We start from the raw sequence: 144,179 nt of genomic DNA on the forward strand, positions 1-144,179 counted from the left end.
TGCTGTTCAACATGCCTTGCTAATGATACTACAGTCACCCAGTGTAATGAAAGTACCTTTGAGTTTTGAATCCAATGGACTGCAAACAAATGATGTAACCAGAACTGGACAGCATGAATGTGGATTGTGGCTCAAACTCACAGTGGGAAAAAAAAATTGGGAACCATTGAGTTTTCTAAGTATAACTGCTGAATGGTTCTTCTATCATTATTCTGTAGATTAAAAAAAAAAAAAAAAGTAAATTAAAAAAGACATTCAAAAATACCTTTAGGAATATTTTTATTTTATTTTATTTTATTTTATTTTATTTTATTTCTAAAGCTTTCTTTAAATTTATAAAACTTCTGCATCTACAGCAGCTAATGTAATCATTCAGACCCAGTCATTAGCAAAGACATGTCTTACTGTCTGGAAGTTTCACTGAGATCTCTAACACCACTTTCTCCTGACATATAAAATGTAGGCTTTATACTGGGTGAGAACAACATTGAAGTCATATTCAACCTGATACCATTTCATACCAAGACAGAATCCCATATCAGAGAGTAGTTAATCAGAATCCTATACTGAATTCCTTGGGGTTGCGTTGTAATTCAGTACAATCAATATTTAAGGTTGAAAACAGCTTGGATCACTGAAATATTCAGATATAAATACTGCAGATTTAAGGACTTTATAGATAAAAAACATGGGAAAAGATATCCTTCAGTAGCAACATCATTGTGAAAATTTGGCTAACAAGAAAAAGAAGCCTAGTTTTTAATATTCTCAAAGAATAACATATCAGGCCACATGAGGAGATAAATCCCTTTTTAAAAATAAAAGATTCATTCTCCAGATGATAAGTAGAGGTTCAGTGCTGCTCTTCTAGTTTTTAAAGAGAAACTGATCACAGATTTACATGAAACTAATTAAAGTCATATGATCAGACATGAAGTATAGTCATATGGTTGGGAAGATTAGATGATATAATTAGCAAATGAGACAAGTCAGATACCTAAAATAGAAGAATGGAAAAAGAAATTCCTTCCTTGAAAATTCATTATGTAGGAAACAATACTAATAGTATCCAACTTAAAATAAACAAGCAGAACAAAGATCAATTAAAAGAGCAAGATCATAAAAATCAGGAGTAAGAGATGTGAAGAAAGAAAATTTTGTGTCAAGAAAAAAGTATTTAGATAGTAATTCTTTCATCTTCTCACATAATCCATAGCTATCCAGTAGCTTTTGTACAAAATTGTATTGCTCACAGTCTTAAATAGAGGCTCCCACATTCAGCATACTGTAAGCACTATAGCTCAGATATAAAAGCAGGATGAATGGGAGCCCTGCGGCAGTGACAATCAGGAACTGAGTTCATACACCAAGAAAAGCTACTGTTGAAGGCAAATCATAATTTGACGGCATACCCGCCTGCTCCCTCAGCTCCAGCTCCATGATCCAAGCTGTGTGGAAAGAAGAGCACACAAGGTAAAGGTCTGAAGTCTTCTTTTTCAGGGAAACCTGAAAGTCATTTACTAACCTCCAATATTTCAGCAAGAGAAAGAATCTGAACTGGCTAGAAAGTTAAGAAGTAAACAGATATTCTTGAAGCTTGCAATTATCCATAAAAGGGAGTATTTGATGAAGGACAGGACCCAAGCAAAGAGTTTGAAGAGTTAGTGCACTAGGGGAAGTAGTATAACATTGGGAAGAAATCTGTCATAAAGACAAATGCCAACCAGAGATGAAATCTAACAGAGAGGAAATGCATAGTAAAGTCTTCCAAGGGATGGAATTTTCCCCACCTACAGAGCTTTCCATAAATAACATCCTTGTGATTCTAAAGCTGCAGGAGAACACAGTGAAACTCTGTGGGGACAGAAGATAACTGAAGGTAATTCTATACTCTTCTGGTATTGTTGCACTGCTTTAATACATCTGGTACATTTAAGGTTTTTTGGGGGGCTTTTTTTAGCCCTCAGAATAGCCAGACTGCATCTACGAGGACCACGCACTGATGAAGGCACAGTGAGGGATGGCTGGGGAGCCAGGAGGGTCATCAGCCCCAGTAGTAGCCATCCTATGGGGTGTGAACACTCTGGGCAGAGCTGGTGTCTGCACACAGCCCTGGGCACAGAAGAACTAGGGGGGGAGGCTGTCCCACCAGTGGATGAAGCCAGGAGACAGGACCAGTGGCAGGTCTCAAAAGAGGTACAGCTACACCACAGCTTCAGCTACGACTGGTAACCAAGGTCTGAGATTAAATGAAGTCCTCAGAGCAATGGGCAGAGTGTGTGTTTGGGTCTGATAATTATGAGAGTAATCTGAATGTAATGGGAAGTACTGACATAAAATGTCTGCTACACACTGCCAGGGGAAAATGTCTGCCAGCCTGGGAACTGCAGGCCCGGAAACAATCTGGGAGCCAGGGAGACCTGTGAGGGGTGCAGGTGGCATCCTTGAAGTGCATCTGGACACCTGAGAACCAGAGGTAGCCTGAAGAGACCTTCAAGAATGACAAAAAAAGAAAGCGAGGAACAGTTTATCACCTGAGAAGGTGAAGAATGAACATAGAAAAGTGAGAGTCAGCCTGATAAGTGGGAATTGACGTGAGAAATAAAATTTTGTCTAAAGAAAGTAAAGGAAGATAAGAAACCTCATCATTTACTAGTTGTCTCAGAAAGAAAATAAAAATTAATAGTATCTATTGGTTACCTGAAGTTCTAGTGTCCTACATCCTCTTATGTCTTAGTGGTGTAAAAAGGACTTGAATTTTACAAAATAGATCTTCTTTTTCTAAGAAACTTCTCGTGTTGCACGTGTTCTTCTCTTTCTTCTCCTTTCTTTCCCTTCCCCGTCCCCTTCTCCTCTACTCTCCTCTCATTTTTAAACAAATTTAAGCTTCACTGGAACATCAGGTTAATTATGTGATGCTATAATGTTGGCTACTAAACTCAGTGATGTTCTGCACCCTGTGATGTAGATCAGATTTGAAATGGGACTCTGTTTTCTAAGTCCCTTTTCTGAGCCCTCTTCTGGTGCGAGTTGGTCTCTTTTGAGATCAGTTTTCTTAATTAGACACCTCAAGGTTGATATTACCTTAACCTGCCACTTTTGGGGATTGGTTTGAGGCACTCTTTGAACATATACAGATTATACAAGTATATTAGTCTTAATTATTACAGTTGAGATAAATATAGTCATGATAAATATAGTCTTGGAAAGTGTGTTAGTGATAAATATACTTTCTATTGTATTAATAAATTTGCTATCCATAATAAATACATAGGTTACTTTGAAAGTAAAGTCTCCTATTTATTTATGTGGGAACTACAACAAATACAAAGAGCACAATAACACTATTTGATAGAGCAAATTCTCAGCTACAAAACACTCTTTTTGAACGTAATCACCACCACTAGCTATGCATTTTCACCAGCAATGAACAAAAGCCTGCGTGCTGCTCTCATAAAAATCTGCAAGGCCATCCAGAGCATGGATGTCTTTCACATTGCTGCTGCCATCTCTGAAAAACACCATCCACTATTTCACTGCTAACATCCACTGTTTGGTTTCCATAAATGTTCAGCAAGCATCAATGAATGTCCATGGGAGCATTTTTTTTCCACACAGAAGAATTCAGTGACACACCTTTGCTTCATATGTACTTTTATGTCAGACAACATTTTGTCAGACTGCCTCTCTGCTGCCGTATGTCACATGGCATCAGAATGTAATGGAATATTGGTGAGAATGTTCAAGCTCTACTGCCATGCCACCAACATCTGCCTCTGGCATTGTGGGCCAATGTAACTAAATAGGAGGCACTACTTTTGGAGAAGTCCCTGTGTATTCACTGCCATAGTATTATTGATGTTTGTTGAACCTGTAATACCAATCTGTATTTTCACCTAGGTTACTAACTTTACTTACTCTAATTTCCTTTCTACTACCTCTCATTGTTGCTACTATTAATTAGTGCTGTACCCTTAATATCTACAACGCATATATTTGCATTCTGGTAATATCTGCAGTGGTCTATTATCTCTGTATTTTTAATTGTTTTTAAAATCATAGTATAATTTCTAGTGGTAGTTTGTTGTGGTCTGTAATAAATATCAGATAATATCTCGTTGTCCTTGTAAATTACAAAATCATATCAATCTACTGCTGTGATCTCTCTGCCTTGTTCTATATACCCCTACTCTATTACCCATGGTCTAGGTAAACTCACTTTGATCATGATAGGCTCCCAGATTAGGCTGGTCAGGGCACGTGAGCACAGGCCCATGTAACCCCCAAGTAAACCAAAGCTAGGGAGTCACTATATGAAAAGTCAGACTATTTACATAACAGTTTTTATAGTCAGGAAATTAGGGAAGGAGCTACACAGATGTTAGGACTGAAAAAAATGGAGTCTCTCTCCTCTTGGTTGTCTGTGGTACCCCCTGCTTCAGCAGGCTACAAGAATTAAGGAGGAGGAAGCCTAGGCATTGGCCTGAAGAAAAGATGAACCAAAACTAAGAATATGCATTGAAAAATGGGAACAAATGGATGGTGGAACAGACTACAGTACAGACCTCACAGAGATGGGAAAAGTGAAAACAGGGACAAAAGGACAGATAATTAGCAGGACTCCTGGGAATGGAGCTGCTTAGTTGGGAAGTGTCTATTTCATAACCAAATGGAAAAAAAAGAAGCAAGATACAGAGTGGGTTCAATAAAAAATTAAGGATTAAGCTAAGTAGAGAAAAACAGAGCAGAGTAGAGTACAAATAATATTAGGTGCTTGTCAATGTCTGAGAATTAAACACAAATGTTGAAGGACCCCATAACCTCACGACAGATTCATGACAAAATGTGTGTGCATGCCAGATACAGTTTGGCAGGAAAGCCAGGAATCTCAGCAGAGCAGGAGCCACAGTGAGCACAACCCTGTGACATGACCTTTACGGTCCTGGTATCAGCCCTGCACTTTCAGCTGTACTGCAGGTAATTAAATCTCTGTCCCTGGATTCATTTCTAAGGAAAACCTTTGTTATTTACCAATCAAACTACAAATATTTTTCTAAGAGCTGGAAAGGAGGAGGTAAGGTCTGCACTTGTCCTTGTAACCAAATTGCCTCTGCTTCTGTACAGACGTCAAACCAGTTTTACAAGAATGTTTCAGAGGTGTTGCCTTGCAACACGAAGTTACACATTACACGTCCTTCATCAACTCTTTCCAAGGAGACAAAACACACTACTACATATTTGCTCCGTATTTCTTTGCTCAACACTTCCTTTGATCCTTTTGCACCCTACAATTTGATCTTTTTTAGAAGGCAGACATGCAGAATCCACCTCTTTCCCATCTCTTCTTGATGAGGAGTCTGAAAATACATTTTATTTTCTTTTCACAGCTGCTTTTTTTTTGTTGTTTGGATACCTCAAATAAGGCAAAATTCCTCAAAGACCACTATTTATTTTCCCATATTCTTACTTTTTATATGTATTTGCCACAGAATTTTCTCTTTAGTAGGCAGGGAAGATATTTTCTAACCACGGCCATGCAGCTGGTGTTCATCTTCTCCCACAGAAAAATACCTGCTGAAGGATGAATCTGTTCAGCATACTCTTGAACTCTCTCCAGAATACTAAACTCAATGAATATTCCTAAATTATCATTCAGACTGAGGGGTTCGTTTTGAGTATGAAAGGACTATTTTTATTACATGTGTTCCAGGATAAGTGAGTTCTCTTACCTGTTTCATATTCTGTTGATGTATTACCTCTACTATTAATGACTTCCTGAAAAGCTGTGTTATACCTCTAAAGATTTCTTTCAATATACAGTCTCTTAAAAAACAGTGAATGTCTGATCCATTCTCATCTTGGCCTAGGTATCTCTTTTCCCCAAACAGTTATGAAAGCTGTCTTATCAAGATCTGATTTATCTTTGTACCTAGCTAAATCAGCAAAAGTAGGAACAATTCCTTACCTGTCCAGCCTGAATCTTTGCAGTGTTGCACAAGGCCATGGCATTTCTTACTGTGCCTCCAGACAGAGTTGAAGTGTCTCTTCAATGTCCATGTACGTTAAATTTGGGGGAATTAACCCTTTTGAAAAAATTCTATCAATAAACTTGCTATGTTTTCTCCTGTTACTGCTCTCTCCATCCACAAATGTGTGTTTCATAACCTAGTAGACTCATGGCGTGTTCCACTAAAACTTACATACCTCTCAGGGGGCACACTGGTCAGGCCTGTTAGACAGCACAAGGATCACCTGCCTTACTTGCAGCCGAGTGCCCTAAAATCAGCTACAGTTAGGTTTCCTCTTCTGTTTTCCAGCTGCTGAACAGTTCAATTCTGAGAGAAGGAGTAAGAACCCGTTCACACAAAAGACCTTAGAATCTACTCTGTATGTGATACACCCTGTGTTTATGTCCACGACTTTCAATAATTATTTCCTTAGGTGGACTAGATCCCAAGGGAATAGAAGCACTGGACATTTCTTACTATTTCCTGCTGTTATTTTCTACTATTCCCCCTCTCCTTAAAAGAGGAGCTGAGTGCCCTAGCATAAGTCTGGATCCTCCTCTGGGAAGGTTAAGTTTTCTGTATGTGGTAGAGAAAAAACAAAAATGAAAATTCAAAGTGTGGCTAAAGATAAACGAGTCTCATGGCTGCCAAGGTGGAACTGCCAGTTCTGCTACATATCTTCTGAAAACTCTGCAGTTTTTGGAACTCTGTAATATGCTTGTTGGATGAGAAAAACAGCAGAAAAAATATTATAACCCATAAAAAGTCTAAAAATTGTCTATCCCTTCAGTTCACTGAATGTGAGGCATTGGTTTTAAAACAAAATGAGCAGACAAAACCAACCCTTACCCACACTCCCAAATTAAAAAACAATAGAGCCAGTGCTGCAGTGGAGATGGGATGTACAGTATAAGGACAGGAAGCAGGAGTTACATCATCTTCTCCTTTCAGCTGCATAAAAAGGGGTGTGGGTGAAGCCCAACATTTCTCTCTTCCTCTCACTACTTTTTGCCCAAAGGAGAAATAGGTACAGTCATAGCTGAGAACTCAAAGTGTGAAGCAAAATTCACAGAGCAGAAGAAAAGAAGAAGTGAGGAGTTCTGAGTGATATCCATCTTAAAAATTTGAGTATTCCTTTGAGTTGAAGCATGGCCATTCATATTCATAATAGTTAATCTCTTGAAAATCTGTGATTACTGAGAAGAATTTATTTCTGAAGTGTTTTGCCCTTTTATATTTCTATCTCCTTAGCAGGTTGAGTTTGTCGGTATGTAGAGGTTGACTGTGCTGCAGTGTGTGTGAGTAAGCTCAGTTTCATAATGGTGTAGCATATCTTGACTAAGTGTTTGCACTAACATAGATAAGCATTAAAACAAAGATCCCTGACACTGATAAATCCTTCATTTCCTGGGCTCTCTCCTGGGTACAAAGCCTTCATTGTTTGAGACAGAAAAATGAGATTTACCAAGTTGACTGGGACATGAATCTCTTTCTTTCCAGCTCTTTAATGCAGTACAGGTTACATTTTGTGTTGATTACTCAATTCTGATCACAGATAATGCACAACCAGAGCAAACAGATCACCTGAGCTTTGATTATCTCTAGAAATAACTCCTGCACTGAACAAGAAAAGTTTATTCAAAGCAGCAGCTCGCACATTCTCAGCATTCTCTCCTTTCCTGGAGATGCCAGCAATGAGTCTGTCAGGTGATACTAACTCACTTTGAAGCACTCCTGATTATTTACAAATCCCTCAACAACTATGATCCATTTCATTTTAGTAGCTGTTATAACTCTCTTGTCCATTATAATACGCTCAGTTGTAGAGGGTGCAAGTCTGTGGGTAATTATGACAAAGTAATCAGAGCTCAGTTGCTTTTAGTTTCTTTCTCCTTCCATTATTTTGAATACTTGGGATTATTTATTTCTTTAACACAAATCCTAAATATTGCTTGTCATCGTTAAAATATTCTTTAATACCAAAACTCTGAGATAAAAGTAAATACTTTAGTCTCAGTGACATCCTCTCTACTTACATGTATTCATCACGAAAGATAGTTTAAATGTTTTATTCTATGGTTTTCTTTAAGAGAACGTAATAAAATGTGTTATTTCAGAATTTAAGAATAGCCGCCAGTTTTATCATGATAATATTGTAACTTAGATACTGTTGTATTGCATATGAAATAAAAGCAAAGGTCTGAAAGGAAGTAACTGCATATTTTTAAGCTACTGATTACATGATTTAGAACCTAAGCAGAAATATTTCATAAAATATGTGAAGTCAAGATCACTTCCTTGAACTTGTTAATGGGTAGGAAGAATAATAGTGCTCTTATTTCTTAATGACTTTACAGCAAGTCATATTGCTACATAACTTAATGAAGTCTAAGCACTGCCTGAAATTTCTAAATGGAACAATAACCAAAGATAATATGAACAATGTTAACTCATAGCCCCTGTATTTCTATATAAGACTTTGAACTTTATTTATCCATGTTGTCTAAAAATAAACAGAACACATCTTTTCTTTGTTAACAGCACTGAAAATCACCAGTAAAGAGACACAACAGATTAAAAGAAGGTAAAAAGACAGATGAAACTGTAATTTCAACATGGAGCACTAAGTATCAGCAATCTCAGTATAAAGTCCAGTCTGACCTCCTTGTGATGCAGATTAGGAAAATATTCTGTGAACACCAGTGGTGGCAATGTCTCACTAAATAATGAATTATATCATGGGAAGGAGATTTTACATGAGAAACAATAAATGTATAAAGCATGTCAATAAAACTGCATTCCAAGGATGTTACTTAGTGAAGATCCAAATCTCACAAGCCCTTATGGGATACTGGTTATATGGTGCACTTGATATTATAGCTCACATGCTCTATATCCAGCTCTGAAATTACTGCATTATCAAGAAATCCTGAATATCCGCAGACAATGAAAGCTGGAATTACTTTTTCTGTGTAGTACAGTTATTGTAATCACGCAATTAAATGCTGATAATATCAGCATAGCTATACAGCCAGGTCCCTCTCAAAAGCTGTACAAGTATTGTATCCACATGCAGCCATTGTGCTACAGTAATAATGGCAATATAAAAAATCCCATAATTGAATATTTTTATTACTTTTTCAGAGCCACTCTACTAACTACCATGCACTTCCAAAACTGTAGTAAGACTGTTTAGAGGCTTCTTGGGTAAAATCTAGAACTCTAACATTTAGTGCATGGTTAAATGAATGTCTAAAAGTCATCTGCTCTTTTTATTTGCATTTACTTTCTCTCCTTTTTGTTTCTCCTTGCAGCCAAAAGTTTTAGCAGATAGAATTATTCTGTTAATTACAGCTGCACAATTTCAGAAGATACAAATAAAAGCTGGATATGTAGCATAATTATCCTGCAGCATGAAAACACCTTGTATGCTGTGATCCAAACTGTGTAACAATCTGGCATTTCATTTTCAAAATGTTATAAACTTTGAAAAGTTTAGCAAAGTCATTGATATTTTTAAAGAACACATTTTTTTTTTCCTATATAGTCTCTTTCCAAAGTGAAAATTGAGGTCTTTTGTTAACTGAAGTGAACTGGGAACTGATTAGGTTCTCTGCTTGAAAAGTACTTTTTCTAAAGAAAGCCTTGCACAACAGTTTGAAAACCAAAACATTTCTAAGGATTCTTGTTTTTGATGAATCATGTGTTTATGGTCTTCCTTAGATATCTTTATTCATGGCTCCCTACTGCCTTCTATCACCTCATCAGTAATCATCTTTATATAATGCCATTGCATCAGCACAACCATACCAGAAAAAAAATGATGCATTTTCTCTATAATTTATTCTGTTTTTGCTTCCACAGCCACTACCAAATCCTTGATCAGTTATCATAGTCTCTTTTCATGTTTATCTGGTGTTTTGACAATATGCTTTTTTCTCTAGTCCCAAACTTCTCTCTTAGGACAAACAGAGAACAAATACTCACTTTCCTTATACAAAACAACACCAATGCCAGAGACATTCCCAAGTTCAAAAGTGTTGCACAAAACTGAGTTTCATATTTGGGCTAAATTATCTGCTGAAATTCTTGCAGGTTCTGCTCTTGATCTTATTCCCCTTGGTATTCACAATGTTTCTGTTTCCTTTTGCTGAGTCCCAGGACAGTTATAATCTCTCTGCCAGAAGCATTACAGAGAAATCCTTTCTGCCTCTCTTCTACTTCAGATCACGATCCTAGAGTGTTATATCATGAAAACATCTTCTGACCTTACCTTACCCTTCTTCTCAATCTGCTCTCTTCCACAAACTTTTTGCATGTCCCCAAGTATGCGCACGGGTTCCAAGCAGAAAACCCCATTTGTCCACACTCAAACTGTGTAAAATGTTTCTCAGCAACTTAATTTGGAATGCAGAAAATCATCTTTGTTTGGATCTGAAGTGTTTGGTACTTGCCTGAATAAAATATCTTTGGCTGAATTTAAAGTATCAGCAAAATCATGTTCCTTTCCAAAATGTTTAATCCACTGACTTTCAGATATCTGAAAACCAGGATGCAAAGAGTTGATGTATATGTAACAGAAACTTGGAAATATCAAGAAAAATAGTGCTAAAATACATGCCAGTAAAACATTAGCTCTATTTTTCCTCCCCAGATGGTAAAAATCCACATGTATTTCAGCTGGATTCACTGTTATACTGAATGGTGAAGGGATTCGTTTGAGCAACTTGGCGATGTGAGATCTAGGTCTGAGCCAGTACTAGGTTTATTCGAGGAGAGAGAGATCTGTGTTTCTTAATCCAGTATCACTGCGGAGAAATTCAAGCTTTTTCTTGTCAAGGATTTTTCAGTGGTGTGAGAGTGAAAATCCTGTGGAGATATCAACTTATTTTATGATTGCAAAATAGAAAGTGTGTGTGTTGATTACGGATCTCAGTCACGGACCAGTATTTTTAATGATAAATTTCATGCTAATTTGTGCTTGTCTTTCTGAAAAAACTGGTTACCTACAAGATATGTGCATACAGTCATGGAATTGTTTCAACAGTAGTACCTGAAGAGGTATGCGACAGGAATCACCTGTATTCATGGATCATATAAATATTACATAATGGCTCCAGAAAAAATGTATAACAGGATAACTTACCATGTACAGTTTCTATCCAATTTTCCAGATAGTCCTTTCACATTAAGAATATCAGATACAAAAATCACTGGGCTCTGTTTGTTCAACAGAGATACTATCTGTAGAACACTGTTTCAGGACAAAACACGTGGAAGTATTTTACAGTCTCACCATCTAGAACATGTGTCTCAGAGACAGCTCTTATATGTGTTTCTTTCATTAGTCAATTTTAAATTTTAAATGCATTCTATCATCTTTTCCATAAAACAAAAACCCTCAAAAATAGTAAAAAAAAATGCCACCTAGCATCCTTATAAATGGTGTTTTCATAAATTGTTGACCTTGGTGCTATGAATCTCAATGACTTCTCCTGAATTTTCAGTAGAAATACAACTGAATGCATCATGAAAATTGTTTTACTTTGATGGCAAATACACTGTCATGCAAAGAAGGAAAAATGCAATGGTCCAAGAAACACTTTAGTTCAGTCTGAAGAATGCCAGGTAACCGAGTTACCAGGCTAGCTCTTTCAGAATGCTCTTGGAGAACCTTGCATATTACTGCATCGTGCATACAGATCTATTAAAGATCTCCTCTGTAGAAGAGAAGACATTTTATAGAGGCTCTACAGCATATTTTCAGTGGTACTAGAAAATGAGTGGTCAGTCAGATTTGACTACATCTACATATAGAAACAACAAAATATTTAAGTAAATTTCCCCTAATATATCAGGTGAATTGTGCCTGGCCCCATTGTATTATGCTGATCTTTATGGAGTACAGAAAATTTAACTGTACAAATTAAGCAGCATTTTCTGTATGTCTGTTGTTGCAGAGGCTGTACAAATGCTGACAACAGCAAAAAATTATCATAGAATCATATTCTGAGTTGGAAGGGACCCACAAAGATCATCAAGTTGAACTCCCAGCTCCATATGATTAAGATCACCTTTCTGCAAATTTCATGGTCCATCTTTTCCACATCATCACCCCCACCTGACGGGAGATAAATAAGTCACTACTTTCAGTTTAACTTCAGTAGAAAGCTATTAAGAAAGATCAACACTGAAGTCTTAATGTAGGACTGACATAAATGGTATGTTCTCTGGCTGAACAATAAAGCAACTTAAAATTTCTTACCTACTCTTTTTCTTATCATGTCAGTCACTGCTCAAACCAAGATATTAAATCTAAAATGCCTTACCTTCTGATATACTAAAAGGCATATGAACACTGGAAAATTAGCTACTTTCTCTCATCTACCCGCTGAAAAAACTAAACATCAATCCTGAATAGTGCCCAATACAAAGGTCCTAGGTTAAAATATAATGACAGGCTTAGTAATAATCCCTGTTTCATTTAGAATGCTCCTATTTATCCCTCACCTAGGATCCCATTCAAAAACTAATGAAAGCTCCATAGAAACCTTTGATTACAGTCAACTTACCAGTCCAAGGAAGTATTTTTGTTTGTTTGTTTTAATTTTTTTTCTTTTTTTTTCTTTTTTTTTTTTTTGTGGTGAAGACAGCTTCTAGATTTCCAGACTAAACATGATGAATCTATAATAACTTGATCATATGCCAACATTGACCTTTAAGATTAATTCTTTTATTTTTTTACTATGGTTTTTGTTCTTTTGCTACATTTGCAAATTCTATTTTTTTTCACAGATATCCTTTTGCTCTTGGACTCACCCTTATTTTCCACTCTTTCTACTTTTTTATGCACTTAAGTAGCCCACCTGTCTTGAGCATTAAAGACCACAGTAATATCACACCAGTATACTCTCTACCTCAATAAGAAACTTCTCTGATTTCTCGTATTAGGTTTTTCTTTGTTTGTTTTTATTGCCCACTTCCCACCAATACTCAAATCACTTTATTGAATTAATTACTGATTAATATTCTCATAGTCCTTTCTTTTACTGATGTGGCTTATTATATAACAGAAGTTGCATGATGTTTCTTGCTGCATCGACTGGTATTTCCAGAACTAAGTTCCACTATCAGTTATATACATGTATCCTGAGAAAGGAACTAGAGAGAGGAGAGGACCTCTTCTTGGTCAGTCTTCAAAGATCCATCCAGGATGCATAACATTCATGAATAGCATATAACTCCGTAGGGATTATTTGGGTCAAGAATGACCATCCCATAATCCTGTTATTGCATAATTCACCTTGGTCCAAACCATAGTCAGCAGATGCTGCAAATTAGACTTACATAATGTGATCATCACAACCACTTTCACATTCTTTCTAGAGAGTTAACCGCTCTTTTTCTTGTTTAGCATAGAAATCTGCATAGATAAGAGTATTCCCAAGCATCCTGTAACATTATGCAATGTCTTTAAATGCATTTCAAAATATTGCAAAGTATTTTAGTGGTTTTCCCCCAACCTCTCCCAGTTTTTTAAAGCTCAGTAAATAACTGTGAAATAGAAACTGTCAGGTAATAAATTCCAATAGGAATTGCAAGGATTTCCCCCTGTTTTATAATGATGGATAATGCGTCAGATATCATCAAAATTTCATTATTATTCTGCTAATAATTTCAGGCATATAGTCTTGCTTCCTGCTTTGCTCCCTTGCCTCAGGTAAAGCCGTTAATCCTAGCTGTTGGCTCATTAATGACTCATAGCCATACCTTTAGCTTCTTGAGAGAATTAAAAAAAAAAAATGCAAAAAACAGATACACACTTAAAAAAACATACAAAAAAACAGACCTTAGGTAAAGGGTTAAATAAGCCCATTTCTTTATGAAGCTGCTAATAACTGTTACAGCCTACTAAGGCATTACTGCATAATTTAAATTTATCTCTACTGTGCCATTCCACTAGATACCATCTATAAGCATGACTGCTTTTCTACACATACTGTATCTAATGAAGTCCCCGTAGTCCTCAGTACGCTGTAGTCAACAGGAGACCAATACCTCAATACACAGACAGCCTTGAAATTCTCAACTGAAAGACAGAGAAATGTGTAGCTGAATCTGGTTACCCAGTCTGGAATTCGAATACCTGATAATTTGTTACATTACAATATCTATGTGGAAAGATTCTATGGATCTTAAGATCTTTCTAATCCATCTGGGCAATCCAGTGATGAACATCTGTGATATATACTTCCTGAGGACAGACTTTTTTTTTTTAATTGGATTCCCTCTGTGTCAAACCCTTGATTTCATTCTTAAATTACTCATGAAAACTGCATAGAGTAAAAGATGGCACACAAAGCTTTGCTACTTGAAAGATGCCCCAGTCTCCACTTATGAGGGAGAATTAAAAATAAATAATTAACAAAGAATAGATAAATTCAACATAATGTATGTGTCTAACATATCTCATATATAGCCCAGTAATGTCACCCACAGCTGAGGCTTCTTTTATTGCAAAGAGAGTATTGAGGAAGCATGACACAAACTGGCTGTGACTGTTGTCTATGTTCATTTCCCACCAGTCCCTTAGGAAACTCATGATGGAAACACATACTCATGTTTCTTTATCATCTGCTGCTTATGTACAAATTAGCATTAGTATCCCTTTCTCTTGCTAAGTCCTTTTTGTGAGAAATACAAAAGAAAACAGAAAAAAAACCAAAAAATAAGACTTATTTCGTGACTTATTTCTCTTATTTCATGCCTCTGGAGACATTTTTTTCTTCCTGCTAGTGCAGATGTTTATGAGCACAGCATGCAGGCTCTTGTTCATCACTGCTGAAAATGCATAGCTTATGGTGGTGACAATGTTGAATAAGAGTGTTTTGTTTCTGAGAATTTTCTCTATCAAATAATGTCATTGTACTCTCTGTATCTGCTATGGTTTCCAGGGAGATAATAGGAGGCATTACTTTCAGAGCAACTCAAGTAGTTAGAGCAGCTTGAAAAAAGATGGCACAATCTTGTATTCCATTCATAAAGTCTGCAGAATAATGACAGAAGTTGGGATGACTTTTCATATACATTTTTTGCTGTGCTTATCTCTGGAGGTCCAGTTTCACTTTGAGCACATACTATCTTGTAGTAATACTAGTAGTCACAGTCATGTTCTACAGAACCAATGACCCCAGATATAACTTTAATCTGTTATTTGCATGCAAGGATTCAAGAAATTGTGAGCAATTCTTAGTTGGATATTACTTTTTTTTGGTAAGATGCACAGTCTTTTCTTCAGGATGTTATAGACTGTTTCTAACGAGGCACAGAACTTAAAAGATTTGCCTGGGAATAGACAAGACATTACAAAGAAGTTATTATACATTAAGTTAGCAGCTAACTGCATATATGCTTGAATATTATGGTAGTAACAAGTAAACCAAAATATTATGAAGGAGCTTATCCTTCAAAAAAAAAAAAAGATAAAAAGATCCCCAATTCGCTTTTATTTCCTATAGAAAGTTAGTTTCATCTTTTTTTCAAGAAGGGACATGAAATAATTAGCAATCGCGAGTAAAAGGGATTGATTTCCAATCCATCTCCACTCTGGCATGTACTTTTATTTTGAAGATATTTAAACTTCAAAGATGCTTTCTATTGCCAAAACAGTATCTCTTAATAGTGACTTTTTCTGAAATTTCTATATGAGAATGTGTTTAGTTAAGAAATGTTTTTTTCTACGTGAGCATACTCAGAATAATTTGGCTTCTTCTAGACACTTTCCAAGCTACACAGGCTTGTTCCTCTTAGAGATAGGATACATACCGTGGCTCCCCTCTTGGCCACACTTGTGGATTTCCTTCTGTGTTAATTTAAAACAGGGAAGTGGAAGAGGCACTCCTCCATTATGGGACACAAACACGTATTTTATGACTGGCTATAGGCAACAATTCATTGCTTTCTCAAACAGAAATAGGACTATTTTATGTACTAGAGCAAGCTGAAAAACTACAAACATTGGGTAAGTTTTAGGAAATATGTCCTCCAACAATCTCAGAATGTTTCAAGAGAAAACTGACTGATGTTTTTGCTGCAAAATATTTATTCAGCATACAAGATACAATGTTTTTCTATGGAAAAAAAAAAAAAAAAAAAGATACCTCTATAGGTTTGGTATGTAAACTATGTATTTCTCTAGAACAGCATGTACATTTAAAAAAGAGATGCTTTGAAATTATTCAGTTACACATAATCTCTATGAGAGCATTGCACTGAGCATTTAGAACCAGAAAACAGAAGAATGTGGTTTAACCTGGTGCGAAGTTAGCAACCACAGCAGGGGGCTTGAAACTAGATGATCTTTGAGGTCCTTTTCAACCTGGGCCACTCCACGACTCTCTGATATGATTTGCTTACTCCCCTGAAGAGGGATGAGAGAGAGAATTGGAAAGACAATAGAACTCATGAGTTGAGAGAAAAACTATTTACTAAGACAGAAAAGGAAAACAGAAACAAAAACACAATGATAACATATACACAGATATACACTGCAATTACTTGTCATCTGCTTATAAACATCCAGCTAATAATACTGCTGCTCACTGACTGACACCAGCAAAGCAATGTCTCACCACCCACTGACTGATGCCCAAACGATCCCCAAAATGTGGCCCACCCCTAGCCAACTCCCCACAGCTCTATAGCCTTCTGTGTGGTGTCATGTAGTATGGAATAACTCTGTGCCTAACTCAGGCCAATGTCCAGGCTTCACCCTGCACCCTTGTTGCCCTGCTATAAAGGCAGTAGCTCTTCCCCAAGCATGCTCCCATCACTCAGTGACAGCCAAAGTATTGCTGTGCTGTTAACACTGTTTCAGCTGAAACCAAGATAAATGCATTTTCATAATGGCAGAAGACTAAATCTTCAATCAGGCATAGTTTATCCTCTGAGTTTATACTAGTCGTCTATCTTCTAATTTTACAGAAATTTAATTCATCTGCAGTAACTGCTCTTTAAATAACATTAAATGACCTAATCATTGCAGCTCTGTTTTTCTATTCATTCCAATGTACGTTCCCTAGAGATTCAGACATGGAAAGAACTTTAGGGTTTCCTTTAACTTTTGTATCTGTGCTTTGATTTGTTTTTTGAGCTCTGAACAGAGCTATTCCAGGGTACCTGCACACAAACAGCACTCATTTCTTTCACAGCATTTTCACAGAAAATTTAGAGTTTAAAAAATTAAAGAAGTATGTGAAACACTCTGCAAAGAGGGTTTCGTCACTTGCCTCTAACACTATATTTGAAATGCTAACGTTTCCCCGTCATTAAATTTCATTATGATAATTGTAGTTTGTATACTGAATCTCTTCAAGTGCAACAGAATTACTTGCTTTTTATTTTGCAAGTTATATAATTTCATAATTCAAATTGGCAGATTCAAAACAGTTTAAAACATGTATGAATATATGTATTTCTATATATGTATGAATGTGTATGTGAGTATCTAACAGAAAAAAAAGCATAGCATAACAAGTAGGTAATAATAGTAAATCGCATTCAGTTGACTCTTTTTAGTGAAAAATGAAAAAGCATTACTTGGAATGGAAGCAGATCTCTTTGTAATATAGGCTATTTATTCAGAGAAATGTCATAATAGCCATAACAGTAATACCAGCATGCTAAGAACAAATTATATTTAGGAGCAAATCTGACCTTATTTGTCAAAACTTATGTTTCATTTTCAATTTCACTAATAATCATTTTTCAGAAAACAGAACACAATATGTTGAATTGATACGGTAGCTTATCAGAAACTAGAGAACAGAAGGTTCTTGTTGAGACTACCTGTGTGTTCATTTTAGGAAATATGTAACAGAAAAAAAGGTTTATAAAGGTGACATCCTCTTTTGGAATAGACTTATGTGCAGGCAGAGCTCTGGACCACATATCCCTCAACATAAATGGTCGGTTCCCTCGAGGCTTGAAATGTAAACTACAGTCTGAAGGAGGACATTGCAAATTTTTCTTCTTCCTTACCTTTTCCTTTGGAAGCAGAAGAGGACATCTACAAAACAGATTTTGTTCACATCCATGCTTGTGAAGGACATACACAAGGCCTGCTCCGAAAGTAATGCCTCTTATTATGTTATCCCATAACATCAGAAATGGATGTTCGTGGTATGGAAGTAGAGGCTGAACAACATTCAACATTACATTTTGCTTCTGTACAACAGATGGCAGCAGAGGGGTAGTCTGATACAATGTCGTCTGACATGGAAGTGCATATGAAGTAAAGGTGTGTCACTGAATTCCTTCATGTGGAAAAAATTGCACCCCTTGACAGTCACTGTCTCTTCTAGAAAATGGATGGAGACCAAACAGTCTTTGCATTATAGGGGTGGAGAAATCTTCCATGAAGGGAAGAAAATTATTAGAATTATTAGAATTCAATTTGTAAGAATTCAAATTCAAAAATAAAGACTTTAGAAAATAAAGCTGTAAAGAATATGGACAAGGTTTAAGCATTGTAAGAATAAATATGAGAAAGCACAGCATCAGATATGACACTCTTAGTTTTTAATCAGTACAACCTGTTCTCATGTTTAGTCTTGGTGGATCAAATCTCATGAAATTTTATAAAACTTTATTAATTAATATGATATATACCATCTCTCCATTTATTTTGCACTTCTCAATAGATCTTAACTATTAAGTCCTCCTCAACAATTTCCCACATTTTTTATTATCTGTTGATTTATCTTAATAACATATCATTCATTGCAATATACTTTTCGATGTTCTCAGCATGACTTTCACTATATCTAGCCATGTTAAGGCCTCTTGATTTTCAGAGATCCTAAATAATCAGTCTGAAAGGGACTATAGAGTGTAAATAATGAGTAGATTAATATTGAATTTTGACAGTTTCCTGAACATATCTGCCCTTTCTATATTCCAAGTGATTGTCTTAAATCTTTATGCAGTTGACTTATATAAATAATTAAATATATTTAGTTGAGAGGAAACTGAGAAACTATTCTGAAACTAGAATTTACTTCTATAAAGGATCTGGGTAAGGACACTAGGTTGAAATCTTTTCATCACATATATTTTTACATGGAAAACTTGTGGCAGAAGACATGGAGAAAGACCTTTTCAAACTGTGCAACTATGTTGTGCTTTGGATATTAACTTGAGAGAAAAGGCAGTGAGTCTCAAAAAATACTAGTTAATGGGGGATGAACAGGTCTCACTTTGGAAAGGAAAAGCATTCTCATAAGCAAAAAATTGGAATGCATGTTGTTTTAAATTAATTTGATTGATTTGGATTTTGCAACAAATTGTTCCCAGAAGGATCCTCTCTTATTCTATTGCCTGCCCAGAAATTTAGTTCTGAAATCATGAGTTTACTCGGTCCTTGGAGCAATGAGGAAGCAGAAAAGCATTCTTTCTTTCCTCTGGAAAATTCTGGTGCTTCTATCCCTTGTATTTACCAACACCATAATATAACATCACAAATAATCACAAAACTACCAATGACACTCTGTAATAACCTGAATACAGAGGAGACTAGAAAAGAACTATGCTAAATAGTGCCATTTCTACTGACAAAATTTGCAACTAAATTTGCTGTGGAAGACATTTTTTCTCATTAGCAAGTAAAAGAACGAGGCATTTGTTAAGATGAAAGATAATCTTTCTTACTTAATAAAAAACAAATGAAATAGTTTCCATAACAAAAGGGACATTCCAAGTACAAAATTGTCACATATTTCATCTTTCTGATTCTAGCACAAATACAGCTTCTCTTCTTCATCCTACAAATCACAGTGTATTTTCCCCAGTTCTTACTGAATATTGAGAAGAATAATGGAATAAAATAATTTTTTTTTTATTTAGTGCTTAGGAATAAAAAGGATCATGTTAATTGATTCTACTGAATACTTTTCTGTGTCTAAGCCTCCACTCACTCCAGATCTTTTATTTTCTTCTTTTGACATAACAGCATGATTTCACCAGATCTGATCTACTTCCTGTATTTTTATGTTGGACTACTGAATGTTATACCACTCACAGCCTCACTATGCTCTCATCCACCACTTGGTCTCCATAAATGTTCTGGAAGCATCAATGAATGTCAATGGGTGCCATTTTTTCCACATGGAGGAATTCAGTGACACATTTTTGCTTCATAGGCACTTCCATATCAGACGTCATTTTGTCAGACTGCCCCAGACTGCAGCCGTCTGTCACATGGCAACAAAATGTAATGCGATATTGTCGGGAAGGTTCAACCCTTACTGTCATACTACCAATACATACCTCTGACGTTGTGAGCCAACATGATAAACTAGGAGGCACTGACTTTGGATCAGCCCTAGTAGAATTTTTTGTTCAAATTTGTTTCTATGTAAGCAATCATTTAATAGTATTTTCTATTCAAGTACCTGGCCCGTGGTCTTTTTATTGTTTTTATTGCTTTTCCAGCATAACAATATTTTTACGATTAGCAGGTTCCATCATCATATTAGTAAAGTCCTGGATAAAAAGCTATGGTCATAAACTAGAATGGTGTTTAATATGAAGCTGTGCATTCACAATATTATGAAATATATCATATTGATATAGCATATAGAGATAGAAATTCAAACCTTAGCAATATGAAGTAACAATCAACCTCCTTTTGACTTTAAATACCGTTCCAGTTGCTTCTACACTTTTTAAAATGACAATGTGCTGAATTGCTGTTGATATTTTGTTTTCCTTAGGATGAAATACAAATTCCAAAAAAAAGAGGTTCTAGAAAATAATGCTAGATTTATCAGACATGAGAAGAAAGATCAAAGATATTTGTAGAATAAAGCTATCTTAGAAAGGAAGCAAGAAAAATCTTCGCTTTATGTTTCTGAAGCCAAGAAGGCCACTCCTATATGTACTTAGAGGCATCCATTGAAATGCTTTCCTGGATTATGGCCAGAACTGGGTGACACTTCAACACTTTTAATAGCTAATATCAGAATGCTGTATTTATGTATCTACATAAGCAAAAAAAATTCTGCAATGCTTAATGCAACTACATACAAATAAAGTGTGAGACAATTACATCATCAAGAAAAATATTTTCAGTCAAATATTCATTCCCAATGTATTGGAAGTATGACAGTTATTCAAATCAAATTCTGGGTCAATTCAGCTACAGCACAACTAGTTTTGTTTACACTACTAACCATGAAAATAACCTTCCTATTGGAATGTCTCAAAATGGGATTTCTGCATGTAAAGACTGAATGAGACCAACATTTTAATTTCTGCTCTGAATCACATGTAGCAGGAGGTTGAATGTGTCTCTTTCCCCCTCAGATAAATATCTTACTGCTGCTTAGCTCTGTCTGTCCCTTTCTTTTAATCTGCTTTTTTCCTCCTCTCCAAAAATGATTCACAGTTGCCCTGACAAGAGATTCAGCATCTCCCAAACACCTTGAGTCGAGACATCTGTTGTGTGAATTCTGTCCTTGACAAAGAAGTTTTATACAGTGGAAATGTCATCACTAAGTCTCAGAGCAATACCATCCAGATTCAGCCTATGCATTTTGACTTTCTTACTTTACCCACAGTGATATTAGCACACCTTATTTGAGCATGTTCCCTGCCTTCAAAAATGCAAACACCAAGAAAGGTTTTCCCACTTTTACTGCCAATTAATGACATCTATAGAGAGTGCCTTATGACAGATTAGAGCTACCCAGTAAGTACAAATCAGGCCCCTTTGCTATCTGAAAATAATGCATGTGCTTAGTGGAAAAGAAATTTGGCAGCAATTTGTTCAGTTCCAAGATGGATTCACTTTTATGTAAGAATTAAAAATACACTTTTATGGCCAATATTTGTCTCTGTTGATAGGGATGAGAAACTGCACATAGGTGAGGAAATTCATTAAAATTATGTTTCCTCATGATTTAGGGTCTCCAAAACAGCAACTCACAAACAGTAGCAAGCAAGACTCTACATGCAAGCTAGGCTCTTAATAAATTACTTGGCTAGGTGGCTGAGGCTGATCATCATCTTGTCTGTGCAGATCAGAGATCTTTTTAAGCAAGACAGTATAAAAGCCTTTTTATACAGCATGCACACACATACGCCAGGTTTACTGAGTTTTGTGCTAGCAGCCTGCCACTGGAAGCAGCAGCACAGCACAGTTTCTCCCATGCACAGCAGAGACCCACATTCCTCAGGTCCGTCTGTACACAGCTGCAATCTTTCTGGCTGCGTTCTGAAAGGGAGATATGTTATGAAGGCTTCGTGATAGATTTTTTCTTAGATCTGTGTCTTTAGACGTTAGTGCAGAACTTAAAGTTGCCATTCAAGCTTTTCCTCTTATCTTCTTTGTTAGTAAATAATCTAATTGATTCACTACCTTTTCAGCTTTATATGGCTGTCAGTGCACTAAAAAAAAAACAAACAGGCTCATTCCTGTTAGAGTTACAGTGAAAGGGTTGTCAAAGGAGTTGAATGCGTTAAAATTATGTTATCACTCCCTCCTAACTTTCTTGATTTCTCAGCAAATATTTCCCATGGATTTGCTCATGCTCTTGAAAATTTAGAATATTTCTCAGGTTAACACTACTATGCAATGTCCATGGGTTTCTGAAAACAGCAAGGTGATGATTTGCAATGAAAAAGGACTTGATAAGCACTTCTGAATTTCAGGTTATTATTCTGTGAAGCACCTTTCCCATTAATTCTCAAAAATCAGAACCAGACTGAAAGGTAAAAGCACTGCATGGAGAAAGATCTGCCCTTTCAGTCCTGTACAGACAGACATGTCTGCTATTGTCAATGCACCTCGTTCAGGTGTAGTCTCAGCCTTAAATTCCTTATTGAAATAAAAAGCACGAGTATGTGCTTGATAATGATCTGCAATTCTTTAAAAACAATTCAGTATTCATTTAGACAAAAACTGCACAATACCAACAGCCTGAAATGTTGTAAGGAAAATGACATGAAAAGGGATTTTTTCAAGGAGTAACAATGTTCTGTATTTTTAAGATATTATTACTACTGAATTTTAGTATAATTGCAACTATTTTACTTTTCTTAATACACTAACAGTACAATTTACTTTTCCTTAATACACTAACAGTACATTGTATAATATGTACTCTTGTTTTGCAAACCTGCCAACTGCAAAGTCTCGTCATTTCTTTTTCCATTATTGTGTTGTCTACAGTCATTTTCAACAAAAGATATACAAATAATAGTAATAATAAGAGTATATTTTTGTAATTATTTACAAAATCATCATTAGAATAATATTATAATTTAAAAATCAATAAAGTCAACAAGAGGAAATTAAACTGTCATGTTTCCTTCTTTATATGTGGAGTTATTATTTTGTTGCATTTTATGAAAACATTGTCTGAGGCATTTTGAACCAGAAGTATGACATTTTTTTTCACAGTTTTTAAGACAAATTGATTTGGACACCAGGGTTGGCCATATATATAAGTTCATTTTCTAAAATTAAGCAACTTAACTTTCTTTTTAAATGATGTGTCTCTGGGCTAATATATTCTTTTCATCTTCTATTTTAAATGAACACTTGAATAAAATGCAGTATCACAGTATTAGCGTCATCAGTTCTTCTTAAAGATTTATTGAGTTACTAGGATGAAGGTGTCATTGCAACCTTTGTTGTGAAAATTCTATTTAAGTCTTTGCCAATTTCTGTAGTTCTGAGCTTACAGTTCTTTCTTCCCACCTCTGTGATGTTTTTCTTTTCCACTTTCTGTGTCTTCTCTGAGGTCCCTACAGCATTCCTGTTCTTTTAAAACCCACTAAACTTGTGAGTGTAGCAGAGACTACAGTTATAGTTTTCCTCAGCTGTGAAGGGGAAATGCAAATATTCTCTGGTACCTTTGTTCATTCCCTGTTATTGAAACCAGCCTGGTGTTATCTGTCGCTGCTTTCTTACCTAGTCGTGTTAGAACATATTTTTGGATTAGGAGAAAATGAGCCCAGCAGTAAAATCTTATCTCTGTTTGTTACATCTACAGTGCTAGAGAGCAAGCTCAAAACCTGAACCTAGTCACCCATACTACTTAATCATTAATGGATTCTGGCATGGTTTTCACCTGTACCATCTGACACTCCTAGAAAATGCTTGGGATTGCACGAGCCAAGATTGCATGAGCCCACCCCCAGAGTCTCCTCCACACTGCTGTGCTTTACTAACCTTCTCCTTATCCCTCCCATCTCCTGCACTATTCCAGCAAGTCTTGTACCATGAACACACACAGAAGCCATGTCTGTGGCACTCCAGAACCTGTAACAGGTACCCTCAATAACATGCTCTGCAAAAACTGCTGATGGTCTTCAATATTATTTCATTGTTTCAGTCACTTTAATTGGGGAAAACAAAAAAGACATTATTACATCCATGTATCCAAAGACCGTCCCACGCACAGACCCAAGGTCAAGAACGTTGTGTGAATGTGGTCAGTCTATGTCTGCTGGCCATAGAGCTGATGACCACTCTTTTGCTGTTCAAGTACAGATGTACAGCTGGTAAGCTGTTAGACTGAGAATGCAGGTCAGTGCTATTGGTGATGCGGAAAGTTACTGAACTTAGCAAGGATTAGTTGTTCATGAATCATGCATTCTGAGGAGTCTTGGAACCGGTTAATAGGAATGCTGAAGGAAGGTGACCTATCACTTTTTTTTTTTTTTTCTTTTTTCAGCTTTGGAATATAAAGAGGCTTCTCTAACCATTGGATTCAGCTGCAAGGTCCTTTTACTAGATTAAACACAAAGCTATCCAGTGAGATTCACCTTTAAAACACAACAGATGCTACTTACCTTTTGAATGTAGCCTGTTTTGTAAATATATCCCAGGGAATTACATTCCTTCAAATCCAACAAACTTGATTGCACAGCTTGTACATCGCAAGGAAGTGTCCTAACCATAAGGCTATATCATAGATTGGGGCTCACAGTGAAACCTGGAGCACCCAGCTAGATAGGTTAGTTTTGCATCTAATCCACAGTTAAGTGGATAATACAGGTTCTCATAGTAGTTATTTTTTTGTTTTAATCACAAAACTAATCTAATGTCTCTAAATCATCTAGTAATGATTAAATCCCATCTATATTGCTTTTGATCAGAATATTCCACATTCTAAACAGCATGCCAAATGCTCACAACACCATAATCACATCTCTTTTCTAGGCCATGGTTTCTGAAGGAGCATGTTCTGGCTTGGTTAAGTTGAATCGTGTTCTGCCAATTCATGAGATGGCTTGATATACAGTTACTACAGTAGATCCTTCTGGAAACAGATCTTAGATCTCTAAATCATAAGGGAATTGAGATGCAGAGAAGGTAATGCTGCTCAAGACAAAGTAATTTTGTAGTGAAAATACAAACCTTTAGACTGAAAGAGAGGGGCAAATTGAGTAAGTCATCTCCAGAGTTAGAAGTCACTGAGGTGTGTGTGCCTCCTGAGGTTTGGGTACCTCGATCTGTTTCAGGTGTCTAAAGCAGGGAACTTGAAATTCAATATTTTCTAAAATTCACATCAAAACCAAAATTCCATCAGAGTAATGTATTTATTTTAGAATAGTTGCAGACAATATGGAACTCAGTCCTGAAGGAGATTATAAGTCTATTTGTGGTTCCCTGAACTCAAAACTATCAAGCAATGCTCTCACCTCTCTCAGTGCTAATATATTGCACAAAACATACAGATATCCTATCTCTGTATTTTTCAGCCTTAGCATGCTCCACACCTATTACAGTACTTTCTGAACTTAGATTTGTTCTCCTTTGGATTGAAGGCAGGAATCTGAACTGATTTCTTTCCTATTTAAAATTATTAATTCCCCCAAGGCCATAGGTATTCTGAGGGTAATGCAGACAAGAGAGAAGATAAGACTTAAGCTACTTCTGCTAGAATTGTTCTTCTCTTTATAAAACCATTTACAATCACAATTATGATAAGAGGAGTTTAAGATTTAATTCCTCTGAAATTAACTGAAAAGTAAACTGAAGCTGCACAGCAGTGGTGGACATTCTAGCATGCCAGCAAAAAGTAATACTTGACTTTCTCAGCAGGTTTGTCTCATCCTTATCTATCCTTTCCTTTGCTTTTTCTTACTTGTGTTCCAATAATTTTTTTTGTGCAAGGCCACACAGTACTTTAATCTCCTACTAAGTGATTTTTTTTCCATTCTTCTGGAAAGTGAAAAATACAAGCACAACAACAAACAAACAAAAACAAACAGCCCACAGTCTTTTCAAAATAATTAATAATAAAAATATGTTGTTTAATTCAGAAACAAAATTGAAAAAGTCAATTATTTGCCCAGCCTTAAAACATAATGTTTCATTGACCTAAATGTGCCAATGCACACAAGTAAATTGAAAACCATACTCCCCTGTCATTTCTTAGTTCTGTCACAAGCAATTTTAGAATCACTATTGATCTTTTGTTATTAAGATTTAGGAAAACACTAACTTGTAAATCTGGGCACTTCTGACTTTGTTCACAATAAAAAACATTACAGTATCATGAAAAAGATTTTTTCCCCATTAGAATTTATTATTATTACTTTTATTATTATTAATTATTTTAGCCACTCCAACTCTCTTTCATTCAAGATATCGACATGAATGCATGCCAAAGAACTAATCAAACACATTTGTCTGAAGATGCAAAACCAATCACACAGTTATATGTACATAATAGAACATGAGTGTTCATTTATAAATAATAAATCAGTTTCATTGTGCATACTGAATACAAATTACTATAATTTTTACATCTTTCTCTCCTTCAAAACTTCTCATTGAGGAATAAATTGAAATTGACTTCATTATATATATGTAGGTCACTCTGAAAGTAATACATCCTATTTATTTCCATGGAAGCTAAAACAAATATGAAGAGCACAATAACACTATTGATAGAGCAAATTCTCAGCTAAAAACACTATTTTTCGACATAGTTACCACCATTAGCTCTGCATTTTTACTAGTGATAACCAAGAACCTGCACACCATGATCATAAAAGTATGCACCAGCACAGGTGAGTCAATGTAACTGTTACCACTGCTGAAACACACCACCCACCACCTCATTGTCTCTTGGAGAGAGACATGTCTATGGAGACCTCTGTGGTCTCCATAAATGTTCAGCAAGTGTCAATGAATGGCAATGGGTGCAATTTTTTCCACATGGAGGAAATCAATGACACAGCTTTGTTTCATCCACACTTCTATGTCAGATGCCATTGTGTCAGACTACCCCTCTGCTGCCATCTGTCACATGGCAACAAATTGTAACATAATATTTGTGGGAGTGTTCAACCTCTACTGCCATACCACTGACACCTACTTCTGATACCATGGGCCAACAGAATAAAATAGGAGGCATTACTTTCAGAGCAACCCTCAAATATATATTCATTTTGTTGTCCTTTGAAAACCATGCCTTATTGTATTTGATTATTTAAAATGATTAATAGCAATAAAAGACTAGTAGTTTTTTGTTTTAATGAATATTGAATTTCCTTTTCTCATTCTGAGAATTATTAAACTTGATCACTGAAAACCAGTAAGATAGAAAGAGATTTTCCTTTTGTGTAAAAATTATGTAAGGTGAGTATACGTCACAAAACAATCAGAGTTACATATTTGATGAAGGCTGTAAGAAACAGAAAATACAATTTTCATGTATGGGAGAAAAACAACAACAACAAACAAAAATAAAACACCAAACACCAGCATTTCCTTTCAAAGAAGAAAATAGCAGATCATCAAATATTTCTACCTGTTCTAAGTCTGAATATACTTGGCAAAGGGATGTTACATGTAGGAGAAAAATATCTGCTTCATGAATATCACAGAATAGCTGCCAAGAGTGTGCAGATCTACAGTAGCTGCATTTCTGGTCTGGGTTCATTAGCCATATCTTTGGACTCATCAGTGCATGAATCACTCTTTCTTCTGCAGAGTTTTACGTAGTTGAAAGAAGTAGATTCATTGTTCCTTATACAAAACACAAGGGCAGCAAAAATTTGCTGTTTTTCCCATTCTATTGGTGATTACTGCCAAATTATTCTATTCAAAGCTGACTCAAGTAGTAGTCAAAACAGAAAAGATAAAAGTAGCAACCTGCAGTTAAAATATAGTTAAGTGACAAAGAAAAGTTTTAAGTATCTCTAGGGGTGTTTGTTGATGGGCAGGTAGTATAAGGATTCAATTTTTATTACTACATCTAAAATAAAACCAGAAAATACAATACAATGTGTCTTCTCAGTCCTTGCCATTGTTAAGCGTTGAAGACTACAGCAGAAAGACTTTTCACCTGGAAATTCATAAGTTATTAGCAATGTTTTTGTTTGTTTGTTTGTTTTTTGTTTTTTGTTTTCTTCAGCTTAATTAATGTGCTTATGTAGTGCAGAACTGTCAGCAAAAATTGGAAGCTTGTGGTAACTTGTTGCACTACAGGATACATGAAGTGGATGGAATGAACTATTGAACAGTCAAAAAATAGTTAAGGGTGGTATGATAAATCTATTATGAGTGCACTGATCAATTTTTCTCTGAAAAACAATGGCAATATGCAAAGAAGGGAAATGTTGGGATGGAGCCATTTCACTTAACTTTAAATATTTAAACTGCAAATGTTCGTAACTGTATAAACACTCTGAGCCGTCTTTGCAGTCAATGGAAACAAATGGGCAGTTCCAGAACACAAATAACCTCTTATATTCAACTCAGTCAGTTAGACTTTTCCAGTGAAAGTAACTGTGTCCTTGAGGTGCTTGTTTCTACTACTTACAATAAGGATATCCTAGAATCTTAGCTCAGATGTAGCTGTTACATTACAGAAGTTCTCTTTTGTCATATGAATCTCACATAAAATAACTGAAATCTAAAACATGCCTGATAAGGGTATCCCTCTGCAATTGAGTCTTTTAATGTATAGTTTGGGATCTTGTTTACCATTTATGTGACTTTCCTGCACACCCAGAACACCACAAGCCATTTGGAAGGGACTGCTGTATCTCACTGTACCTGTCACTGCAACTAATCCATGTTTAAAAGATAAAGGATTGCAACAGTGGCTTGCAATCACAGATGACAGGTCATCTTATGCATTCCTTTGCCCTCGGGCAAGATCAAGTATATTTTCTATGAGGTATATCAAAGTACATTTTTACATGAAAGTTGTTAAATGGTTCCATGAATTATTACTGAGAAAAAATATCTATATTAGATAACCAACATCTATGCTGTTCAGCGGCCTCGGGGTTGTGAATAGGTAGGCCCTTGAGAATAAAAATCCTGACAAAGCTGTATTCAAAACCTCTGGCCATGCTAAGTACAGTAATTGTAAAATGTTCCTACATTCCATTTTATGGCCATGCCAATTTTATATAAAGCCTATATCCATTGTTCCAGTGATTTGTATGGGACAGAAATATCTGTAGATCTATCCAGATAATGTGCTGGCTAATGGGAACTACAGGGTAATTGTCTGCCCTTAATTCTCTGACTTCTTTCAAAGATCCAGCTCTCTGTGCATCCTATTAATGTACTAATGAGTCGAACCAGTTCTGAAGTATACAGGCACCACTTCCAGACTTGTTAGACTTTGTTTGCATGTCTCTGGTTTCCATCAATGTCAAAGTACTATCCACAGAATCAAGCTATTCTATTTTAAGAAGTACTTTGAGAAAGGATTCCCTTATCAGGAAAGGTTTTTTGAATTTGATAGGAGAAAAAAGTACACAGTGTATAATAACACAACTTAAATCTGAATGAGAAATAGTTCTATTGACATTAATACACACTAAAAAAAAATGTAAGCAGCTGTTTCATATCTGATACAAGAGTTTCATAACATATTTTCATAATGGAAAATTGAAAAGGTTTACAAGAGTTCTGAGTATCCATGGCTAATATAAACTACCAGAGTATGTCCTACAGAGAACACCAAGCAGGGTCACAAAAACCTACACACTTTAAGAAGAGGTCTTTTTCTACTGCACTACTTAGTTTGAGCTATTTAATTGCCTGTTTTTCAGGAGGCTTTTGTGTTAGGTTCTGCAACAACTTTCATTAATATGCTTTATAAATAAAGTAGGCAAAGTAGCCTTTTCAAGCCTTCAGGAGTTGGGTATAGCTTATAGATTATATCTACAAATACACTGAGAGAAACCAGGCTTTCATGTATTGTTTTTGTTCAAAGAACAATTGAAGTACATGAAATACAGTGTGCCATCATGAAGAATGGGCTAATTTGGATACTAAAAACAATATCTCTAGGCTCAAAGATCTTAATTCCTAGCCAAGAAAAGAATAGCTTGGATTCTCTTTGCATAACTGAGATGTGTGTGTGAAGCCATGCCCTTTTTTAATGACTCAGTATATAAAATTTTGATGATTGAAGATTGTTTATTATATACCTAGCATTAAATATTTTCAGAACTAAATATGTCTCCAAAGGTAATATTTTTAATACTTTAAAGTATTATTTTTAAAGTTATTTTTAAAGTTGCACAAGAGTCTCCAAGGACTTTGCTTCCAACTAGCTGTTGTAATTCTGGTCAGAGTATGTAAGGTTTCCTCAAGGCTTATTTGTTCTACATTAGAGCAGCTAATGTCTGAGATTTAAGTCCTCCTCCTTTTGGCCTCTTCCTCATCTGTTCAGGAACACTGGCTGGCTGCCACTGCTCTGCAGCTGTCTAGGCTATGTCTTTATAGCTGTCCTGGGTCAGTAGCTACCCTATGTAACCTTAGTCCTACCATAAATTGGATTGTGTCCTTTGCAATTGCTTTCCATTTTTACTTGATGGTTGGATTCAAACCTATTCTATGGTGTATTAGCTGCTGATCCTTCAGATCAGTCTGACATTCTAAAGAAAATGAGTTGGAGGTGCTATACAAAGTGAAAATCTTTAGACTAAGGGACAAATAATTTCCTTTCCCCTGATATATACAATCACTAACAAGGAAAATAAAATCTTTGTTTACAAGAAAGCATTTTATTCACATGGAACAGGTAAGAAAGGCACTCAGACACAAAATTCAGAGCGATTTCTGCATCAACAAATGTAGTCTCCTATTATAGACTAACAACTCAAATAATCCTGTTAATATCTTAATGTATCTTAATGTAAACAGCCCTGAAAATGAAAAGCTGACACCATTACATTGATAAACAATAATAAAAGCATGCTGACTTTTACCAAATATTGCCTTTATTTGGTGTACTCAGCCTACAGCATTCTGACATGTAATTTGCACAAACTACAGCAAATGACAATGACAAAAAAAAAAAAAAAAAGTAAGATAATTTCATGAAATCCCAGTTTATCTCAGAGAAAAAAAATTATGAAAGATATTTTTACTGCTCTTCTCAGAAATTTAATGATTATAGTGAAATATCTTCCAATTTCTGGAAGCATCAAGAAGCAAAAGATGTAAAATGCTAAAGATGCAAGATACGAAATTGACAGCCTATCTTATAAGACGTCATATTTTTACTGTGTGTTCAAATGGAGCTTAGCACAAAGCCAGATCACTCTGAAATACATGCAAGGCAGTTCATTAGCTGATGAGGTACTGTCTAGGCTCCATGGATTATATTAACTCTACTGTCTAGAACAGAAGTTTATAGGCATAGTTTACATACAGCACTTCCATACAGATGCCTATAGATGTCTTAATCTCCACTCTCCCTATACCATTAAAAGCTGCTGAAGAATTCATTTTTTTTTATGGGAAGTGGCTATTTCAAGATATAATTTTGTATCCCAAGCTGTGTATTACTGGCAATGAGACAAGGACTGACAGTAAAATGGAAATATGAAAAAATAATTTATTACTGATTTTGTGACGTAGCACTATAATCCCAAAGATAATAGCAAATATCTCAGTATAATGACCCATAGGAAAAATAAATTTCTGAATCGTATACAGAATGGTCTAGTGTAGCTCTAAACAGGAATTACAGGAAGTAACTGGAGACAGTAAAGAAAAAAAGATACAAAATATGCTGAGGAGTTTTAGTTCTGAACCACATAAAACACTAATCAAAACACAATATTTTTTGTTTTTTTTTTTAAGTTTTTTTAAAAAAAACCCAAGTTAAATGTTACTATCCCAGAGGAGAGTTGCAAAATAAGCCTTAATTTTACCAAGACATAAAGACAATAACTAAAAGCTCTTCATGTATGTTTTTGAACATATAGTCCAGTGCTTTCAACACAATGAACAACAAAGGAAAGTATGGAAAATTAATTGCACAGTCAATAGGTACATCATCTTCAAGATGCTCACAATATTCCATAGATCAAACTAGACACAACTCAGGAGCTGACTTTTCATGTTGCCTTGAGAGAAGTATGTGATCCTAGCAGAGTACGTTTATTGACGTTCAACGTTTCTATGGACCAATATGCTCTTAAGGGTCATATTCAGACTGTCGTAGCTGCTAGTGTTGCAACGTCTACCTGACAGGATGATTCAGACCTCTTCCTTTATATATCCCAGCCATCATACAGTCAGTGGGTTAAACGCCTCAAAGAGGAAATTCAGAAAACCTAAGAGGGATGCCTTTCTTTTTTCCACTGACAGTACAGCAAGTGTCTTTGGGTACACTGCACCATGGAGTTTGTTTGAACAGTTAGTTCATGTACCTGTGTAGAACAGGCATCTTCAACCCCTGACGTTCAGAGCACTGACTTCACTTTTGAGCACAATCAGCTAATGAAGGATGTCCCTTTTTATGCACCATTAGGGAATGTGAACAGAAAGAGACTGTAAGACTTGCCTCTGTTTATATCTCCTATAGGAATGCCTCTACCTCAGAGAGCTGCATGGCCTCACAAAAAAAAAATAGCCATTTTTCTTGTTCAGCCTGGATCATAGCACAGAAAAAAGATTCAAAGGATTAATAAGGGTGAAAAAAAAAAAGAGTAAAAAAGACCTGTTTATATTCTGATGATAAGGATCCTTTCCTGAGAACGATACTTTATTAATTCTGGCTCCATATATTCCCTGTGTATTATTTGCACTGTTTAGGACAATGTACCAAAATCTCGTCAGTTGATAATTACTCATGTACTAGAATCACATATGAAAAAAGTACCTAGGTACATTCTAGAATTTTATCTAATAATATATTTTTGGCTATCTATCTGTCATCTCGTCTAAAAAAACAAACATAAGCCAGAAAGGTCTGCAAATTAAAAAGTTTTGTAATCTAATAAAGTCAGGTATAGCTTCTAGCACAACGGCAGTAATTTACAATCCTATAACATCTGAACTAAGAAATTGATATAAGAATGGATAAAGACTGGCACAGAGTCTCTATAATTGTATTTGTACAACTACAAGACCAATCAATCCTCAAAATGAGAGCATTTGGTCACTTTAGACTTGTAAGTTTTGAAAATTTTTCCTTATATTATTATTTCATTTATTGTATTATTTTAGCATCCATTGAGTGAGATTCAAGAGAAAAAAAATTTCTAAGCAATCACCACTTAGAGCTGAAATTTACAGAGTCATACAATTAATTCGTGTTTAGTAGTAGAACACATTAAAATAATGCGCTAAAAACATGTAATTTGGTTAGTTTTTAAGAAGACCACACATTATTTACATAATCAACACATCTAAATTTTGATAATGGGTTTTGTGAACATATATTGCTTTCTTAAATAAAGTTAGGACTTTCTTTAATACTGGTACCTAGCACTCTAGAAACATTTGATGAATTTGACTCGTTTTTTTGGTCTTTCATTGTAAATGCATGGAATGACTGCTAATTTCTGTGGTACAAACTGTTTTTTTTTAAGCATCTTTCTAAGTAAACTGAGCAAGTCTTCTTTCTTTCCCTCCTCCCCCTCCTTCTATTTTTTTATTTTTTTGTTCTGATCCATTGACATCAGCTACCTTATGTGGTCCACTTGAATGAGTTAACAAACTCAAGAAAGATGTCAGTTGAGTAACTTCAGTACTTTTTTGGTAGAAAGACGCCCTTAAGATGTTTCTATTCTGTAGCTGCTTTGATGGGTCAACATATCCTGATGTTATCTCCCTCTGTTGTTCTACAGCATCTCAGAAAACAGTAAGAAGAGTTATCAAATGGTATCATTTTTGCCTGTGTGTTCATGCAAGAATTCACTTTTTCACAAGTAAGAACTTGGGAACTGTAAGAGTGATTTGTAGTGAAAGATGTTTTGTAGGTCTGTTTTAATAAATGTCTACTAAGAATAATACATTCCATCTGTACTCAGCACTGATGAGGACACAATCTGAGTGCCATGTTCAGTTTTGGGCCTCCCACTACGAGAAAGACATTGAGGCCCTGGAGTATGCCCAGAGAAGGGCAACGAAGCTGTGAGGGGTCTGGAGCACAAGTCTTATGGGGAGCAGCTGAGGGAGCTGGGATTGTTCAGTCTGGAGAAAAGGAGGCTCAGGGGAGACCTTATACGCTCTCTACAACTACCTGAAAGGAGATTGTGATGAGGTGGGGGTCGGCCTCTTCTCCTGCTTAACTAGTGATAGGACTAGAGGGAATGGCCTCAAGTTTCACCAGGGGAGATTCATGTTGGATATTAGGAAAAATGTATTCTCTGAAAGAGTGGTTAGGCACTGGAAAGGGCTGCCCAGGGAGTTGGTGGAGTCACCGTCCCCGGAGGTCTTCAAGAAACATTTTAATGTTGTACTGAGTGACACGGTTTAGTGGGGAAATATTGGTGATAGGTGGATGGTTGGACTGGATGTTCTTAGAAATCTTTTCTGACCTTGGTGATTCTATGATTTTCTTCCTTTCTCTCTCTTCTCTGTGCTTGTATTACAGTAAAAATAATGGCTCAGCTATTTCTATATAAAAAGAAATTGCAAAAGGAAAAAGAAATCATATGCGCCACAGAAGACTAGGATCAACATAACAGGAACATTGCGTAATGATTGCACTGGCAGTATAGACAACAGCAAGTAGAATAAGTAGCTTTCCATTCTATCAACTGCAATTTAACAGAGGGTCATGGTACCCCTAGGGTTGTGGTCAGCTTTTTTTCAGCTGTATGATCCTTCTTCACTTCCTTGTGATAGTGATGTATGTAACTGAATATGTCAAACTGTGTTTCCAACAATGTCTTGAACACTACTTCAGACCTGACAGGAACGAGCAGTAAACTGCAGCTGTATTTTCAGCAGTATTACACACAGTAGTGATCCGGGAGTTGAGTTCATCAGTGACCTACCTAAGTTGTTACCTCCCCTCTAGAAGAGTGGTTTATTATCTCTCCCAGGTTTCCAGATTGCTTTTCTATTATCTATTTATCTTCTACGCTTCTACTGACTACCTGCTTCAGCTGATAACTGCCAGCTGCCTCAAATTCTTTGTGATGCCTGATAAAGATCTCTCACAGCTGAGTCTATTGCTGTTGTTACTATGTGCTGTGTTCTCTGTCCCCAGGAGCTGTAAAAGAAAAGAATTTTATTGGGTCTTGAATAGATGTATTTGATGCTTATAAAGAAAACTGACCTCAGTGGAAAGATGTCTTTTGGCTATATTTTATCATTAGAATTCTATGATCTAATCATATTGATATGAATTTTATCACACATACACACAAAATGAAGTGCACCTATCTGTTTTACTAGCAAAACTAGGATTAAAATTTTATGTTAGTGGATGGGCTTTCTGTGTTCATGAGTGAGAGTGCAATGGGACACAGGCTGACAATGACTACTGGTTGATACCAAGCTTACAGAACGTGGCTGAGGTGAATTACTGATATGGTTTTAATGGTAACAATGAATATTTGCTGGAAATGAGCACACACATTACGCCAGCTTGCCTATATACATGAGGGAAGTTTGAGCAGAGTGTGCATGGAACAAGAATTAGTCCAGAAAAAGCATGTAATCAGCATGTAATCTTATGAACACTGTAGAACAGTGACATCAAAACCTTTCAGATCCAGACTGTGATTAGAAGACATAACTGGTGAGGTAGCAGAGGGAACTAAAGTTTTGCATTCAAATGAAACTGCAGGATGAGTGGTAAAGAGGGCAAATAGGCTAATCCAGTAGGAAATTTACCCAAATGATTAGTTGACAGATTCACATAAATAACATCAGGTATTCAATATTAGCAGCATTTTATTTTTTCTCTGGAGAAAAATAATACTTAAAAACAAATTCCATTAAAATCACTAAAAGGACCTTAAGTTGTTATGAAACCAAAGAGGAGAGTGCATAACACGCAGCCTCCCAAAGTCTATCTCACTGTCAAATGGATGTGGAATGAATAATCGAATGTGTAACTTTTCACACATACAGTAGGTAGGTAAGTTTGTTTAATTTCTTCAAATAGATCACTGAACTGTACACAGTGTCACCCTCCACACATAGACAGACACATACATGTGTGCACATACTGCTTGGAACCTTTCCTAGCTTCTTGAAATTCACATGTAAATTATTAATCGCTGTCACTAATACATTTTTAATTCTTACCCTTAGAGTGTGGCTGTGAACATTCTTACTTTGAATAATGGGCTGCCTATACTGAAGAGTCTCAGAGACTGGAAGGGTGTAGGACAATGGCAGGGCTTTTTTTTTTATCTGCATCAGGGACCTGACTCACTTCAGAGCCCTCATTCTGCAGCACTCACAGAGGAGGGCACTTGCTTTAAAAACCTAGTGCCACTGAAATCAGGAGCTGCATGAAAAGTAAAATCATTCTTCAGCCTTTAGTCTAAGGGCAAACCTTAGCTTTTTGTCACTTTAAGCAGGACACTGAGCTGTATCCAAACTTGTGCAGGCTGTAGGCCAGAATCACGCACTGCTTTAATTGCATCTAGCTTGTGTTCAGTCTCTGCCTCAGACTAGAAAAATGTGATGAAGCATACAGCAACAATAGGTCAGTTAAGATGCACAGACCTTTCCTAGAGAGGCTGCTCTGAGAAGAGGCTACAAAGAAACTGCTTGGGGCACATATGCATGTGTGGAGTATATGTATCGTTATATAACAGTTAACATCTTAATGTTGTCTACTATTTCTATATAGGTACGCCAATGTATAAATATTTATTATATATACCCAGAATACATCCATTTGTACTGTATTATATATTGTACTTTATAGTGTCCAGTATGTACTAGTGCACAGTAGTACAGCAAATACTGATTTATCACATATTATCATGTAAAATTTATTGTCTAAAATATATATTGCATACATTTATAAGTAAAGAAAATCTATACTTATATTTATACAACTATGTATTCATACAAGTCAAGGCAAACAGTAGAGGAAATAGAACTATGCAGTGAAAAAAAAAAAAAACAGCACCATTTATATCTTCATGCATTTACTGATTTAGCTCCATTCGAAAATCACTTTTTTGACATTCTGTAAAGCAGTATGTGAACTGTGGATAATTCATTGTAAAAGATAATGTACCCATGTTCTGCATTTTACACATACAATAGTGGTCCTCTATGGCCTACAATTTTCTTCAGGGCACACAAGGTGTTTCAGTATAGAAGACAGTTTACCACTAATACAGTGTCAAGTTTAAAGTTTGTATTTCAGCAATAGCAGCCCAGAAGATCCTAATTTAAGCACCTGTGGTCTTGTAGTTGTGGGCCTGCCTGAAAGTGACCGTGAGATTGAGCATAGCATTTGTACCAAAGTCCCCTTTGCTTGTATACCCAGGAGACACTGCTTGGTGTAGTGGGCCTCTCTCAAGTGGTTTTTTTTTTTTTTTTTTTGTCTTCCAAAGCTTGTAGTGTGACCTGATGCCAGGACAGACCCTGTGACTGTGGGTATTCTGGGCACAGCTTCCATCATACACTTGCACAAGAGATGACTGACACTGCTACCTGCATAATACAGCTGTGAGTTTCATGAGCTGCACTGGCAGTCACTGTGGATGTTTACTCCTAAAAATGACTCTGGACTTAGGCAGGTAACTCAATTACTACTGAGTTTATGCAATGCCACAAAAATGGCTCCAAACTGTTCCGTTTCTTTCAGAAATGAAAACATTTTCTGTGTTACTCAGTGAACTACTTACTGCTCCTTATACAACTATTGTGCCAGGATCTGCCCAAGGACAGGAGCGAGCTGGCTCCTTTACAAGCACATGATAAATTACTCCCTCCTTCTGAAGCTGAACAACTTCCAATGGAAGATGATGATAGAAACATTTTAACAATAACATCTTAGAGAAAGAAGGAATTATAAGATAAGTTGTTACATTGCTAAGCTGATTCTGCCTTCTGATTTAATGTAAATTTTAAACAGAAAAAAATCTCACTCTCACATAAAATCAATCAGAGCAAATAAGTAATAAAGTCAAAGAAATCTGATTTCTATGCACCTGTGCTTCAAGATGGCAGACCTCTGTGCTTGGTGTCATGCTCCTTTCCAGAGTGTTTTCGAAAGGTCATTGTTCATTTTGGCTGATGACAGCTAAGGGATGCAAACGTTATTAGCAGAAGATAGACAAGCCTATCAAGTCCCTCTGTTGCTCAACAGCAGCTCAGCAAACTGAATATTCCCAACTAAAACCCAAGTTCTCTCTTCATATCGTTAAAGATGTACCCCATTTCTTAAAACACCTGTAAAGGTCCTGTTTGTAAAGCTGGTACCAAACACTCTGCATGCAGTAAAGTTTAAAAAAAAATAATCACATGGTATTCACATTTACTTTTTGTACATATTTTGCAACATGATGTCAACAACTGTAACTACTTTTTTCAGATTACTTAAAATGTTGCACGTAAGATGCAATGTTACCCATGAGAATTCGCATTTATGGTAAAGGCTTTAATTATGTAATTATGTGGGTACGTTCTATCACTTTCCCCACAGGATTTTAGCCTCAAGGACAGAATTTTGGGATAATTTAATGGCTGTTCTCATAAACATATTCATGGTATACGCAAAACAGTTCCTGAATTCTTTTTGAGGCGTGGAGATAAGGTAGAGAAAAGGGAGAGAATAACACGACTTCAATCAAGAACTCATTCCTCATGGCCAAACTTGCTGCTCGATAAGGTGAAGTTCTCCCGTTTTGCACGTAAAGATCGCCGTCATTTTTTCTTGACATGAACTTGACGCGCCTTGCAGTAACCTTTGTGTGGAACAGCCAGCGAGTGCAAACAGCCTCATGATGCAAAACACTCGGCACCCCGTGTCCCGCTGAGGAGGACAGAGGGGTGGGGCGGCGGGGTGGACGGACACGACTCGCCCTGCCAGAACCGAGGTGAGGAGCGTGACACGCGGCCCAGACACCCGGCGGGCACGGGGCCGGGCGGGGGCCGGGCGCTGCCTTTCGCGCTGGCTCGTTGTCGCCGGGCCGGGCGCCGCGCCCCCGCCGGCCCCGCGGAGCCGGGTTGGGCAGCCCGGGAGGCGTCTCCTCCGCAGCCCCCGCCCCGCCGCGCCGGTGCTGAAGCGCCTCGGCCGCTCCCCCGCAGCACCCCCGGGACAGCGGCACCCCGTCGGCCCCGCAGCAGCACCCGGGCCTCCCTCCCCGCCGCCCGGCCCGGGCTCTCCTGCCGAGGCCGCCTCATGGGGAATAAATAAATTCATAGCCCCGCTCACCCCCGCGGCAGCGAGAGGAGCCGGCGGCGGCCGCGGGATTAGATCCAGCCCGAGCTAGAGACCAGGTAACGTAACCTACCCGCCAGGAGGGAGGAGGAGGAGCAGCGAGGCCGCTGAGGTCGCCCCCACCGGGGAGGGCTCCGGGGGACGGAGACGGGGCTGCCGAAGCCGGGGCGCCCCGGCCCCCCCCCCCCCCCCCCGTCTGCCGCGGGCGGGCGCGCTGTTGCCCCCGCGCTGTGCGCGCCGCAGTGTCAGTCACACACACGCACACGCACACGAGCCGCCACCCACGCAGGGATGGACGGACGGACGGACGGACGGATGAACGGATGGATGAACGGATGGATGGATGGATGGATGGATGGATGGATGGATGGATGGATGGATGGACGGACGGACGGACGGACGCCGCCCCTCGCGGGCGCTGCCCGCCGGTCCCGAAGCAGCCGCTGCAGGGAAGCGCCGCAAGCTCCGCCGTGTCCATGCGGCCGCCGGGCGCTGACAGCGGGCGGGGAGGCGGGCGGCGGGGCCGAGCCGAGGCCGCAATCCCGGGGCGTTGCCGCACCTCCCGCTCCGCGCAGAGCGGGTCCGCGGCCAGGGCCGCCCCCGCCCTGGGGCAGCTCCACCGGGAGACGTGGGCGGGGAGGCGCGGCGGCGAGGCAGGAGCAGAGTGCCTGACTGGGCGTCACTTGGCGGCAGCGGCCCCGAGGGGAGCGGTGACGTCACACCGCCGTGCTCGGGGTCATCCTGGGGAGGGGTCCGCGGGGCCCCTGCGCTGTGGCTGTGCCTGGCGTGTGCCGGGCCGCTCCGAGCCCCGCAGCGCTGGTTCATCATTCCCAAACAGGCTTTGCGTAGAGGCTGGGCGCCCAGCTCTCCCCGTGACTGGTACCAGAGCCGGGAGAACACTCCTCCATCGTTATTTTTATATGACCTCTGCTAGCACACTGGGGACTCAGCGTCCTTGAAGTCTCTCTTGATAGCCTTGTCCTGTGACAAAAGGGTTTCTCTGTGCCAACGCAGACCTCTGTGCACTGGCATTGTGGTTGTTAAAGTGGTCCCTACAAGACACCGGAGGTGGAACACTGCTCCGACACAGACCTTTTCACATTCTGAAGACCAAAGTGTGCTCTGGTGCTCCTGGGAGGGCCGGTAATCTCTTCATCCTGCAGGCACACCACGCTCATGCAGGCACACCGCTGCTTTTCAAGTCAGAGGTGAACAAGAAAACTAAACAAAGAAAAATAACATTTAGAGAGGGCACTTCTTTTTTCTTTTCAGATGCCAGCCTGAACTTTTAAGCAAAGAAGAAATCGTACTGAGATTATTTTTGCTTTTTCCTGAAACAGCTTCCAATAAAGCAAGGGATGCTCATGTCTTGTGAAGGCATCCATTCCTGATTCTGTAGTCTCTATAATAACCACTCATATCTCCATAGTGACATCCGCCTGTGGCTCCAGTTACATATCAAATAGCAATGAAAGAGGTGCTTGCAGCTTCCACTGCAGGAATGGAGCCATAAACTTAAATGCATTCCAATTGAGCCAGTGAAATATTGCCTCGGCTCTCTCTAGATGAACCATGATATGAAAGTTGGTCTTCAAGACAGAGGGGGGTAGACTGATTTTCATAGGAAACAGGAAACCGACAAGTAGTTCAATAACAGTGGCAATGCTTTTATTTGTACATATTAAATCTGTGAATAATGCATAAATGAGTCCCTTCTTACTTTTAAAGACAGCTCTCTCCCCTTTTCTTCCATGATTTCTGACTTTGCATATTGTACTTGAGAATGAGTGCTGAATACCTTGCACATAGAAGGAAGATAAGAAATTATATTTCAAAAGTTTCTATAATGTAAGCAATTAATTGTAGAACTATAACTTCACGTATCTGAATAGCTCAGCTAACTTAGTTTGGAACACAGTCTTTCTAATATATGTGGCTTCAGAGCAAAACAGCAGTTTGAGTAAGGCAAATACTGGTAGCTGGAGGTTACGTTTTTTGTGTGTGTGTCTCTGTGTGTGTGTATGAGTAATTTCAGATAATTTCACCAGCCTTATTTTTTTTTAATATGATGGAGACATGGGATAGCCTACATCTCAGATGGAGTCTTCATGGGAAGTCTTCATGGACTGTAGACAATAAAATTCCCACATTTTATGTGTAGGGCAACTGTTTGGAAGATCTTGTGATACAGTTGGTCAGAGGTGGTACTTTTCATGTAAACTGATGAAGGAGCAATAGATATAAGCTTTATGGGGAGACCTTGAAATATTTCAAAGGGAAATACCAAAGCAACAGTTATACAGTTTAACATCGTGACTCTGCAGCTACAGTAAGGAGAGGCTGAATTTTTTTTCAGCAGTTTTCAGTGTAAAGGAACACGCCATTGATAGTATATAAAAAAAATCTCCATCCAGTCTTTAACCTAATTCCATCTGTCACTTCTCAGTAGTATGTACTGGATTTGGACTAACTCAGCTCTTGTTATTGCAAAATCTTCATTCTAGAATCAGGGTTCTATGGAAGCAGGAGATCCTATGGGCAGTTTTAAAGAAGATGCCGTTATTTATAGGCATGGAAGTTAAGGCAGAGAGAAGAGCACTCTTCGAATCACAAGCTGGTTTGTTTGAAAAAAAGTTTTTCTTTCATTACTTTTCTTCCTTAGATTTTTATTTTCTACATTTTTACTATTTGTGTATGTATACTTATGTTTCTGGTACCTATTGGTTCTCTTTTCCTTCATTTTAGGAAAAAAAATCCATTTTAGTATCCCTTCTTTCTTAAGTAAATTTTCTTGTCCTCTTTTTATGACAAGTCGGTGGCTTTGCTTGCAGTATCTTCTGGTTATTGTTTAAGGAAGGTGACTACAGATCACCTGATTTTTTTCCTGTTGCAACATCACAGGATACTTGTGAAGAGTTGAATTTTTCTTGAGTAGATTTCTGCTTTAGCAAAGATCTGAATGCAATTCTGAATTAATTCTATACCTAACTCTCTTTGCTAGAGTTAACACTGTAAATTTTCTTATGTGAGAGTCAAGACAAGAAGAATGGTCTTTGTCTATGCTAATTATCTGTGCTATTAAATTGATTTTTTGTTTCAAGGTTGTTATGATTATGAAAATGTAATTCTCTTTTGATTTTTATTTAATAAAAGGCTAGGTCATATCCATTAATAATTGATAGCAAATGTTAGTTCCTGTATCTGTTCAGATAATATATATACATCCTAATATATGCACAGCACCAGCGAGAATATTACATAGGAAAATAGGATTTCATTGGTCAACTGTTTTATGTATCAAGCGAGCGTGAGAAACAGGCTGTGTTCCATGTATGCATCTCAGTCCAAACCTACATTCTTTGGCATGTATGTATTTGTGAGCCATTGTGCCAACTTTCATAATTTTATTGTGAACTTTGGAACATTCAAGCAAAAGTAGTTGGGATGTAGGAGTAAGGGTATAATATTCTGTGACTTGAGGAATACAGGATGTTGGGCTAACTGGGGATCACTCTTTGGCTTAACATTCTATCATGTATTTCCAGTATTTGTTGTAGCTATTGTTCTTAAACAATTAAAACAGGCTTTTACTGAAGAGCAAATTCATAGCTCACAGGTCATGGTGTCTGGCAAACTACGAGTCTCAGTTTTTTTCCCTTGCAATCTCTTGAATTTTAATTTATAATATTTATGTCTGGAGGAGAGGTGATTACAGAATTACAGAATCACAGGGGTTGGAAGGGACATCAAGAGATCATTGAGTCCAACGCCTCTGCTAAAGCAGGTACCCTACAATAGGTTGCACAGGTAGGCGTCCAGATGGGTCTTGAACATCTCTGTAGAAAGAGACTCCACAACATCTCTGGGCAGCCTGTTCCAGTGCTCCATCACCCGTACCGTAAAGAAGTTCTTCCACATGTTAGTATGGAACTTCCTATCTTTGTCCTAACGCTACACACCACAGAGAAGAGCCTGGCCTTATCCATTTGCCTCCCACCTCCCTTTAGAACAATTCATTATCATCAGCTCCTTTTATTGATTATATTTTTGAATTTAGTTTATAAAGTGGTGTTAGGTGGTTCCTTTATTTGTTATCATGAAATTCAAGCCACCAGTTACCTCCTATAATTTCTTTTATTTTCAGGACATGGTGTCTTGTGACACGTGCAGTAATGTGTAATCAGATGTGTGCATGAAAAGCATTTGCTGAAGAAGTGAATATGTATTACCAAAAGGATATTGTCATAACTAGGGTAATTGAAAAAAATCCCAGTAGAGAAAGAGGAAAAATAATGAAAACAAAAATGGGACTTTACTTTGACACTTCCCACTTTCCCTGGATGGCTTAAGAAATGGAATTGATCTTAATTCACAAAATCAGGAAGTACTAGAGAAGAAGTTTAATCCTGAAATTATTCTTTTTTTTAAATTTAGCTGTTGATGCATTTTGTTTTGACTTGGTGCTCTGCTTATTCAATGTCAAGTATTGAACCAACAAGAATGTGGTGTTCTGAGTAATGGTGGAAATCATGGTGCATTTGGCGTTCTTCTCATATTGTTACCGTGAAAGATAACGACAGTGTATGATTTTAACAATTCAGATGTAAATCTCTGCAGACTAGACTTGCCCAAACACATGGAGGAACATTTGTTCCCCAAAAGAATAATTTCCAGTTGTTTTGACAGGAAGGTTGGTTGTTATTTCACTTTTAGCTCATTTTCAGGTTTTTCTGTGAATGAGGTTTTCCTGTGGAGGACTCAGCTGTAGGTGGTGATCAAGATGATGATCAATGTGGGAACATTCAGAAAGCATATGCTACACAGAAAACTGTTCAGACCATGTCCTATATGAATAGTTTTTGTTACCTTTATATTTTTAAGAAGTTCTTTATACTAGCTTATCTTCCCTCAGCTGTTAGAAGGCTCTTGCTACTCCTTCAGGCATGTTGCTCCCATCAGATGGTCTCTGTGGTAGCAAACTGTTGACAGCACTCCCCATTTTGGCACACAGGGATAATGAGTATAAAACAAAGACTTGTAATTGTGTTCTAAGTGCATTCGACATCGAATAATTTTTACCATTTGCAGTCACTACAGTGATGGTAGTGATAGTACAATGATGAATGTTGCCTTTTGCATGAGACGCAAGCAACAGAAATTAGTAAAATCAGTCCCAAAGCAGTGCTACATAATTCCTAAGTATAGAAGTGATTTTATTTTCAAAGAAATATAAAATTTAATGTACATTTTAGCATTCATTCTCAGCAACATGCTTGCAAGTATAAGAAGTTATCCATCATTTAGGCACTCTTGCAGTCTATGGTACAAGCAAAAAGGAGACAATAAAAAGATAAAATTTGAAATTGTTTCAGCATCAACTTCAGGCTTATACTTCTCAGTGCTTGTTTTCCAAATTCAAGAAATATTGAAAACAAATGTGTACACTACAGTACTAAAAGAAACAAGCCAAAAAGGATTTAACACTGCTGTGAAAAAAGTATACATGCAAAATGTGTAATTGATTATTTTTTAAAACAAAACCAGTTCCTACTGTAATTTATTTGATTTTTAATTCAATTGCATTAGATCTTTTTCTTTACACCAGAAATGAAGTCTTTTGTGGCTTTTTTTTTCAATTATCTGCAATAATTATGTAAATATTTGGCAGTGAGGGCTAGAATTTTTGAAGTAATATAGGACTATGTTCAAACTACCAGCTATAACAGCATGACTTCTTAGACATTGCTGCTTTTCTCTGCTGACCACACTGAGAGACAGAAATTGAAAGCCTTAAAATGAAAGGTATCTAAATGTTTTGTGATACTATTGAATTAAAATGCCATAGGAGTTGCAGTTACCTAATTGGGTTCTTATAGTTTGCATTCTAAATATGGCCCTTAGGACAAGTTTCAAACAGAAAGTAAAAAAGAAACCTTAACAATGCAAGTAAGCTGCTCTTGGGTATGTAGGTGTCTGGTTTTTTAAAAATTGGAATTGTATTTGTTTAATTCCTTGATGATTGTTGATAAATAAGTTCTCCATTGAACAACTCTTTTTCTAGACTGCTTTTGGAAGCTGTGCCACCAAATTAGGAGAAAATGTTGATCTGCTTGAGGATAGGCAGGCCCTACAGAAGGATCTGGATTGGTTGGATCAATGGGCTGAGGCCAGCTGTTCAAAAGACCAAGTACTGGATCCTGCACCTCAGTCACAACAGCCCTTTTCATAGCTACAGGCTTGTTGCTGAGTGGCTGTAAATCTGCAAGGAGGAAAAGGATTAGTTGAAAGCCATCTGAACATGAGCCATCAGCGTGCTCAGGTGGCCAAGGAGGCCAATGGCATCCTGGCTTGTATCAGAAATAGTGTAGTCAGCAGGACCAGAGAGGTGATCGTCCACCCTTACTCTGCTCTGGTGAGGCAACACGTAGAGTACTGTGTTTAGTTTTGGGCCCCTCACTGCAAGAATGACACTGAGGCTCCAGAGCGTGTCCAGAGAAGGGCAATGTAGTCTTATGAGGAGTGGCTGGGATTGTTGAGTCTGGAGAATAGGCTTGGAGGAGAGCTTACCACTCTACAACTCCCTGAAAGGAGGCTGTGGCAAGGTTGGGATCAGCCTCTTCTCCCTGGTAACAGCAATGGGACAAGAGGCAATGGCCTCTAGTTGCACTAGGCAATGTTCAGGTTGGATATTAGGAAAAATTTCTTCTCAGGAAGACTGGTTGGGTGGTGGAACTCCCTGGGCTGCCCAGGGAGATGACTGAGTTACCGTCCCTGGAGGTGTTCACAAAATGTTTAGATGTGGCACTGAGTGACATAATTTAGTGGGCATCGTGATGGTGGTTTGACAGTTGGCCTAGATTACCTTTGTGGGTTTTTTCAACCTTAATGATTCTATGATGTTTTAAATAGGACTCCATTTGGGTCTGAAACTGAATTCTCGACCTTTGTTCTCTGCAATGCCTTCTGCTGATTTTAGAAATGGAGACTGGGGAGATATAAACTGCCAGCTGGAACTGAAGGGTGGTTTAAGGGTCAGGAAAAAGTGTTTCTGGGACGACTCAAGCTAGCTGAGCAAGAGGTGTGCATCAGGCACCAGGTGGAGAGAAAAGAGAAGGTGGAGAGAACAGAGCCTCACCAGCAGGGAAATCAGTGCTGGAAGATGAAGAAAACAGTGGGCCTATCAGCCAATTACCAGATACTTTTTAAGATGTACTCTTTATAATAATTTGTACACAGTATTAAACTAAGGACTTCCTTTCTGCCCTGAGGAATTTATAATATCTCTGCTCATTGTGTCACACAGGGGTCCTAACTCCTCATCTTTTATTATGCAGCCTCTTTCTCTTCCGCTCTTTCCTACTGCTACTAAAGGTGAATAGGGGCACTCAGTAGCCCCTGATTAGAAATCATAACACCAGGTTTTGGCAAAAAGTGATAAAAACTTGTGCATTTTTAGACCTCTGGGTTGTATATTTGAGGAAAATGAGTAGAAAAGAATATGCCTTAATAGCCTATAATGACAAAGCATGAAGTATATGTTGTATTTGTGAAGAATAAGGGAAAAGGAGATCCTTTGCTCTTGTTCTTTTGTAGATATAATTATGTTGTGTAGAGGCATAAGGGCTTTATTCTCATGTTTTTCTGATGTAGTTATCCAAAATGAGATGTTTTGATGTTGTTATACTGGACATAAAAGTGCTTTATTTCAGTTTAGGTTAATTCCTTATTCATGCATCGCAACACTGCAGCACAATGTCATATGTGGCCTGTTTTGGTTTTAGCTGTATTAGCATAGTGAAAAAGATTTATAAGTGAAGTTAATGAATGTAAGGTCCAAACTCACATGAGGCTGAGAAACCGGGGAAGGACATTTAAAACTGACACCTAAACACACTGGGGTATTTTCTGTCAATTATGTTCAGAGATGCACTCAAAGAATACAACAGTACTGCTAATTGGGATTTCCTCTGTTTCTGTGACTCCAGTTCTGTATTTCATCTCCATACCCTAGTGCAATTCCACTGGGTTACTCTTTGTTTACATACATTAAGGGCTGAATACACTCTTTTGGTTTCTTCCAAAGACTTTTGGATCACTTGCTTTAACTTGCCTGATTAGTTTAAATGGAAATTATTTCTCGTAATCATTATCTAAATGATTTCTCTCTAATACTTTCATGTCCTTCTATGTCCTTCATCTTTCCTCATTCTTTCTGTAAGAGCATTTTCCCCCATTATTTTAGAATAGAGGGAGATATCAAGGTAACTATTTTGCTCTGCTCATCTTACCAGTATACTGTATTTTCCACGCTAAAACTGGAAACTGTTCATGCTCACTTGTAAGACAGCTTTTATATGGAGTAGATGATGCTCCTCCATAGTAACCAGTATGTATGCTATCTTTAGACTTGCAAGTGTTTATATTCTTTACCCTTAGTGCTTTCTATTTATTTATTTATTTATTTATTATTTCTGCCTTTCAGATCTTATGGGTAAAGGAAAATATGTAGCCTTAGAAGTATGACAAATTGAAGAGGCAAAAACAGTAGAAGTGTAAGAGATGTTATTATTTCGAGGAATTTCACAAAGGCTAATACATTCAAGCTATCAGAAACAGAATAATGGATCAGATTTTCACAGTAGTGTTTACTTGTCTTTACATTTTTATTTATTTATTTATTTACTTTTGAGAGAATAGTAGAAAGAATGTTGATGGTAGCTTTTATTATATCTGTGTGCTAATCATAGGCCTTAGCAATGTTTTTGCTGTCAATGAATTGTGTTATCTGATCACAAAACGGCACACTCCTGTATACCGGAATATCTGCCAAACAAGATGCTAACAAAAGAATGAATACCAAATATTTTATGAGGAAAACTAACCATCAAACAATGCAATTCTCAAATCTTAGTACTACAATCTTGAAAATAAAAATTAGGGGTTGAATATTATAGTCATTGTTTAGCCTGGTGGTTGAGAATAACTTGATTTCCAGAAGTAGTTTGCAAAAAGACACATTCAGAACCACTTCACTTAACATTACACTTAACACTTTAATCTATTAAAGTTTACACCTTTTAGATTTCCTTGAGTAAAGATAGTCTGTGATCTCAGGAGAGGGAGACATGGACTCTGCAGTATGGATTTGTTCCATAAGTAAGTTGCTCCACTCTTACTGATTGAACAGCGCTCTGAAGCCATGTGCCAGTGTGCAGTCTGTGAACTCATCCTACAGTGCTTGCGTGCTGAGTTCATCTGCACATGCATAGATGACCCCTTCTCACATATATACCATTAAAAAGGCACTTTGACATAAGAAATGGGTGTGTCATGTGTTCATTTCCATGTCTGGTACTGTCCAAATGCATAAGGATGTGTTGATTCATCTGAAGGTTTCCATCTTTGAATTATTTTTGTGATTAAAAACGATAAATTATTTCCACTATTCTGTTTAATAGTAAAGCTGATTGTTTCATGCAGACTGCAAAAATATGTTTGTATTTGATCAGATATAAAAGCCCATTTTTTCCACAACTAATACAAGTTCTTTTTCTGACTCTGATAGCATAAACAGCTGATAAAGTGACAAGACATTCTTTCTCAACTAGGTAATCAGCTTGCACTTCTGGATGTATTTAAGTATTGCTGAAAGGCAGTATATTGAAAATAATGATTTAAATCCTGTTGTTCATTAATGTGCTTCAGCTGCAACACTGTTTTTTTTTCTTTTTCTTGTACTAATTTCCTGAAAAAAATAGCAGAGGTATTGGAGTTAATATGTACAAGTTTATTTTTAAAATATTACACTCAAATTGCTAGTCTAATAAAGTAGAATTCTCACAGAATACCGAACGATACTTTTCATTGAGGACTGAGAATATGTTTTTAGTCCTGGTAAGTTAGTTATAGAATTTTTTTCCTTTTCTTTATTCTTTTTCTCTTCCATTTACCGGTTTTATCTCAGGTGTACAAATACATTTTTTTCTGTATGGAGCGCTGTCAAACCTGAATTAGGATCTTTAATTTCAGTATTATTGGGTCCCAGATAAGAAGGTTGTTATCTCTTAATAACTGGGGCTAAAATCCTTCTTTTAAATCAATCCTCTCGTCTAACCAACACTCTTACAGGATAAAATCAGAAATTACAACTTTAGTCTGAACAGCCCAGCTTGTAAGTGCGTTGAACAGCAGATGCAGAGGTTTTATAAGCAGAGAATCTTGCATTTTGATGTAGTGTCAAAGAAACATCTTCTTGTTTTTCATAAAGGCAACTGAATGTATGCAAATGAGGAGATAGTTTTCTAATAGAAATAATGTTATGCATATATACAAATAGCAGTTGATAGGAAAAATAGGAAGAAATATGCAACATACTGCATACCAGGAGATGAATGAGCAAAATAGGAAAGCACTGAGAAAAGAGATGTGAGTACAGCGGTTTGAAGTTTCAGGAGGTTCAGGTGTTTCAGTTAGGTTTAGTAGCTATACTGATCCACTGTAAGTGTCAAATACAGGGAAGTGTTTTCCATAAGATCTTTTTGACTCCTTTGGAACATTTCTATGACCAGCTTTATAGAAGGAATAGTGTATACTTATGGATACAAAAGAAAGACTATTTCTTATAAGAGCAGTGTGAAAGAAGGTGTGGGGATGAAGGAGAGGAACTTGCATGCTGGCAGTACCAGAGAGTGAGGAGATGTAGATTCTGGACCCAGTAAGAATGCAGAAGGATTGAATGCTTTAAGATGTTTCACTGCCATTACTTTTTTTTAGCCCATGAACTGCCAGAACAGAACAGAACAGATGATCTTTTAGTCAGGGGTTAACAGTAAATTTAGCCCCCTAAAGACTGAAGAACTTCAGTAATGAAGGAAATTTTTATTCATCCTACCAAAGCAGAGCGGATTCTGTTTTTCAGTGAGAAGTGGCTAACGTTGCCTCATGGTGTTCTCACTGCTCCAAAGGGGAGGTTGAACTGTTTGGTCAGTCCCTGCTGGGTTCATTAACTTTATGTGTTTGTTTCTGTTACCCCAGTTGAGAAGGGAATGGTTTGCATTTATGTTACTAAAAGACTGGACTTGAATTATTTAACCAAACCCCACAGAGCACAGAACCTTTTGTATTTGGTTGCACTCATGCTCCCAGGGTCATTTTCATCTGCCCCTCTGACCTTGCCAGAGGGAATTACTGTTTATTTCTTCACTTGGTGGACAAGTTTATCTGAGTCCTGATGAGGAGAGATGGGCTACCTACTTTCTGCTTCAAAAGGGAATCAAGAGAAAGGTTTTTTTTTTTTTTTCCAAAGGAGATAAGAGCTTATGTAAGACTTTTTTTTTTTTTTTCTTTTGGCTTGGAGATTGTTGGAGTGATTCTTCAAGGATGGGTAGGAGACTGGTGACAGGAGTGAGAAGATGCAACGTTTTGAAAGTGGAGAAAGGCAGGAAAGGTATATGCTATAATCCATCAGGCTGCTGGGCTTTCATTCTCTGGCAGTCTAGCAATGCATCAACTCATTTGCTGCCCTGCTCTTAAGGAAAGCCATTGTAGCCCAAGATACCTAAACAAGCTCCATGCCTCAAAGGGAAGGGATGAACTGTACTGTCAGAGCACTGGCTTTAATGAAAACTCTAAAATGCAGCAGTATAAATAAAGACCAGATTGAGCAATTCTGTTGTGAACCATGGGTTGATTTTTGAGAGGCTGTGCTAAGTTTACCATCTTTAAAAAACACAAAACAGCTGCTGTAGATCCGCAGCAAACTAGTACAGTGATTTGAATCTTTTACCTGTGGCAGTTAAAGCTGTTAAATTTCTCTCAAATAGACATACACAAGGTGGCTGATTAGTTGAGAAAGGAAAAAATTGAAAGAGAAAAAAGGTGAACTGTGAGGGAAAGGTGCTGCTGAAGTGGCATTCAGGCCAGCCGGGAGCTGCATAAAATTTGTCTCTCTTGAGGAGTCTCTGTTGGCAGGATTTATGTGGATTTCTGCCCACAAAAATAAACCTGCTTTACTTTGGTAGAAACTGCAGCCAAGAGTTATCCCTTGGGGGTGAAGGCTTCTGCCAGAACAGCTGCCCCTCTAGGCAAAGTAGAAAGAAATTACACTACACCCTTTAATCACTGCAGGGTATGTCTCCTTGTCTTTAAACAAAATTACTTCATCAGTTGCTGGATATTTTTGTCACTGTGCTTGTGTATTGAAGTACTATGTACCCAAGTACAACTGTCACGTTGCCACTTTAATCTATGCCTACACTTATTGCTTACTTGTTTTAAATGCCTCCCTTAATCACTTGGATGAAAACCAAGTGTACTTCCAGAAACATAACACATGTTTAAAGTTTTATGTGTGTAAATCATACACCTAAAAGCTGGAGACTTTCTTAGAGGCAGCATACAAATGTTTTTTGCTTATCATAGTTATGAAACTACAAATATTTACTACATTAAAACTAAGAGTTACAGGAGACTTTCAGAAGACTGTCACCATTCAAAGTTAAGATACCAGAGAAGGCAGTAGTACCATTCCATTCAAGCCTCATGTACACACAGTTTGTTCTATGGAATTGGGCTCACATACATGATCTGATATGACTATAGAAATATATTTTTCTACTTGTCCGCAACCACAATAATTCATGAAAGAGAAATGAAGGAATTTGGTATCAGAATTAAAACTGACCCAAGTAAAACAGAAAATTTGCAAGCATATGTTAGTGATTTGAGCATATTTTGTCCCTCATGAGCTACAGCTTTTTTGAAAAAGAAGAAAGTCAGCCACTAGGTTCATATGACTTTCTTTAAGGCATTAGGTGATATTCAAAATAAGCACTGTTGCTACCTAGTCATCTGTAGCTATAATAATAATTTTATAGATAATTCATTCCTTTGTCTTGTGTGTGATGGTGTATATGTTCATATAGCAAAATGTAAGATAATGAGGAAATCTGAGGGGAAATCGAGGTACTGGAGAAACATGAAACATCACTCCTGTGGCAAACAAGCCTCAGATCAGCTGTGAAGTTTTCCCTTACCTTGGACTTTGTATCCTGGTGTGTGCTTGAACTATGTGGGCTGTAACAGTGAGGGGTGAGCTGGGCAGCCTTGGAGGCTGGTGGATTAGGGAGGCAGAGTGGACATAGGGCTATCAGCAATGGGCGGGCAGGCGCTGCTGCGAAAGGCTGGCAGATTGGTGGGGAGCATGTGTTTTCACAGCACTGCCATTGCATTCAGTGCCAAATTACAGGTAGCAAGAAGGAAACTATTGATTCTTCAGCCTGAGATTTGCAACTTGTGCACAGGCATACACAGCCCTCTGTGCTTGCTGTAGCTTGTAAGTCATCAGTGTGTCTGGCTCATTCTGAAGGATAGTGTACAAGAGGGAGACACTACTGCTGCCTCTTGCCCATCGCTTACCTTGGAGGCAGGTAAATAATTTTAATGCCCAGGGACAGCAGCTCAGTCTGTTCCTACTGTTGTCTCTTCATGATTTCTTGTGGTCTTTTCCATTCAGTCCTTAAAGCTAACCACTGTCAATGAGTGACTACAGGAGAATCAAGCAAGAGCCAGCCCAAAAGGCTGTGAGTTCACACAATGTTAGGCAATGGGATGTGCAACATAATTTTCAAATTTGCATTTTCTTCATACCTAACACACTGAAACTTGTTTTTATTTGGCACTGTCATGCCTCATGGCATGTCTTATTACTCCAGCTCTTGCATATATGCAGTTATCTAAGCCAACATTATCATTCAGGCCTGAATGATAACACTTTTTAAATAATTCACAGAAAATAATTTTAAATGAATATTACACTTTTTTTTTATTTTTCTGCAGATAGATTTACTAGGAAATTCTTGAGCTTATTCGAAAAGTCTTGTTACTTTATCTGGCAAGCAGTTATTGTTGTCCTGGTTAGTAGTAAGCTATCCCTGATGCATGTCCTATATCTATATCACCAGGAACAGCCTTAGCAATTTTGAAGCCTTGAGTAAAATATATTCTGCTGCCTCTACTGCAACATTTGTAAGAAATCATATTTAATACCACACCTTTTTGTAGACTTTTAGAGTGCTACATATTCAGCTATTACAAAGTATAGGCTCAGAAAGTTCCAGAAAAAAATATGAGACAAAGTATTTATACCTTATAAAAATTAATGCCTTATTAGCAATTTAATCAGTGCAGTCTCAAATTGGCTCTGAAAATGCCGCCTCTTCAATTCTGCAGCTCTGGGCAACTGTCCAGTCTTTACATAAGGTAAGCTGCCCTCTGCATTGTTCTGTAAGGCACTGAACATTGTTTCAAGTTTTAATTGGTGTTTGGATGGTTTATACGATGATTTGGTTGAGTAAATTGTGAATTAATACTGCACATATGAAATCTGTCACTGTTTTCTTTTTATAAAAAGAGGGCTAGAGATTTGCTTTTGCTGTGTAAGACTTGAAGATTTACTTTCAAAATGGATAGTATTAGTTGACTATGGTACGTACATAAGGCATGAGACAGTTTATCTTCACCTTTCATAAATTTCCCTCTACAAAGCCATGATAGCCACAAAGATGTTAGTAATGCAGTATTTCAGAGTTACACATTTTACAAACACAGCAAAAGAAAATCCTGTACAAAATATGAGTATTGCAGCACATGCTGTTCAGAGACTCATTGCTCAGCAAAAATGAACTTATTTTTCACAGCAATAAAGAAAAGATTGCAAAAATTCAGATTTCAACACTGTGCTGTTAAGTTGTGGATCTCTTTCAAGGAAGATCACAAGAACTATTTTTTAGAATTTAGAAAACATTTTTTAATTTCGTATTTTATTAAGAGTTAAATAAACAAAATCACTTCCTACTCCAAGAAAACTTCAGACTGGACAGGAAGAAGCAACTGGGTCATTAATGTAGTACTCCATACTAAGAAAATGCATTTTGGGCATATAGGGCTGGATTAATCTGATCAAATGCAGAGCTCGGCAGCATAGATCATAGAATCATAGAATCACCAGGGTTGGAAAGACCTAGAAGGTCATCCAGTGCAACCATCCGCCTATCACCAATAGATCTTACTAAACCACATCCCATAGCACAATGTCTAAACGTTCCTTACTTGAGCTAGTTATCTGTCTGTCTATATTATATAATGGACAGATTCAGCTACTTTTATGTTTCAAATCATTTAGTTGTAATTTAGACATGTAAAAAGGTGAGATATATCTCAGAAGTTCATTTCTGCCCATATAAATGGAACCAAGATACTAAGGTCACAGATAGATGCCAGTACTCTCAATGTCTAAAGATGGCTGTGATGAATCCATCCTTTAAATCAGAAAGAATCACCAGTTGTCTGTAAACCAAAGAATGCCTTGGAGGCTTTATTACAAACCTTAATCTTTCCTGAAATGTGAAAAGCTAAAATTATGTAGTATGAGGAGAAGCAGGAGAAATGGAGATTCTCCCTCAATATAAGTGTTGTAGGTGATTAGACAAAAAAATAAAAAATAAAAAAAATTCATGCCAACAGAAAAAAACAGTGACCAAATTCCAAACCACTATTTAGCTTAAAGCACTGTTGCCACTGCTCATGTAAAGCATTCTTTCAAGAAAGTCAACATCCTTAGATTGTGATTGAAGGACAAATTGTGCTGGAGTGTTAAAAATATCACTTGGCGATATGCAAAATAGGTTATTTTTCAGGTGTCTGTTAATAAGCAGATGTACTGGAACAGACATTAGGGAGTAGCAAACTTGAACTGGAGTTCTGGTGAACATCCAAAGTAAATGATTATTGTGAACCTACCTCAATTTTTACAGTTTAAGCTTATGATCTGAGAAGAAATTCTCAGCCTGTTTCTGGTGTCTGGCTCTCTTCCAGGAGTCATTGGTTAAATTTAATGAGCATGTGCCTATGTATGAGTGGACAGCAATGTGCAGTAAAGTAGCTACATCTAGGCATCCATCTCAGAGGTGTTCTCGAGGAGCTAGATCTGTATTATACTTAAAAATCCACTGCTGCTATTAGTCAAAAAATACCCTGCTAGATTAGTCTTGTAAATTGAGTCAGGTAGTAGCCCCTGGTATCTCTAAATTTTTATAGACAACAGTCCAAGACAGCATTAACTTTATTTTTGTGAAGCTCAAGCTGACGGTGAACTGGAGGCCAGCTGCCTGCCACCTGCGTGCCGTGTGCCAATTAGCTCTGTCACTCAGAAGTGCACTTTAACATGAGCTCTGACCTTCTACTTCATGCTCAGTTCCCTGTATTTAGAAGGTTAGCCTCAGTGTAGGCGCAGATTTAAGCCCTTCTGTTTGCTATCTGAAGTGGGTGGACACAATCCAGCTCTGATCCTCCACCATGGTGCCAAGTTAGTGCTGTGCCAGGCTTGCTGGTGTTGACTCAGTGCAGTGTCCCCAGAGGACAACTGTGGATGCACCTTCTAGGGTGCTGCTGTTATCCTGCTGTTATTCTCTTTCTACAGTTGCTGTTTGTGGATGCAGAAATCTTGAGGCCACAGCTGATTTATCTTCCCCTGCCCTGGCTCTCCCTGGGTGGGCCGGGAGCCTGTGAAAGGAAGGGCCTCTCCTGAAGGCCACAGCGGGGGGAACAGCTTTGCTGACACAAGTGAGAAGCTGCACCCACAACTACATACAAGTTGTCAAAATCTAACAGTGCGTGTCCAGCACAAACAATGGTGTGCTTCCTATTTCTTCCCAATAATAGGAAACGTGGTATTGTTGTTACCACATGCTCTCTGTCAGAGTTCAACAACCCATGTTTACTTCCTTTTTTGCTCTTCTTATGTGCATATGTCAGCAAACTTGTTCCCTTCCTGCTGTTGTCCTCAGAACTGGGACGGATACCCCTTGCAAAGAGTTGTCCCTGCAGTTCTACATTAGAGGCTTACCTATTCCTGCTACATATTATCTCCGCTGTATTTCATCCTTCCTGAAGGAGCCATTTCAACTTCAAATTAAAGTTTTAGACAGTACAGAGATCAATTAAATGATAATATTTTCTCATGATTAGGCTGGTATTTTTCTCCAAGCAGTGCTCACACTGGGTGTGCTTATAGGAGTTCAAAAATTCATCTCACTTTCCGTGAGAGATTGTCACAGCTCTTTTGAATGCTGATCACCATTAGCATCATTTTTTTCAGATTAAAAAAAAATAAAAAATTGTTGTGAGAATTGCTTCTTTCCCGCTGAATATTCTAAGTGCTGGACTGTGAAAGTAACAGCAATTTTCTCATAAAAACGTGCCACAGGGACTGCCTAATATTCCCGAACAATGCACTTCTAAGACCTTTAAGACTTTAACATCAGTTGCACAGTGGACAAGGAGAAGTTTCAGTTGTTTCAACCTGAGTTGACAGAATGTTTTTCCATTTCATTTGGTCATGCGGTTTCATACCTTCCAGCCTTTATTGGGTCAAGGCGAGCATGGTAAATGAGGCTGGTGAAAAATGACAGCTATAAGAACACATACACTTTTTGTTTGCTTTTCCAACAAGATAGTTAAGGTCATTTTTGCCATTAAAAAGGTAGGGGTTCTGTTGTTAAAAAAAAATGCATTTTGCTCAGAATTCATGAGGGAAGTTATGATTTGATCTAAGGTACAATTTGCCTTTTATAAAAACATGCATATATTTCATCATCGGTATTGCAAATAATTATATTCTTTTTTTCCATTCAAAAATGGTGAGTTTTTGTATAGTTTAAGAAAGAATGTAAAATAAATTCTGGTGTTATGAAGCAAATTCTGCATTATTGTCAGCAAAATACAGCTTTTTGATTAATGTAGTAACTAGCATTGCTTATTAATTCAAAGAAGTTTCTAATTACTCTACAAAGACTAATGTGGAATTTTACTATGTCTGTAAATGAAACAATCTGAAAAAATCTACATTAATTGTGTATTTATGGTCAACTGCTGGACAATTTCCTTCAAATGAGAAAAAATATTAGAATTCTGCAACTTGTTAGCTGGATTGAGTGTCTGCATTTTGCTTTTAACTTTCTGCTTATGATTGTTAGAGCATTTTGTATAAAATAAAATCATATTAATGGTCTATATTTTATAAGGCAAGTTCACACCCAGCAACTCTATAAATGCTGAATTCCTGTAGCATTAGGCATAAACTATGTTCAGATGTCCCCAGATATATAGCATTTAAATGCTCTTTTAAATGCTGCATTTCTACAGGCGATGATAAAAAAGTCCTGTATGTCAGACAAAGAAACTGTGAAAGAGATCCCATGTAATGTTCACAAACCAAGGATGCCCTTCTGTGGGATCACATTCTGTGTCTTGAGCTTCACCATAACCTCTCTTGCCTCAGCATTTTGAGATGCTCGTTCATTTGGCAATTGGTCACACAAAATAAACCATCCAAACATCATGTGTGATCAACAGCCAATCGGGTCTCCAAAGAGTCTTTAAATGTTCAAGCTGAACAAAGGCTCTGTATCTATCAAGTTCAGATAATTGTCTTGGACAGCAGCTGCCTGACAGGTAATGTGCTGTTTATTTCCTTTTACCTTTGCTTAATGTAATAGGCAATTTCAGATTACTGTGTTAATCCATACAAAACTAGACTAATTAAATGCAAGACAAGTCAATGCACCAGCACAAGTTGCACAATATTTGCTATCGGCTTTTTAATGATTTTGTAGTATATATTGACAAAATAGCATGAAATGCTTTCAGAAAGAAATATTCTGACACTTTTTCTACCTCTAAAGCGTTATAGCAAGGATTAATGTGAATAAATTGTGACACTCTTGACTCTTGTCAGGTTGTATAGATTTGAATGGCATTTTTTGTCTTGTATTTTGCCAACATTTCTGACAAAATTAAGAATTCAAAGATGAGACTTCTGAAGAGGAACTTTAAAAAGAGGGGAGTATCAGCGAAATTCAGGTCAGAGTTTAGAATTGGTGCACATGAAGTGTAAATGTGAGTTAGAGTGAAGGATGTGATGGAAGTTATTTGACTTGGATTGAAATAGGGACATGATAAGACAGTGTTGAAGAGCACAAGCAAAGGTTCTGGCAGAAGCACAACTTTGAGGAAGCTCAGGAACCTCACAACCAATATAGGAAAAGATGAATGAGAGCAGGAAGTAGATTTGAAGACAAGTTGAGTGTGGCGGAGGCAACAGGCAAAGTAGATTATTTCTGTGGCAGTAGGCGTAGGTGACAGGGGGAATTAATTCCATGTGTTCTGAAGTAACACACAATTTATAAATGCAATATCAATTTTACTTACAAGTCTTCATGATATACATCTTATTTTCATAAAGATTTGGGAGGGCAGCAGGAACATAATCCCCCTGCATGAAACCAAGCAATGGAATGAAGGCTATTCTGCCTTGCTGAACGCTTACATGATTCTTCTGCCATGCCAGGGGTTTTTATAATTAAGAATGATGGACTGCTTTTAAGCAAGAACTGTAGGTGTATATTTCACTGACACAAGTAACACTGTTTCAGTCTTTTGCAACCTCAGAACTCAATGTGCTATGACTGGTTTTAGCTGTAGGTACTTTAAAATTACTAGATTCCTTTGACTGAAGCAAATGCAAGAGTAATTTCCAATTCTGTTTTTCATATACAGCAAGTCACTCCTTCCCTCCAACCTCCAGCCAACCTAAACAATTTTGCCAGTGGTTAATACATTCAGAAGTTTTTTCAGGGGCTGTTTATACCTCATTGTAAACAAATATTTATTGAGCTTATTTCATGGAGATAACCTGGTGGTTTTTAGTGCTGATTTTGTGTCATCTCTGACATCAGAGTTTACAGCCTTACGGTCTACTTCTGCCCTTACTGAGCTCAAAACAGAGTTCAAAACTGTCTTTGATTTCACTAGAGCAAGTTAATGGCTTAGAGACCAGAATTTTTGTTATCATGATCATGAATCTTCTGATGTCGCAAGCACTCCAATGGCTTACCATATACTAAGACAAAGTAACTAGGTCAAACTGCAAAATAAAAAATGACAAAACTACTGAACAGTTACAGTTCTCACACTTACTTCTATTGAGCATTTTTATGCCTCTCTTTATGTGTTTTTGATTTGTCTTTGTTCACTGTATGATTCTCATTAAATCAATATGATTTTTTCCACATAAACTGTTAATGAAAAAAAGAAAATATTGAGAAGACTAAAAAAAATTTTGTTTTTCAACAGGCGCTGGAACCCCAGTGTTAATTCATGTAGTTCCACCCTAATGTAGAACAGATGTATTGTATCTCTCCAGAGTAAAAATGGTCACTTGCTGTTAGTAACAATAGAAGGAGACAGCAAAAAGGTATTCTATATACATGGAGTATAAAGGTAGAGAGGATGTTGAATCCTTACATAAAGGAGTCGTGTTTGAACAAGTGTGACACAATGTGCAACCTTAGCCAAATTTGAATGTGATAATTCCTTTTGCTTTAACTTACCTCCCCAAATGCTTTTTCTCAGATTGTCACACAAAATTGACTTACCACTAATCCTCCCTGTCCTCATAAACAGTTAAAGATGGAAATAAATTGAGGGATATAAAAATCTGCCTGTCTTTTCTCCCAAAATTCACAGAAAAAGGAAGCACTGTGATCAACCCACATAATAAAAGAAAGCAAGAGAGTGAAAAAGATGTGTGCAATGTAGTTACAGACATTATAAAACAATCACTGCTTGATGTTTAAACATCATTTTATGGTATTTCCACTGATATTCCATTAGTATGTGATGGTAATAAATCATGATTGTACTTTACTGAGAGCTTTTGTCATGACTGCATACTTTCCTGAATTTTTTTTGTTCCTGTGGATTGCACATGGAAAAAAAGGGAAGAACATAACCAAAATAGAAGCAGCAAAATTGCAATGGTGCTTAGAAGCAGACAAACTTTTCAACACAATTTTATTTCAATTTGTCAATATTACTTTATTCAAGTGCAGCTTTAAATATAAATTTGCAGGAAATGAGAAAGAATGCCTCTAAAAAATGCCCCTGGGGAGTACATACGCATTGACAAAAGTGTTTTTTTTTTATTTTGTTTCCTCTGTTCTTCCATTTCTGTAGACATAGCTTGTCTACAGCAACTAGTTTGAGAAAGAATATTCTGAACTTAAGAGAGAGATTGAGATAAGTTTTTTTTTTTCTTTTCTCCGTTTTTTTTTTTTTTTTTTTTTTTTTCCCTACTGGTAAGGTACTCAAGATCTATAAAGAATCTCAGTTCAGCTGACAATGTTTCACCCAGATCTAACTCCTACATGCTCAGCTGGTGAGTCTTTAGAGCAGGGAAAAGTGCCATCTGGTGATTCAAAACAATACAAAACTGATGGCATCAAGTTTGTGCGGATGACAAATGGAAATGACCATCAATCGGAAATAAAATTGCCATATGTGATTCATGGTCTTGAAGATTCTGAAAACTCTAGCAAAACACTCAACTATCTCCATCATCATGTTTCTGTTTAAAATTCTGTACATTCATTATACTGCAACAAATTACTATTACAGGTTTAGCAACAGTGAATCATCATAGATGCTTTTCCTTGATCATAAAAATGTCAGTGTATGTGATATACACTGCTACAAAAGCTATGAACCATACATATCACAATTAAATAAGGTATGAGAATTATAAACTGTGTAATTTCATCTGTACTTGTGGTTTTATATTACACTTTGAACTCTGGTATGGGGATTGTGATTTGCATGGATATTACATAATATATGTGTAAAACTAGCAATAATGTCTGGTATATGAAGAAAATAGAGCATCAATAATAGGTTAGAGAAATAATTCTAACTATTTAAGTAGTAATAACAGTAAGTTAATAGCTAGTAAGTGGATAGTGGGTAAATTGTAGGTCTCAAGTTTAAGTGTACAAAGATCAAAACAAAGAGAAAGGGTGCGCTGTGATTTTGAAGAGAAAGAAAAGGGGTAAAAATGGCAAAATTTTATTCCATAAATTAAGTCCTTATTCAGAGTAAAACTCTGTTTGAGCTATGTTCTGGTTTGTGATGAGAGAGATTAAGCAGCAAAGAGAGTATGGTAAACTCAACTGTAGATCACTGCATTTGTTTAAAGGCTCCCATCTGTAAACGTTTAGTCTGAATGTTGATTTTATTCATATTCAGTCATTTCTTATAGAGCTCATTTTGTGACACTGTGGATTTTTTCATCAGTACTCCTGTAGGGTCTATTAAGAATATGCACAAGTACTAAAATGCTGTATGTAAGCATTCACTAAAATTGCTCCTTTAGTTCTAAAACTTAAATACTTGTTGATAAATGCTGTAAAACATACATCTGTTTGGCAGATTCCCTTTGAAATCAGTAGGCATTTCCATGAACCAAAAAGGTCAGACTGTATATATATTTGTATATAAGTGATTCTTCACTTAATAAGTAAATACATAATACAGAAATAACATTTAATGACTATTATGCAGTATGTTTTTTAATTTTTGACTTATATGTTTAAAAATAATTAAGTACAGAGTTGTGTTTATACATTACTGTTGATAAAGATCTCTTTTATTTGAAAGCCATTTTAAAAGAGGAAAAAAGTGTAAAGAAAAAAATGTCCCACTGAACACCTGTGGATCTGTATGTGATCGTACAAGTGTCTTTTACATAAAATTTCTAAACATCTACCAAATATGAGATCAAGGTTTCTCTTTGTATGCTGTGAAGTTATAACACTTTTTGTACAAGGACTCAGTGCCACAGACAGTAATACAGTGAAGCAGTATTTCTCAGCCAAATCCTGTTTTGTAATCCCCTTTGACTTGCTTGTTACATGTTATATATTCTGATCTTTTCCATTAGTACATAACAGCGTCTGGTAATTTAAACCTTGGTGTAATTCTGTCTCTACAAAGGATTACTGTGCTCTGATATTGTGTGTATGACAAGTATAGGTAACTTCATCCATAATAGACAGTATCTACATTTTAAGGCAATAAGACAAGGTGGTGATTCTTTAAATTGACATACAATCAGTGGTTGGGTCAGAGTGAATTTCCATGGAGCAAGAACCCTACAGTTCACCTTGATAATAAGAACTGGCATAGATGTTTAATTTATTCATTTCTTTTTGCTTGGAGGGTCAGAATGAACTGGTATCTTCATTTCTGCTTCTATAAGTTTTCAAATGAGTTTAGCTTTTTGGTTTTCAAATAATATTTAATTTGAAGTATCAAAAGAACAAAATTAAACCCTAGGTGTCTATACAAAGTTGAGAATGAATAAAAGATAAATTCTGTTCATTGTAAATTTCAATAACAACAGTCTCATTTGAATGCAGCTTAACTATTTCAGAAGTCAGTTGACGGTCAAAGCCAATATTACTCTGAAGTCTGAAGTGAAAGCAATCATCCTTGTGGTAACTGGGACAGATGATGACCTCTTTGCATTTCTTATGATTAGAAGAGCAAAGAACTTTGTCCTTAAAGGACAAGAAATCTTAAACTATAACCAGGTGTATTAAGTTGTGTCAAGTTCTGTTCACAGAATGGGGGAATTCTATGGCATGCTTTCACCTTGTCTTAAACCAAAAGACATTTCAAGAACTGATTAATTAATTTCCAGCACAAAGAGCTGATCTAAACTTTAACTGACTGGACTATTTAAGGAGTGAATAGGGAATTTAGGAAGTGATTTGAATTGTAGGACTCGGTGATCATTTAGAGCCAGGTCCTCTTTGGAAGACCAATGCTGCATTAGTTAGGATTCCTTCTGGACAGCATGTGCTGCAACAGGAGCTGTACCAACCTGTGAGATGAAACAGCATATTTCCATCTGTTGCTGGCCAGCTGTCCTATACATCCCTCTCCTTTTTCTGAGATCAGCCTGACAGCAGAATTTATGCTTTTGAGCTATCATGCAGTTGAACTGCAAACGAGAAACAAAAAGGAGAAGATGCACTTCTTAGCAGCTGTTTGTCCAGAAATCAGTGTCTGGGTTTGTAGGGCTGTCCAGCTCTGATTGAGAAAAAATAATTAGCCTGTGTCTGTGCCCCTCAAAAGCTGAAGAGTCTTTTCCTTTAGGAAAGAATACAGCAAGAATACAGCCCTTGTTGGAAGAGATAATGACAGTGTTTACTGAGGATTTTTATAGGGAATATTGTCTGAAGAAATGAGTATTTTCCTGGTAACCACCATTTTACAGTGCTTAGTAGCACATTGTTTTAGATTTAGTTAAATTTGCCATTGCCTAGTCTCAAGAAAGTTCTTATCACTTAGCCTACAGAGAATAACTCCTGCATTTAATAATAATTACTCTCAGTTTTTCAAAATAGTTAATTTTGCAATATGTTCAGGAAATACTTAAACCACTAACAGCGACTGCAGAATGTTACTCCACAAGGTGTCCTCTGAAATCTAGATCTGTGGGAGAAAGATAAAAAGCTTAAAACCCACCTCTTTAGTACCTGTCTTAAGAGAAAGGAATAGTGGCATGGCTTCAGGACAGTTTCAGAAATAGGACTTTCCCCCCCCTATTTTTTCTATCTTTCAGACAAAGTTCAAAGTGCATTGTAGGAAAGTAGTCTTTCTGGATTTGCCTTGAAAACATGCATCATTAAAGAAAAGAAGAAACTTTATACCTTAGATGCACAGAAAAGGAAGAATTAGAATGTTGTAGGAAATTCTTATAACTTGTCTTCTGAAACAAATTATTTTTAACTTTGGTGTCATTACTGTTTCCCTTGAGCCCTTTTCAAAGGAGCAGGACTAGTCAGCAGTGAGTAAGTACTATGTTATTATTTTAAATACATGCAGAGGTCATTAAGATAAGTCCTCTCTAAAACTCTGATAATTACATTGGTCATACAATCTAGAAACCTTCAATCTGTAGAATGGAATATTTAAGGGCTAGTTTCACTGGTCTGACACCGTGTTTTATGGTCTATGTCCCTTGCAAGAACATGAAAGCTGACATATGATGACAAAGTTGACATACAATGTCAAATTAATGTCCCAGTCAACTCAATATGCTGTTTCCAAAAGAAGTTAGCTGGATATGCATGTTCTGTAAAAAAGCTGGGAATGTCTATTATGGTTTGATGTCCACCGTGTCCTGTGACAAGGAGCTCCCCTTTGTGAAAGCGAGAGGTGTTTGCATGAAGTGTTGTCATTTTTCTGTTCTCCTCCACTGCTGTCACACTCATTAATGCTGAAATTCTTGTTCTTATTGACAGTAAACTTCAGGTATTTGTGAAAAAAGAAAATTTATTTGATAATATGTTGTGAACATTTTTGGCTTGGTCTTTTTGTTTGTTTTGTAGCCTTCACTTCCTTGGGAATGCAGACCTAGGGAAATGCTGGTGCAGCCTGGGCAGTCAGGCTGCTGTTGGCAGGGAACCTCCTAGCAGGCTGCACACAGCAGCAAGTGCTTCCAGGAAAATGTTCATGAGGTTTATCACACTCGTGCCTATGCTGCTGGCTGGCACTTGCCTGAAGACATCTGAGTTAGGGCTCCAGCAGGAAAACTTAATCTATGTTACAACTGGCAGGTTGATGCAACTGTATCTTGAGGTCATTGTAGCAGGAAGGTGGTACCTAACTTGAGTGATCTGCATTGCTGGTGTGCTAGGTGGAGGGGAGACAGAAAAGCAAAAATAGAACAGTTTCTCTGTGGGGATGAAAGTCTCTTTGTCGCACTCTGTTTTTGTCCCTTTTTGCAATGGGAATTGTGGCAGTCATGAAGTGAATGTGAGACCTTGAGACATGCAGTAGAAAGGTAAAGGACCGAGGAGGTAATGAAGATAATATGATTTAGGGGACAACTGACTGAACAAAATTGAGAAGACTCCGCAAGTAGCAGCCAAAAAACCCTTTAGTTCATTGGGTTTTGGATTAGGACAATTGAGATAGGGTTATAAGAAGGTGAATCAGCATGGTGACCTGAGATTAGCTGCTCAAGTGCAAAGTTAAGCTGTGAAACAGAAAGCCTTTTTCCCAAATAGTTTTATAACAACCACTCAATTTGAGAGTCGACATCATTAACATTTGAAAAGATCTCTTTGAATGAGGGCAAAATCACACCCTCTGCAAATCAGAAGACAAAGGAAGAAGCCTTTTATGCACCTTCATCTCCACAAAACAGGCACTTCAAATATATATTGAATAGTGAAATAAAGAAAGATGGAAAAAGGGGTAGAAATCCTGCTTAATGACAAATGGAGAATAGATTAAAAAAAAGAAGTGTTTTAACCAAGTCTGACACTACAAACACTTTAACTTACTAGTCATGTGTAGACCATCACTGTCCTAAAGTGACCAGTATAATGAAACAACCATTTAAGTGGCTTGGAGTGTTTATTTCCATATCTTAAGTGACTTGGATTATCTATCTATCTATCTAGCTATCTATTTATCTATCTATTTAGTAAGATGGGTTTTTCAGAGTTTATGAACTGAGTTTTAAGTTCATTACAATTCATAAAATTACTGTTATGTCCTTGATCTTAAATTCAAAATGACTCATTTTTAACTGGGAAATAAGAAAAGACATAGAAAGGAAGGTAATTCTGTAGATTAGGAATTTTTCTATTAGTAATGAACTCACTTCACATGTTATTAGGAAACTCATTTATATCAGTAAGTATGAAATGCACCACTGAAGCAAACCTTAATGTTCTTTGTTTAGTAATTCATCTCTGACTCACAAGGAAGACTTACTACGATGTATGAAAATATTGAAGAGTTAATTACTGTCTATTGAAAAGGCTTGTGGGATGCATTTCATCCTTCACAGAAGACACATTGTTTTCTGTCCCACAGTAAGTACTTTATGTATTCAAAATGATCCCGTGGTATTCATTTCTGACTTGGCAAAAAGGATTTAGAATTAGATCAACAGTATGTAGTAACATCTGGCTGCATAGTGCAGCTGAATTACTCGTGTGATAGCAGTGAGAAAAGAAAATAGCAAGAAAATACGCATAATTTTAGGCTCAAGGGCCCAGTATTCTTGTGCAACACTGGTTAAACAGACTGACAAAACAGAGACAGTTTGAGATGTGTTAATATGGGAAAATATAATTAGGTCCAAAATAAAAGTTACTGTAATTCAAGCAGCAGATGTAAAGAATAAAATTGTGCTAGGCCTGTGTGTAATCAAATAATACTGTAAGACTGGTGATTTGCTGGATATTGTACAGTTGAGCTGAAAGTTTTGGAAAGAAATTACAGAAGCAAATCCTTCAAAGCTAGATGTATTATGCATTATCACAATTAAATACATCAATGACAAAAATGCAACTTCATTAGTTATTGCAGCTCTCCTATCAGCCGAGTCTCAACATTGCGTCTAAAGACTGAAATGTAACAATTGATATCTGTTCTTCATTTCAGACAGAGAGGTGGCTGAAGGGCAAGTTAACCTCAAGTTCATTTATGCTTGAATTTCCTTGTCTCAAAGGGGAAATGTTCTTTAGCTAAATATAAATTCCTCATCTCTCTGCTAACTGTAAGAGTGCCGAAGTTGAAATTGTTTTTTCTTGTCTGTGAACACTGAAGAAGACCAATTAATTTTCTTTTCTCTCATGTATTACATCATCCATCCATCCATTCATCCCTCTTTTCCTCCTATCCCCTTTCTCCCCCTTCATCTACATCCAAGATGCACCTCAAGCTTTTAGCACCCCTTACTTTTAAGAAAGAAACTCAGGATGGCAAACAATGATCTTGAGATTCTAAACACTGATGATGGCATCTTCCCAAAGTCTTTATCTGTAGTAATTTTTTCATCCTGGTTATGATTTTTAGTTCTTTAATCCAAAATTTGTCACGGTCAAATGACAATGCAGCTAGTTTAAGATCATCAATTTATTTTGTCTAGTTATCTGTATGTCATCTGGGGCCTTCTTTCTATGCATTGGTATAATAGAAGTCGAAGGATATCTTGTACATTTTAGAGGCCCAGAGCACTTTTTTTTTTGTAGGAGGTATCTACAGTTTCCGATGGTGGGGCTGGGGATGTGGAGGTGGTTCTGCGTCACTCAGGCATCAACTGCATAGCATTTATCTCCAGTGTTCTCTGTGTTAGCATCCTATAGGTGTTTATCTAGGTGCAAGATGGGTGTAATGTCTGGGTACCATGGCCAGTGCCATGAAAACGTGTATGTTGGTGGCTTCTTATATGAAACTTGAGGTAGCAGAATGTCAGTACTGGCCTGATGGCCACATGTACAGAGTATCAGAAAAAATCCACTGGCTGATGAATCTGTGGGTAATTTCAAACTGGTGAACTAGATCTTGGCCTCTCAAAAATAATCTCAGTGTCTAAAATGTCAGGTCAGAGAGGTGTACTCTTGAAAGAAGGAGTACTTCCTCTGTTTCCTCATTTCTTATGAAGATAGTGTCTGAACATGTTTCCAGAGTGTGGATTACTTTGTGAGTATTACATGTGTAGTGAAGTTAAAACAGGATTTTTTTCTGAACTTGTAGCATGAGGCATAAGTGCCTAGCTACACACTTTTAGTGACTTCTTGATCTTTTCTTTCATTGCACTCTACTGTATGAATGGTACAAATACAATTCTGCCCACTCAGAACTGAAAAGATTTATCCATTAGAAATACTGGATTTTCAGAAGATCCTCATGTCACCACAGAAACAGTTTTTGAGAGGGGATGTTATGGAAATATCTTACATCATTACAGATTATAAAAAATGTTTTATATTATTTTGCTCCAAAATTTACACATTTCCTTTATTTCTTTTAAATGCTGATTTTTATCTGTTAAACTCCTATGCATTTTCTTTTCTTCACCTTGATTTATTCTCCTTCTTCATATTTATATTAGTAACCAGAAGTACCCTATTTATTTAAACAAGCATCAGGATAAAATCCAATTTTATTTCACCAACATTTCAAAGACACATCCACCTTTTGTTGCTTTGTGAGATCCTAACATCTCCACGCACAGAGAAGCAGCTTTATTTATTTCTTACACCCTGTAAGGGAGGAAGAAGTCCTCTACAAATAATAAATTGATGCTGCTAGGATATAACAATCAAAAATCAATAGATTCTGATGGCCTAAAGCCTGCTTTACAAAATTCTCATTTCAGCATCTCATGTCACCTCCATATCTGTAATACTGATAAATAATCATTTGTTTGTGAAATTCATGTAACTTACAGACTACCAAATAGTTATAGAAATACTTGAAAGAACAACAGTAGTTCCAGCTTCTGGGAAGCAGTCGTTTACTGTGGCTTTCCTTTCAACTTTTGTCATGTGTGACTTTCACAAGGTTTCTTTTATTACCCTGTGCAGTTGCCATAATAACAGCAGATCTGTTGTTGGAAACCTCAAGCTGTATCTGTTGCAAGCATACCATGCAAGTAGGAAAATTGTACTTCAGCTTTGACATAGTGCAGCATGACTTGGTTCGTTTATCTAGATTCGGCCAGCTGGGGGTGGTTCAGCAAGTTACTCAGTTAGTATGAAATTTACTTCCTTGTCATTTTTGATGGACCATTAATGAATTACTCCTGTCAAATAGTAGCAAAGAGATTTGTAGTTTGAATCCTGAAAAAAAATGTAGGATTATTTCCAAGAGGCTGTGTATGGAGTAAAACAGACTGTTTTTTGTTTGGTTGAGTTTGGCTTTTTTTCTTTTGGCATAATTTCTAGTGCTAGTCATTGTGTTTTAGTTGCCTTATGGCTTGTGTTTCATAAACTATTATGTATATGTGACATGCTTATACAGGTTTTGCTAATTGCATCTTATACATCGGTCTCTTGGATATGAAATAGTTTGATCCCATTCTTCATTTTTGTTATTGGTAGGAAGTTTCATATTTTTCCACAGAATTAAAATTTCAATTTTGAAAAAGAATAGCATTCATAGTGGAATAATTTGGAGTCCTCATTCTCTTAGTTTAACTCCCTTCAGTTGTTTGGTCGTCAGAGCTGTAAAATTTGACAGGGTAAACCTTAAAGGACATGGAAGTATTGTCTGTTTCATTTTTACATTGTCAGCTGATTGTTCTCAGTCATTGCTAGTAAAGCAGAAACTTTAAGATTTTTAGAAAAAAGCTATTTTTGTCACAGGTATTTGAAGTATCAATGGAAAATATCTTCCATTGCTGCCTGACTACTTAATGAACTCTGAATTAAAAAGTCATTTCTAAATAAGATTATTCTGGCTATTCAATAAATAAATAAAAAAGGTAAGGAATTGAAACAATTTTAAAGAAAAGAAATTCTTTCTAAATGATATTTAATTTTTATATGATAAAATGATGAAAAAAGAATGAATGATGGGAAATGGGATTACCAAATGTAAACTAAAATGCAGATGATAATATGAAACATATAAATATTATTCAGAATATTAAATAAACAGACAAAGGCTTAATCTTTGTATTTCTTTGCAATTGGGTTATAGTCTATGACTTAGTTCACTATATGTAACATATTTATACCTTGATGTGCAGATCATTGTTCCTCATCTGAAAATATTTTCAGGTCATAATTTTAGGACTTTTGGCAATTATTCAGAAACCTCAGATACGTCTTTTGTGACTGCATCATGGTCTATTGCAGCTCCATTGTCTGAGACTGACTGTTTCTTTGTCATACAAAAGAGATGTTCATATTTCTTCCCAGAAAATCTCAGGCAGAAATATGAGAGGCAGAGGCAACATTAATCTGAAGTCTGGATAGTCAGTTCATAGTTAAAAGCTTTTTATAATCCTACAGCTCCTATAAATTTGGAATCAGATGAGGTGGGAGCTATACAAATGCAAATGCTTTTGCTTTCAAAATACATTGCATTTTGTTAGTTTCCCTATGAGAAACTTGCTGAGTACCTTGGATACACAGAACAAAGTTCCTATTGCCTTGCACCCCGTGTTACTCCTATGTTACTTGTACTATGTTATCGTGCAGAGCGTAAGATTTCTGCATTTTCGGAAAATTAATCTTTGCTTTGTCATGATGTAAGTGATTACTTGGACACTGAAATCCATGAAATAATTGGTCAATTTAAAAATATTCATGAGTCCTTGCTTAAGGCTTACCTGTTAAGAGTGCTGTGTTGTTCTTTGTTTGTTTGTTTAAATTGCATGTACCAGTAAGACAGACATGCCTAAGAGAGCATGAGTGGAAAATTAACTACTAGGGTTTTAGAATCGTATTAAATTTTTTTATTAACCTACCTCAGTCAATCTCTTTTTATTCAACTACTATGGAATCAATATTAACCTTTCATATGACTTTTGTCTCAGAGATATGTTGGAGAAAACCAAAACCCCTAGTTTCATTCACGTTTGATTGTGAAACTTTTGAGAGGTCTGTGAAAAGTTTTACTTAATTTAGTTCCAATACTAGACTTCCTTTTATCTTCGCCCTCCCCTCCAGCTCCCTGTTTGTAAAATCTTCTGAAATTGAGGGGGAAAAAAAGGGTTTCTGGAAGATATTCCTTATCCACCAAGTCTTGTTATAAGTTCACCCGTCCTTGCCCTCTGACTTGATTCAGGATTTGATTGTTCCTAGATAAAAAACATATGACAGGAAATAATAAGTGATCATTCCAAAGGAACAACTGGATGTGTGCTGGATGCCACACCAAAGGGCGCAAGCTAAAGAGTGAGAAAGCAGTTAAAAAAAATAGAAATCATGCTATATCTGCTCCTTAAAATACTGCTTAATCATATCACCTGATGAAGAAGCTAAAAACTTGTATTTTCTTATAAACGTGTAGGAAATTCTGTGTTGATAATTTGTATTTCATAACACTCAGCAGCTTGGCCCAGATCTACCTCCTTTCCAAAATCTGTTGAAGGATTTCACTGAATGATTTCACTGTTGAAAGCTATTTGGCATGCCTGATCTCCAGAAATGCTGTAGTATTCAGTGACGGTCAGATGAGGTGAGAGCAGCTATCAGAAAATGTGCTGCAGGGTGATAGCAAGCCGTGAAGTTTTCTTGTGACTGTGCTATACGATACAAAAGAAACATGCTGTAATTATTTGTGTGAAAATACAGATTTTTCCTCTGGATTGACTAGAAAAGAACAGAAGGGAAGAAGAAATTGAAAACACGAAGAGAAGCAAAGTCCAATGACGGGGGAGAGTTGAGTACTGAGTTGAGTGTAGCTATACATGCTACTGGTTCTGCCTACATTTTCTTGCATAATTCTCCCCAACTCCATGCATGACTTAACACAGAATACAGTACAGCCAGGGTCAATGGTGGTGAACCAAATCCTCCAGACGTTAGGCTAAAAGGTGACCTTGTGCAGTGTTGCCAAATATTTTATCTGAAATCTGAACTGAATCTTCCTGCTATATTCTTAAGTGCAAGCATAGCTTTTGAAATATTGAAAAAATAAAAAACAGTTTAAGTAAGATAAGTGTGACAATACAGAAAGCAGAATGAAAGACAAAAAAGTACAATTGAGGATTCAAAAAATACTATATATGGCATGCTATTCTGCCCCAAATGAATTTGTCTTTCATTCATCACAACATTTTTTTATTACTTTTTTATGAGTGAGAAAATTACTCTGGAACAGAAAATAGTCTGATCTGCTCCTCTTCTTATATCTTTTAATAACTATTTGCTCATACTGCAAAATACAAAGCTTGCCTGCTCCGATAGTAATGCCTCTTATTTATTTCCATGCTACGTTAGACACAATGAGCACAGTAACAGTATTTGAAAGTACAAATTCTCAGCTACAAAACACTATTTTTCAACATAGTCACCATCATTAGCTATGTATTTTTGCCAGTGATGAATAAAAGCCTGTGTGCCATGCTTGTCAAAAACTGCATAACTGTCTGGAACATGTCTTGTCTATCATGTTGTCACCACTGCTGAAACACACCACCTACTTCCTCAGTGAGCTCACATCTACTGTTTGGTCTCCATTACTGTTCAGCAAGCATCAATGAATGTCAATGGATGCAATTTTTTTCTGCGTGGAGGGGTTCTTTGATGCATCTTTGTTTCATACACACTTCCATGTCAGACACCGTTGTGTCAGACTGCCCCTCTGCTGCCATCAGTCACACAGCAACAATATGCAATGAAATATTGATGGGAAGGTTCAGCCTCTTCTATCATACCACGAACATCCACCTCTTATATCACAGGCCAAAAAATAAAATAGAAGACATTATTTTCGAAGCAGTTCTCCTACAAAAGAGAATTATTTTGTTACTGCAGAATTGATGGGATTTGCATTTATGAATTCATATAGGTGATGTATGATGCAAAGCCAATGTTGACTTTAATTTTTCCAGTAAATCTGCACATTTGGGGATGAGTACTGTGTCTTTCAAGGACTGACATTTTCATTTGCAATTAATTAAAAGAGAAGGATACTGCTACATCATCATTTCAGATTTACAAAATCAAGATGTCAAACTTTTCCAGTAGAAGGTCTTTGAAATTAGATTCTCACTTGGCCTGCTAGAGATGGAATTTGTTAAATTCAGAATAATAAAAAAGATACGTTTCTTTGCCTAGGAGAGAGAAATAATCTGAGATGAACCATGGAGAGACTGTTGCTATCATATAATCAACAAATTAACTATGCTACAAGGCTTCATTCACTCTCAGTTAAAAATATGATTGGCATTAAAATTGGCAGGTTTACAATGAAGACAAAGGGGAATATTTTTGGAAAGTAGGAGACATTGACTTTAATCTTTTATAGTATTTAATGTCACTAAAAATTCTCCTCATCTGAAACGCTGATATTTTTTTCAGCTAAAAGATTTGTTATTGTTTCCCTTGCAAAATACATACATTCATGAATTTTGAATGAGTGTTAGACAAATAAGAAAGTCGCATTTAAAAATCTGATTTTTTTCTTTGTTTGTATGCTGGTTTCTTTTGTTTTTCCTTTTAAAAGGGAAAGGTTATTTCAGAAACATTCTTTCTCCTGTTGAATTCAGGATTTATTTTAGTGTATGGAATGTTTTTTTAGTGTGTGGAATGTTTTTGCTAACTATGATCTAAACTGCTGAAAAGAATATGGTTATTTTTATCATTTTACTTTTAAAGTTAGTTGCATAAACAAACCTTTGATGCGGTCACAAGAATCTGGGGGAGTGGATGGGGGTAAAAGCTTTTTGAAATTGAGTTCAACCCCACTACCACTCTCGTTTCAGAAAGTTTTGTGCAATGCCTTGTACTTTTCTGTGCCACTGCCTACCTGCAGGTAGCCTGCCTGTTGTATTTTAATCATAGAATCAGAGAATTAGCAAGGTTGGAAAAGACCTACAAGATCATCCAGTCCAACCATCCACCTATCAACAATATAACCCCACTAAGCCATGTCTCTCAACGCAATGTCTAAACATTTCTTGAACACCTCCAGGGATGGTGACTCCACCACCTCCCTGGGCAGCCCATTCCAGAGCCTGACCACTCTTTCAGAAAAGTAGTATTTCCTAATGTCCAGCCTCCCCTGGCTCAACTTGAGGCCATAATTAATATTTGTACACAACTCAGAGTACTGTGCCATGGCAGTAAACACTTAAAAAATGCAGATAAATTAAATGGGTTGTGACATTGGCTTGCAGAAAAGGCAGTTTTCAAGGGTAACAATAATACAATGTTAAAGACCCAGAATGCGTATTCTGTCCCTGAAGACTGAAAGAAGCCAATAGACAAAATATTCTACAACAGTAGAATCACTAAGTTTCTGTAATGGACCAAATAAAGACAACAGAGCTGATCATATGCAAGTACTTTCACTGGGAACTGTTCTTGTCCTTAGAAAATGGTTGTCATTGGTTGTCATTGCTGTTTGTATTGTAGAAATGTATTTTGCTTGATCTTATCATCCTTTAATTCATATAACTGATGTGAAAAGAACTAGGAACTTATATAAACTTCAGTAATCAAAACTTCAAACAGCTGCTGGATGACTGAAGGCCCTTGAATTCCTTTTCCTAGTTGCTCCAGGGTTCTAAAATTCTTTGCTTAGCATGGTCAGAAATGTCTAGTCTTGATTGTGCTAGGTGTTGTGCTGCCTTTTGGTCTGTTAAGTAAACAACATGGGGTTGCTTGATGGGTCAGGGCTATTTGACATTTGACACCTAGTCAATAGGGTGTCACAGTGTTGTCTCTGTTAGGTGAACTTGTCAATTCCTTGAGCTGCTTGTGCACAGATCAGAACATAACCTAACATCCAAGTTTGTTTTCTATCAGAAAAATTTCTAGCTGTCATCTTTTCTATTTTAAGAGGGTTCATCAGTTATGAGACTGTTCTGGAGAACACTGCTGCTCTATATGATAAATTCTTTTCTGTTTTGGAGGAAATAATCTCATATTCTTTGGCTGCTGACAAGCAACTACAAACAAAATTTAGCTTGAGCTAGAGAAGTTGCTGCTTTAGAGGTGGGAAGGTAAACCTGGTTTACCTGGAGTAACTCTTTTCACTATAGACGAGTTGGACACATTTAACCCACAACCAGTTTGCAAAGGTCTTAAGAATAATTGTTTTATTTGAAATAATAAGAAATTTATGCAGATTCTCAAGCACTTTGTTGAATTGAGACATGTTAGGCTTTCTTAAAATTACAGGAAGTATTTGATGCAGAATGGGAGAATGGGTCCAGGTCATCTGAAGTCATTGCCTTGACTGGAAGACTTGTGCAGGAAGCTAAAAGTCAGTCAGGTGTATACTTAGTATTATTGGTACACTCATAAGATAAATGTAGGTCATGAGAAAATCGTCATTAAGATGAAAGAATAAATACAGTGGAACCAAGTAAAAACAAGAAATTTCAAAGAAGGAATAAAATGTGTCAGTCAACTTGACACCTACAATCAACTCATACTGGAGTGGAAGCGCATCTCAGAGTGAGAGAACTAATTTGAAGATTTAATACGCCTCTCTGCTTTGTGTTCCCTGTCCTGGCTACATCTACCTATTCACAAAAGAAGGATAATATTTCATAAAGACTGCATATTTTTCACAGCTGATTGGACAACATTGCTATCCAGAAGAAATAAAAAACCTACAACCAGTTATTACATTTAAATTCATCTATAGCTAGCATTTTTTTCTCTATAGTATTCTAGAATGCACACAATAATGCTGTTTGGGGTAGTGGTTTCTTGATAAAGTAAGACTTTCTTTGTAACAGAGCAGGATAGAGACTCCATCTGGGATTGAACAGTAGCCATTTTATGTCAATCCCAAAGTGCAAATATGCCCTAGAGTCATCTTTGCTTTGTTTTGCTTAAATAAGCACTTTATTTCAAGTACTTTATTGACAATTAATGAATGTCTTATAGCTACATGACAGTATATGGCGGAGTAATATTACATTGTTTCACATCAAAGCAGGTATGTATGATTTATTAGAGAAAATAAATCTATGGTTTTCTCTGTTAAGACACAAACCATTTTTCCAAAGTGAGGTGCAGCTATGCAGGTATCTTCAACATAAAGACTTATGGGTATAATGTGTACATGAGATATGTAACTATAAGTTATCTTTTCCTTATATAATTATGTAGGAGGCACTAGTATAACCTCGTTTTCTGGCTCATGACAACATCATTAGTATTTCTAAGTCAGTTTTCAGAATCTGAATGATTTTGTGGGATATTAGGTAGTCATTATTCACAAAGGTAGTCATTATTCAGTCTTATTTCAGTTTCTTAGGTTTTTAGAGAAGGGTAATTTGTAATCTTTTTTTTTTCAAAGTGTTTTAACCTGTAAACAATTATGCTTTTGTTACACTTAAAACCACAACACACACACACACACAAACAAACAAAACAAAACCTAAATAATTTCTGATTAGTTTTACTGAATTATTTGCCTACCATAATGAGCCTTGGAGATGTTCCGTATACAGAAGCAAGGATACAGTGAATTTCACTGAGTGATATAAAAGCTTTAAAAAGAGTGAAAGTGGATGATTCAACACTTAGGTTATGGTCAGAGCAGCCTTTCACAACACTTGGGAGCAACTCATATGAATATTTGGCTACTATAGCCATACAAGTTCATTGTAACTGCATCAAGCACTCTGACTGCAAAGCTTCAGTCTGTTCATTTTATACCTAAGAGCATTCACAAATTAGAGCACCTGATACATTTCAAAGAGGTTTCAACTTTCATTGTTGTTGGACCATCTTGGTGCACCAGCTTTCCAGCTCAGAATTAGTTATCAAATCCAAGCAAAGTCTGGGGAAGCCATTTCCCTCCCTTAATTCTGTAAGCCCTCCTGCTTAAGTTTGCAGGAGATACATAAAAGTCCATTTGTTAGAAGTGACCACCTGCATGTCCAAGTGTGGAGTGTGAGAAATGACTAAACGTAAATAAAAGTCTCCCAATAACAAACTTTTGCATTCTTTTTCTTTATTTTTTTTAATTGTTAAAAATGTCTGAAAGAGAATATTAAAAAAATACAATATTCTTATTTAAGGATCTTGCTTGAAAAGATTTCCCTTTTGTTGAAGCAGAATTAAACAGTTATTTCTGTTAGCTTGCAATTAAATTATATTTAGCTATCGGTAGTAATAATAGCTATTTGTTATATATCTGCAGTATAAATGAATACAGCCAACCCTACAAAGCAAGTTTAGGTTTGATGCATAACAGAAAGAAGCTGGAGCCAATTGGAAAAGTAAAAAATACCCAGAGCATTCCATATGCTTCTCCTAAAAGTCCTATTTTATTTTGTTAAGAAGATGAGTCATAGTTTTATTTACACTTCAATGATGAAAGCAATGCTATTTGCTTCATCCTTTTGCACTCTTCATTATTTCCTCGGGAAAACGATACAGGTTCATTGAGTCACTGTGTCCCTCTTCACTTTCCCACAGTGCTGGTAAACTAAGGATCAGTATCAAGGTTTATCAGTACTGCATCTTGCAGCATTCAGATCTGTTCTGCAGGGGAAAATGAAACATTTCCCTGCAAAGGGCAAGTGAAAAATTCTGTGTCTTCAAATTTCATTTCATAGATAGAGTCACCTACATATGTAGCACCATTTTCTGAGATGTACGTAAGTGTAACTTAGGTATGTTTTTCTATGGGACTATTCTTTTTGTTGTGTAAATGATACAATACATGTGTGTAGCATTTTACAGATATATTTTTGGAATGAGTAAATTGTGCTAGGCAGTAGACCAAAAAACCAACCCATGCTGTTTCTACACATGACAGCCATACAAATTTATTTGGAGTCAATTATAGCAGAGTGCATTTTACACAACCTTTGTCTCTTAGTAAAAACATTTTGTTGATCAATGAGATGAATCTCACCTAACTTAGAAATGAAACCAAAACCAAAGGAAATAAAGCAAAACAATAGCCTAAATTCCATGTGTAATTTATAAATGCAAGATATCATGGAAAGGGAATAATAAAACTAAGGTTGAACAGGACAAAGTTTTTTGGCTGAAGTCAAACAGATTAATACAAGTCTAATCTTCCCTCAAGAACAGCAGGCAGCACATCCAGTAATATATTGAGAGAGCTGTGAAATACTGAAAAGTACGTTTAGAGAAGAACCTGTGAATGAAAAGAGATGCTTACTTAAATCCAGTCATTCCAGAATATGGTGATTGTTTCATCTGCAGCTGTCGACTGAGGAAGGATCTAGTTAAATGACAGTTAAAAATATGGGATTTTGCATGTGTGAAAGCACATGCCAGTGCATAGGTAGTTTGTGAATAAGTCTATGGATACTTCTGTATCGGTAAGACGATTGTTTAAGACCAGCAGAAATGAATCAAAGATATGTGCTTAAGGGTTTTAGGAAAAAATATATACTCCAGAGATAGGTGCTTTGTTTACAAAGAAAAGTGTTATTGTCTTGAAGATTGAGGGAGGACTTCAGAGAACTATAATGATCTTAGACTGTGAATCCCAGTGTTATAGCACTTTCTTCAGGAGAAACCTTCAGATTCAAACATCTGCACCACCACTTCCTTGTCTTGTTATCAAGACAAAGTGAAAAGATATGCAAAGTGTGCTGTGAATGTTTTTAGACTTTATGAACAGTTTTATATGTAGAAAGTTTAGCTAAACTCTTGTTTTTACATAACAGTTGACATTTAGTAGAAATCATATGACAGCAACCGAATGTGTGTATGTATTGGTTTGTCATAAGGAAAAACACAACTCATAATATTTTGCTTCTGATCTGGTTAAACTTCTATCCTGAAAGGGACAGCGGGGTCATTGCAATAGACTGATGCACTGAAATAGATTGTTATCCTACATTCAATGTTGTTTGGTTTTGATTTATTAAACTTTCAGGTAGATATGATTTACTGAAACTCTTCTGTGAATATCTTTACTGTGCCCTTTTGATAGTTGGAATCATGCGAATACCATATTATCTTTAAAATAATAATATATATAATAATAATAATATCTTTATATTTCTTTTCTCATTTGCTATATATGTATTTAAACTGTACTGCTTCTTCTATTGCAGCTATTATAATGAAATTTTGAGGACTACCATTATTTTGATCTAGATTCTCTATAATGACAAGAGAAATGTGTTTTCAAATATGTTACCACAGTTCACACGAAAACAATCCAAAGTATAAAGCTTTTCATGTAACCATATAGAGATGAAAAAGCTTATACTTTGGAATCTAATTACTTGTTTGGTTTTGACGAAGAAGGGTTATGTAGAGAAAAGTGCTTGGGGTAACTTTTATTATTATTAGAGCACAGCATATATCAACAAAAGTGCTTCTAGTTCTGGATTTATTGAGTTGCTTTTGAGTAATGAAACAATGCTGTCTCCAGCACATATGCTCTGTCCACAATGCGTAATTTACTAGCTAAATCAGAACTAGCAGAGTAGCAGAACTCTTGTTTTGTCTGCAGGACTGCTTACTGGGTCTGCAACCCAGACAGTATCCTTTTTGAATTGTTCATTTGTATTAAGAAATGGACTTTTCTTAATGTTTGGAGGGACTTTTGTAACAGGCTAAGATGCTTGATAAGTTCTGATCAAAAGGCTTACAGTCTGGAAGAAGTTGCAAAGCCACAGTAGGGTAAAGAAATGGATGTTATATAAGGTAAACACATAGCACTGGAGTCAATGGAAAACGCATAATGGGAGACTGAAGTATGGAAAAAACAGAAAATTCAGAAAAACAGGGAAAAATGAATATTTGATTCCTAGTCTTTTTCATTTCTCGTGTCAACACAAGGAGAACAGGTTTCAGAATTGTATAGCACTTCTCTAGCACCCTTCAATGGTCAGTCATCTCATCTTGTTGAGTGCCTCAGCAAGTGCTAACCAATAATTTTATGACACTGTGCCATAGCAGAGCTACAGTCTTTGCACACATATTCTGGACATTCATTGAGGGCAGAATGTAAAAGGCAGAATAAAAATAATAATGTAAATTATACATGTATAAACAATATGATTAAATTAGACTCTTGATGATTTCTAATGCTTTCTGCAAATTATTCAAAGAGTATTTTAACTGCAGCATTGCAGAACTACTCTGTCAGAGGTACAGATGCATGATGTACACTTTGGACAGTGTGTACTGTGCTAAGAAAGTGTCCTACATAATAGACACAAGAGGTTTTTTGATCTCCTCACGTCCCATTTCTCACAATGGGTGGCAGAGTACACATTAGAAATAGATTAAATTGTCTTGGTCTTTAAAGTTATTTTGTATATATATCAGCAGGTCACCTCATTAACACTTGGACAAAGTACATAGTAAGTTTGTAATTAAACATCCTCTTCCTTCCCATGGAAATCAAATACAATCCTAGCTTCTTCCTTCCCTATATTTGTTTATGTTAAACATTATCATTGCCTAAATTATATTAGTTTTGGTACATACTTCAAATAACTTTTTTATCACTATGTTCCAGACTGGACAAATAATCATCACACATGCACTTATTTTATGTAGTACAGTGCCATGATAACTGAGTATAAAGTATGTTGTCTAGATGGAATATTGAGCTAACAAAGGTATTCTGTTCTTCCATCGAGAGACAGTATGAGTACCTCTGTATAATACCACACTGTTCTATGTAAATATATACCTCCCTGTTTGCTTAGTTGTCTGCTAAATGTTACATCTCATGAAATAAAAATATATTTTGTACCAACATAAATATCAGCATGAGAGAAGCAGTAAGTGAGTGTGCTGGACATTGCTGTCTACTTTAGTGCTAGGTAGTTAGAGATGTTACCCTCCCCTGCGTAGTCCTAAAGGTGCTATTGAAATCTGGTTTCTGTACTAAGAAACAGCAAGCGCATCTTCAAGGATGGCCTCTGCATGAACATCATAGTAATATATCTGCCTGTTTATCTATTGCATGGAACTGTGGAACTGGATGCAGTAGGAGTGAGCATACCTTGCTCTCAAGTTTTACTTTTTTAGAGTCCTGGGAATCACTGGTCATAGGATGAATAAAGTGGTAACGTTTCCAGCTAGGGAACACTCTCAGGTAAACTGTGATTGTAAGAAAAGTGTTGACATTTTCAGTAGTCCTCTGCTTTGTTTTATGAGCCCACACAGACAGTTCTCAAATCATTTTTTTATAAATGTATAAACCTTTTCATCTCTGCTAAATTCTGATAAGGCACATTGATAAAATACTTATTTTCATTATTTTTACTGGTCTAATAGGTTTTAGTAATTCTTGAATGATCTCTGAATTAATTTATCTTTTGGTTGTAGTCTGCTTGAAATCACATTTTAATCTTCATGGCAGAAAGAGCTCACACATCAAACTTTTATGGGCGTAGCTGTATCAATTTTATTTTTCAGTTTAAATTACACATATGTTTTTAATTTTATTTCATACAAATAGATGGATCACTTTCTCAGCTCTCACAAAGCTTTAGAAAATCTGCCTTAACTGAATAGCTTCTTAATTATGTGACCTAAATTCTGGAGAGGTTTTTAGACTGGATACCTGCAGAAAATATTCTGTCTTTTCCAAGATTCAGTAGTTCTCAAATATTATCTTTCAAAGGCTATTTTCCTTATTGCAAGTTTTTCTGATTCTGCCCATTTTCTTCTTGCCAACATATTTTGCATACCTTTCCACAAGTTAACTGTAGCTTAACTAATGGATAATTCTTTAGTTTTAGCGGTTCACACTTTCAAAAGCTTCATCTCACCAAAAGCATTACTAACATTTTCCATTTCATTTATAATATAGAAAGCATTTCTTAAACCAATAACAATTTCCAAAGTGGCAAGAATACTTGAAGTGTGAGCTCTGCATAAGCTTTTGCAGTCTGGAGATACTTTCCAGCCTTGGACAGTTATTTGATCCCAGTCATATGTTCTTAGGAACAGAATCCAGATCAGTTTACTTCCTATTACATAATCTAAGTAGTTGTCACCGAGACTTAAACATTAGTAAATGTTTCCACCCATGGGAGTCATGTGCTGCATGAATGCTGAAGAAAAATATTTTCTCTGTATGCCCAAGGTGATACTTTCAGGCCAGGATTTGGGTGAGGGGTAGGATGTATGCAGAAAGTACCCTGGGCTGTGATATTGAAGCAGAGAAGACAAGCAGCTTGGATTCTAATCTCAAGAGCACAGATGAACTTTGATAGACTTTGATAAACTGATAGTTGGATGTATTATATTCAGAAAGAAATGAACAGAACGTTGCAATTTCTGAAAATATACGAATTCTAATTTTGAAAACCTTAGCTAGTTGCACAAAGAACATGCTATTTCTTACCATCATCAATATTTGTTGTCCAGCTTAGTATAGAATTATATTAAAATGAATATCTTTTATTATTGATAATGTAAAATCTGCTGCTTTGCAAAGACTATGCTATTTATTTTTAAAGTAATGTGCAGCAGCAGTACAGATAACTCTGTTAACACTGACTTGAAGCCTTAGTTCTTCCATTTATAAAATATTACAAATAAGTGAATATTTACCTCTTCCCCCTCCAAACATCAGAACTCTTTAAAATATCTATCCAACATATAGCTCTAGATTTATGTGAAGCCATTTCTGTTATAATTCAAGTTGAATTTTAAAGAATATGAGTGTGCTGATGTACTGAGAAGGCTTTTGAGCCTGTGGCTCAAAAGTGGTCTATGAAGTGTTAAAATAATATGCTCCTACAACATGTTTTAAGGCTGGTAACCATCATAGTTAAATATGATGGAGTACTCCCAGAATTTAAAGGATGATAGGAGTGGTTAGAAATAAATGAATAAGCAGATCAATATTCTTGCAGTGCAAAGAGCTGATGCTTTGAGCTGTAATGAAGGAGTTTAGCTGCGCTTATTAAAACTTCTTTAATGGAACAAAGTTTTGGGTTTTTTTGTGTTTGTTTTTGAAAAGTTGATTAGTTTGAGGATTTTTTTTCAAGTATGCAGAATTTTTCATCAGTCTCAATCAACTTATTGTTAAAGCTGATTAATTCTTTGGACTGGATCACTGGCATTTTCAATTTAGCCATCAACATTTCATTTCAGTGCGCTCCAGTTTGGGTGGGGTGCCAACTTCTCTGTGTTAGATATTTTATTGACTGCTTTTTTGAAGTAATTGAAACAGAATTGCAATCACTGTGGTTGGAATTCATTTCACTTAACTTTACTCATCTAGCCATTTAGTCATCCAGAATAAGGTGGTCATTTAGGTTTCCCATAAAGTCAAAGAAAAATGGTAATAACAAATGCCTGATGAATGGAAGTCCTACCCAGAACTGTGGAACTGTGAATGCAGAACAGATTTTAGAAGTTTTGATAATAGTTCCCCATGTGAATGTGACAGCAATAATAAATGAATAAATAAATAAGTTAATTCCAAGGAATTACAAATAGTAGCTTGGAGAAATTGTTATTTATCTCATTTATGACTTAGTTGTGCTTGTAATCTGATCTCAATCATTTAACATTAATTACAATATAATTTTGTCAGGTGGGGTTCTCAGTTCTGTAAAAACCTTTTTAGTGACTTAGTAATAACAGCCTTTGGTCTCAGCCTTTGTTTAAACATCAGTTAATTAGAGCCCTGGTATGAATGGGAATTTAACTACTCTCTCTCAGGATGCTTTATACATCCTTGCTTTTCATAGGGCAGTATCCTACCACACAGGATTCACTTCTGTCCCAGTAATCCTATAGAGTCCTCAAACTGGGACAGAGGACATACCTATATTCCAGTCTGAATTAGACCTTTCATCATTCCCGCAGACATCAGGAACTCACAGCTTGTAATAGTGCTTGTTTAACAGCTTTTGTTTCTCCATCCAATTTTCTGCTCAGCTGATGCTGTACGAGGAATCAGCCTATTGCAACACCAAAGCCTATGAGGAAAGAGAGTTATTGGGATTGTTCATTTATTTTTGTCTTACAGCACGTGGCTTTCCCTTCGTTCTGCCTCCCTCCACAGAGCCTGCCTCTGCTAACCTTCCAGGCATTTGGAACAAAGTTATTCCTATGTGTGCTTTGAATGTACAAGGGGCTATTACTTTCCCTTCTGCCTTCAGGCACATACTGGTGTCGGTACCGCTTCAGTGGGATGAAAAATATGTTACAGTATTTATTCTTAACTATAAATTACGGATGGTTGAATAACTGCATGCTTCTTTCATAAATATGAATATTTAGAACTACGCCTTCATCCTATCCCAGAGAGAAAAAATAATTTCTTTTTTTTCCTTAATAAGATAAAGCTTGATATTTAAAATAGCTGTGGTAGTATATTTTGAGATTATTGGTTATTGTGCTATAAAAGATTGAAGTGAAACAGGCTTTAAAATTAAGTAAGATCAGTGATTTTTTTTTTGAGATTTGCCTAGATTTTTTATAAAAAATGATAAATCCTAACATAAACCTCATTAATACCAATTAGTATAGTATATTTATAGTACAATATACTTATTAGTACATTTTGCTGTCTGGAAAGCATTGTCTTTCAATTCACGCAAATTGGAGAAACTTTACAAAAACAGCAGCTTTCTGAAATCCTTGAGAACCTGGGTGCATTTCAGCAGTTTTGTTCTTCACAGAATGTGTTTATCTTGCAGATTAGACCCCAGTGAAATAGTGCAGTAAAGTCAAATTCTGAGTGTACCTGTAAGACACTTGGGTTTTATTTGTCATGTACCCATCAGTCTCTGTATACGGACATTCAGACAAAATGTAGCCTGTTTTCCTCTTTCAGGGAGATCAGTAGGCTGGTTACCAGTGCTCATTAGGAGCTACTTTGCCTATGAAAGCTCATAGTTAAAGATAAGAGCAGAGAGCCATCTCTCTTGGTCCCTTCAATCAGAGTCCTTCTACGTCCTGCCTTTCCCCACAACAAAATCCCAAGTCAGAGCAAAACCATCTCACAAAACTAATGAAGATTTATTTTTTTTTTCAAATACTGAATGTTGCTCAAAGAACAATGGTAAATTGCCAGAGTAGTACCATTTAGTGTAATGATACCCCCTATAATACTGTCCTACTTGGAATTCATTGGAGCTACTAATAAAAATAAGAAAAAATATTTGTTTTCAGCTTTCAAACAGGGATCTTTTATAAAAGCCTTTATAAAATAGCTCATTCCTCAGCTAATGCTACCACAAAGTCACTGATTTTGAATATAATAATGTAATTAATATTCAGTAGGGTTTAGAGCAGCAAACTATCCAAACCTACAAAACAAAGACTGTACCCCACCAATGCTTCCACTTCAATATCAAGCTGTACAATTAATCACCATTTGTTATATAATGAGCTTTAAAAATCTCACTCTTAACTGACAATCTACTTAGATATTAGTCCACATCCCAGCTCTGCCACTCATTTTGGTGCAGTGTGCAGTCAAGTTATTTATCCTATTACTGTATTTGTTTTCTGTGTCTGGAAGTGAATTATACTTCTGAATCGCCCCACCGGAATATTAGGAGACTGAGTGAAGTCAATTTGCAAAGCTCTGTGCAGTCCCCGGCTTACCACGAGAAGGTGGAATGCCCTACACTCACGCTAAATATTCCTACAATTGTGCAAAAACGAGGGACTGATTTTTCACATACCATCTCTTTCCCTCTGGGACAAATGGCACACAGAACGCAAGTGGAGAATGAAGCAGTTACTTTAGTGGTGCAGAAGAGCAAAACTAAAACTCCCAGTAAAATCAGTGTCTCTGTAAACTTGAGAACAGCACAACCCCTTCTCAGAAGTCTGTGACAAGCTGTTGTACTGAGAGCTGGTTCTGGTGCTGGCAACTGCAGAATATTAATGAAGCGCTGGTCTGAACAGGTTGATCGTGACTGACTGAAGTCTGCAGTGCTTGGTATCAAGATACATTATTTGTCTGTAGCCTTTGCTCTTGGTTTGACCTTGCTGCTTGCTTGCTTGTCTCTCTCTCTCTCTCTCTCTCCCCCTCTCCATTCCTTTCTCCATTTCCTTCTTTCTTTTCTCCTTCCCTCCCTTTCTCTCCATATTTCTCTTTTCAATTCACTTGTTCTCATTTGCCCAGCTAAATGCTGGTGTGCTGAGATATCTATATAATAATAGTTTTGCATATCATATGTTTTAAAAGTGCCCTCTTGCTCTCTTTCTACTATTTCTTAGTAGACACATACAGCTCTTTAAGTTATGTATGTTCTTGTTCACTGCTTACATAACAGGGATTTATGCAGAGGAACTAGAAGAAGCTTAGGATAAAATCCTTGTGCACAGCCTAGTTCAAGGTATAAAAAGACTGAGCAGCCTCTCTTTACCTGACAGAGAGAAGGCTGATGGCTTTGCCAGGGACATGCTTCACGCACTGTTCCCCTGCTGCTTCTCCATGCAGATGGCATCACTGTCCTTCCCTCACCCGCCTCTTGCCTGTAAAAGGAAGGGGATGAGCAGGACTGACTGGTGAGCCCTTAACACTCAATGGAATTTGTGTGACTGCCTGTCAGTTCTGTTGGTGACCTTTATTTACTCGAATGCAGCTTTTTTTTTTTCTTTTTTTCCCCTTGGCACTGTGTTCTTCACATGTGCTTCATCACACTTGCCTGTTTTTACATTTTCTACTGTGTATATCTTATATTCTTCATAGCCCATAATAAGCTCTGAGAATTCTGGAAAGACATTTCACTTGTCACTGCCTCTGTCCTCCCTCTTCTTTTTCTTCTTTTGTCAGAATTCGTACCTACTCATCTAAAATGCTGTTTCATTTTGGTTATTAATGGATTTTACAGTCATCTGTATACTTCCTAAACTATCAAAATCTTACCAGTTAAGCTTAAGAGAAGAGCTGAGGATATTATTGTGCTAGACTGCTTTAGAAAAAGTTCAGTTTCATGGATATTAAATTTTTACAGGAGAAAGCTGCTTTAGTTCCTGAGAAGGTATGGGATGTTTGAGAAGTTGGACTTAATATTTCTGATAAAATAGTTACTTTGCTCTTCTTGGTGCAACTATGTATGTATTTATTTATTTATTTTCTTTTTACCTTTTAAAGTGAGATAAAATTGGCTATCGTGATCATAAGGGAATATCAGGGAAGCTATTATTAACTGCACTCTGTGGAATATACAGGAGGTGTAAGATACAACGATCCAGCGTCCTCTTTGTGGCAGGGCAATGTCTGGCATAGGGTCGCAGAAAGCCATGTACTGTAGCAGTGCTACCAGCTGGCAGTGCAGTGGGCTTTGCAGCATAGGCTGAGGCACAGGAACAGCCAATGCCCCTTCGCTCTTTTCCCTGACATCCTCTTAGTTTACTCTGAAACTTTCAAAGAAAGGAGAACATTGAACTGTCAGAGCCTGTCCTGCTACCCTGTAAAGGCAGATACAATGAGATCTTTACAAAGAGCTGATACCATAGAATCACATTATTATCTAGGTTGGAAAATATCTTCAAGTCTAAGCTTCAGCCTCACCTACAAAATCCACCACTAAACCAGGTCCCTTAATGCCATGTACATTATATCCAGGGTTTGGGACCCCATCACCTCCATGGGCAGATCTTTCCAGTGTTTGACTACCCTCCCCATGAAGAAATTCTTCCCAATACCCCATCTCAACCTCTCTTGACACAACTTAAGTCTGTTTCCTTGCAAACTATTACTTGACACCTGAGAAAAGAGACAGAAACCCTCCTCACTGCAACCTTCTAGACAGCAGCGAGGTCTCCTTTCATCTTTCTTTTGTCCAGAATAACCAGCTCCCATTTCCTCAGTTGCTTCTCATCAGTCATTGTTTTCTAATCTCCTCACCAGCCTCATCACTCTCTTCTGCACATGCTCAAGAAACTCATTATCCTTCTTGTAGTAATGGGCCCCAAACTGAATACCATATTCGAGTTGCAGTCTCACGAATGCCGCATACAAGGGGACAATCACTTAAAATAGCAGAATCATAGAATTATTTGAATTGGAAGGGACCTTTAAGGGTCATCTAGCCCAACTCCCCTGCAATGAACAGGGACACCTCCAGTTAGATCAGGTTGCTCAGAGCCCCATCCAGCCAGACCCAGAATGTCTCCAGGTGTGGGGCAACCACCACCTCTCTGGGCAACCTGTTCCAGTGTTTCACTATCCTTGTCATAAAAAAAAATAAAAAAATTCTTATATCTTATCTAAATCTTCCATCTTGTAGTTTGAAACCATTTCCCCTTGTCCTATCACAACAGACCCTGCTAAAGAGTCTGTTCCCTTCTTTCTTATAATCCCCCTTTAGATACTGAAAGGTTGCTCCCAGGTCTCCCTGGGGCCTTCTCCAGGCTGAGCAGCCCCAGCTCTCTCAGCCTGTCCCTGTAGGAGAAGCGTTCCATCCCTTGGATCATTTTTGTGTCCCTCTTCTGTACAGACTCCTTGTCTCTGTACAAGTCTATGTCTCTCCTGTACTGAGGACTCCACATCTGGATGCAGTACTCCAGGTGAGGTCTCACCAGCGCTGAGTAGAGGGGCAGGATCACCTCCCTTGCCCTGCTGGCCATGCTTCTTTTGATGCAGCCCAGGATACGGTTGGCTTTCTGGGCTGTGAGGGCCCCTTGCTGGTTCATATCCTGCTTGCCACCCACCAGTACCCCCATGTTGTTTCTGATGGTCCTGTGCTCCATCCTTTCATCCCCCAGCTTGTAGTGATAGCTGCAACCCACATTTTAGTGCTGGCCGCACTATTACTGATGCAGGCCAGGATGCTGTTGGCGTTCATCACCTTGGCTCACTGCTGGCTTGTGTTCAGCTGGCTGTTGACCACTTCTCCCAGGTCCTTTTCTGCCAAGCAGTTTTCCAGCCACTCTTCCCCAAGCCTACAGTGCTGGATTGGATTGCTGTAACACTTCAACACCACTGGAGATCTTCTGACCAATGTAGTGGCAGTGATTTTGCCAAACACTTGTGCTTTATTTTTAGGAAAAAGCATGCTGCCTCAATAAATTGGTAATCACTTGCCATTTTTATGGGGAGCAATTCCTTGATGTTGTGCCATATTACTAGAATTTATAATAGAGATAGAAGTGTTGTCATATGAATATGAAATATGAAAACAAATATGCTCAAACTTTGAAGTGTAAGAAAATAATAGTTAACCTTTTTTTTTTTTTTTTAAAGAAATAACCAAAAGTTTTCTCTGATGAGCAGTTCAAGAGCTTTCTGGGACAGAAAACTGCTGTTCCAGGCCATTCAGCTGGGTCACGGAAATAGGGCTTTTCTTTTCATGCTAATTTATGTGTGTGTTTTTTTTGCCTGTGGAGGCAATCAATTACTATGTGTGTTCTAATGTACAGTGGTCTTTTTGAGATACTCTGCCTTCCAGTGTGTCCTCAGTCAGCAAACAGGTGTTTAACTATTTTGCCAAAATTAAATTTCAGCAACTATAATTGTCTCTACTTTTCCAACTTCTAGTGGCAGACCCAGGTTTTCCTCTCTGATTCGTGACTAATATTAAGCTGAGACCAGGGTAACCAGAAACAAACTACATGCCAGCAGTTCTTTCTGGACATGCATATTAACAACAACAACAACAAAAAGTGGTCTGTGTACGTAGCAATAGATATCTATTGCTGTCAGCAGCAAATCTGTATGACATGATGCAGAAAACAAATTAGCTTGGATATTGCAGCCTTGCATAGAAGCCAGGTGTTTTAGTGGTTGATTTAGCTCCTCTGGAGTTTGGCCAGTGTGAAGGTGATGTCTACAATCAGCTGCAGTGAAGTGGAGAATCAGAAATACAGAGGTTTCTATTACAGAGGTGACTTTATGATAGATAATTTGAAAAGGAACATTTTGCTAGTTTGCTGCATGTATTGTAGGCAATACTATGTGGCATTTACACTTACAGTACTCTAGGCACTATACTGGAAATTAATATAAACTGACAGAGTTCATTTTTTAGTTTTTGTTGAAGTAATTACATCACTCCCAATGCTAATGCAGTTTGCTGTGAGAAATTGGGGTATGGTGTAAGTGGCACAGAAGTCTCATGGAGACACACTGGTAATCATAAGCATTATAAAAACCTACATATTGCTATGATCCACAGCTTTCAGTACTGGTATGTCAGGAGACAATTCAAGAGTAATAAGTCACGTAAATTCCCAAGGAAGAAACATAGAAGAAGGTGGAATTTTCAGGACAGTCTGTGTAGGTTGGATTACACAGATGAAAACACAGTGGACTCCAGCTTTGTTTAGAAATGATGGGGATTTAGATTGGAAAAATCTCAGAACTACAGAATTAATTCTTTCTACTACATGTTCTTTAGGAAGGTAATGTAGAATGTGATCATGTTAAGTTTTTAAATATCAAGATGATAATAAAAATATAAAATTAATTTCAGGCTTTAGGAGTTTTAAGTGAATTACCTATGATTTGTTAAGCTCCCTGAATTTTTTGGTTGCACCTCTCAGAATCTCGAAAAAGAAATCATTATGGTGCTCTCTACTATGGTAAACTTTAAATTAGAAAATAGCTGTGGAAAGTTTGTGAGGTTATTAGTGAATGACTTCCTGATATCTTTAAATGGGTGAATACTGAGCAAAAAAAGTACCATCAAGTTTGACTTTGTCCCTTCAAGTGATATCAACAGTTACTAATAAGCAGAATAAAATGTTAAGAACAGACTAAGATATAGCATTGTAATATTTTGTGTTTATTTTATGGCTACACAAGGAATTTTAAGTCTCTTTTTAAAATGTGCTTTTAAAATGTTATCATGAGTTAAGCAAGAAATATTAACAATGGTTAATGACTGGAAACTGAGAGCACATGATAAAGTACTCTGCTATGTACTTGTTCCTGACTGTCATTGCTGACAATTTTGCTAAAGTACCTGCAAATGTTGCTAACAAAACAGCATCTAAGAATAATTTACTGTAACTTTTTTCCATTTCTTTCTATAGAACATTTTTCAATTTTTTTTCTGTGTCAAACCTATTCTAAGTCCATACTGTAGACCAAAGAGCTAAGTGAATTTACCGACACAAACACATACTTTTCAGTAAGTGACTGATTACAAACACAATTTCAGTGACTGACATCAGTGATTCTTAATAGTTGCACATACTGAATATTTCAAATATTCTTCTTCTTCTTCTTTTTTTTTTTTTAAGAACAGAGTTTTGCTTCTCAAAACAGGTTCGTATATTCTGTGTTTGCATGTAAACAGGGAGTTAGTCTTTGCTTTGAGGATTCTGCAGATGATGGTAGAATACTGCAAGATGTTAAAAAAGGAAAACTGTCTGAAACTTTGTTACTTCTCTTCTTTTTCAGCCTAATTGGAGAAGAGACAGAGAACAGAAATGCCACCAGCGATAGGAGCACCACAGTACCCACCTCCAGATGGAGGCTGGGGGTGGGTTGTGGTCTTTGGGGCTTTTATTTCCATTGGATTCTCCTATGCGTTCCCCAAAGCCATCACAGTATTCTTCAAGGAAATACAGGAAATCTTCCACACATCATATAGTGAGATAGCTTGGATATCATCAATAATGTTGGCTGTTATGTACGCAGGAGGTAAGATGTTTGTGAAATTTGCGAATATCATAGCTCACCTGCCCCCATGGTCTTAAAGCACTTGAAGTTAATTACTAACTGATTTTATAAGTTACTTAAAGAATTTACCTAATGCCTTTTCTTTAAATGTTATGAGATAACTTGGAGCATCTCAGACTGTTTGTAATAATGGAACTATTAAATCTTAAACGCATACATTATATATGTACATATGTATAAAAGTGTACATAAAGAAACTGAAAGCATTGTGCCTATAGCACTGTATCTTTATTCACTGAACAGCAGCACTTCTATATTTTTCAGATCTGGTTTCTGTAATAAAGTATGATATTATCAGATCCCAGCAAACAACCTTGTGAAGGATGCATGAAGTCCCATTTTTACCATGGTAATTTTTTATCACTGATTTCAGCCTACCTAAGCCTTGACACTTAAGTGACCATAGCTGTTTTAGCAGTCAGGGAAGAGAGGTGGGTGCCTATAGGAGAGAATTCAGGCTAGCTGAGTTTTTGCACTCTCTTTTTTTCTCCTTTGACTATAAAGAAGACCCTACAATCAGCATAGCATTAGCTTAAGCACCTCAGTTAAATATTTTTCAGTTAACGTGATGGAAAATGTGAGGGTTTTTTTTTTTTCAAATGGCAGCAGAGACAGAGACCCAATAAGGATGATTTGACAAGTGGTGTCGATATAAATAAAAGCTTGCTGTTCAGATATTTTGATCTTATGTTTATTCATAGGGAGAATTTTGAAGGAGTTTATAGGAGCAGCAACAATTCACCAGGTAAAGAAGTAACTTGAATCAATGGCTTCAAGAGTGGAGTAAAGGAGCATATATGTACTTGCCATGTGTTATGACTTATGACCAGGTCACTCTTAAATCATAACCAGCTGTTACAGATACTGCAAGCCTGGAAATGTGTTTCATTCTGATAATGTGCCATTTCATGTGCCCAGGCGTGCTTGACTACCACTGTGCACTCTGTCTGCAAGCAGACCAAAGGTGGTCAGTGTGCAGGGTGCTGTGGGGATGGAGAGAGTATCTCATTCAGATTCCCTCTGAAAGTACTTTCTTCAGAAGGATGTGTATTTACAAATGCACCTGCACTTGTGCTGCAGAGTGTACAGGTGGAACTGCAGAAGCCTCTGTGTGGACCCATCTGGAAGAAGGGAAGTGCACAGATGATGAAGAACTGGAGTTTGCTTCCATTTTCCTTGTGCTGTGACTTCTGAACTGAAGTCTTTTTCACTGCATTTTCTAATGCTACCTAAATTTTCTAAGGGCAGATTTACTTTATTGCGCATTTCTTTTTTTTTAATCTCTGAATAACATCTAATTTATGCCATTTCTATCATCTCATAGTTCACCCAATTTTTATCAATAGTGCAAACACAAACTGAAGGGCATTTAGGTGTGGTCGTGTTTATACATAGGCTGCTCTGAAAACAATGCCTCCTATTTTATTACATTGGCCCACAACATCAAAGGTGGATGCTGGTGGTATGGCAGCAGAGGGGCAGTCTGATACAATGGCGTCTGACATGAAAATGTGTATGAAGAAAAGGTGTGGCACTGAATTCCTCCACACAGAAAAAATGGCACCCATTGACGTGCATTGACTCTTGCTGAGTAGATATGGAGACCAAACTGTGGATGTGAGCACAGTGAGGCAGTGATGGTGTGTTTCAGCAGTGGTGACAGCGACAGCAGGTCACTTCCACTGGTGCAGAATTTACGAGTGTGGCATGCAGGCTCTTGTTCATTGCTGGCCAAAATGCATAGCTAATGGTGGTGACTGTGTTGACAAATAGTATTTTGTAGATGAAAATTTGCTCTATCAAACAGTGTTATTGTGTTCTTTGCTGTAAATTCATGGAATTAAATAGGAGGCATTACTTACCGTAGACTCATGGTTTTTAAATGACGATTCTGCCTGGTATAAACACTCTTTGAAGCCATAGCTTCTCTAGAACCACTTCCTAAAAAATAGAGCATTTAGACAATCACTGGCAGAATATGAAATAGCAATCAGGAAAAACATTTCTGAAGGAAATCGCTCCATTGTTTTTGTTGTCTGAAGGTGGTTTGATTCCTTAGCATTTGAAGTGCTGTAATGTGAAAGACATATGAAGACCAAAAGTACAGTGTGTAGTGTTTACCATGAAGTGTGATATGTCTGCGTGAACACTCTCTTCATCATACTATTAATTAAGGTAACTTGAAAACATCTAAGATCTGTCATTCTCATTAGAGCTTAGCATTCAACCTATTAATCATCACAGTGGGGTCAGTGAATAAGTTAAGAGTCTGTGCTGCCACTCTTTGCTTTAGAGGCTGCAGCCTCTTGCTGTAATTAGCTGGCTTCTGTGTTTCAATAACAAGGTATTAACTTACCTTTCAATGCTTTAGGAAAAAAAAAAAAGAATACTAATAAACTAATAAATGGCATCCAGTAAGGAGCTAAAAGAATGTTAATTATGTTTATCACTTACTTCATACTTAGAATAAATGGCATTAAATTATAGCAGACCATCTGGCAATCCATATGGTCTCTTGCAGTCCTGGTTAATTCCTGCAAATAGGTCAAGCACAGCATTCACTCTGTTAGGAAAGCACTAAGCAGAGGTGACAAATCTGATAAATCAAGTCAATATGAAACTCTTTTCCCCTCTCAATGTAAGATAATATGCAATTCCATGCAGTTCTTGTTTGTTTGTTTGTTTGTTTGTTTGTTCTTTTCTCAAGCTCTCTCTTTTCCTCCCAACTCTCATCTCCTGGATGTTTGTTAAGCTTACTAAAAAGCCTTCCCAAAATGCAAGATCCTGTAATACGACCAAGGTTACATGTAATAGACAGCCTCTGTGGTTCACCCTGTGTTTGAAAGAAGCATCCTCTGGTGAAGAGCGATACTTCAGTCTCCATGGCAACTCCTTTTTCTGCCTCTCTTGAGCAGAGAGTGTCAATTGTATTAAATTAGGGGTGATGGTTTTGTGATGGACTCCAACACACAAGGGACTGTGACTGGGATGACCACACTTTTACTACTGGAGGACAGAATCTGGGGTAAGATGGAATTAGTTGAGCTATCCTGACAGGGCATACTGTTAGTATACGCATATGAAAACATATGTATAATATCTATGCATGTAGGTCTTCTTTAATATATCAATTATGTGTGCATACTTAAAGAGCCATATGTATGCTCTGATGCACACAAATATTAAGGAATTGGAGACCAAAAAGACAAAAAATGTTTTACTTGAAGTTCTCATCATTCATTCTTCTTTTTTACAAAATTTCCCTTTTTCCATTTTGCACAGCATTAACCAGACAAAGGTGATTAGAAATTTTATCAGAGCTCAATCTTTTTCTAGAAAAAAAAATATATTTTTGTTGCTTTAATGTAAGCTTGATGGGAACCTTAGTGGCTGCCATAAAAGCCATGTGACAGATATGTTGATTTCAGACACAACTGACCTTGGGTTTTAGACTTCCTTATGGAAAAAGCAGTTTACTTAATTGTCTTTAACTCTTTTTTTCTGTCATTTAGCCAAGGGCAAATTTCACTTTGGTTGTTGTTGTTGATTTTATTTTCAAAAATAGCTTTTTAGATGTGACACTAGGTTATAGAGATTAGCTTGAGAACTGTTAATTCCTCCAAGCTGTGAAATGTGGGATTGTCTTGCTGATCTGAAGTTCAGAAAAGAAAGGTCCATTTAACTTCCAGAAGACTTTTTCAAAAAAGCATTTTGGGACCGTTCTTGAAGAAAAATGCTTTCAGAGTTTAAGTAGTCTCCTTTACCATTTTTGAAAACATGCTTACAGTTAAAAAATGCAACGTATAGTTGATTCACAGAGTCACAGAATCACAGAATTGTAGGAGTTGGAAGTGACCTCTAGATATCATTGAGTACAACCCCCCTGCTAAAGCCAGTTCTCTACAATAGGTTGCACAGGTGGGTGTCCAGGCAGGTCTTGGATATCTCCAAGGAAGGAGACCATAACCTCTCTCAGCAACCTCTCTTCTCTCTTTTTTTCCGTGTTTCTTTAATTATTCAAGTTTGAGCTTGAGTAGTAGCAGACTCTTAAAAGATTTTTCAGGTGACAACACAAAAGTAAACTGCAGACAAGTTCTCACTGTGACCTTGTTGAATATTAATTTGGAAAATAATGTATCATATGGTATGTTCAAAATATTTGTGATTTTATCTCAGTGGGTGTTTCAGTGATATTGCTGTGAAGATGAAATGACGTGAACAGTGGAGATGACAGTTGCGAAATGCATGCAACACAAACAACAGATGGTTATGGATTTTTACTTTTGGATAGAACATAGTCTCCTACACTTTTCTTCCTCCCTGGTAACATTTTCTTATTTTAGATTTACAAAGACTGGCACAAGGTATTCCATGGCCATGGATAAGGAGATTGAGAAGCTTTCTTAAATTGACCTATGTCCTTTGTTGTTGGGGACAAACATTTTTCTCCATCAGAATATGAAAAACGTTGAATTTTAATAACCTCATTTAGAGTGTCCTTGAAAGCAGAACTTATCAACTTTCCAAATGGCTCAGGGGCATGAGGGAATACTTTACTTTACATTTAGCCTAAAATGTATGTAAAGTGTCTACGTCAAGTTAATTTGGGACTCACAGGTAAAGAAGGCGTAATGAGGTGACAAAGGAACAAAACATTTTGAATGTTACTAACAAATAGAGATAAGTTCTAAAAAGAGATATCAAGAGTAACAAAATATTATAAATATACACTAATTCTGTTTTTAAAAGGAGACCTGCTAAGGCATCCTGATAAAGCCTTTGATGAAGTAGTACAGCCAATTATTTCATTTTTTGGAAGTCTTTGAGTTTTAGTAAAACTATGTCTTTTAGGGAAGTGTTCTGTGGTAGTAACCAGTGTTTTTAACACAGAGATGTTGTCTGTTTCTACCATAAAACATCCCTAAAATTGAACTTGGGAAGGATGATGATGTTTTAGATGTTTTCATTCCTTTTTTTTCTTTTCAGAACAGATTTGTCGTTCTAGCCAGTCTCAGTCTTGCCATTCTGAGACAGTCTCAGAGTTAAGTACATTGAGAGCAATAATTTTTTGGTCTTCCGAATAAGAAGTCAGAAACAGAAAGACATCTACATGAAAAGACTTGCCGTTGTACTTCTCCTGAGCATTTTCAGTGTCCAAGGCATAGGTTATTAGTAATGATTATCATAGGAATATTTGCATTAACTTTGATTAACCTAACTCAAGCATCTAATGAAAATAATTTTCATTTATATACAAGCAGACAACATTGATCTTCATTTCTATAGGTAAATTAATCAATCATGACGGCTTTTTTTATCCCTAAAGAAGATTCTTTTTTATCTCCCACTTTATTTAAAATAATGGGTCAAGGACAAAAAATAATAAATAATATGCATCATAAAGTACGTTTTCTAAGGGACTAAAACTTGGGTTTGTTTAATCTAAAACTTAGGCCTTTGATATGTTCATTGAGCTTGCAAAACTTGGATGAAGGAATGCTTTTTTTCTGTACGCTAATAATATTGGATTAGTTCCCATATAGTTTTTCATATCACTGGATCATACAATGGTTGCATTTGTGATGTGTGTCGCGTAATTCAAAGGTAATGAAACAATGGTGTAGCACAACTGGGAACCATGAGGTATTTAAGCAGATCCCAGAGAAGTATTATGGGGAAGGAAAAGTCTATCTACTCATGCTGTGTATACCATTGTAATCACACCAGCACTTCAAATGAAATAATAAACCTAGCACTTTACAAAGAACTTATTATAGAATTTTACTGGTCCATTGTTTTGGAATGTCTAAGAACTATTCCCTTGTTTATTTTGAAAGGGTATAGTCAAGGGAAACAGAGCTGAACTGTGATATTTGTAAGATATTATAAACCAGTATCAATTGGCAACAGCTGAGATTGTTATTGTGATTCCTAAAGGTATGTAGATATATATTTGTTAATAGAAGACTTAGTGACAGGTTTATTCTCCTGCCAGAGTAACTACAGAAACCAAAGAATGAGGTTGTTTTTAATTGTCTTTTAATTCATTAACCAGTTTTGAAGATTTTTGCAGACATCAGATATGATACACATAGATAAACATATGTACCATATAAAGAGGTTTTTTAATGAGAGACTCTGTTGAGAAATAGGTTGTTCTCATCCAGTTCCAACACTTCCTGCAGCACTTCCACATAAATAGGTTTTACACTGACTGTGCCCTGCTTTGTTTTCTATTTATACTGCTTTGAAACACTTTTCATTAAGTGCTTTGTCTCTTAGAAAATTCTGAAGGAAGTAGTGCTACCATTACAGCTTTTTAACAGTAGTAACTAGAGATTATATCTTCTATATCAATGACATTGACAGTGGGTTCAAGTGCACCCTCAGCAAGTTTGTGGATGACATCAAGCTGTTTGGTGCAGTCCACACACCTCAGGGAGGGGATGCCATTCAGAGAGACCTAGAAAGGCTTGGTCACTGGGGCAATGTGAACATCATGATTTTCAACACAGCCAACTATAACGTTTTGCACATGGGTTGTGACAACCTGCATTATCAGTACAAGCTAGGGGATGTAAGGATGGAGCACAGCACCATTGAAAATGACATGTGGGTACTGATGGATGGCAAGCTGGACATGAACAACAAATGTGCCCTTGCAGCCCAGAAAGCCAACCATATCCTGGACTGAATCAAAAGAAGTGTGGTCAGCAGGTCGAGGGAAGTTTTCCTGACCCTCTACTCTGTGCTGGTGATAATTCACCTGCAGTGCTGTGTCCGTATGCAGAGTTCTCAATGTAGAAGAGACATGGACCTGTTCAAGCATATCCAGAGGAGGGCTACAAAAGTGACCCAAAGGATGGAACACCTTCTCTGTGAGGACACACTGAGAAAGCCTGAGCTGTTCTTTCTGGAGAAGGCTCCAGGAAGACCTGAGAGTGGCCTTTCAGTATCTGAAGGGGGGCTATAAGAAAGAAGGGGACAGACTCTTTAGCAGAATCTGTTGTGATAGGACAAGGGGAAATGGTTTCAAACTACAAGAGGGGAGATTTAGATTGGATATAAGGAAGAAGTTTTTTTACAATAACGGTGGTGAGGCACTGGAACAGGTTGCCCAGAGAGGTGGTGGATGTCCCATCCCTGGAGACTTTAAAGGTCAGGCTGGATGGGGCTCTGAGCAGCCTGATATATCTGTACGTTCATTGCAGATGAATTGGACTACGTGAACGTTAAGGGTCCCTTCCAACTCAAATATCTATGCTTGTATGATTATGTTGTTGGGATTCCAGCTCCCTCACCATAGGCACCAACATCTGAACCAGTTGTCTAGACAACTTCTGTTGCCAGTCAATAAAAATGGAAATTTCTGATTCATCCTTTCCTGTGTGCAATCTCCAAAATATGTCAGATTAATCATGTTTTAGAAGGACTTTACTGTTGCTTTTTTTTAGTGCTTGTTAGCTCAGTGCTTTTTAGAGAAAGTGTTCTGATCTATTTTGCACACATTTAAAGTGATTCTACCCTACATGATTGTTGTGCTATACTAACAGATTATATTTCACTGTCTAGAGATCTTAAAAGCTAAGCATGTTCCTGTAGAGATATGCATGCAGTGGGTAGTGATTTCGGTCTTGTTCTACTAAAGATTGAATTAATATTTTTAGTCTTTCTATATCTCTGGATTGTTGTGTAGGTTGTAGTGCTCCAGTGTTTCAGTGACAGTTTCAGTTGTACTAGTTTTAATATTATTAAAACTACTTGGTAATCTTAAAATTATTGGCTTGTAAATGTCTAATCTTTCCTCACACCCCTAATTCACTTGCTTCCATCACTAGCTAAATAAAGATAAAACATCTGGGAGAATAGCTTATATGTTAAATAATTGACAGAGTTTGTTTAATAATTGTAGCTGATTATAAGCTGGTAGAAATCTATTGTTCTTTTTATGTCTTCATCTGTTCTGTGAGTGATCTGGAAGTTCAATATGTTTCAGTTTCTCTGTGGCAAGATCCCTAAACACTTCCCTGTTGGTATCAACTGACAGTACCAAATCTGTCATGCTACAAGTCTTGCTCAGCTTGCTCTTCTTTGTAGGATGCCTTTGCTTTTCCATGAACACAAATTATTTGTGATTCCATTTCTTTTTCTTTTACAGCAGTAAGCTTTGCTGTCCAGCACATGCTGCTTCCAGATTTACTGCTGCAGCCTAGATTTTATCTTCTTGTTATTCAACAGAGTAGAATATAACTTATTCAGAGGAGTGGCTTAGTGTCAGAACTTTCAAGGACTCCTTGCAGTGGCTTTCAGAGTAGGCATAATTCAAGCAGGCAAGTGTCCTATTTGGCCTTCCCTAGGAGGTGGAGTCACGTTGTGTCCTTGGATATCAAATTTCACTCAGAAAAGCTTCAGGAGCAATTGTATTTTAAATCATTTGAATTATTGGCATGTACTTCAATGGCAGAATTAATTTCTCCTTATTGTGTTATTGCTAAGCTTTGAGTGTCTCTAATTAAGTAGCTGAATTTGTTGTTATTTGCCTAATCAGAATACATGTAATTTCCAAAGCAGGAAGTAAATAAGCAAAGTACAAGAGGTTTTAATTTTGTATCTTCTACATAAATACTCTCTTTGCAGGAACTATTTAATCCATAAGAAACCAAGGCACTATGACTGTTACCATGAAGCATTTAATTAAGGAGCATAAAGTTTTAAAGCTCTACATAAGCAGCATGGCATCATTACTTATGGTGAATAAGATTTACTTATTTAGCTAGTATCCCTGGACATCTATCCAGCAAAATACAGTAAAATAAAAGGACTGAAATCAGTAAATAGATGCATTATAGATAGCTTGTGTGCTACATATGATAAATGTGCAAATCTTAATTGAACTTATTGCCAACTATTCTAGAATCGTAGTCTGGATAGTGACACTGGAAAAAAATAACAAAGTCAGTAAGAAAAACTTAAAACAGATCCATTGATATAGATAGTGATGAATGACATGCTTCAGTGACAATGTTAGGCTGTTATCAGAGATATGCAAAAGAACTGCCTTGATCTCTGCTCCAAGTGTGGGCAATATGTGCTTAAATTTAAATGCCAAAGAACCCATCAAGTTCGAAGTTATATTTCTCACTTGCTTAAACCAAGTCAACATATAAATGTATGTTTATGTATTTATGCAGAGATCCCTCCTTCCTATAGGCTGGACTTCCAGAAAGACTGCATCTTCCACAATGAAATGGGAGCTTCTCCCAGAGCAAGGTGCCCTGTGTGTTTCATGACTGTATTTACAATAATGACCAACATAATTCAGTGGCTGGTCTTACACTAAACTGTGGTTGAAAGACTGTAGATCTGCAACATTTTTTAAATGATTTTATGACATTTAGAAATGTAAAATAGTACTGAATGATCTGGAATAATTTTTTTTATTATTATTCTGTAAAGCTAAATAGTAAGAATTAGATCATGGGACTGCTGGATAGCTTTTTTCTAATTTTTTTATTTGTACCATGGGAGAAGTTTGCAATATTTCAGAGTGATGTACTTGAAGAGTTTTGGCTCAACTGAAAATTCTGAGAGTTGAAACTTGTATTTCAGTTTAGGAATAAAATAGATGTTAAAGCATAAGGATGCTTCATACAGTCCTAGTTCAAATTTGTGTATCATTCCTTTACAATCAAAATAGCAAGTCACAAAGATAGTACACATAGGAGTGACTTTTTTTGTCCTTCACACAGTGAATTTATACCTGTAAAAAGAATGTGCAAGGATATATAAGCCATTGCCATTCTGATTCAGAAGCTTTTTGTATTTACCTACTGAAACACAAACAATAACTTAAGCACACGGCACTCGACTCTGTGCTCAGAGGAGCACATCTGAAGTGGCAAGTGAGATTAAGACATGAACAAATTTGTATCATAGAATTTCTTCTTGATCACTTCTCCATATGTTATAAAAAATTCACCTGACAGGGTGTTCAGATATACATATTGCCTAGATCATTCAACTTTCAGCAAGTTTTCAGCAAGATGTATTAAAATTTACTAGAGAAACATAGTTTCTCCTGCAGGAAGATAGTAATTATTTTATTAGGAAACCTACGTAATATTCTCCCCATCAGCACATACATTAAATCTTTGCAGAGGCAGATGTATTTCACTGGATCATTTTAATATGTTCTGGCTGAAGAATATTAGCATAACTCCTTAGATGCAAGGTGACTCCAGGAATGCATGATATCTAAACAGCATCTGTAATACAAATCATAGGAAGCCTATATTTTAATGGCCACTGATTTATTTAGAATTTATGATGCATTACAATCATTAGAACTAAGCCATTTTACGTTACTTGGTAGAAAATAAAGTTTCTGGCAGAGCTAGGTTGTTTCCTCACATCAAGTAAGAAAATATGCCTGTTTCAAAAGCCACATGAATATTATCTTCAAGTGCAATAAGATGGTCCTGAGTGACCAAGCCACTTCATGTTGCCGCTTGCAGGAGAGCTCAGATATTCCTTATTCATACAAAAAAAAATTGGTATAGACTCCCTTTCATCTCCCACCTTTTTCAGAAGACCTTGTCTATGGGGATGTAATCTCTGATGCCACAATGGAAGGGACTCTGTGAAGAACATAATACACATGATTCCCTTGTAGTCCAGACAAAACACAAATACAGTAGATAACTTCACGTAGCTCCCTGGTAATATCTTAGTTTTCCACTTGCTAAGTCCCAGGTTTCCTTTGCTCATTTTTCATGACTCTTACACATCTTACCTGTTCATACTTTATGAAATTTTCTTTCTATAGGGAAAGCATACTTTTCCCCTTGCTACAGGAAGTCATCATGTTTTAGTTGATTGGAGTCTGTGGAATGAGTATGTATTGAAGTTCACAAAAGAAATGGCATGTTGCTAATATATATAGGAAATGTCTAAACATTTCAAAGACCCAACATGCAAAACTCTTATTGTAGAAGGAAATCTCAAAGTGTCAGTCTGATGACAAACTCAAGTCTGATGAAAAAAACATACGTGAGGTAGGTATGGGAATATGGAAAGATAAAGTGACATCTGCTCATATAATGTATAGATAAAATATATATGTATATGATTTCACTTTCAAATCTATTGAATAGAATACCATTCTCAAGCATATGTATTTTGCTTTAAAATGTTAAGAAGAACTGTAAGAAGAATTGAAAGAAAAAAGAACTAGGAGAGAAATGATGAACTCACTCTTAAGCCACTTATTCACTCCTAAATATTTTTCTAAATATTTCTATTAAAAATTATTTTTGGTGCCTAAATTGTAAGTAAATTGGAAAAGGTTCTAATGTGAACCTCTGAAACACTTCCAAAATTCTGGAATTATTCACTAAGTTGTCTCCACCTTTTTTTTTACTTATCTGAAAACAGAAAACCAACCAAACAAGCAGAACAGCATCCCAAGGATTCTCACTTGAAGTTGATGGCTCAGTGTAGTTGTGTATCTCCCCTACCCCCCGCTGCCCTGGTTGCTCAGTCTCCCCATTTGCAAAATACTGGGAAATATGCAAATTATACACACGGAATAATAACCATTCATATTCCACCATCTCCCACATTTATACTCTAAATATCTTGTGTGCCAAACCCTAATGCAAGTGCTCAGTTTACATTTTGTAGAATATCTCTGAACAACAAATAAATTATCTTCCTCTTCACCCTTCCCTCAATACTTTGTGTACTAAATATTATTCAGATACAGTTCCTCATACATGAGCTAGTTTACTTGTCAAGGAGGCTGCTGAGGAACTTCTGAAATTCCTGCTCTCAAGCTTTGTCAGTTGTAACCGCTGAAAATTACCACATGCATTTTATCAGATATTTTTAAGAATGCAACTATAATGAAAATGATAAATATTTTAGGAAGAGTTTATATATATTTGAAGAATAGCGTGAGGTACGTGTTAGCCAACAAATGCATTTGGAAATAATCTAACAATATTATTGAACACGACCTAAATATGATGAGTTTTCAGGACTCACAGTAATAAATACATCCAAATTTATACTTCTCAATTCTGAATATGTAGATGACATTAAATGATTAACTCATGATCCATAACTCACAGTAAGTGGTCCACAGAAGCATCATAGGAAGTAAATCGAGTATTTTCAATTTGAATTTTAATTATACAGTCCAAAATTGAGTTGAGAAAGGAATATGATAAGGAAAGACCAAGGAAGAGGGTGCATGTATCCTGTGCTTTTCTTGAAAAAATGTATTATTGCCTGTGACAATTCATAAGGTGTCATTTCTAAGTTGTGTTAGACAATATTTTTCTGGAAAAAGAAAAAACAAACTGTAGGATGATGTGCTAGGTAAAAATACAACAGGCAGTTTGAAGAAGACAGAGAAATCCAAATGGCAATATTAATCTTAACTGATGAAGTTTTGTTTTATTTCAGGAAAAGTAGCCAGTGATTTTTAAGGTGTACAAGAAATCATGAATCATAATAGGATATAATAAATAGAAAGTGATGAGTAATGAACATTTGTGAATATTTTGTTCCCATGTGCATACGCATGCAGAGAGGGAAAGTAATTGTTGCTCAGAGGCAGAAAGAAAAAATCAAGGGAAATATTTATGACTATATATTGGTAAGTTAATAGCACGGTTTAGGAAAATAACCATGTAGAATTTAAATATTAGCAAGCCCTGTTTATTTTCTTTATCTATGATTAGCCCTGAAATTAAGAACATGGTTTTTATTTTCAAATTGCTATAATTGTAGCTACAACAGCAGTATACTATAACTGCTGTCTTTTCATTCTGTGAACTGCAACAATGCAGAAAATCCCTTTATAGCAGCAGAATATATAGAACTTGTCTGAAAATCCACTTCACAGAGGTAACAAGCTGTAATGAATGTTTTTACTTCCAAAGCTGTGATCTGCATTGACAAGACACAAGTCTTCTGCATATTGACATTTAGTTAGGAATTTTCAAATTCTTTTGTCTCACTAGTGAACTCAGAAGTTTCCAGGTAAAAAGTACTTGTAAATGGGATCAATGCTCTCTATTATTCTAGGTGAAAACAGCCCATTTGTGTAATTTGAAGTCCCACAACCAAATGAGGAAAAATAAGTGTTTATATTTCTTTCTTCATATCTTAGTTGATGTTTCTACATAAATACTGCTTCCCGTTTTATTATTGTTGTTGTCTCTGTCTGGGCATAGGTTTGTTTGTTTGGTTGGTTGGTTGGTTGTTTTTTAGTAGAATTATCTTAGAGATAGTACTAGAAATTCTGTATAAGTTATACTTTAATTTCACATTAGCATTAATTTTCCTTTTTTCCCTGTCAGTAGACAAAAAAAGATAGATAGGACTTGTTTCGATCTCTTCAGAGAAGTGATGTTGCTTCTCATACAAGCACTTAAATACAGCTACAACCAAACTGAACTAAGTCTTTCACTTCTATAAGTATCCACAGAGGAAGAAGGAGCAGACACTGAGATGAATGCATAATACTCCATAGACAAGATGTTTCCAAGAAAACCATTAAATATGTTCATTGGAGTATTTCTGTATTTAGAGTTATGCATCCTGAAATTCCTGCTGAAACCCTGAAAAGGGTAGAAATTTAATGAAGTTTATTATTAATACCTTCATGTTAATTATTTGCTGTAAAGAATTATATTTATTAATATCTACATATTAGTATCTCATGTATTTTTGAGAGGGAAAATGAATAAATCCTTGCTTTTTTTTTTCATTTAAATAAGTAAACTTTTCTGATATGAGTTCATTGTGCATGTAACATTATTTAGGTGAAATCTCCAAACACATTTCGACATCTGAAAAGACTGTTAACTTTAGATTCACAAAAGTACATGAGCTCCTGAGGATTTAAGTTGATTACTCTTAAACGCCACACTGGAAAATTTCATCATCCTTGCTTTTCCAGGAAATTTTTGTTATGTCTTCCAAGAACCTCATATTTGCAATTGAATTTTCTAATATTAATATTGATGCACTACATTGCATTTGCTGTTTAAGCTACAAGCTGGTTGCTTCAGTTTTCTGAGAAAAAAACAAAACCATTAGATTTCATAGAAGACCACTTGGGATTCACATATTGTGGTGCTGATTCTATTTGCAGCTATTCCCATGATGGAATCATACAGGCCACTGTGTCCAGAAGTATGTGCCCTGGTGTTGCAGTGTCTCTGTTTAAATACATCTCTCTTACAGGTGCTTTCCTTCCATTTTAACATTGGCTTGTTCCCTCTTCTTTCTTCTTTCTTGCCTTTTTCCAGGTTGGAAGATTAATTTTTGCAAAGATATATCCATGTTCTTCACTTTTCTCAGAGATACTGAAATTAACAAGAATACAAATATAAATAAAGTTTAAAAGTTTTGCTCCTTCTGACTTCTATCAAATATGTTAATGAAAAATTTGGACAGTTAATTTTGAGACAGCACTCTTTTTTATTTGGTACTCAGTGACCATAAACATTACTGAAAAAAGCTGAGTGTTCAGCAGTTCATAGAAATACACTCACTTCTGATTAAATATCATAAAGTTTCTGATTGCTAGTTTCAAAAGAAATGCCATAAATCATCTTCAAATCTTCAGCTTTGTGACTGACTCTTTCATGACAGGCTTTTATGAAAAGAAAATCTATAGCAGAGCGTACATGGCTAAGCTTTGATTAAAACTGAACAATTTTCCAACTTTTTAAAATTTGTATTTATGCAGTAGTTTGTTGACTTGGAGGTAAGTTTTCCAAATTGTGTGGTCCATAGCTCCATACACCTCAATATCTCAACTAATATATAAAAGCCTGCAAGCCAGTCAACAGGAAACATAGTTCGAGATGGGGAAGTGACAAGAAAAGCTCACCGCACTGGTGGATGGCTGAGCTGCTGGCTGCTTGCTTCCTGGCATGCAGTGCTTGGGCAGCTGCACAATCTTAACTCACATTTCAGCTGCCCTGACTCAGTCTTAACCGTTTCTTTTTGGTTGCTATTTATTGCTTGTGTTACCATCCAGCAAACGTGATAAAGAATTTAATAATAAAAAGTTGCCTGACATTTTAATGTTGTCAGATTCATCTATGCTTTCTTTTTCCCCGTCCACTCCAACTCCCTCTAAATGCTCATGCAAGAGTAATGATAGTATTTAAGTGAAGGTTTTAGACTAGAGGTAAGAATGTCCCAGTATCCTCAATGTTTTAGTTAATTCTGCTTGAGAAAAACAAAGTATTTTTAAGACATTTTCAACCTTCATGAATAGATTTTCAGTGCTATCAGAAATCAATTTTGACTTGCTTTTTCTCTGGATAAATAATGTGACATTCCAAGAGTAATACTAAGTACTTGCAGAAAGTACTTGTGGTTGAAGGAGGCATTTTAAAATGAAAATGAAGGCTTTGCTGTAGGAAAACACCAATGACTCTTTGCCAAACAAAGCAAATCATCTCCTAAAAGTGCATTTTGTATTTTGTAAAAAAGAAAAAAAGAAGTCTGAACTATATGAGCAAGTAGCTTATCCTCATTTTAGTTCTTGGAGTTCCTCCGTTCTTTTCTGCCCTGTAGAACACAGAAATAAAATATAGCCAGACTGGAAGGATAGCTGGTGTGATGCTCTGCAAGTTCCAAAAATGTATGCATGTTTAAGTCATTTGACTTGACAAGATGCAATCTACAATACTGCATTACTGCAACTTATTATTATTATATTCTTATTATTGCATAAATTTTCATCTTCAAGATTTCTCTGTATTTAAATAAATATCAGATCATTCAGACTGAGTCATTTCAGGTTGCTTAAGATCAACGACACTATGAACACATGGTCAACGTATGTTTAAAACATCACTTTTGTATCAAAAACGTTCTTCTCTAGTTGCCTAGTAAAGATAATGCAGGTAGGTCAATAAAACTCATAAGCGATGCTCTGGCTGTGTGTGAATAAAACTGCAGATGTGAATGAACTTTAATTGCATTATAGCATTGAGCGATCAAACCAGAACAAATAAATACTAAAACCTAGATTTTTATTTACTTTTAAATATTGCCACTCCTTCAGCGAACATAAATGTAGAAAAGATTCAGTGATGAATTCATTATAGAAATAAAGCACAACTGTGGCAGCTTAATACTGCTTCAAGTATCCTGTAGGATCCTTTATACAGCTACAGTCCCTGTTGGAACTGTTCTGATCAGTTATTATATCTTTAAACAGCAGCTCAGTTTTTCATCCCTCAGAAAAAGTGGTATCTACTTTTTTTTTCTCATTTTATTAAGAAAAAAAAAATGATGAAAAATAGAGAAGACAGCAAGAACTCTAGTGACCTAGACTCTTTCTTTTATAAATTAATGGAGTGTACCTAATACATTTGGACTGATAAATGTTACTCTACCAGAGAGCTGAACAAGATATAGATTTTATGCCAAGTAAATCTTCCTTTATGCTATTTGGTGGCCTTCAAACAGATCTTCCAGTACTATAACCTCTAGGTATCATGAAATGGAAATACTGTTATCATCTGGTTTGCATCCTTTAAGCTTTCAGAGATATTAGATATGAAGTTGTTGCACTGTCTCCAGAGTCAGATCATTTTTTGAAGCATATATTTATTTTAGGACTGGAAAAAGCAAATAAAGACATAGGTATGTGCATGACTGTGTGTATCTCTGATAATATAACTATGAGACAGAGACTATTAAATTTATAGTCCGTAGCTTGAGCTGTGTGTTCATTTCCACAAAAATATCCAGCAGTACACTACTGAAAAAAAACCGAAACACCATGTTTTATTGTTTGAGTTCTGTTTAAACCATATTAGCACATGGGCATCTTTTAAGGGGGAAAAAAAGTGAGTTTCTTCAAACATCTGCTTTTAAAATCTACTTATTATTCAGTTATGTAGGTTTTTTTATTACCTTTCTTTAACAACAGCAGAGCTTAACTGAAGAAGGGAGATTTAAATGGTGATTGAAACACTGAACTTGGAAGTGAGAGGAAAACAGATTATTGCAACTGTTGTTATTATAAGAAATAATACATTTCATTTCTAAACAATGTATTTCTAATAAGAGGTCTTGGTATTCTCTGGAGGCCAGTCAAAGCAGCCTTGTCCTCACATTTTCTGCATACAACTGGACAAATAAATGTTTTGCTTAGCTGTCAAAATAAGTGCCACATTATTATAAACTTTGTATGAAACATCATTAACAGCTCCCAAATGCATAGCTGAAAAAGCTATTGCAATATTTTCCTCAATGTATGATGAACATGAAAAGCTTCTTTCTTACACTTGTCTTCCTTTAAAACATTTGTGTCCTGCTGTATAACCCTTCCTGAGTCTGTTCTTCAGTGACACAGTTACTGTTGCTATCTTATTCCTTCTCTAAGTCTGGTCATTACCTTAGATAGATATAAAACAAAAATACAGCTGGGACACTATTAGTATATTATGATAATGGCCTTAAATTTATTTCAGGGAGTGCATAGTCTTTTGTGGCTGGTGGTTTGTAGGTGCTAAGGGAGAGATCAGTCTAAATATTCTTGTGGGCTTCCTGACTTAACATCTGCTAGGTAGTTATTTCAGACTTCAGGAAAATAGACTCACAGATCCAGCAGTCCTTTAGTGCATTAACATGCATGATTTTGGCTGTGATACGTTACTTAAACAGCTTAATACTGCTTCTCAAAAAAAACCCACCACCACCAACAAAAAACAACAAACCAACAACAATTAGGAAAAAAAAAAAAACATAAAAGCATGGAATTTAGGTACTTGCTGCTGGCATGTGAGCATTGCTTATTCATAGAAACTGTTAAATGTGAAATTAGATTTATGCATAGCTATAAAAAGTATGTTTTCAGAGAAACAAACAGCTGGAATTTATGTGGATTCATATACATTGAGATACGATATGCATCATTTTATGAGACTCAGAAACCAAGTATATACACAGATGTCACAAGAACATATTTAACCTACTCATCAGATTTGGAGGGTTTCTGGATAACTAATGGAAGTGTCTAGAACTAGCTTAGTGTCTTATAGAAAGATTTGTATTTCCCAAATGCACAAATACTAAATACTAGAATATACAAAAGAAAAAAAAGTGAAATCAAGTTGTGATAGTAAATGCACATCATTACTTGAGCAAAACATCTCAAAGATAATATAAATTTTAAAAGAATTTTTAATTCATACAGTCCAAGTTTAGGTCATTTCAAAGTTCAGACCTTTGATATGTCAGGTATCTTTGTCTTTCCTTTGGTGTCTTCACCCTCTACCTACCTAAATTGATACACGCATACTCAACCTCTAGCTAGCACACCTTATAGGTGAGGATGACATTGCATTCTTTGACCTGAAAAGCTGCAAGTCTCTAGGTCCTGGCCCGGCTGCCACGGTTAAGGTCCGTAGAGATGCAGTTTTCTTGTTTCTGAACTGTTTGCAAAGCTATGTCCCTGCAAGAATTGTGCTATGAAAACTAGACATTTCCCATTCACTAAAAAAAAAAACCTCCTAAAAGCAAATATTTTCCCCAGACCACTAAACAAACAAGAATCTGACATATTATCCTGCCTTATAGAAGGAAGGAAGGAAGGTTCAATGGAACAGTATCAAAGAATATGGACACTAGAGTTCACATTCTTTAGCTGTAAATGCTATGTCTTTGCCCATGGTTATGGTTGGAAAATTGTCAACACTGTGCAATGTTGTCTTTTGATCCATAGTTTTATTTCAATTAAGTCAGTAGCAATATTGCACGACAATATTTTTCAATTCTATTTCTCTCTTTCCAACACTTGATAGTCTGGTATGTGTGCATTTGCCTCATCATTTTCGCATGATCTCACACCTATTTTGGCTTTTCACAGGCTTTGTTTAATGAGAAAAGAAACAGATTGCTATCAGGTCTTTTGATATCTAGATAATTTCTTAAGTTCTTTCATAAGGGTACAACTCAAGATGCTGCCTGTAGTGAATAAATCTGTAAATACTTTGACCAAATATTCTCCAAAATGCTTCTTTTGTAGTTCTTTATTTTTTTTTCCCCTAAGGATCAGCAAAGGAACATTCAAAGTATGACTACAGCAAGTCAACGTTTATTACTGATATCATTTTGGAGGAAATTAACAAATACCACACAATTTTTCATGTGGTCAAATTAATTTACAGAAATACTCCTATCTCATCATAAGAAAAATAACTTGAAAATAATACCTAGTTTTGGTATGTTTCAAGTGAAATACTATTATTGTGTTTAGCAATGAGAACACTTAAACCTTTTTTCTTTCAGAAAATTACCTTAATAATATTTTTTCAATAATATAATTTGATATTGGAATGAAACTTTTTACTTAGAGTTGTGGGTTTTTTGTTTGTTTGTTATTTCTTTAACCAGAGAAAATATATTGTTCTTGTATTTTAAAAGGGCTTTCTTTCTAATTCAGACATGATCCCTACTACTGATTTTCCAGACATATCTCTATAAAACAATTCATGACTGAAATTACACATCACTGTAGTTATGAGTGCACAAGTTTATTAAGACAAGAAAGGTATGCACAATACAATATATTTAGAAGTGGTTTGAGAATAAGTTATCCATCCTTCATGTTTCAGTGCCTTCTGCATATGTCCTCAAAGGAGAAACCTCACCTCATCATGGTTCTGCTTGGTGGCTCCCCTCAAGTAGAAATAAAGAAGTGCTGAGTATCTCATAATATAAAACGTCTGCTAAATGGTTTAGTGTTTCATATGTGATTTAAAGCCATTCATTAATCCTCTGGCCTATTGTATATTTGGTGGGCCATTCTATTATTGAGTTTTTAAGTCTGGAGGTTTCAGTACACTTTTGCGCTTAACCAGTGAGCATCAGAGCTAACAGAGCCTGCTGCCCCGTTTTGTGTGTCAGCAAGATGAGCCCTAACACCTTCACTTTGAGTATCCTTTACCTTCCCAGGTCATTTGGCATATGCTAAGGATTTTTGTTGTAGATTTTTACCATTTACAGTATGTTCATAATAGTCATTTAATACATTTACAGTAATTCAGACAGTGAGTCCAAAATAACAGTATACGTATGAAATATAGTCTTACATTTGGTTGAATTTGGCTTTTTTTGCATCATGGAAATTCTGGCATTTATTCCTTCAGATATTTATATCAAGAGACTTAAAAGTGTTTTGCAATGAAATCAGGCACAGTGCTTGGCATTCCACTTTATGCCAGGTGCATAAAATTTTGTGTTTATGTTTTTTTTTTGTTTGTTTTGTGTTTAAAATCTATTGCTTTTTATTATTGTTTTTTTATTATTTTTGAATGGAGTAAGTTTAGTTATTGCAAAAACAAGGCGATTCATAATGGTTTGGGCCAAATATAGTGCAATCAGATGGTATGCAGGTTTGCCTAAAGAGCTTTGACAACCTCTTAATCTTGATATGTAGCATGCCATCTATTCTAGTCACGGTCGTTTAAGAAACATATAATGCATGTCATGCTAAATTGCATACTAGCTGTTTGTTTAGTGTGGACGTAATTACACTATAAACTGAACTGCAGTTGAAACTGGAGAACGGACTTGTAGTAATATTTTTGAAGTTTCGAAATCTTTATGCTAAACCACATTTTAGATTTTCCCAGACAACTTGTAATCATCCTACTGCACATTAACTGCCCCTTTGAATGAGGTAAGGGAAAATGATCCTTGGGGGCCAGAGGTGTACGTTCTGCTTTGACAGTGTTTCTAAGTCTATGTGTAGGTTTAAGTCAGTGTCCAAGACATGCTGACATGCTACAGTATCAACAAGATCACTTGTTTGTTTGCTTGCCTGAGAGATCTCTCCTGCTCAGTTAAACAGAGTTTTGATATCTGTCTCATACATGAAATTCTTCAGCCCTTTCAAAACTTCCACTGACCGATCTCAGTATTGATTACATGTGAACTGTAACAATCCCTCTTGCTTGTCTGATGTCTTTAATCTTTTGATCCATCTCCATGACAAATCGATATTTATATTGTCATGGAGACAGTATATCCACATTCTGGCTCATGTATCTGGAAACAGAGTGTTTGTCTGACAAATTGGTACAGAAACAGCTAAACATTTTCCAGGATGGAATAGTAAGGCTTTCCAACATATCTTGAAGAAAAAGATATGTATGACAGAGTTACCTGCTACCTGCTAGTGCTTTTTCTTTCTTCCAACAGGTCCCATAAGCAGCATTCTGGTGAATAAGTATGGTAGCCGACCAGTGATGATAGCAGGGGGTATCCTGTGTTCATTTGGCATGATTGCTTCTTCTTTCTGCAACAGCGTTCTGGAGCTTTATCTATGTATTGGGGTCGTCGGAGGTAAGAATGCTCTTTAAAATGTAATATTATATTATTTCTAATACTGTTGTACCAACAACCCCTTACTGAGGAAGAATTCACCGTGCAAGACATTGCACATACAAAACAAGAAGGTGGCAATATCAGTTCATTTCAGCTACCTAAATGTTTTAATTCTTTAAATTAGACAGTATGATGTTAAATTATTTCATAGAATATTTCAGGAACGGGTGAGGATTTTATTCAATAAATGCTGTATGTATGTACTGGTCCATGCTGCACTGTAATTATGGTATAAAAATTGACAGCACTTATTACAGTAATTTGTGTAGAATTTCACATTCATTGTTTTAGCTTTCAATCACATTACACATCAAGCAGGGTGGCAGAGGCTAGCAGAATTCTAGTAAAAATGCAGAACCTAATCCCAGCTTTCTGTAGGTTTTCTCCCATAGAAAATATGACAGCTTTCAGTTCTAAAGCTTTCCGTGTAAAATCCAAGTCAACTCTCAAACAAAATTATTCCTATGTAATTAAAAGTCTGAATATTTCCTAAGACAATGAACTGAAGTAGTTGTAAGGACATTAAATTAAATAACTTATTTATCAGAAGTTTCTTTAAAAAAAATGAAACACTGCAACTCTCTCAGAATACAGAAGGCAGATGAAGTTAGAGGTGAAATATTGACACATAACGAATGAATGAGATAATATTTGTTCTCGTTCAAGCTCATCTTTCTCTACACTGGGTCTCCTTCTTTGTTCAATGTTTATTTTTTAAAGTTCTAATTTACTATATCCTAAACTTGCTCCCAATTAAAGAGTAAAGTCAGGGCCTGTGAAAGAAGAAAACTACTTCTCTATGCTACCAAACAGATAAATAGCTACTTAGACTTCATTACTGAGATGTCTTAATATGGACAGAAGGCCTAGAGGTGCAACTCAAATACTCATGTGAATGTGTGGACTGTTCCCATACTTGTCCTCCTCTTCTGTAACTCTTCCACCAGTAGTGGGGACTTCCATACCCGAGGCTGTAGAGCTGAATGTGCTCCAAAACAATTATCCCTTTTAATTTCCAATTTTATACACAATTTCAATCTTAAATACAGCTGGAAATAAAAAGTGAGGAAATTTATTTGTTTAAATTCACCCTACTTTCAGTGTGACATTTAATAATTTTTGTGAAATGAGCCAAGAGAGAATTGTATTACAGCTTACTAAATAAAAAATAGAATCATGGTGCTGATACCATCATTCCTGTGTCATTCCACTGTCTCTGTCATTACTGAAACACTGCAAGGAATTTGGGTTTATATTAAAATGCTACAGGTGGAAATGACAGAATACCGCCATGACACAGTCCTGACATTAAGACATATGGAAAGGCGTGAAACTGTATTTCACTTTCTCATGCTAGTTGGTTTTCATCTTCATTGAAAATCACTAGATTAGATATTGGTCATTTTAACAATAACTTGACAACAGTATAGTGTATGTTCGGTAGTGCATGCTATGCAATAATACTTTGTTTTATTTGTTGTTTAGGTCTGGGTTTGGCATTCAACTTACAGCCTGCCTTGACCATGATTGGCAAGTATTTCTATAAGAAGCGTCCCATTGCTAATGGATTGGCCATGGCTGGAAGTCCAGTGTTTCTGAGCACATTGGCACCTCTCAATCAATTCCTCTTTAATGCATTTGGTTGGAAAGGAAGCTTTCTCATTCTGGGAGGACTTCTTTTGAACTGCTGTGTGGCTGGGTCACTTATGAGGCCTGTTGGACCAAAACCAGTCCCTCCTGTGAAAAAAGATGTTGAAAAAGGCACAGGAGATTCTACCCTGCACAAAAACAACAAGAAATCTTTTTGGCAAACTATCAATAAATACCTAGACCTTTCCCTCTTCAAACACAGAGGGTTTCTGATTTATTTGTCAGGAAATGTTATTATGTTTGTTGGTTTCTTTGCTCCTATAGTATTCTTGGCTCCTTACGCCAAACACAAAGGAATTGATGAATATTCTGCTGCTTTTTTGCTATCCATCTTAGCCTTTGTAGATATGTTTGCTAGGCCTTCAATGGGACTTGTAGCAAACTCCAAATTTATCCGGCCAAAGATCCAGTACTTTTTTAGTTTTGCTGTCTTCTACAATGGTGTCTGTCATATCTTGTGCCCTCTGGCAACAAATTACACTGGCTTGGTGATATATGCTGTATTTTTTGGGTTTGCATTTGGAATGGTTAGCAGTGTACTTTTTGAGACTCTGATGGACCTTGTTGGTGCTGCCAGATTTTCCAGTGCAGTTGGACTGGTCACCATCGTGGAATGCTGCCCTGTGCTCGTAGGCCCTCCTCTAGGAGGTAAGAATCTATTTTATTCCATTTTTTTCCAGACATCTCAGCATGACCTTGCAGCTTACTGTTGAATTAATAAAATAATTTTACTTAATGTTACATCATGTTTATTCTGTGACTAGGAATGTTCTGTAGAAGCATTGCATCTATTATCTTTGCACTTCACAGTTTCATATCCACATGAAAATGTAAAGGTGTACACGGAGTGCATTTGCTAGATTAGTAGATAGATTATGAGCGTATCTCAACTAGACCTTAAATTCAGGTGATAAATGTATGATTCCCTGATAGTACTTAGAGCTAACTTTGCTGCCTTAATTTACATGGATTCAGTTTCACCTTGCTCTTCACCAGAGCAATCCTAACTCTCTTGAATTCATCAGATCCACTGGTCAGTTTCTGAAGATGTTACAGAGTGGCTTATAGTTTCTCCAACTTTGTTGCAGCTAAAGGAAAACTTTCTTACTTTTAAAAAATGACAACCTTAACTTGTCTAAATGGAGAGAATTTGCACATCTAGACAGAAAAAACCAGCAGAGAGGTGCTGGAAAGGACAGAAGCAGGCTTAGCATCTCAGGCAGGGCTCCAGCATGGTGTTGCATAGCATTGTGCCCTGGTGTGAACTTCACACTACACCTCCACCCTCAGCCAATTGTTTAGCCTGTTTCTGTAGCCAGTAGATTGGTTTGAGACATTTCAGTGTATGAATCATCCTACCTGGACTGAAAGTTGTTAATGTTACAAACTTCCCTTTTTAATTTAAGTAAGGGAATATAAAAACCAGACTAGGTGTATAGCTTGGACTATATTTGTAACTTTTGGGAATCTGGTACCAAGAAGGATTAAAAGAGTCTTATAGTAGTTTATCTTTGCTATGTGTGGGTTGTTTTTTTATTAGTAAGAATTTATTTAATTATGCTGTTAGTGACTTTTATAATCTTAAGGGAACATAACATATAAGAGGCTAAAAAAATAGATACCCAAATCTTGTTGAAAAATATATGTTAATGGTGTGTGCGTATGCGTTGCACTGTAAGCCCAGCAATACAGAAATGGAAAGATTCCCAGCCCTGTGAACATACGCTATATCCAAATAAGCAGTGCCACAAAAGTCAGCTGGACTACACGTACCTAAAAGCACATGTCCAAGTATTTTTAGGATTGCTGTCAATATTAGTATGAAAAGAAACATTCCTGGAAGAAATTTTAAATAAGCCAGAACTATTCAATTCATCTCAATACATAAATAATTCATAGAATCATAGAATCATAGAATGGCCTGGGTTGAAAAGTACCTCAAAGATCATCGAGTTTCAACACTCTTGCCATGGGCAGGGTCGCCAGACACTAGACCAGGCTGCCCAGAGCCACGTCCAGCCTGGCCTTGAATGCCTCCAGGGACGGGGCATCCACAACCTCTCTGGGCAACCTGTTCCAGCGTGTCACCATCCTCTGAGTGAAAAACTTCCTCCTAATATGCAACCTAAATCTCCCCTGTCTTAGTTTAAAACCATTCCCCCTTGTCTTATCACTACCAACCCATGTAAACAGTGCAATAATTGTACAAGTATATTTTTAACGGTCCTCATATTCCATATTTACCTCATCTTTTAACATATGAGTTCATTTTGGTAATGGCAGAATGAAATATGTACTTCTCACACAGATTCTTTCTGTGCCACCTAGTGGGGGGAGCCATCTGTGACTGATAGAGTCTAGCTTTTTCAGCCAGGCTTTGAAATTGATATCAATATCTAAAAATATTAAATTTAGTATTAGTTGTGCAATAGCATATATGAGTATTTATTTTTTAATATATTTGGTTTGCACAAGTTTTGAAAGCCTATGTATTATGCTTTAACTACAAGTATTTGTGCTATAACAAGTAATTGATTTCTCTTGTTAAACAAAGACAACAGAGGGGATGAACATATGAAAAATCTAGATTCCAGTTTTGACTAGTTCATGTTCTTTAAAATATTATGCCGAAGTAATGTTAATGCAGAATCTCATTTTTAATCAATTTTATGAGACTGCTTATGGATAACAACAGTAAATTGTACTATTTACACTAATAAGTGAATTATGCACTTTCAACACTACTTGAGTTTTTCCTAATGCTAGGCTTGTGAAATAAAGAAAAGACTAAAATAGTCTGATGGCTTGTAAATGTGTCTCAGGTGAATTAGGGCATTATGGCTACAGCCCAATAAAAGCATCTAAGTAAGTACTAAATTGAAGTGTGCAGGCTATCTTTTGAATTCCAATGACAGTGTAGCTGTGTTCAAAGCTGAATGCTTGGATATGTACAAATGTTGATCAGGGAGCTGAAAAAATCAGAAAGAATGGCTCACAAAATGGAAGAATATTGTATTTTTCTCGTTATGTCCAAACTAATCTTACAATTGTGAATATAATTTTTAGGTACAGGCTTCAGAGTTCAGAAATCATCAGTTGAGGATGATGGCTGAAGGGATAAGCCTTACTATTTCTTTCACCAGTCACAGGAAAATAAAAATGAAAAACAAGCAGTTGATGCACAGTGACAGCAGTCTAAGAAGGCACATTCCTTCTCATACTATTGTCTGTGTACAGCCTCCATGAATGTCAGACAGTCACTCCAAAACAATAGGAAAGAAAATTAGGAGCTGAATAAAATAACAAAACAATGAAAGAAAATGAAAGAACTGAAAACTGTCTGTCATGATTCATTAAGCTTTACTTACTTTGTTCTTCAATGTTTTATCATTGTCAGTGATTCCAGTGACAACTGCTAGTTTAACCAATAAAGGTTTTGTTAGAGGTCTACTACACATTTTAGACAATTTGAATGTGTTGGAAATGCTTTTCTGCTCCAGCTTCAAAATCAGACCATATATAGATATTTCTCATAGAGAAATATTTAGACTGTATTAGGTATTCTATTCTAAAAATGCTTTTCTCTCCTTTTGTTTTTCTATTTCAGGTTGGTTAGTGGATGTTACTGGTGAATATCAATACATGTATTTTGTCTGTGGAGTGATTGTGATTGTGGCCAGCATCTGGTTGTTTATTGGCAATGCCATTAACTACAGGCTTTTGGCAAAAGAAAAGAAGTTAGAAGATGAGAAACAGAAAGCACAGAAGAACACTGACTTGAAGGAGGCAGAACCACTAACAAACAATGAGAATGAAGATGCTGCCAGCAGAGCTGACAAAACTCTTGAAGATCCTTCAGAAAGAGAAACCAATATTTAATCTACAGTGTAGCCCAGAAGACAACGTTTATGACTTCCATTAGAAATATGCCTTCAAGACACAAGCCAGGCTTTGTGTTAATAATGATCAGTTACAATATTGGATGGGAACAGATTTTTGCCCCATGTCAAGACTACGAGTTAAATTACGATCTATAGTTTATTTATTCCAGTGATACAAAATTGAGGTTGCAGAGGTAGTGGCTCCTTGCAATGAGCCCATCCAAACTATGACTCTGGACAATCAAGAGTCAAGAAAACTAGGTGTAAACACTTCAAATGACAAAGTTTTGTTTCAAAAATACATCTAATGCAAAAGCATCTCTTACTGTTTTACGGGAAGATATTTTGTGTTCATTAATAGAGTATTGTTAATGTCTGTTGAATTAATGTGCCCAAACTGTATTAACTACTAATATCAAAAAACAATACAAGCTCAGAAGTTTGTTTCAGAAGAGACAGATTACCTGAATGAAGCACAATGAAAACTTTTTTTCTCATTTGTATGCCCACTAGATCAAAATATTCATTATGTCTATATAAACAATTACAATAGGAATGTAAAAGTTAAGGCTGGAAGTTAAATAATTGGTAGGCACAATTTATAAAATGCAATAAACAGCAGAGGTTATTTCCTCCTGTAATAAGTGGCTATGTTGTACTTCAATAGATACATTTGAACACAAGTACATTCAGACCTCACTATTTCAAAATAAGCTAAATGAAAGGACTTTAAACTAGGATTTACATTGCTAACAAGAGTGGAAATCAGTTTGTTCAGTTGCTTCATGGCAGTGACATCAGTGTGGACGCTTGAGTTAATTGGCAAGTCATTAACTGGTTGATGAGAAGATGTAAGGTCTAACTTCAGGTCCTTGAGGGCAGGTGACTTCATACCAGTTCTCATCTCCCCTTCTCATGTATTTAGTGAAAAGCTACTTCTATTTCATATTGCAGATTTAATCAAAAATGCTGCAAAGTATATTGTCAGTACAAGTCTGGGAGCTTTGTATTAACATATTATTTTTTTGTGCAGGATATTTGCTCTTGTTTCATATAGACACATCAATTGAAATATACACAACTGTTCCTCTTCCTTTAGGTAAAAAAAAAAAACAAACCATTTATATTAATAAAAAAATGATTTAGCATTGCACTTGAAAGCAAAAAGTGCAAGCTTCTAAAGGTTTTAAATGAAAATATTTCTGTTCTATTCGTAGTTGAGGAAAGGTGTTCTTTGTTTTGCAGAGTTGCATATAAATGCTGCAGAAGTTGTGAAAATTAAGGATCTGATTCGTAGAACATTAATGCAATGTTTATGCAGGATACTTGTACATTCAATTCAGGAAAAAGTATGTTATTATTTTTAGCTCTCAAATGCACCTCAAAAAGTTATAAATGCATTGGATAGACAGATATGGTAAACATAATTTGAAGTGCCAAAAACAAAAGAAATACAATAATAAGAACTAGCAAGTGCAAATGCCAGTTTCTTAAGAGTAGCATTCAATGTAATTATGTTCATTCTTTTTTCTCAAAAAAAAAAAAAAGATACTGCTTGCCTCTGTCTTGCAGGATTATCATCTTATTTGCTATGAACTTCCACAGTAATGCTGAACTTTTCATTATCTCAGCACTGTTTTGGAGAAGAAACATCATGAATCCACTAGCAACATGGTACAGAAATTAGCATCTTCTTTTTACCTAATTATGCACAGGAAAACCAAACAGCTTCTACAAGTCCTGTAGGTGCTTCAGCAATAAAAAATGTGCATTTCAGATTTTTAGAAGAAAATAAAGGTTATATGCTCAGATTTAAGCAGCGAACTGTTTAAAGGAAAATGATTTAATCCCAGCAAAGTTGCAGTTCAGAGAAATAAATACATCATAGCTTCTTCCAAAACGTAGTCCAGACAACTCCCTATGAGACAAAAGCATTGCTCTGGTTATGGCTGCATGGACATACAAGATGAGTTCCAGAATCCAGTCTGAAAAGGCCCCACATGTCTAGAGATGTGGAGTTTCATAAATGCCAAGCTGTCATACAGTTAGGAAATATCAGTAATAATGCTGGATTGCAAAGGATGAACTGAAACATCCGCTAAAGAGTAGTCATCAGGAGCATGACTTTGCTCTTGAAAGCAAGTGGTAGAAAGGCAGAGATTATTTGAAAAGAGTTGAGTATAGAGGCAGAACAAAAATGACTGAGGCAAAAATCTACGTGCTTATTATCTCTGCAAAACAAGCAAACAAACAAACAAAAACCCAATAAACCAAAAAGAAAAAAAAAACCCACAAAATAGCATGATTAAAAATACAGGGCAAAAGACAACACATATCAACTCTTGAAGCCCATTAAAAGTTGATGTAGACCTTTAGGGACTCAAGAAAGATGATAGTAAAGGCTTGTTCGAATCATGCAGGCAGCTCACCTGTTCTACGAAGAACCGCAGAATATAATAAAACATGGCATAGGAAATAAGGGAAAAACAAGATTCTCTGAGCCATAGACACACCTGCAATAACAACAATGATGTTACTATCTCAGAGGAAATCAACATTTATATATATTCTCTAGAGAACGCCTGATCTTTCATCTCCAGTCAGTTATGTCCGTAATAGGAATTAAAGAGCTGCTTTACCACCATTCCCCATCGTACAAATTTTAATCACATAATAAGGTAAAATGATGTATCAGGCAACTGAAGCAACATAAGATGTGAACTGGATCAAGTGAAACATTTCTTTACATCATTTTCATTTTTTCTTCTTAAAACTGGCAACAACTGCTACAACAACAACAAATCAGAATACACTTGATATTACTGAGTATTAAGGAAATTTGAATGCAGAGCATAATGAAGAAGACTGGAGCCATATCTATGCAAAAAATACCAGGAATGAAAAAAGTCTTCCAAATAAGAGTCCTAAAGCGGTATTTTAATGTGTTGTTCCTATTTTAATATTAATAATAAACTGTTTTCAGTCAATGCTATGAGCATCAAAGTAGTGAAATGAGTGTAACTTGCCTATAAAACCCCAGAATATCATTCTTACTTGCACTGAGCTGAAATCATTACTGCAAATAATTTCCTTACCATTCTGCTTTCAGTATTAGGCCTGTGTATATATCATCTCTGTAAGTCTCCCTGGTTTATTTTAGTTATTCTGGACAGCCTTCAGTATGGACCACTGCAAAGTCAAGATTAAGACATGTCCTTGCTATACAGTCATGAAATATACTCTCAGATTTTAAGATGTACCACATGCATCTGTTACACTCTATGGAGTCTGTAGTCTCTGTCAGTGCAAGCAAATCCTGAGTTGTCCTTAATCTCATATATACTTCATCCTCTTTATCTCTCTGCCATAATATTACTGAACCAGATTATCTTGTTGTTTATATTTGATCAATCAAATAACACCAAAATCTTAAAATTAGTAGGGAAGAGAATAATCAACCTCCACCGATTATATTTTTCCTATTTAACAACAAGGTTAATTTTCAAATAGATTCAGAGTACCTATCCAGATATTTTTATCTCTTTAGGGTTTTTTGACATTATAATTCTCCAGTAGCAGGATGGTTTTTCTGTTTTGCCCTTTTCAACTCCAGAGAAAGCCTTCTCACTAATAATTCTAATAATTCTCAGTACTTGTTCAAGAACAAACGTTCACCCTTGCCACTTCTCACCACTGAACTGTGCTTGCAGCTGTTGCCAGTTTTGTATCTCCTTCAATTTCACATATGAAATGCTGTAGTTAAACTGCAGTGCTGATGTTTCAGGAGGGTAATTTTTGAACTGTTTTGACAGAGTTGGAAAAAGTTGTCTTCAAAAAGATTATTATTATTTTCAGTTTTCTAATGATACTTTCTATATGAGAGTAAGTTCAGCTTTCCTTGCTGTTGAAGTTAATGGCAACAATTTCACTGACTTCATGACTCAAAATTCACATTAATTTTAATGGCATTTTTGCATAACAACATCCACTATACTTTAAAAAAAATATGTTTGACAGTGCGTACGTAACTGTTCAAAATTTAACCCAGAGAAGTCTGTGAAGAGTCACAAGCTATGCTGGCAAATGATGAGTTTCAATTTTTTTTTTTTTTCTGGTACAGCCATCCATAAAGACTCTATGAAGTAGCAATGCATCGTATGCTCTCTCAAGGAGTAGGATTAATCTTGCTTAGTTTTGTCCATATAGAAATCATATGTTTTTTTTTCACTTGCTACTTTTGGGTCTAGATGGTTGTGAGGAGGTAAGGTATTATTCACATACGTAATAAACTACATATATAACACACAACCAGATTGGATGCAGCCATCAGGATTTCACTAAACAAAACCAGTGACCACTTTTTTAGAATCACAGAATCACAGAATGGTTTGGGTTGGAAGAACATTTATTATCTAGTTTCAATCCCCCTGCTATATGCAGGGACACTTCCCACTAGACCAGGTTGCTCAAAACCCCATCCAGCCTGGCCCTGAACACCTCCAGGGAAGATGCATCCACAACCTCTCTGGGCAACCTGTTCCAGTGTCTCACAACCCTCACAGCAAAAAATTTCTTCCTGATAATAACTAGTCTAAATCTACCCTCTTCCAATTTAAAGCTATTTCCCCTCATCCTGTTGCTACATGACCTAATAAAAAAGTCCCTCCCCAGCTTTCCTGTAGGCTCCCTTCAAGTGTTGGAAGGCCACTATAAGGTCTCCCCAGAGCTTTCTCTTCTCCAGGCTGAAGAGCCCCAGCTCTCTCAGCCTGTCCTCGTAGGGGATGTGCTGTAGCCCTCTGATTGTTTTTGTGGCCCTACTTTGGACCTGCTCCAACAGCTCAATGTCTTTCTTGTGTTGGGACCACAGAACTGGACACAGTACTCCTGGTGGGTTCTCACAAGAGCAGAGCAGAGGGGCAGAATCACCTTACTCTACCTGCTGGTCATGCTTGACTTGATGCAACCCAGGATACGGTTGGCCAGATTAACTTGCTGCAATGGATACTGACAATTTTGCCTTTAATGAAATTGAATCAAGGCAATTTTTGTTAGTTTCTCTATAGATTACTATTTTTTTACTCCTACTGAGGAATACAAAGGGATTTTTAGAAAAAACTTATTATCAGAGATGACATCAATTCTAACAAGGCTCTCTGGTTTATTTGGGAGGATAGGTACTTTTCTGATGTTTGTGCATACATATTTAAACCATTTGCATGTATAGGCACCTTTTAAATCACAATTTGCATAAGTATTGCTATATAATTTCAACATCATTTGCATGTTATTATTTTGCAATTCAATTTTTTCTCTGTCATCTACCTCTCAATTACAGTTTGGAGACTTGCATGACCCTGAAAGTATACAGCTAACAAAAAACATAGTGTTAAAACTTGCATAGATTATTAGACAGTCTCCCAAATATTTGAAGTAGTTCATAGTTATATTTTAAGGCTCTGCATACTGATGACTGTATTCTTTCCATCAATATTTTTAGTAAATCTGAAGACTTAAGCCATACTGGTATATTTTTTGCATCACTGAACTGGTGCAAAAAATCAATGTGTCATTTAAGTATCCAAAGTCTACTGCCTTTTCTGTGAGATGCTGCCTTTTTGTATTTCTTTCTATTTCTGTATTAAAGGAAGAAACTAAATGGAAACAATATGTCAGAGAAAAAGAAAAAGAAAAAAAATTAATTTGATTGGGAAATACAGAATTTTAGCTTTCTTTCCCTTTTTGTGGGGACAGCTGGGGAAGCTGATCACAAAATACTGCACTGGGGACAAGAAATAATGATTGTTGGTTTTGGAAAAAAAAAAAAAAAGAGAGACTTGTTTCATCAAAGATACTCTTCTGTTTAGTCTACAAACCATTCTTGCCTTCTAGAACAGTCTACAAAGTCCACTGAAGTCAACATAAACAAACAATCAGACAAGCGTTATGAGACATTGGAAGTGATGTGGCTTCAGTGGAGGCTTCAGCCTTACTTTCTCCATATCAAATCTCAGGAATGTCATATATAATGCAGCAAATGCAGGATTTATTGCAACTGGCAAATTTAGCTATGCCTGCATAATATGCTTAGTGAATCGGTCCCTAAATTAACACACAATATGTATTATTTTTGTCTATGTAAATAAGCAAAAACAAAAAGCAAAAACAAACAAAAAAACCTTTTGAATGTAAATTATGAATAGAGAGGATATATTTAAATAAATATCCAAACAAATCTGTTTAACTCCTAAGTATTTCCTTTCAAGCCTTCTTTCATCAGTTTATAATCTTCATTTTTATTATTTTCATAGAAAGTGATTTGTGTCTTTTGGAAGTGTATATATAAATATATATATAAGGGAATATATATCTGTATGTGTGTATGTGTGTATATATGTATTCCCCTATATATAAAACTCTAATATATATATATTATATATATTTATGTATATATAAAATATATATAATGTTTTAGAGTAAGTTGCATATTGTGCCTAATAAATAACACACACTTGTAAGCAGATAAAAGATTTCAGCAAATGACAGAACAATGTAAAGATTTTTTACAAGAGTAAAGTTTATTATTTTTCAGTTTCTGCTGGTTTTATTTATATCAGAAATTCATTCAGAAACATTATTTCATAACACTGCTATTTCAACCATGACTCAGTTAAAAGTTGACCTAAGATCACTGAGAATTTTCATTGCTGTTAGACTAGAACTCCTCCACAGAGGGTGGAGTGGTAGGCTGGTTGTTTTTGCTGTGAAAATATTATCTGTGTGATCTCTGAACAGACTGTGAAATGTAGACTGACTTTTCATCACTGTAGTATGTATTACAAGACCATATGAGATATTGATGGACAAGATATTCTTGTAAAAACTATGGAAAATGAGGAAACTGAAGGCTCTGCAAATGCTATGCCTAATAAATTACTATGGGGAACTCTCCAGAACATTAAATTATAAAAACAGTGGCAATTTTTTATACATTTTCCACATTTTGTTTTTATACTGTCTGCAGGTAGGCAAGTCTGTGGAATGCCTACATTTGTCTCTGACTCTTAAGAAGTACTACCTTAATTTTTTTTTTTTTTTTTTTTTTTTTGAGAATTTTTTCAGAGTGGTACATAAATCACTTACGTAAATACCCTTCCTGATCTGTGACACAGATGTATTTTCAATTCTGGCTTACTTGGAAAGTTCAACATGTCTGCAGTCTACTAATAGAACTTGGTATTCCTATGCAATAATTGAACATGCAGTTGCCACTGTCGCTGGCTAACATTTTTTTTCTTCCTTTTTTGTATTTTGCAATACTGTATGTTTTTTACTTGAATACATTGGCTAAACTTTTTGTTTTGTTTTGTTTTGACAATCAATTATTAGCTAGAGGTGCTATTTATGTTCCAAAGAGATCTGGGTGGATGATAACATTTTCTTCCTAGATGCCAAATGCTTTTTTGAACTGACAAAATTCATCATTCATAATGTATATTAACCCTCTAAAATGCTTATGCATTGCATTACATTGTATTTAAATGCATTCTTGCTCATTAACTTCTATTCCAGGCCTGTATTAGTGTCTAATATGTCCTGTTTGTCCATATATATTTATGGAAAATTACAAAGAAAAATATGTATGATAAACAATCAAAAAAAAATGAAATAAAATTTCCATGTAAAGTTTCTGAAAGTACATAAATGCTTTTTAAATTTTTCATTCTTCAGTTGAAGATTATTTTCAATTTTAAAATGTGCAGATATTCATAGATATATATGTAGATTCACTATGCTGAATTAGCTAAGACCTCAAAATCTCATATATGTGCATACAGATAAAGAACTGAAAGATTGCCAGTGCAGAAAAGATAGTACTGGCAGTAAATGTGCTTCCAGCCCCTTGCTATCCCTAACTACACCATAATTACAAGAAACTTTCATAAAATTACTCAAAAAACATCTGGACACCCAGGACTTTCCTCAATTATTCTGATTGGGAAGATTTTCTGTATTCCATGTATATGCAAAATCATTCATCTATTACTAATACTCATTTTTGTACAGAAGAGGAATTCGTCCATACAAATTGAAATAGTGGATATAGATAACTGTATTCATTCACTTCTTTCTAAGTGTTTCCAGATCCTACTTATATGTCAGTTGGCTTAAGACTATGGTTGCTTGCCTCAGTTAAATTGGTTTTTATTTATAAAATTTGATTGGGTGTTTGAAATCGGAGATAATTGATTAACATCCTTTGCATGCTATCTATGCACCTTTTATACACAAGCACAACAAGCTACTAAGAAACAAAGGTGTACAATTTCTTAAATGAGCTGTTGAACACAAAACATAACTTCGATTATGAAAGCAAATGACCTTTATTTTCAGATTTTTAACAACGGCAACTTTTATTTTCAAGTAATGTTATCAATAATTTTCTTGATATGGAAATGTTGATTCAGCTATATGTAGATTCTGTTTAGATTCTAGCCCATTGTAATATTTGCATATTTGAATATATGTAATATTCATAAATAAACTATTTTGAGGCATAGACCAAACAAAGATTAAAATTAAATTTAAAAATGCATAGTGGCAAAACTGTTCCTTTGTACAATGATCTGGGTCCAATACTGCTCTTTCCAGTTTGTTTTTGATGCAAATATGATATTTAACCTTGATCAAAGACATTGTTGCTATCTCTTGCATGGAAAACATATGTCGCCCCCCTGAATGCCGTTGCATGACTAAAATACTTTGCAAATTAATAGATGCTAAATTGAGACCAAACACAACTGTTCCAGAGGTTTTGTATTTTGATAGATCTGTGGCAACACAGATGGATTTTTCTTCTCTGAAGTCAGCTGTCTAGAGTTTTTATATGTAAATGGGCCTGGAAGGTAATTAAATTCTTTCTTTTTTTTTCATGTGCTCATCTCCTGGCTTTTTTTCACTCATACTGTCTATGCTGAATTAAATAGTCATCATTTAGCAGCTGGATATCTTCTTAAAAAACAACACAAAATAACAAAACAAAAAACACCTATATAACAACAGTTAAAAAAAAAAGTTATTTTCAAACATCTGTGATAAAAAGCATACGTAAGAAATTTCATGGAAATGGCCAAATCTCTATAAAGAAAAAAAAAATGAATCAAAATGTATGACTAAAGGAGATACTGTTCAGCATTTGTAAATGCCATGCTAAAACATTGCACAATTAAGGATAGAAGCAAATGCTAATGGACTGAAATCGTCAGTTTTCACTTGAATAGTTTCAAGTATTAGAATCAGAAAATCATTAAATGATAGGATATCCTGAGTTGGAAGGGACCCACAAGGATCATCAAACCCAACTCCTGGCTCCACATAGGCCCAACAAAAAAAATTCAAACCATATTTCTGAGAGCACTGTCTGAACACTTTCTTGAACTCCAGCAGCTCAGTGCCATGAGCACTGCCCTGGGGAGCCTGTTCTAGGGCCCGAGTATCCTCTAGTGAAGAACCTTTCCCTAACCCCCTACCGGCCCCTCCCTGACACAGTTCCACACCGCTCCCTCGGGCCCTGTCGCTGTCACAGAGAGCAGAGCTCAGCGCTGCCCCTCTGCTCCCTGTGAGGAGCTGCAGCCACCATGAGGCCTCCTCTCAGCTCCTCTGCTCTGGGCTGAGCACACCCAGGACCTCAGCTGCTCCTCATACGTCCTGCCCTCTAGACCCTTCATCATTCATGTAGTCCTCCTTTGGACACTCTCTGATTTTTGTACTTCTTATACTGTGACACGCAAAACTGCACACAGTGCTTGAGGTGAGGCTTCACCTGCACAGAGCAATGCAGACTAATCACTTTCCTTGACCAGCTAGCAGAGCTGGGCCTGATGCACAGGGTACAGTTGGCTTTTTTCCCTGTCAGAGCACACTTTTCACTCATATTCAATCCTATCTGTCAGTATCTCACAAGGTTTTATTTTCTTGCAAAACCTATGAAATTTCTTTTGATATGCCTATTTTCTTTCCTGAATTTAATTATATGTATATATATATTCCTCCTAGAAATTGTACAGCTGTAAAAAATCAATCTGGGAGTTTTATTTTCTGCATAAAGTTATTTGCTGTGATTCCAGAAAAGCTCTGGTGCCTTCTATACCAACCATATTTAGTCCCAGGCAAGTCTTACAGCTGTTGCATTGCCTTCTTTCCCATTATATAATTTTTCATAATCTGGAAGTGTGCAAAAACTATTTGAATTCTTGGATGTCTGTGAACTGGAATGAGAAACTTACTAATACAACTTAATTCAGACAGCAGTTCATTATCACAATCTGTTTTTTATTGTTCTCGTCAAAATTTGTGGGATCCTGCAAAAAGGCTATATTTAATAAACTAATTTAAATTGTATTCAAAATTCAGAGTACAACTCCATAAGAAATATTTTAAAAGTGAGTTATTCAAACACCTTAAAACTCTAAAAAGTTTCCGTTAAAAGAAATTGAAACCAAATAGGAATTGAAAGATTTGTCTTACAAAATCTGGTTAAGAAATCCCTAAATTTTATGTATTCATACTTTCCTCAAAATAAGTATCTTCAGAGATTGTACTTCAAAAATCTAAAGCCACAGTAGTACTAAAAGAAATGGCAATATTTTCTGAAGCGTTGCATGCATTAGTTTTCACTGACAAAAAGTTTATTTTGGAGGAGCAGTGATTCATTTTGCCAACCATCATAATATACTTTGATTAATAACTGCAATTCCAGTTTTGCCTGAATGATAGATGAGTAGTAGTTAGGCAGTGTAATTATTCAGTTCAACAATTGAACTGAATAATTGAGGAAAAATGGTTGAGATTGAATTTAATTTTTTTCTTTTCCTTCAGAAAAAAAAAAAAAAGTGTTTCTTTGCCTTAATTAGAAAACAAATGTTCTCAATTCTGTTTTGGACCTTCTGAATGGAAATAAAGATAGACTTGGACACCATTTATTAAACAACAGGATTCATAAATGATCACATTATTTATTCATACAGACAGACATTCACTTCTTTCTTCTGTCTGACATGAATGAACGCATGAGTTCCTCTTCAAAAGCTGTTGGGGATTAGTGAGTGATTTGCTGTCCTCCGTTCCATGTAATTTTTTCTGCCACAGAGACTAGTAATCTTTTGTGCCATTTCACATGGAGGCACTCTAGCATCTGCACTGCAACTCTTCCAATAGCAAAAAAAAATTATGCAGAGTGAAGGAGAACCAATGAAAAAATGTTCTGATATCCTCTTACCAAAAAATCCTACAGAATCGTGTTTGGGCAGTGTTGTAGAAAATGCACTGGTTTGAAAAGATACAGCATTCATCACTTTTGAAAGACTGAAAAAAATTAGGCTGGCATTGATGATCTCCCTCTTTTTACTTGGCTGATGTATATTGCAAACAAAACATTTTATTTTGGGATATTAATAAAATCCACAATCTGCATTTTTGTATTTAAATGGACACTGGATTTGTTGTATCAAAGAAATAGCCTGAGTTGATTCAGAATGATGACCTCACACAATTCAATATTTATCTTCCTATTCTCAAGTCCAGAAATGTGGAATTACAGTCTAAATACAGAAGTATCAAAAATGAATGTGGAAAATAGTGCCCCAAAGTAGCAATTATTTTCCAAAACAGTTCATCAGTCTAGCAAAATTTTTCCCACATGTTAACAGTGTCACTAAATGTTCTCAATTCTGAGATCAACCAAAAGGATACTAAAAACTAATTCCTAAACTCTGCTTTAACAGCCACAGCAACCTGGAGATTGAGTGCAGCAGGCAGAGGGCTGTTAACGGAAGCATACAGTTGCAGGTTCTGAAAAGTATAACATGCTTAATAACCTTCAAGAATTTGAAATTAATGTGAGTTTTCAACCTGTGGACTGTTTGAAGTTCTGTAATTGCTGCAGGGAATCAACAAGAAGTGTGAAAAACTTAGGAACAATTTATAAGCTCTATTTTGTGTATCAGTTCATAACTTACTCCCATATCTGTCCCATCAGTCTCAGCAGCATGTTTTCTGTTTACAGAAGAAAGTCAATGGGAAGCTTCCATGATGACCTTTCTCTCACCTTCCTCGAAGGGCAGATCAGACAGCTACCAGGAAAGCCTGAGGTGAAAATTGCTTGCCTCTAGTTTTTTGCACATTCTCCAGCTTACAGCTAAGAATCTACTATACCAAATAACTACACAATACCTTGTTCTCTTCAAGGTGCTCAGTTCAGAGGCTCAGCTCACTGAAAGTTATTTCAAGGATTATCTATTTTGAACATACTCCAAATTCTTCCTCACTCTGCCACAAACCTAGTCAAAGGACAACCACAAAACTTTTAGGCTAAACAGCTGGTGTGGTTCTTTCTCTGCTTATCATGAGCTTCAGTGTGCATGATTATATTCCAGTGGAAAAAAAATTTTTTAAATTTAGGGAATTCTATTTTAGGTAGATTTTGGGAAAGATCTTAGGATCTTCACGTGGAAGCAATCAGAAAGCTTTCTGAATAGATTTTTCCACTTCAGGCAGCTTGTCCTTATGAGACTCTCATCTCTGCCAAAAAATGCTCAGTCACCCTATGGCAAACAGCCTTTTGCGATAATTTCTTCATCAACCACACATGGCTGTGAAAATTATAAGCTATCCCGTGATGGAAGGATCTTGGTTGGATCGAAGGACTGTAAAAAAAATATTCAATGTAAGAAGAATCAGAATTTGCGCATTCAGGAGTCTTTCCCAACTCCTAAAAATCCTGTAATTGCTTCTTTGATACAGACTTTATGGAATAACTTGTCTGTTTTGAAAGTTATCCCTTCAAAATAGGATCAGAGAATAAATTAAAAATAAAAAAATGCAAGATAACTAGAATTTAGTTTTTTACCTGTCTGATGGGCTGTTTTAGGAAATTTCTGTGTAACTTTCAGGACTGTTATCCTACTTCTCTAAGAATACAAATGAAGTCTAGAGACCTTTGTTAAGCAAGGTGAGACCTATGTATTCAAGGTGTAATATCAGTGATTATTATTATTTTAATGTTCTCAAAGCACGTACTGTTTCTTTGTCACCTTTGTAGCAGCTGAAGAAGCACTTCGCCTGTTCTCAGTATGAGATTGCTAGCATCCCTGATAAAAAGACTACAGAAACAGCTATTCATTTTCTAACATCTCCAGGATAGAAATAACTTCATAGTTCAGAATGCTCAAATCCACATATTAAATTAAAAGCAAATCTTTCTCTGTTCAGTTCCTTATTTCGGTCAAGTTTGTTAGCGTAAGAGATAACATCTATATTTATAATAGTGCAAATAGGTTATGTAATGTATATATAATACTTTGTAAAGTTGAAAATATAAACTGAGTTGCACAGTTTCAGTACAATATCTAGTCTGTATGAAAATGTCTTGTTCACAGTCACAGTTTCTCCTTTTCTACTACAAAAACAAGCATCTTTAAGTCCATCTGGTTTCCCCTAAATTGTATTAACAGGATAACACTGTACAGCCTTGTGGACCTGTAGAGGATATGGAGCAAGGGAGAGTTCATACAGCAGTGTACTGTCTTGAGCAGTAGTTAATGTATTGAGACACAGCTTCTTTTTGTCAATAACTGTTGAAGATAAGGTCAAGAGCTGCAGGATTGCTAGAAGGTGTTCTTTTCCCATTACATCTTCCCCTCAATTTCATAAGTTAAGGCCTGCTTCCCAGTCTGAGCCAGAAGGGGAAAGGCTCAGCTTTCCCAGCAAAACGTGAGTAACATCTACCATGAAAGGTAGATGAAAGGGTCTAGCTACTGGGCATTTTTCTGCTTAGCACTTCTCTAACCTTTTTCCTTCACAGAGGATTTCCCAGTGCATTGTTTTGTCTCTCATATGCTATCTAAATGAAAATATACATAACACTTGCTTAACTAGAAATAATTTCACAGAAATACAGCTGCTGCATAACAGGTTGTGACATGTGCATGTTGTAGCATTTGGGATTTTCACAATAGACCTGTAGCGATTTATGTAAAACAAAAACAGAAACAAAAACAAAACAGAAATTGTTTGAAACAGATGACTGTTGAACTGTTGGAACATGATAATAAAAAACACAGTGTCTTCTTAAGATCAGGAAATAAGCTGTCCTCTAAAGCCTTTATTTCAACAGTATAAAGGCAAGGAGAAGGGAGCAAGCAAACAATGGATGCAGCTGAATTACTGAATGCCTAGAGTCTCTCTACATATACATAATATGAATATAATACACGTTTTATATATAACATATATAAGAAATATAAATTATATATAATATATATTGTATATTGTATACTGCATATAGTATATATATTATAGTATATATATATTATATTGTATATACACACATATTTAAATTATATATGATTTATAAGATAGACATTTAGATATATCTATAAACAGAAAAAAAGATGTTTGCACAAGTAAAAGTTGTTCTATTGCATATTTATATATGCATTTTATATTATGTTCTATATCTTGTAAATACTCCCCACTTCCCAGAAAAAGGAAAGAAAATCATCTGAATGCAGACACTTCTCGGAAATATTTATTTAATCTCTTTTCCATTTTCCCTTGGTGTATAGAAAAGGTTGGCTAAGTTTTCAGGCAGTGTTGAAATCCCACTGCTTAATACAGCTTTTATATTTCTTCACTTTCATTATTCCTAGCATATATATGTTAAGGTCTATAGGAATCTGCAGTACTGAGTATACACATCCTGTGGAGTTCTCCATGTAACTTTCAGGTGAATTGCCATTTGATTCACATCAATTTTAAAAGATTGATATTAAAAAAATGTTTCATATTTCAACTTTTAAAGCTTTCCTGCTCATAGGGAACAATCCTCATTTAATTCAGGCAGTTTTTCTATATTCATAATTAACTGTCTATTTTATATTTCATCTCCTTAAACTCTTCTGTTAGAAAGATTATATAGTACCAGAAATTGAGTCTGCTTGAACTGATCAGTAAATGAGATCTATCCTTATAATCTGAGTCATCAAGAGAATCTTCTCAGAAGATTAAAGAATTGACCCTGAAACATCCTCGTAATCGAAGTCGCATAATGTCAAAAAGCATACTTGCTGCTCTCCTCATGAAATCCAAACTTTAACAAAAGAAATGAAAGACATCCTTGGACTTCTCAGACTTAAAGACTTTGCAGCTTTGAATTGAACAGAAGAGAATAAAAATTTAGATTTAAGCCATTAAAGAGTGATTCAAGTCTTCCTGTATGAAATCCAGACTTTACATCTTTTACAATAATTTGAAAAGGCAAGTACAACACCCAAGTACAACAAAATGTACCCACTCAAAAAATTCTTATTTGAAGCTCATCACAGCCCAAGTTAATGTACTAGAACAACCCTTTATGCAGCCATCTGAGTGTTTTCAAATTTATGGCTGTTTTTGACTTTCTGAGCTTTCAACATGTCCCTGTTCATCCAGTCTTTCAGTGTGCTGCACAATACATTGCAGTGAATATCTGTGCAGTCAGTAATCCTCCCGTTCCGATTGTTTTATTCCAAAATAATTATGGAGAATGTTTCCACTGTGACTTTTTGTAGCAAGATTCCTTGTGTGCTGGTGGCATACCGTTTTCCATACTGAACAGCCCATAGCAGTTTGCTCAGGGCTTTGTCCAGTCATGCTGTGAATGCCTCTGAGACCAGAGACCATGCAGATCATTGCTATTTCTCACTTTTCCATCATCTTTTATTTTCCAGTTCCCCGTAGTCTTTGAAAAGTTTTCCATTTTTATTTATCTGAATCCAGTCCTTCCCAGAGTCACTTGGTCTAGATCAAGGTTTCCCCTTACCTAATAAATCTTCATAAATAGCTGGAAATCACTTTATAAAATTAAATACAGCAAGATCCCACCACTTAAAACGTTGTTATGTATGTTCAAATCTGAAATGCAAAGCTCCCTGTTTCAGTAACTTTCTGTTTTGTTGAGTAACATTAACATAGATGAATCAAAGGTGTATTCCAAAAATCTGAGTCATGGGCACTGTGCCAGCGACATTTAATGAGCTGTTTCTTGTCTAGTGTGTCACTGTGTACATACCCTGATAAGAGGGCTGAGACATAGCCCATCCTGCAGATGGACTGGATCCTCTCCATGGCTTTCTGGTCTGACTCCAGCACCGTGGGCACCCCATTTGCCCAAGCCTCATGTACTCCAATGGGCACTCACTGTGGTCCCCAGGCCACCTACCCTTCTCACCAGCTGGTCTTGCTCAGTGTAGGTTGCTATCACATAATGACTACACACACTCATCACACCCTGTGGTGGCACTACGGACACGTGGGACTCCCACACTTGTCTACTTTGACACTCAGAACACCTTAATTTTGGGGAGATATGATAACTTTTGTAACACGACAAAGGCCACTTCTTAATGATGATGATCAGCATTAGGTGCAGACATTTCTCAAATCCCTCTCATGCAAGAAAACTGTGACACCACTGAAAACACACTCACTCACACACACACACACACACACACACACACACACACACACAACAGCAGCAAGAAAAGCTTTTTTTATTCAAAGGTGTAGCACTCCTTTTATAATACTTGTTATCCACTATTGCCATCTAAAGCTTACTCTCTTAATGCTGATTGGATATTTTTGCTGAGGCATGTAGCAGTGAAGCATGAAGCAGTATTTTCCATCTATTGACATATCAAAAGGTAGCTTATCAGATCATCTTAGTTTGCCATTTTTCTTGTGTCACGGTTACATTCTTTGGTCGACTAGTCCTTGTTCCTTCAGGGAGGGGCCTTTCTCGTTACCGTATCCTCGCAACCGCCTATTACAACACACCACATACTTTAAATGGGCATGAGAAATAAGAAAGTGTTACTAGTATTTCTTATTTTTCTGTTACTTGAGAAACAGCTACCAACGTAATTCCATATCTCTGGTTTACCTTTGTTTGTCAGTGCTCTAAATATCAAAGGATAGGAAAAGTTTTTTTTCCCCTAAAAAAAAGCCTTTTAAATAATCTTTTTAGTAAAGAGCAAAATATCTGGTTCTAAACTTCTGAAAATTATAAATAATTATCTGCAACTGGACAAAAATAAACTATTTATTTTTGAATATTTTTGAATATTTATATTCTAGAAAAATATATTATTAAAACAACCCCAATAATTTTTTGTAAAAAAAATTCAGAACATAAAATAAAGGATAGCAATAAAATCTCCACAAAACCTCAGAAAAAAATCTAAGAAATTATTTTTTATTTTCCACTTATGTCTTGTACATTTTCATCAGATCCATATAATGATCAGGCAGTGTTGTCACAAATATCTGATGGGAGAAATCCCACAGAGGTCAAAAATACTTTCCTATTGTCACACAGAGCTATGAAAGTCAAGCTTCTTTCAGAGTGAATTTGTCATTGGTTGAATGATGCAAGAGTACTCTAACTCAGTTGATTTAAATATTTTACCATAAAACTGCATTTTTCAAAGCAGAAATATTTATATATATTCTTCAAATCCAGATATGTGTTGTGTTGGTGGCTAATGACACTGTCAGTCAATATATTTTATTTAACCTCTGTAGCCTTTGTTCACATGCTGTTTTGATTTGTAAGTGAAAAGGACAGAGATGTTAGTATTTCCAACTTAATCATTCTTCAAAACTACATGAAAAGACCCTGAGAAGACATTTGTGACTGTTAACCTCTTACTGTGGATCCCAATGGTGATGCACACGCAGTGCCAATGGCAGAAGCTTGTGTATGTCTTCAACACTGTTTGTACTGTGTGGAAGCGCATATTGACAGATTTGTTGAAATTCAGTTTTATTTCCATAAATACGAAACTTACTGACATTATATGTCATAGTAGGAAAATGCTGCATCTTTTTCTTTTCCTTTTTTGCCTTCATAATTTCTTGATCATATGTGATTAAATGTGACTTCATACTTTGAAGTGGAACTTTAAGAGATATAGACTACACCAGAGATAAAAGTTTCAGTGAGCTGTGGCTCAGAAGTCAAATAAGCAGTTACTTTGTTGAGAAATAGTAGCTTGACAAGACTCTAAAATTTATCTGCTTCAAAACCTCCTAGGAGCTGGAGAAGGAAATTGCACTTGATATAATGTGAAACATTTAAGATTTTTAATGCAAGGCAATGTATTCTATATACTCTCTATCAAGAAACTTTTTCAATCTGCTCCTACCTGTGGGATGACACTTCTGATGGCTTTTAAAATGAGAAAAGAAGCCTTATTTGATACCAAGGACATTGAAAATTGCTGTATGCTTGTGATGGGAATTTATCTTTTTTAAATAAAATTTTGATGGAAAGTTAATTAGAAGATTTCCTGACCTATAAATTGTTTTACCTAATAACAAAAAATAGTTTGATTTTGATCAGGTCATACATATTTGTGATTATGTAAACAGTGACTAAGTATGAAAAAATAAGAATGAAAATTATGTATTTGTGACAGATTTTTCTCTCTGAACGGTTTACTATTTATTATTATTAATAATATTATTATTAAATACACTGGAGTGAGGCGGGTACCTTTTGGAATGGTGTTTTCATGCATATAGACCAACTAGAGTCCACAGAGATATAGCCTTTGGCTGCCATTATTATGAGTTTCTAAACTTCTCCTGGAAATGAGTTAAACCTACAAAATTCAGATTTACGTCTAGGTGCAGATAATAGGGCTTTAAAACAAAAAGTAAGTTTCAATAATTATTTTATTTTTTTCTATATATTTAAAATGTTTCTTCAGCATGTAATAACAAAACCCACACATGAATTTATTTATATTAGCCAATTATGTATATGAGTGTCCATAGTTATGATCATTCTTCTGTGTTCAAGTGAAGAGATAGAAGGAAAAAAAATCTAAAAGATGTCACAAAGTTTCCTTGTTAATGTCCATAGAAAGTTGTAATACTGCTATGTATCCGTAAAATTAGGCATACCAAGGCCAAAACTCATCATTAATCACACATTCAACTCCTAATGCACCTCTCTGGAGACTTTGCTTCAAGAGAACATCTAATACACTTAGTAATAGACTCTGAATGTAAAGAATGACTCTTGTTCATGCAATACACAGTATACTGAAGGGGTTTTCGTTTTGTTTTGTTTTGTTTTTATTCTGAGTCCAGAAGGGAGGAACCTACTCTATTTACTTATTATAACATTTTGTGGACAGCCTCACAATTTTAAGCCCATAAGAATAATTAAGATTTTGTAATCTATTATTATATCACTGTATATATATATATATATATTTACTTCCATCCTCAAAAACCTCTGAAACTATACAGATATTAATTTAATTTAATTCATGTTTCATTCCATAGCAAAATGAATGTTAAAATTCTAGGGAGGAAAAAAAAAAAGAAAAAAGAAAAAGAGGGCAGTCTTTTTTAGAGTTAGCAAGAAAATGGAAAAAAATCACCTTCTGATCTCACTGATTTAAATATCTGAAAACAAGCATCTTCCTTCTTGAAGTTTGAATTCCTGCAGACTAAATCCTGACTAAAATTTGGAGACACAATGATGAGAAGACATTTAATAAACACAAATTAAATAATAATAATAAAAAATATAATCCAGTAAATTGGCAGATAAGGATGCTTACCCTACCCTGGGTCTATAAGTAAAAGGCAATTTATTTTTATGAACTTCTCTATTAATTCACCGTTAAATTATTCTTTCTCTGTTAAAATTGAACACATCCTAAATTAATCGTTATGTTTTCCATTAACTTAAAAAAATAAGAATCTATGAAAAGGAAATTGAAGAGTTTATATTCTCATAAAATAGATCAGAGCCAGAGCTAACAGCCAAGTCTTGTTGTAGCTTCTCTGTGTGGGATCTGAATGTTTGCTTTTAGAGTGAGAGACTCCATGTATGTAGGGAGGAAAGAAAAAAATTCAGAACTGCAGTTGTCTGCATATGAACAACTAATGAGGATTGCTTCTGGTGATCTACTAGTAAATGAAGTGAACTGCTAGTGCATGAAAATATTCAAATTCATGTCCGCGTCTCCTGGGCATAAGCAGCATGGGAAGGGCTTTTGCTAACTGCTTGCTAAATTTAGTGGAGGTCTGTAATCTAAGGGACGGAGTTTAGACTTTTCTCTCCCCACACTTCTTGACATTTGCTACTTAGCTGTCTGATGCTTCTGATTTTCCATTTTGACACCTTTGAACATCTCAGTCCAGGAATAGGTGCACATGGGCTAGAGGATAACAGAAGACAGGTATTACATATTCTTGGAAGTACTACATTTAATTTTCCATTAGCCCACTGCACTATCCGTCAACTTCCAGCTGTGTGCAACTTAATATATTTGCATACACTTCTGGAATACTTCACTATTGAGTTATTTAATTACTTCAGTTCCTAAAACATTTGCAGTGCTTTTGTCCATACCTGCATCCTGATACCAAGGCTGTTCCATTTGATGTCAAGGCAGTGGTATCAGCTGAGTCACAGCTATGGAATCAGCACAAATTCCTCACACCTCTGAGGTTTGCCTTGAACTTGTTCTCATCCAGGAGTTGAGCTTGTAATGAGATCATGGCTCCAACTGCAGTCTATGACTACTGGCAGCTCTTTTAAAAGAGTGATTAATGACAGTAAGATCCGGTATGTATTTTCCTCTGCTTTTATACAAGAGAACAGCCGTGGTAAATTATACACTATAAGAAGGCTTGACTAGCATGTTTCAATACAGAATTCCATCCAAAGCAATAAATGAAATCAGATGGTTTGTTACAGTTGTTATCATTGCTGTTCCATATATTTTTTATATATTTGTGTGTGTGTGTGTGTGCGCACTAATGCTGCCACAAATCCAACAAGGATTCTAAGTACAAACACCTGAACTCATACTGTTTTTATTTCATTTGATAATGGCAGGCTTTTGAAGCTTTCTTTCCCTAAAAGTGACATCTTTCAAACAGAGAATTGAGATGTCAGGCAAAAGCACTCATTATTGTTTACTGTTCATTTTTCATAGCAAGAAAGAGGAGCACAGAGGAGTTCAAACGCTATCATCTGTACAAGGAGATACATTATTGTAAAATGCAACTTGCTTTTATTGCTGGTATTATCATGAACAATGTATCCATTATCACTTTGTAGAGGGTTCCTTATCTTATTATCTTGCTTTGAGTCTTGTAAAGTGTAGTTATTGTGGAGCGCTTGCTTATTTCTCACTTGCAGAGAACTCCTCTCAGTATTTCTTTCATCTAAAGAAAATAACAGCAGAGATTTTTTTTCCCAGAATGAGGGGCAGGGGGCTTGAGGATTTTTGTTTGCTTGTTTTTCTCAAATGATTTGTAATTTCAATGAGTTCAAAGATGAAAAAACAAAACTCTTGCAGTCTAAGAAAGTGTTTTGAGGGGATCTTATCTCATGTCCACCTTGCTGCAGAATTTATCTCTTTGTGTCATGGAAAGGACCAAAAGTTTATTTTAGCTGTCAGCACTGTTCTACCCATCTGCCTCTGCCTTCCAGATGTGTTTATTCTCACAGACAGAGAAAAGCTATTCTCCCTGCTTCATACCTGACCAGCTGAGAAACAGTATACTTTGTGAAAAATTTACTCCAGAGAGTAAGAGGCAATTTAAAGGATTTTATGCAGGCGTCCTGATGATTGAGTCATTTCTGTGAGACATTTGCATCACACAGACTGATAATGAAGTCCTTATTAGTATATATACTCTGTTTTTTACACATAAATAACAATCTTCTGCTCAAAATGTTGCTCAGTTGTTTGCCTGTTTATCCAGGGAAGGAGTATAAGGTTACTGGGAAATAATGTGCAGTTGAAACAAAGAAAGAATCAAGCTTTCATACATCCTGCTGTCAATAAACTTCTGCTTATATAAACCACGTTTGGTTTATTTTGTTCAGCAAATTTCATGAGTTACCTGAAATGGAGCTCAGATGCAGTACCAGCAAGCCCATTACATTTGGACATTATGCTAATTGCTGAAGTATGTCAGATATAAGGGTTCAGTACATCAGGTTGCTAGAAAGTAAGTAATTATCATGCTCATTTTCCTTATAAAAATCCAAGCTGATAAAAGGCTGAAACAACACCATAATGAAAGACAGTTGCCTAATTATCTTAGCAACAGAATTTCAATAATTTGTTTAAAAAATATATATTAATTGTCAGAAGTTGTGAACCATAAGCACTAAGCACTTTCCAATTAGACATTAATTTAAGGGAAGTAATTTAATAGGACTTTGCAAGTGTTTGAGACTGTTTTTTTCATAGAAAAATATTTTAAAATTCCATCAGCGTCCTCTGAGACAAAGCATTCAGAGCAATATGATTTATATGCATGGCATGGGCCAGATTTGTGACTTAGGCCTTCTGCATCATTGACAAATCATCAGGGTGTCATAGGATAGCAAGGAAGGTCCAAGGGAAATGTCCTCTGGCATTGAAATTGTCAAATATTATTGGAAATGTGTCATTGTTACTTACTCTGCTCTGCTGCAAGGTAAGGACAGTGCTCTCTTTATGTTCAGCAGCAGAAGAGTGCCTCTAGGCTGCCTGGAACAGCACAGAGGCTCAGCCCCATCACAGGAAAGGCAGAGGTTGGAATCTCTGAGGTGACTGTCACTTCTGAGGGGAGTGGTGGGGCAGCTTCCTTAGCTTCCTCAGCCTTCCTGTGGGCAGCGCACGCTGTGAGCTTCATGCTGGGGAGAATCTTGCAGGTACACACTTACTTCTCCAACATCCATACACGGAGTACAGACTGCAATCCACACGCATGTGAAATGTCAGCTGTGGAAGTCAGACTGCTTTTTTCAGCTTCTGCTAATGGCTTAATGTTGCTTACTAGCACTACGAATTGAAGTATAAAGAACTTTTGTGCAGCATAAGATGCTCTGTCACAGTATTTTTTTCTTTATTGTCAGAGTGATTGCAAGCCACCAAGAAAAAGAAAACTAGACTCTGAGCCCCTGTATACTTACCAAGCCAGGTGGACACCTGCCTCAGAACAGAAACGATCAAGTATTAATCATAGGAGAAGCTACAGATGCATGGAGTCTCTTTCTTTGAATTAGTCTGTATGTATTTTACTGAGTACATATAAAATCAAGATGACAGAGATGAAACAGAATAAAACTTCCAGGTGTAAAAACAGAAATACCTTGTTAGGCAATTTGAACTAATTACGTACTCATAATGCATAACCACAAAAGACATAGATGCAACCTCTAGGTCTGACTTCATTTCATGACTTTAGGCAAAACATTCAGAGACAGCATGGCCTCAGATGAGTCTCAGTACTCTAGGAAACAGAAGGATCTTCAAAGAGTGATTCGGTGTTTCAGCAGGTTTGGCCGGGAGCAGCTACCAACAGCTAATGAGAAAGACTATGCAAAGAACTTGTCTAAGGTAATTTCTGGTGTTTTGGCAGTTGTTTAAAGGCTGCTCATGAAAAATCCATCTTAGCCAGATTTCAGAACAGGCACAGGAAACATAAAGAGAAAAATATCTGGCTTTTGAGTACTAGAAAAACAGAGAAACTGTCATTAGACAAGGGTGATAGAGAATTTATTGATACAAGAGAACTGAAACTCTCAGTTTTCAGTTGCAGTTTACACTATTGCTCACCAGATATGGGCAAGACTGTGACAAGCTGCCTATCCCCTCCCAAAGGTCCTTCTATATTATCTGAAAAAATTGTGGGGCAAAAATAACACAAAGAAAAAAAAGAAATATTTCTGTATACCAGTAGCATGAAGACTCCTTGAGTTCTGGTCCTCTTGGAAATACTGAGCTGAAACCGGGACACAGGGAGGGCACAGTGTAGTGCTAACTCAAATTAACACAAAAGTTATGCATTTTGATACGTTGTCTAAGCACTGTCCTGTCAACAGTGAGAAACAGACCACTTTGCTTTTCATTTTGATAAAGGACTTTGAGAGTATGCCTAAAGACTGATGAAAAAATTTTGAATTTACTATTCAATTTTCAGTTGACATAAATACATTACCTGCAAATTTTCAAATGGAACATACTGAGTTGCAATCAGATATTCAACTCAAAAACATGGTCATGTCAAGGTCTTTACCAGAACTTTGTAAGTCCTACCTTACCAGAGAAAGATATCCCTTGGTTCACAATCGCATGTATTCACATCATCACTTTTTGGCTGTAAGTACATTTGTGAACTGCTGTTTTCAAGGATGAAGCACAGAAAGAGCAAAATTTCATCAAAAATCTGCAATGAACCCCTTGAGAACTCTCTAACAAGTGCAAGCACTCCCATCGAACCAGAGTGCTATGTTAGTTTCACAAAAATGAGACAAATATCTCACTAGTTTTATGCTTTTTTTGCTTTCTTTTCTAATGTTTTAATGAAAAATATTAAAAATAAGTTTTTATTACTTATATCTATAAACATAGATTTTACGATGGCTGCTCAAAATTTAATGCCTGTTATTTTGTCTTGTACCACAATGTCAGAGGTAGATGTTGGTAGTATGGTAGTAGAGACTGAACATTTCTGACAATATTCCATTAAGTTTTGTTGCTGTGCAACAGATGGCAGTAGAGGTGATGACAGAATGGCATTTTACATGGAAGTGTGTATGAAGCAAAGATGCGTCACTGAATTCCTCCATGTGGAAAAAACTGAATGTCAGTGGGTTCATCAATGCTTTCTGAACATTTATTGAGACCAATCTGTGGATACGAGCACAGTGAGGTGGTGGATGATGCAGTGGTGTGACTTTTACACATACGCAGTCTCTTAGAAACATAGAATCATAGAATTGCTCAGGTTGGAAAAGACTTTCAAGATCAAGTCCAACCACAACCTAACCATACTACCCAAACTCTAACAACCCACCGCTAAATCATGTCTCCGAGCACCACATCCAAACGGTTTTTAAACACATTCAGGGATGGTAACTCAACCACCTCCCTCGGGAGCCTATTCCAGTGCATAACAACCCTTTCTGTAAAGAAGTTTTTCCTGATATCCAACCTAAACTTCCCCTGGTGCAACTTGAGGCCCTTTCCCCTTGTCCTGCCACCTGTCACCTGTAGGAAGAGACCAACTCTGCTCTCACTGCAATCACCTTTCAGGTATTTGAAGAGAGCAATAAGGTCTCTCCTCGGCCTCCTCTTCCCTAGACTAAACAGCCCCAGTTCCTTTAGTCTCTTCTCATAGGGTATATTCTCTAAGCCCTTCACAAGCCTTGTTGCCCTTCCTTGGACCTGCTCTAGTACCTCAATATCCTTTCTGTACTGAGGTGCCCAAAACTGAACACAGTACTCAAGGTGGGGCTTCACCAGTGCCGAGTACAGGGGCAGGATGACTTCCCTAGTCCTGCTCACCACACCATTCCTGATCCAAGCCAGGATGCCATTGGCCTTCCTGGCCACTTGGGCACACTGCTGGCTCGTATTCAGCTGACTGTCCGTCAGCACACCAAGGTCCCTTTCTGTCAGGCAGCTTTCCAGCCACTCCTCCCCAAGCCTGTAGGGTTGCCTGAGGTTGTTGTGACCAAAGTGCAGGACCTG

General features: G+C 36.4%; 1 protein-coding gene across 2 annotated transcripts; it reads left to right on the plus strand.

The window, feature by feature from the left end:
* On the plus strand, window positions 39,294–121,576 carry SLC16A7 (solute carrier family 16 member 7). 2 transcript variants are annotated; one of them, XM_021385039.1, is made up of 5 exons: window positions 39,294–39,314; window positions 91,340–91,582; window positions 112,868–113,011; window positions 114,539–115,351; window positions 118,311–121,576. In XM_021385039.1, the coding sequence occupies exons 2-5, from the start codon at window positions 91,369–91,371 to the stop codon at window positions 118,580–118,582; spliced, it is 1,443 nt and encodes a 480-aa protein (XP_021240714.1). In that variant the 5' UTR covers window positions 39,294–39,314; window positions 91,340–91,368; the 3' UTR covers window positions 118,583–121,576. The 2 variants fall into 2 exon arrangements, with proteins under 2 accessions (XP_021240714.1, XP_021240713.1); XM_021385038.1 differs by lacking the exon at window positions 39,294–39,314 and adding an exon at window positions 39,590–39,717.

The sequence above is a fragment of the Numida meleagris genome, chromosome 1 (genome assembly GCF_002078875.1).
Source record: "Numida meleagris isolate 19003 breed g44 Domestic line chromosome 1, NumMel1.0, whole genome shotgun sequence".
In the NCBI taxonomy this organism is placed as follows: Eukaryota; Metazoa; Chordata; class Aves; order Galliformes; family Numididae; genus Numida; species Numida meleagris.

Coding starts and splice junctions, on each gene's coding strand:
- SLC16A7 (XM_021385039.1), top strand. CDS start 91,369: ATGCCACCAGCGATAGGAGCACCACAGTACCCACCTCCAGATGGAGGC. Junction 113,012..114,538: donor ATGTATTGGGGTCGTCGGAG/GTAAGAATGCTC, acceptor TTTGTTGTTTAG/GTCTGGGTTTGGCATTCAAC. Junction 115,352..118,310: donor CGTAGGCCCTCCTCTAGGAG/GTAAGAATCTAT, acceptor TTTCTATTTCAG/GTTGGTTAGTGGATGTTACT.